Source organism: Solea senegalensis, linkage group LG17 (assembly GCF_019176455.1).
Source record: "Solea senegalensis isolate Sse05_10M linkage group LG17, IFAPA_SoseM_1, whole genome shotgun sequence".
NCBI classification, from domain to species: Eukaryota; Metazoa; Chordata; class Actinopteri; order Pleuronectiformes; family Soleidae; genus Solea; species Solea senegalensis.
Genome location: NC_058037.1, coordinates 412,802 through 554,446, shown reverse-complemented (window position 1 = coordinate 554,446; position 141,645 = coordinate 412,802). Strand labels below are relative to the sequence as shown.

General features: G+C 43.1%; 11 protein-coding genes and 3 long non-coding RNA genes across 28 annotated transcripts; 4 read left to right on the top strand and 10 right to left on the bottom strand.

Moving 5' to 3' along the window:
• Positions 1–30,557: 30,557 nt before the first annotated feature.
• Positions 30,558–49,813, top strand: tab2 (TGF-beta activated kinase 1 (MAP3K7) binding protein 2). The gene is made up of 7 exons (XM_044049492.1): positions 30,558–30,663; positions 36,558–36,748; positions 38,666–40,343; positions 45,031–45,191; positions 45,911–46,004; positions 47,594–47,689; positions 47,975–49,813. The coding sequence occupies exons 2-7, from the start codon at positions 36,647–36,649 to the stop codon at positions 48,112–48,114; spliced, it is 2,271 nt and encodes a 756-aa protein (XP_043905427.1). The 5' UTR covers positions 30,558–30,663; positions 36,558–36,646; the 3' UTR covers positions 48,115–49,813.
• A 576-nt stretch (positions 49,814–50,389) lies between these two features.
• Positions 50,390–53,528, bottom strand: LOC122783791 (ribonuclease ZC3H12A-like). The gene is given in 5 exon segments (XM_044048633.1): positions 50,390–51,303; positions 52,698–52,791; positions 52,793–52,801; positions 52,923–53,157; positions 53,346–53,528. Coding segments are annotated over 5 exon segments (1,329 nt in total). The 5' UTR covers positions 53,464–53,528; the 3' UTR covers positions 50,390–50,430.
• Positions 53,529–64,498: 10,970 nt separating this feature from the next.
• LOC122784409 lies at positions 64,499–67,357 on the bottom strand. The gene is made up of 3 exons (XR_006362176.1): positions 67,158–67,357; positions 64,658–64,735; positions 64,499–64,567 (listed from the first exon to the last, which is right to left on the bottom strand). It is a non-coding gene; the product is annotated as an uncharacterized LOC122784409 (long non-coding RNA).
• A 10,072-nt stretch (positions 67,358–77,429) lies between these two features.
• LOC122783754 lies at positions 77,430–81,580 on the bottom strand. Of its 3 annotated transcripts, XR_006362083.1 has the most exons (5): positions 81,425–81,579; positions 80,728–80,853; positions 80,112–80,627; positions 79,492–79,660; positions 77,430–77,631 (listed from the first exon to the last, which is right to left on the bottom strand). It is a non-coding gene; the product is annotated as an uncharacterized LOC122783754 (long non-coding RNA). The 3 variants fall into 3 exon arrangements; XR_006362081.1 differs by having other exon boundaries at positions 80,112–80,853; positions 81,425–81,580; XR_006362082.1 differs by lacking the exon at positions 81,425–81,579 and adding an exon at positions 80,985–81,124 and having other exon boundaries at positions 80,112–80,853.
• A 1,254-nt stretch (positions 81,581–82,834) lies between these two features.
• Positions 82,835–88,783, bottom strand: ubr7 (ubiquitin protein ligase E3 component n-recognin 7). 2 transcript variants are annotated; one of them, XM_044049379.1, is made up of 12 exons: positions 88,723–88,783; positions 86,821–86,942; positions 86,545–86,678; positions 86,386–86,446; positions 85,940–86,035; positions 85,796–85,849; positions 85,542–85,647; positions 85,407–85,474; positions 85,093–85,257; positions 83,254–83,419; positions 83,112–83,173; positions 82,835–83,038 (listed from the first exon to the last, which is right to left on the bottom strand). In XM_044049379.1, exons 2-12 carry the CDS (start codon positions 86,935–86,937, stop codon positions 82,952–82,954), a joined length of 1,116 nt encoding a protein of 371 aa, XP_043905314.1. In that variant the 5' UTR covers positions 86,938–86,942; positions 88,723–88,783; the 3' UTR covers positions 82,835–82,951. The 2 variants fall into 2 exon arrangements, with proteins under 2 accessions (XP_043905314.1, XP_043905313.1); XM_044049378.1 differs by lacking the exon at positions 88,723–88,783 and adding an exon at positions 87,590–87,854.
• Positions 87,912–89,275, top strand: LOC122784222. Of its 2 annotated transcripts, XR_006362154.1 has the most exons (3): positions 87,933–88,522; positions 88,732–89,181; positions 89,245–89,275. It is a non-coding gene; the product is annotated as an uncharacterized LOC122784222 (long non-coding RNA). The 2 variants fall into 2 exon arrangements; XR_006362153.1 differs by lacking the exon at positions 89,245–89,275 and having other exon boundaries at positions 87,912–88,522; positions 88,732–88,860.
• Positions 89,276–89,281: 6 nt separating this feature from the next.
• tmem251 (transmembrane protein 251) lies at positions 89,282–91,182 on the bottom strand. Its single transcript, XM_044049380.1, has 2 exons — positions 91,087–91,182; positions 89,282–89,971 (listed from the first exon to the last, which is right to left on the bottom strand). The coding sequence occupies exon 2, from the start codon at positions 89,961–89,963 to the stop codon at positions 89,589–89,591; it is 375 nt and encodes a 124-aa protein (XP_043905315.1). The 5' UTR covers positions 89,964–89,971; positions 91,087–91,182; the 3' UTR covers positions 89,282–89,588.
• Positions 91,183–93,360: 2,178 nt separating this feature from the next.
• LOC122783875 (ankyrin repeat and SOCS box protein 2-like) lies at positions 93,361–99,488 on the bottom strand. Of its 5 annotated transcripts, XM_044048813.1 has the most exons (10): positions 99,134–99,488; positions 98,229–98,483; positions 97,575–97,685; positions 97,320–97,489; positions 96,998–97,153; positions 95,572–95,817; positions 95,060–95,231; positions 94,218–94,785; positions 93,978–94,131; positions 93,361–93,889 (listed from the first exon to the last, which is right to left on the bottom strand). In XM_044048813.1, exons 2-10 carry the CDS (start codon positions 98,468–98,470, stop codon positions 93,747–93,749), a joined length of 1,962 nt encoding a protein of 653 aa, XP_043904748.1. In that variant the 5' UTR covers positions 98,471–98,483; positions 99,134–99,488; the 3' UTR covers positions 93,361–93,746. The 5 variants fall into 5 exon arrangements, with proteins under 5 accessions (XP_043904748.1, XP_043904746.1, XP_043904747.1 ...); XM_044048811.1 differs by lacking the exon at positions 99,134–99,488 and having other exon boundaries at positions 93,361–93,866; positions 98,229–98,720; XM_044048812.1 differs by lacking the exon at positions 99,134–99,488 and having other exon boundaries at positions 93,982–94,131; positions 98,229–98,720.
• A 45-nt stretch (positions 99,489–99,533) lies between these two features.
• ppp4r4 (protein phosphatase 4, regulatory subunit 4) lies at positions 99,534–106,797 on the top strand. Of its 2 annotated transcripts, none has more exons than XM_044048806.1 (24): positions 99,534–99,911; positions 100,201–100,274; positions 100,359–100,461; positions 100,552–100,699; positions 100,778–100,851; positions 100,961–101,067; positions 101,147–101,254; positions 101,326–101,447; positions 101,522–101,644; positions 101,729–101,871; positions 101,964–102,083; positions 102,227–102,304; positions 102,944–103,015; positions 103,091–103,264; positions 103,367–103,472; positions 104,430–104,577; positions 104,666–104,810; positions 104,935–104,973; positions 105,057–105,128; positions 105,197–105,254; positions 105,330–105,398; positions 105,473–105,560; positions 105,970–106,395; positions 106,611–106,797. In XM_044048806.1, the coding sequence occupies exons 1-24, from the start codon at positions 99,828–99,830 to the stop codon at positions 106,654–106,656; spliced, it is 2,727 nt and encodes a 908-aa protein (XP_043904741.1). In that variant the 5' UTR covers positions 99,534–99,827; the 3' UTR covers positions 106,657–106,797. The 2 variants fall into 2 exon arrangements, with proteins under 2 accessions (XP_043904741.1, XP_043904740.1); XM_044048805.1 differs by having other exon boundaries at positions 105,315–105,398.
• A 355-nt stretch (positions 106,798–107,152) lies between these two features.
• Positions 107,153–112,035, bottom strand: LOC122783877 (protein Z-dependent protease inhibitor-like). The gene is made up of 6 exons (XM_044048816.1): positions 111,852–112,035; positions 110,954–111,260; positions 110,605–110,883; positions 108,117–108,390; positions 107,821–107,968; positions 107,153–107,645 (listed from the first exon to the last, which is right to left on the bottom strand). The coding sequence occupies exons 2-6, from the start codon at positions 111,243–111,245 to the stop codon at positions 107,457–107,459; spliced, it is 1,182 nt and encodes a 393-aa protein (XP_043904751.1). The 5' UTR covers positions 111,246–111,260; positions 111,852–112,035; the 3' UTR covers positions 107,153–107,456.
• A 946-nt stretch (positions 112,036–112,981) lies between these two features.
• xrcc3 (X-ray repair complementing defective repair in Chinese hamster cells 3) lies at positions 112,982–118,039 on the bottom strand. 2 transcript variants are annotated; one of them, XM_044048817.1, is made up of 8 exons: positions 117,931–118,039; positions 116,388–116,483; positions 116,149–116,282; positions 115,864–116,076; positions 114,169–114,323; positions 113,880–114,092; positions 113,751–113,785; positions 112,982–113,421 (listed from the first exon to the last, which is right to left on the bottom strand). In XM_044048817.1, exons 2-8 carry the CDS (start codon positions 116,447–116,449, stop codon positions 113,208–113,210), a joined length of 1,026 nt encoding a protein of 341 aa, XP_043904752.1. In that variant the 5' UTR covers positions 116,450–116,483; positions 117,931–118,039; the 3' UTR covers positions 112,982–113,207. The 2 variants fall into 2 exon arrangements, with proteins under 2 accessions (XP_043904752.1, XP_043904753.1); XM_044048818.1 differs by having other exon boundaries at positions 116,149–116,286; positions 116,395–116,483; positions 117,931–118,037.
• LOC122783874 (transcription factor IIIB 90 kDa subunit-like) lies at positions 117,130–134,797 on the top strand. Of its 2 annotated transcripts, XM_044048807.1 has the most exons (19): positions 117,130–117,358; positions 117,883–118,091; positions 126,735–126,815; positions 126,896–127,069; positions 127,162–127,193; positions 127,318–127,390; positions 130,589–130,738; positions 130,834–130,927; positions 131,781–131,907; positions 131,992–132,031; positions 132,307–132,402; positions 132,484–132,774; positions 132,852–132,913; positions 133,018–133,099; positions 133,445–133,497; positions 133,613–133,878; positions 133,999–134,062; positions 134,372–134,558; positions 134,651–134,797. In XM_044048807.1, exons 2-19 carry the CDS (start codon positions 117,908–117,910, stop codon positions 134,680–134,682), a joined length of 2,088 nt encoding a protein of 695 aa, XP_043904742.1. In that variant the 5' UTR covers positions 117,130–117,358; positions 117,883–117,907; the 3' UTR covers positions 134,683–134,797. The 2 variants fall into 2 exon arrangements, with proteins under 2 accessions (XP_043904742.1, XP_043904743.1); XM_044048808.1 differs by lacking the exons at positions 117,130–117,358; positions 117,883–118,091 and adding an exon at positions 126,589–126,656.
• Positions 118,162–126,582, bottom strand: LOC122783871. Of its 4 annotated transcripts, XM_044048803.1 has the most exons (20): positions 126,531–126,582; positions 125,782–125,819; positions 125,616–125,708; positions 125,417–125,544; positions 125,128–125,268; positions 124,807–124,884; positions 124,565–124,735; positions 124,178–124,274; positions 123,845–124,068; positions 123,575–123,740; positions 123,282–123,484; positions 123,044–123,161; positions 122,684–122,892; positions 122,455–122,572; positions 121,241–121,410; positions 120,664–120,761; positions 120,460–120,572; positions 119,469–120,386; positions 118,480–118,821; positions 118,162–118,222 (listed from the first exon to the last, which is right to left on the bottom strand). In XM_044048803.1, exons 1-20 carry the CDS (start codon positions 126,554–126,556, stop codon positions 118,209–118,211), a joined length of 3,465 nt encoding a protein of 1,154 aa, XP_043904738.1. In that variant the 5' UTR covers positions 126,557–126,582; the 3' UTR covers positions 118,162–118,208. The 4 variants fall into 4 exon arrangements, with proteins under 4 accessions (XP_043904738.1, XP_043904736.1, XP_043904737.1 ...); XM_044048801.1 differs by having other exon boundaries at positions 118,162–118,821; XM_044048802.1 differs by having other exon boundaries at positions 118,162–118,821; positions 121,241–121,398.
• Positions 127,616–130,688, bottom strand: LOC122783876 (BTB/POZ domain-containing protein 6-B-like). Its single transcript, XM_044048815.1, has 6 exons — positions 130,621–130,688; positions 130,172–130,408; positions 129,771–130,012; positions 129,542–129,632; positions 129,340–129,458; positions 127,616–128,833 (listed from the first exon to the last, which is right to left on the bottom strand). Exons 3-6 carry the CDS (start codon positions 129,962–129,964, stop codon positions 127,801–127,803), a joined length of 1,437 nt encoding a protein of 478 aa, XP_043904750.1. The 5' UTR covers positions 129,965–130,012; positions 130,172–130,408; positions 130,621–130,688; the 3' UTR covers positions 127,616–127,800.
• Positions 134,798–141,645: the final 6,848 nt, after the last annotated feature.

Genomic DNA, 141,645 nt, shown 5'->3' with positions numbered 1-141,645 from the left:
TGAATGATGACACGGGATCGCACTCGCAGTGCATCTTGGGATTTGTAGTATTATGGTGCTGAGGGCACATAATAGTGCAAGCCGGTTTTAATAGTAATTAAAAATCATCCCTCTAGCCAGACATAACTCATTCACGGGCCTTGATTCTGACATATGTGCTGTAAAGGATAACCTCCCTACAGGAAGTAGAACTCCCGAAACAGGAAGTCAAGTCTAACATTTTCCAATCTTCACAAAACTTGATATGTGAGTCAAAGGAACGTCCCTGAACACGTTTACGGACACACCTTTCACCAAACAGGAAGTCGGCCATTTTAAACAGGAAGTGCCATCTAACTTAGCACATGGACGCTGAAAATAGTCTAAGCTGAAAATTACTACTGCCGCAAGCGGTGAATGAACGGAAGATGAGCTAGACGTCTCGCACGGCGAGGTGGGCGCAGGGAGACCTGCGAGCCGTCAAGCTCGAACCCGTTGATTACCGCTTGCGGTACTAGTTAGGGTTCGAGCAACTTGGTTGCGCAAGAACCCTATTATAATCGCTAAGATTATTCTTATTAGGGTTCGAGCAACTTGGTTGCGCAAGAACCCTATTGTAATCGCTAAGATTATTCTTCTTATTAGGGTTCGAGCAACTTGGTTGCGCAAGAACCCTATTGTAATCGCTAAGATTATTAGGGTTCGAGCAACTTGGTTGCGCAAGAACCCTATTGTAATCGCTAAGATTATTCTTCTTCTTATTCTTATTATTATTATTCCTCCAAATGAATCGCGTTTTTGAGGCCTTTCCCATGCCCCAAAACTCACCAAATTTTGCAACCCCATCAGACCTGGTGTAAAATTACGTATATCAGTGTTTCAAGGAATGTGCGTCAAAAAATGGAAGAGGGCGGGGCTAAAAACTGACGCAAAAAACTTCTATTAGGTCATCTGCTCTCGGGGTTAACGTACATGAACGAAACTTGGCACACATGTTCATGAGGTGGGGACGGTCAAAAAAGTCGATGACAACTTCCCTGTGAATCCTACAGGAAGGCCGCCATCTTGGATTGCACTCCAAAACAGAGGCGATTTTGGCCATTTCGCACCATCGGTATTTGAACGAACTTGTCCTAGAGCTTACATGGGATCACGTTCAAACTTGGGGAGGTCACTGTGGACAAGTTGGGGATCTAACGATGCTTATGGTTAGTTGAAATGTCGCATGGCGTACGAGAAAAGGGCCGGCAAAGTTGGCGAAAATTTGTAATTTCTCGCTACACGCAACGAAACTCTTATAACTTTGTGATGGAAGGTCCGAACGTAACCAAACTTGTGGCGATCGATGATGGGCCCTTGCTGAAGATGCCTATGCAAAAACTGTTAAGTTTGTAAACATCGCCTCCTGGTGGTGGCAGAAAATCAAAAAAAAAAGTTACTTTTACAATTTCGGGAATAACTTTTACAGAAATGATTGTATCAAACTCAAAATTGGTTAAAAGATTCTAAACACATGGTAGACTATGCGTGCTCAATATGATGGCGTATCGTTACATGATGTTGCCATGGTAATGATGCAAAGTCGGATTTTTGCGACAAAAAAACAAACTGCTACCACTTTGCGAATCCCTGTCCAATCTGAACCAAACTTGCCATGATTGATGATAGTCCGGCCCTGAAGACACCTATATGAAAATATTCACTTTCAAAAACAGCACCCCCTGGTGACGGAGACAATATGACCTCTGGTATTTGATTGAATTAATCCTAGAGTTCTTGTGCGATCACCTTTAAACTTGGTCAGGTCACTGTGAACCAGTTGAGGAACTTAAGTTATCAAAAGTTTTTTAAAATGTCTCATGGTGTACGAGATAGGGGGCGCCAAAGTGGGTGTAAATTCCTATTTTTCACAACAAAAAGCGAAACTCTTATAACTTTGTGATGGAAGATCCAATCCCAACCAAACTTCCTATGATTGATAATGGGTAGTTGCTGAAGGCGACTATATTGCCGAAAACAATAAATTTTGAAAACAGCGCCTCCTGGTGGTGGTAGAAAATACAAAAAAAAAAAAACTGTCACAACTTTGCCAATCCTGGTCCAATCTGAGCCAAACTTGCTAGGATTGTTGATAGTCTGGCCCTGAACAAACCTATGTGAAAATATTTCATGTCAAAATCAGCGCCCCCTGGTGAAAGTGGACGGGCCAAAAAACTGCTCCAACCCCTAACACTTGTGGTCCTGAGGAGCACGTTTAATGTTCATGCACGAAACTTGGTACACGCCTTCCTTAGGTCGGGCCGGTCAAAAAAGTCAGCGTAGCCTATGCTCTAAAACGAACAGGAAAGCCGCCATCTTGGATTGAAAGTAAATGCTTTGCTGATTTTGGCCATTTCACACCAATGATATTTGAACAGATTTGTCCTAGAACTTTCATGGGATCACCTTCAAACTTGGTGAGGTCACTTTGGACAAGTTGAGGATCCAAAGGTATCAAAATCTTTTCAATAGGTATTATGGCGTAAGAGTAAGGGGCGGGCAAAGTTGGTGAACATTTTAATGTTTCGCCACAGGCAACAAAACTCTTATAACTTTGCGATAGAAGGTCACATCCCAACCAAATTACCTAGGGTTGATGATGGACCATTGCTGAAGAAGTCTGTGAAAAAAACGTAAATTTTGAGCACAGTGCCTCCTTGTGGTAACAAAATATACAAAAAAAAACAATTTCGGTTATAACTTTTACAGAGTTAATCGTATCAAACTCAAAAATTGGGAAAACATTTAAAACACATGTTCGATGATGCGTGCTTAATATGATAACAAATCGTTCAACGGTGTTGCCACAGCAACACTGCAAAGTCAGATATTTGTGACAAAAAACAAACTGCTACAACTTTACGAATCCGAGTCCGATCTGAACCAAACTTGCTTGGATTGATGATAGTCCAGACCTGAAGACGCCTATATGAAAATATTCACTTTCAAAAACAGCGCCCCCTGGTGACAGCAGACACTATGACGCCTGGTATTTGAATGAACTAGTCCTACAGCTTTTGTGCGATCACCTTTAAACTTTGTGAGGTCACTGTGGACAAGTTGAGGATCTAAAGTTATTAAAAGTTTTTCAAAATGTCGCATGGTTTTCGAGATAGGGGGCGCCAAAGTTGGCGTTCATTCATATTTCTCACAACAAAAGGCAAAACTCTTACAACCCGTAAAACTTGTCCTCCTGAGGATCACGTTGAATGTACATGCATGAAACTTGGTACTCACGCGTTCCTTAGGTCCAGACGGTCAAAAAAGTCAGCGTAGCCGAAGCTCTAAAGCGAACAGGAAAGCCGCCATCTTGGATTGAAAGTAAATTTTTGGGAGATTTTGGCCATTTCGCACCAATGGTATGTGAACTAACTTGTCATAGAGCTTTTGTGCGATCACCTTTAAACTTTGTGAGGTCACTGTGGACAAGTTGAGGATCTAAAGTTATTAAAAGTTTTTCAAAATGTCCCATGGTTTTCGAGATAGGGGGCGCCAAAGTTGGCGTTCATTCATATTTCTCACAACAAAAGGCAAAACTCTTACAACCCGTAAAACTTGTCCTCCTGAGGAGCACGTTTAATGTACATGCACTAAACTTGGTACTCACGCGTTCCTTAGGTCGGGACGGTCAAAAAATTCAAAGCAGCCTAAGCTCTGAAACGAACAGGAAAGCCGCCATCTTGGATTGAAAGTACATTTTTAGCAGATTTTGGCCATTTCGCACCAATGGTATGTGAACGCACTTGTCAAAGAGCTTTAATGGGATCACCTTCAAACTTTGTGAGGTCACTGTGGACAAGTTGAGGATCCAAAGGTATCAAAATCTTTTCATTAAGTATCACGGCTAACAAGAAGAAGGGCGGCAAAGTTGGCGAAAATCACGATTCCTCGTAACACAAAACAATCTCTTATAACTTTGCCATGGAAGGTCAGATATTAACTAAACAAGTGACAATCGATGATGGGCCCTTGCTAAAGATGTCTATGCAAAAACTGTACATTTAGAAAACATCGCCCCCTGTTGACGGCAGACAATATGACGTCTGGTATTTCGCTACAACAACAAACTCTTATAACTTTGCGATGAAAGGTTAGATCTTAACCAAACTAGTGACGATCGATGATGGGATCTTGCTGAAGATGCTTATGCAAAAACTGTACATTTTAAAAACAGTGCCTTCTGGTGGTAACAGAAAATACAATTTCACAATTTCCCTTATAACTTTAACAAATGTCATTGTATCATACTCAAAATGAATGAAAACATGTAAAACACATGGTATATGATGCTTGCTGAATATGATAACAAATCTTTCAACGGTGTTGACATAAGAACACTGCACAGGACCCACTCTACTGAGTGGTTTGTCAGTGCAGTAACCTTTGTTCGCCACATGATGGAGGCATTTGCCTACAAATCTATCAAATCTAACATTTACAGTTTCTCATGCTGCTCTGAAAGGGAAAGATGGGGCAAAAGGTACTGCAAGAGGGGCCAAGGAAAAAAAAAAACAGGGAAAATGGGAAGAGAGAAAAAGTAACAGAGGGAAAAAAGAGAAAATGCACCCTAAATTCTTATACCATCAGATGTTCTATCACAAAAATAACTAGTTATTTCTAAAATTCAGCTTCAATTCTGATACCATCAGTTGTTTTTCACAAAAATAACAACTTATAGACGAAATCACACTGTTAGACCTCAGACCTCAGACCCGCCCTGAACATGTCTGTAAAGGATGACCTCCTTACAGGAAGTACAACTCCCGAAACAGGAAGTAAAGTCTGACATTCTCCGATCCACATGAAACTTGTTATGTAAGTCAAGGTACCTTCCCTAAACACGTTTACGGACACGCCTTTCACCCAACAGGAAGACGGCCATTTTAAAAGGACACGCCTGACATTGCGCGGGGATGCAGCTGAAAATAACCAGTACCACAAGCGGTGAATGAACGGAAGATGAGGAAGAGGACTCGCGCTGCGACGTGGACGCACGGGGACTCGCGAGCCGTCAAGCTCGAACCCGTCAATTACCGCTTGCGGTACTAGTTAGGGTTCGAGCAACAAGGTTGCAAGAACCCTATTGTAATCGTAAGAGTTATTCTTCTTATTCTTCCGCCTTCCAAATAAATCGCGTTTTTGAGGCCCTGAACATGCCCCAAAACTCACCATTCTTTGCAAGTGCATCAGACCTGGTGTAAATTTACGTTTATTAATGTTTCGGGGAATGTGCGTTAAAAAATGAAAGTGGGCGGGGACAAATAACTGCTCCACCCCCTAAAACTTGTGGGCCTGAGGAGCACGTTTAATGTACATGCACGAAACTTGGTACACGCGTTCCTTAGGTCGGGATGGTCAAAAAAGTCAGCGTAGCCTATGCTCTAAAACGAACAGGAAAGCCGCCATCTTGGATTGAAAATTCATTTTTTGCCGATTTTGGCCATATCGCACCATCGGTATTTGAACGAACTTGTCCTAGAGCTTACATGGGATCACGTTCAAACTTGGTGAGGTCACTTTGGACAAGTTGAGGATCTAAAGTTGCTAAAAACTTTTTAATAAGTATCATGGTGTACGAGAAAGGGGCCGGCAAAGTTGGTGAAAATTTTTATTTTTCGCCACAGGCAACAAAACTCTTATAACTTTGCGATAGAAGGTCACTTCCCAACCAAATTACCTAGGGTTGATGATGGACCATTGCTGAAGAAGTCTGTGGAAAAACTGTACATTTTTAGCACAGCGCCTCCTTGTGGTAACAGAAAATACAACAAATACACAATTTCGGTAATAACTTTTACATATTTAATCGTATCAAACTCAAAATTTGTGACAACATTTAAAACACATGAAAGATGATGCGTGCTTATTATGATAACAAATGGCGCAACGGTGTTGCCATAGCAACACTGCAAAGTCAGATATTTGTGACAAAAAAACAAACTGCTACAACTTTGCGAAACTGAGTCCAATCTGAACCAAACTTGCTAGGATTGATGATAGTCTGGCCCTGAAGACACCTATTTGAAAATATTCACTTTCAAAAACAGCGCCCCCTTGTGACAGCAGCCACTATGACACCTGATATTTGAATGAACTTGTCCTAGAGTTTTTGTGCGATCACCTTGAAAATTAGTGAGGTCACTGTGAACAAGTTGCCGAGCATAAGTTACTGAAAGCTTTTTAAAATGTCGCTCGGTGTACGAGATAGGGGGCGCCAAAGTTGGTGTTCATTCATATTTTTCACAACAAAAGGCAAAACTCTTACAACCCGTAAAACTTGTCCTCCTGAGGAGCACGTTGAATGTACATGCACGAAACTTGGTACTCACGCGTTCGTTAGGTCCAGACGGTCAAAAAAGTCAGCGTAGCCGAACCTCTAAAACGAACAGGAAAGCCGCCATTTTGGATTGAAAGTACATTTTTCGCAGATTTTGGCCATTTCGCACCAATGGTATGTGAACGCACTTGTCATAGAGCTTTAATTCGATCACCTTCAAACTGGTTGAGGTCACTGTGAATAAGTTGAGGATCTAAAGTTATTAAAAGTTTTTTAAAATGTCACATGGTTTTTGAGATAGGGGGCGCCAAAGTTGGCGTTCATTCATATTTTTCACAACAAAAGGCGAAACTCTTACAACCCGTAAAACTTGTCCTCCTGAGGAGCACGTTTAATGTACATGCACTAAACTTGGTACTCACGCGTTCCTTAGGTCAGGACGGTCAAAAAATTCAAAGCAGCCTATGCTCTAAAACGAACGGGAAAGCCGCCATCTTGGATTGAAAGTACATTTTTTGCAGATTTTGGCCATTTCGCACCAATGGTATGTGAACGCACTTGTCATAGAGCTTTCATGGGATCACCTTGAAACTTTGTGAGGTCACTGTGAACAAGTTGAGGATCCAAAGGTATCAAAATCTTTTCATTAAGTATCACGGCGAACAAGAAGAAGGTCAGGAAAGTTGGCGAAAATCACGATTCCTCGCAACACACAACAATCTCTTATAACTTTGCCATGGAAGGTCAGATAGTAACCAAACAAGTGACAATCGATGATGGGCCCTTGCTAAAGATGTCTATGCAAAAACTGTAAATTTTGAAAACATCGCCTCCTGGTGGTGGCAAACACTAGGAAGTCTGGTATTTCGCAACACACAACAAACTCTTATAACTTTGCGATTGAAGGTCAGATCTTAACCAAACTTGTGATGATCGATGATGGGCTTTTGCTGAAGATGCCTATGCAAAAATTGTAAATTTTGGAAACAGCGCCACCTGGTGGTAACAGAAAGTACAAGTTCACAATTTCCCTTATAACTTTAACAAATGTCCTTGTATCAAACTCAAAATTTGGGAAAACATTCCAAACACATGGTAGATGATGTGTGCCTAATATGATAACAAATTGTTCAACAGTGTTGCCATGACAACACTACAAAGTCAGATATTTGCGACAAAAAACAAACTGCTACCACTTTGCGAATGCTATTCCAATCTGAACCAAACTTGCTAGGATTGATGATAGTCAATCCCTGAAGATGCCTATATGAAAATATTCATTTTCAAAAACAGTGCCCCCTGTTGACGGCAGACAATATGACGTCTGGTATTTCGCTACAACAACAAACTCTTATAACTTTGCGATGGAAGGTCAGATCTTAACCAAACTCGTGACGACCGATGATGGGATCTTGCTGAAGATGCTTATCCAAAAACTGTACATTTTGAAAACAGCGCCTTCTGGTGGTAACAGAAAATACAAGTTCACAATTTCCCTTATAACTTTAACAAATTTCATTGTATCATACTCAAAATGAATGAAAACATGAAAAACACATGGTAGATGATGCTTGCTGAATATGATAACAAATCGTTCAATGGTGTTGACATAAGAACACTGCACAGGATCCACTCTACTGAGTGGTTTGTCATTGCAGTAACCTTTGTTCGCCACATGATGGAGGCATTTGCCTACAAATCTATCAAATCTAACATTTACAGTTTCTCATGCTGCTCTGAAAGGGAAAGATGGGGCAAAAGGTACTGCAAGAGGGGCCAAGGAAAAAAAAAACAGGGAAAATGGGAAGAGAGAAAAAGTAACAGAGGGAAAAAAGAGAAAATGCACCCTAAATTCTTATACCATCAGATGTTCTATCACAAAAATAACTAGTTATTTCTAAAATTCAGCTTCAATTCTGATACCATCAGTTGTTTTTCACAAAAATAACAACTTATAGATGAAATCACACTGTTAGACCTCAGACCCGCCCTGAACATGTCTGTAAAGGATGACCTCCTTACAGGAAGTACAACTCCCGAAACAGGAAGTAAAGTCTGACATTCTCCGATCCACACGAAACTTGTTATGTAAGTCAAGGTACCTTCCCTAAACACGTTTACGGACACGCCTTTCACCCAACAGGAAGACGGCCATTTTAAAAGGACACGCCTGACATTGCGCGGGGATGCAGCTGAAAATAACCTGTACCACAAGCGGTGAATGAACGGAAGATGAGGAAGAGGACTCGCGCTGCGACGTGGACGCACAGGGACTCGCGAGCCGTCAAGCTCGAACCCGTCAATTACCGCTTGCGGTACTAGTTGTTATTATTATTATTACTGACAACCAAAAACAAATTTTCATGCCTGGTGTGAATGGGATGCTCATGTAACTGGTCATTCCATGCGTTCACTATGACACATGATTTCCGTTTTGTGCAGCTTGTCTATGAATCACACTGCAGTCTCCACATTGGAACAGGCATTGACTTGTAGGGAGTCCTCCATTATCACTCCATTTTATTGGACACATAAACGGTTTGTTCACGTTTCAAAAATGCTACTGGAATACATTCTGAAGAATCCTGAGAAAGCAGACATTAAAACCCTATACTGAAATGTTGATTCACATTATGACCAGCGATGAGTATGATTTCATATGCTGATACCTATTATTACTTATCGATGCTCCAATTGATCCATATCTTATATTTGGTGCTGAGGAGTGCTTCTTAAATCACAGATGAATGGCTGGGTCTTGTACTTACTGTCAGTCCTGGGACTGCCCTGTGTTTTTCGTCAAGTCCTCATTCTTCATTTATCCTGATCCTGATGGAGGTTGCTGCTGCTTGACTTATTTCGAATGATTTCTGGGGTTATTTAGAGAACACGATAGTTCAAAAAGAAAGCTGATTCCCAACCACCGTAAGTAAAGTTGGAATGACATGACATAACATAAATATTGATAGCAGTATCAATTTTCAAGATCAGTTCTTACAACCATTTCCTTATGATCAGAAGAGGAAAAGCGGATGTGAAAATATCACATTAAATAGCAAATGTTCCCAGAAACATAACAAACAAGATTTTCTTTTCCCTTTCCATTTGTCAAACTAGTAAATTGGTGTTTTTCAATTGATCAATTATTTACTATACTGATACTGTGAGATCACATTTGTGATGATAAAGAAGTTCTTTGCATTTGAAGCAAAATTGATTGAGACTCTAGCTCATTCAGTGACGGTAGTTAGTATGATAACTTTATTAAAATGTGATGAGGGTGGGGATCACTGTCGATGTGGTGGTGTGTGTGGAGCAGATGCTGAGTTGCTATGTCTTCCAGCTGCTTGTTTTCCTCAGGATGGATATTGCAGACTGACTGTCTTATCACAGTCTCATCCTTTGGGCAGATTCTGTATCCACATCCCTGCTGTTCTTTGCTGCAGCAGCAGTATGCTTTTCTTAGTCTGTGCTGTTAGATGTTTTGCAACTGTTTGCATGTCAGACTCAAACTACCTGAGTGCCTGAGTGCCCAGGCAAGATAACAAACCATTCCTTTTTTCCCCCTGCACAGCAGATTGCACAACAGCCCTGTAAACATACACACTCGTAAAGCTTGTGGAATTCTCACAGTCAGATCTGCAGGGTGCAAAGGCAACAGATGTTTTTGAAAGCTGAGATAAATTTCTCTAACTACACAGATATCCAGAAACAAAAGAGGGCATGCTGGGTAAAACCCCTCTCCCTGTTGTACATCTTTTTGATTAACATTTCTGTCAATGTTGAAGGATCAATGGAAACTCCTTGTCAGTGTAAATTGGTAAAGTCCTTTTCCCGGCCTTTGGCCTCTGAAAAGCCACTGGTCTTCCTCTAGGTTAGAGGTGTTCTAACAGAGCTGGTCTATGTGATAGTCCTAGTACTAATGTGCTCTCTTGGTTTGTGGTGTGTATGTATGTGGTTTGGCTGGTCAGACCTGACTGATGCTGGCATCGTCCAGACACACCTGCTGGTGCCATTCTGGACAGAACCAGTTGTCCCATCAGTCCAAAACGGGCTCCAGTATAGTCAAGCACTGCCTGCACACATTTCACATGGGTCAACCGTGGCTCCAGAACCATGGCCATATACTTTAATATAGGACGTTAAGCATCCAATGGTGTCCTGAAAAAAATGTATACTCACAAGTATATATTTTTTTCTACATGTTCATTTATTTTTTGTCAATTTACAAAATGCAGAGTGAGTAAACAAAAGAAGAATCTAAATCAGATCAATATGTGCTATGACCACCCTTTGTCTTACTATTGTATGCAACCACTGTAGATGGTGTTATTAATAATTGTCAAATTTATCTTAGAAAATGAAAAGCTACAGTGCAGAATATCAATATTAACTTTGACTCCACCCTCTCTGCTGTCCCCCTCACATTGACTACAGGGTCATTCTCTGAAGCGCATAGATATAATCAACATGACCTAGCATTTTATCCACTCCACTGTTTACAAGCTTTTACCTAATTAAGTAATTACAATCCGTTAATCACTGTCATTCCTTATTAATGTAGCAAACTTCCCTTTGCAGCTGAAAAACATGCAGGGGGCAACTGTTAAAGTCATACTGTTCCCTGACGGAGCTACGCTTTCTAACATGACCTCTGACAAAGGATGGGGAAGTCTTGATAGAAAACACTATTCAACACTTGTGATCAGTCATAGGGTCACACAGGCTCATTGATACTGTGCTGGCCACGTGGGCCAGTAGGTTTATATGTGTGTGTATATATATATATGTATGTTTTTATATATATATATATATATATATATATATATATATATATATGAGAGAGAGAGAGAGATGTTCCGATCATTCTCAGTATATCATAGGTCACATGACCCTTCAGCAGGCTGTTGTAATGTTTACTATATAAACTGATCACAAATAGTAGAATAATTCATGGCTCTTAGTTTAAGACAGCTGTGGTGGTACAAGTCGGGAAAGGGCAGCAAGTATGACTTGAATGGTATCTCAGCAGCAGGGTCACATGACTTGGCTGCTTTTGTCTTTTGGTTGGCCTCAAGGTGGAGAATGATACTCCTAACAGCTGCGGGAAGCATTTCCGGCCGAGGGCTTCCTCCTCAGCCAAGCACACGGAGGTCCTGCAGTATACTGAAGCAGGGTGCATGGGTAACCAATATTCAGCATGTGCAAAAAGCAAACACTGAACCAGTTACACTGAGTAGAATCATTTGAGGTGCTACTTGGAGAAATAGCAGGAGCTTATAACCGGTCGAGGCAGATGACCGCACATTTCTGAGCCTGGTTCTATCAGAGATTTCTTCTTCTGTTAAGAGGGAGTTTTTTCTCTCCACTGATGCCGAGTGTTTGGGGTTCTCTGCTCTCTTTGATGTTGTCTATGTACAGTGCCTTGAGATAATGTATGTTGTGATTTGGCGCTATACAAATAAAATTGAATTATAAAACGTCTCTGTTGCAGCTTTTCGTCTAACAGTATAAATGAGTCTTTGTCCACTGCTCTGTGTTAGTCTCACAGATCACAGTGTGGTTGAAAATGCTTTTTTATTATTGGTCCTGAAATGAACTGACCAAAGACAGAAGTGCTGCTAATGTCCCACAGTCTGCATGATGACATACAGTAAGTGCATTTCATAAGGCAATAAAGGCTGAAGATTTGGCTGCTGCATACTTGGCATGTCATGGCTAAGTGCCTGAGAGCTAGCAGTCTCATTGTGTTCAATTGCTCTGCAGTAAGTGTTGAGAGGCAGTGCTGCCACCCAGACTCTAAACTGCAGTCGCCCTCAAGGTCACCACTTTGAATCTAAGGCCAGCTGTGTCTGGCAGGGGACTCAAATGAGACATACCTTCCCATCCCTCAGTCACTCAAACAAAAATGCTGTTACATGTTGATGTGAAAGTTACAAATGCCTGGCATGTAAATGAAGATTGTGTGTTCTTCACCAAGGTAGAAATGAGGACGATTGCTCTTTGCAAAATCAGTGAGCTCAAGGTAATGTACGTTCCAAACATAATTCACAATCATTTCACTGTGTTCTGACCATTCAGCAGCTAGTTCAACGTTTTCCATCAAAAAACACAATGAATAAAATCTATTTTCACAGATTTGTTGATTTATCTGTCTCATGGTGCTGTCCAAATCTTTGTGTGTTCAGTGGACAATGCTGTTGTAGGGCAGACGAGCACAAACCGGTTGTACTTTGTAGGAAATATGTGGTTTTGTCACTGCACAGCTTGTTCATGTGTTTGCATTGCTGTAAAAATAGGGGTGTGTGTGAGAAACTTCCTCTTGAAGGTGGGGCGGTGGAATGGGATGGACATGGAAGTTATGTGTGGTATTTATAGCGTTTTGTTGTATGCTGCTATGTTATCTCAGAGACTGGAGAAAGGGTCCTAACGTGTTCATCCATAAACAGGATTAAGTCCAACTCAGTGAATGAGCGGTGAATTATCCTTATATATTACTTCTATTTTAGACTTGTCTGAATGATGATTCACTCAGGCGAGAGAACTGCTTAATTTCAAATCTGTAGTATTAAAGGGATAGTTCAGGTTGTTTTTTTGAAGTGGGCGTGTGTGACTTTCGGTTGGTGGTGATACACACAGTGAAAGCCATTAGCACATGGGCTGCTAGCAGAAGAGGTTGATATAGGCATAAAGTGTTTTTTAGCATGTTCTGAGCTTGTTCCTCCTTCTCAGCCCTGCTGCTTAAAGGGGACATATTATGCAAAATCAACTTTTTAACCATTTTAATACTTATATTTGGGACTCTGGAGGCTCCACAAGTGTGGAAAAAGAATACTCAGTCCTTTTTTCATGGTCCCCCTTAGTGTAAGTATAGGCGATAATAGGCGGAGCACAGACCCTGTCTGATACAGTCACATACAGCAGCAGTTTATGCAGCTTGCCACTCGCCACTGGCGATCAGCGATGCTGTCCCTAAGTGTTTTTAACTGATTTACAGTTGGACAGTGTTCGGCTCGATCCTTCTGTCGGACGTCTCTTCCTGTGACGGCACTCTCGCTGTTTTCCGCGCACGCTGCCATGTTGATATTGTCAGAGAACTAGTGGAGGGAGGGGGAGAGGAATGGAGCGTGGAATGGAAAGTGTGGATTTAGTGCCAAGGAGGAGGATTTCAGTTTTATTGCAGTTTAATTTAAGAAAGTTTGAGGTGAACCAGGTCTTTAATTCGGAGAGACAAGAGGTGAGGGAGGGGGGTGGTAGTGAGGAATTTGGTTTACAAGAAAGGTAGAGCTGGGTGTCATCCGCGAAGTAGTGGAACTGGATATTGAATTTACGGAGGATGTGGCCGAGGGGGAGGAGAAAGATGATGAAGAGAAGGGGCCCCAGGACAGATTCCTGGGGCACACCTGTAGTGACTAGGGAGGGTTTTGAAGTGAAAGATTTGAGCTGTACAAACTGAGTGCGGCCTGTGAGGTAAGAGTGGAAACAACTGAGGGGAGTGTGGGAGAGGCCAATGGAGGAGAGTCTACTGAGGAGGATGGGGTGTGAGATGGTGTCGAAGGCAGCACTCAGATCAAGGAGGATGAGAATTGTGATGTAGGTGCTGATGAATGTTATGATTTTCTGGTTGAAATAGTCCATTATGGAACTGCAGGTTTCTGTGGAATACAGGTGGCTGGAGGATTTTGTTCATAACAGAGAAGAGGGTTTTTGAGTTTTCTTCATTGGAGAGGATGAGGCCGGAGTAGTAACTGGTTTTGGTTTGTGAGATTAGGTCCTTATATCGTGTTATATAGGTGGTGTACATGTCCTTGTGGATGGTTCTTTTGTGTAGTCGCTCAAGCTGTCGGTTTTTGGATTTCATGGACCTAAGCTCGGGGGTAAACCAGGGGGCAGATGCAGAAAAAGACACAGACAGGGTTTTCAGGGGGGCGAGAGAGGTGAGAGTGTTGGTTAGGCAGGCGTTATAAAGAGTGACCAGTTCATCGGGGTTGGAGAGAGAGTCCGGGATCCGAAAACTGTCAATATTGAAGCAGAGAGTGTCGATGTAAATGTCCTTGATATTACGAAATGAAATGAGACGGGGGGGGGATTTGATGAGGAGGAAGTGGTCTGTTACAGGGAAAGCATCAGCAGTGGGTTTGGAGGGGGTGAGACCAGAGCAGCAGACTAAGTCCAGTGTGTGTCCTTTAATGTGGGTGGGAAAATCTATGAGGTGTTGTATTCCAAAACTGCCCAGACAGGGTGCAAAGTCTCTGGTGAGAGGCAGGTTGGTATTGTCCATGTGTATATTGAAGTCCCCCAGCAGAATTAAATTAGGTGAGAAACTGTAAACTGGAGCGATGATGGTTGGTGAGGGTCCAGGAAGCTTAAAAACAAGGCATTCAAATGAGCTATATGCAGGGACAGAGACGGGCAGGACTTTCCACTTCTCGCTGTGAATTACCGCGAGACCTCCTCCATGGCCGTTGCCTTGGGGACGGCAGATGTAAAAAAAACCGGGAGGAGTGGATTCGTTGAGTGCGTAGAAGTCATTAGGCTGTTGCCAAGTTTCTGTTTAAAAGAGAAAGTCAAGCTTATGGTCAGTGAGGAGATCTTGGATGACACCGTAACCTGTAGAAAGATTTATTTTGAAACTGCACACTAGAGCTGTGTGTCTTCACTGGCCCCACGATTCATTTTGTGGTATGTTTGATGGTATTTCACTGTGTTTTGTCATTACACACTTTTACATAAATTCAGTTGCATTTTGTAATATATTGTTTAAATTGATGTCCAGTTCTAATACTAAGTATAATATCACATGTGTAGTGCTGTAACTATATAATGGAAAAGTGCCAACCCTAACCCTGATGTTAGCATGTCACTTACGGCAGGTTCGTCCATGTCTGCAGAGCAAAACATCTTTATATTCAACACCACATACCTGAAGTTTCTGGATGTGTTTCAATCAGTGATTGAGAAATATTGATCCTGTATGGCCATGGTAGTATTGCAAAAACAACAAATCTGTGCACACTTTTGCACAGTACTGTATTTCTTTGCTGAGCGTCAGAAGATGCTCTCTCGCTAACCTTCAAGAAGTTGTATGCACATCTGTCCTGCAGCGCCATTAAATAGAATGATTTCTGGGTGCAAAAGTCAGTACATTTGAACCGTCCTACTTGAAATGATTTGTACTCTGTAAATGTAATTATACTTGTCCAACACACTGATCATCTCAGCTATGACTACAGTGCACCTCCACACTGTGCTTTATTTGGTTAAATGCTAAATGGTTTGCATTTGGATAGCACTTTTGTAGTCTTGATGACCACTCAAAGCTGCTTCACACTACAGTTTTGCTAATGACCCATTCACTCACGCTGTCATACAGTACATCTTTCATACCCATTCACACACTGCTGCTTAAGTATCTTGTCCAAGGACACATCTCTGTGCCCCCACATGCTCTTAGAATTACTGGAAATAATATGGAATTAGATTTGTGTCAATATTTTCAAACTACACTTTTTAAGAAGCGAGCCACATGGTGGTGTGGTGGTTAGCACTCTCGCCTTGCAGCGAGAAGACCCGGGTTCGAGCCCCGGTTGGAACAAGGGCCTTTCTGCATGGAGTTTGCATGTGTGTGCGTGGGTTCTCTCCGGGTTCTCTGGCTTCCTCCCACAGTCCAAAAACATGCAATGTGGGGATTAGGTGAATTGGACACTCTAAATTGACCGTAGGAGTGAGTGTGAGAGTGAATGGTTGTTTGTCTCTAGCTGTGTGTGGCCCTGCGATGGACTGGCGAACTGTCCAGGGTGTACCCCGCCTATCGCCCGATGTAGCTGAGAGTGGCACAGCACCCCCCGCGACCCTCTGGTGGAGGATAAAGCGGTTAGATGATGACTGACTTTTTAAGAAGCAAAGAAATATTGATTTTATCATTCAGAATGTATTTTATTGTTTGAGAATACACTTAATTCTCTTTGTGGTACCTGGTTTATTCTTTGCACCATGGTTTTGTGTTTGTGGGCAGGCCTTAGGAAGCTGCCTGCTGATTGGCTGGAGTTTTGCAGTGACAGCTCAATGGACCGGAAGTTGTCACAGGCTTAGAGCATGAATGTATTATAAGAACTGGATAGAGCTCCGCCCCTTTGGCTCCCTTCATTCCTATGGAGTTGCTCATCCAGTGCACATGCCAAAAAAGTTTCTGACTTCCTGGTTTATTTCCATAGAGCATACGCAGTAGTGTTGCTCCCATAATGCCTTTCGGCTAAGTGAACGACTTGCTCGGCGCGTCCATAAACAGCGAAAGGCATGATGGGAGTACGCCACTGACGTGCGCAAGCGCATTTCATGAATACCGATGGCACGGATGGCTAGCTTCAGGCTTTAAACCATGGATTTGTAAATCAAAATCATGTGTATAATGACGTCATTACAGGTTATTTGAAAATATTGTACAAATCTTATTCCATCTAAATTTAGATTAGTTCAGGAATCCATTTTTATGAATGATGAAATGGTTTGTAGGAAGTTCAGGTCGTGACTCAGGAGCAATAGAACTACTTGAGAGCCTTGGACAAATGCTTGATGTTAATGTCATCAAACACACCTGCCACAACCTTAAATAGCATTCACATTTATGTTCGCTCAGGTTTTCATCCTTCAAAATTAGCAGTAAGGAAATAATAATTGTTGAAATGTCTAATTAAGTAAAATAATTTCTACCATTTCTAGTCAGCAACTGAAACAGAAGTCGGTTTGCCATTGATTTCTTAATCGTTGAAGTGAAAGAAGGTTTATGGGTTAAAGGAATGTGACTATGATCTGCTTCACTGTATGTGTCACCCTTCTCAGGACAGAAGGAAACTCCCTATGTCTGTCTGTCTGTCTCTCTTTTCCTTATGTTCACTAAACAGCAATCAGTGTGCTTTGCATCCTGCATTCAGAATTTTCAGACACACCTTGTTGTTGCAGCATGTTGTTTTTAGGAAGAAGATCTGTGGACTTTCCTGGACAGGGATGAAAGCTGTCCTAGTGGCTGTCCAAATGCATGAGAATCCACCAAGACGTCCACTGATGAGAACAATAAATAACATTATGTGGAGCAGAAAGCCAAAAGCTCTTCAGTGTTTGCTCAGGCTCTGTTGCTCTATTTTACTGACTCTGTGCCATCCTGTGACATTAACTGCTCAGACATGCATTCAAGCTGCTTTATATAACAGTTTTTCTCTCACATTGTCTGGTGTTGGATTGGCTGGGTAGATTCTCCACCCTCCTCTAGGCCTGTGGCAGTATTTGGAAGAAGAGTGCACTGCTTGCAGCAAATGCCAACACTTTGTAAAGCGTTTGGCTCCTTCCAAGAGCACTGCTCCAATAAGGTGTGGAAGTAATAGACACAGTGACATGATTGGGCATTGGTGTTTTGACGGAAAAAAACACCCTTGTCATGTAACATACAGTATCTATACTGAAGATTGTACAGTATCTGCTCAATGAGAGGCTGTGTTGGGTCATCTGGCTATTAATGTTTCCACAATGCAAGGAAAACACTACTGTGGTCCACTCAGCCATGCCATGCTACACACTTCCTCTTTTTATTTAATCATTTTTACTCGCACCCATTTTTAATTTAAAGTTTTCTCGGAGGAAAGCAAATAAAAAGATTAGTGGTTTAGGACAAGGCTTTTCGTTTAGCTGAGGATTTTATTTTAAGCTCATGACATGTTCTACCTAAGGGAAGTTAAATAGAGAGCAATGTCTGCTGCTGTGTGGAGACAGACAATTGTTTCACAGTCACAGCTGCTTCTCTGCCTAAAGTCATACCCTCCTGTTCAAGTGCTTGTTATCGGGACTGTACATACAGATGATGTCTGGTGCTAACAAATGCACACACTGTACAGTTGGATCAACACAGCACAAACAACTATTTGATTCTAGTTTAGGGCTGAGCAGTAGTTCAGTAACAAGTAGGACTGCAATATCATGTACTTTTTTAATTCATTCATTCATTCATTCATTCGTTCATTCATTTGTTTGTTTGTTTTTCAATTAATCCATCATGATTATTTATTTTTATTCAGAATATACAGAATAAACCTTGACAGCTTCACTCAGTGGAAAAAAAATGTTTAGCATTGAGATCATGATTCACTTGATAACAAAGTGTGATTTTCTATGCCCGCCTAGAGTCTGTCCAAGATCAGTTTAATAACAATATAATACATAATAATAAAACAGTTCCAAGAAGATGTGAGGAACAGCACCTATTAAATGCTGGAAAGTCTCTTTGCACAAAAACTTCATACTATGAACTCCCTGCAACATTCACTTCACACCAGAGAACATTCTCTCTCTTTGAGCACTGAGCTAAAGAGATCAGCTCATCTGATGCATCTGTTATTCCCTTAATTGCAGCCCTAACGTGACTTCTACACAAAGAGGTTGAGTGAAAACAATGAAAAGTTTTACTAAGTGCACTTCATCACGACTGCACTCATCATAAAGATCATTATAAGGATGTGGGGATAAAAATGATCCAGGCTGCGTTAGATACAGAGAGTCCACTAGGAGAGGGAGAAGCAACAAAAGGCCTGTCTGTCTGCACCAGGTGAGACAGACAGGCATCCTCGTCTGATATGTTCGATGAGATACTCCTAATATGAATATTAATCTATAATATAATATAGGAAGTACACACAGTCTCAGCCATAACAACAACATTAGATTTTAAAAAAACAATGGTACAGAATTGGCATAATAATATTATAATAATCGGTTTCGGTGCGTCCCTACTCAAGAGATGCATCGATAATAATTTTATAATTGAATCTTGGCCCCGAATCATAATCATAATCGAATCGTGTGGCACCTAAAGATTCCCACCCCGACTATATTATCTTCCTCCACTCTTATAGGTCACACTGTGCTCATCCCTCTTCCTGAAATACATATTAATCATTTTCATCCTTTAACGCCACGACCATCTGTCCATACCTATTATTGAACCGAATTGAAGGTCACAGACACCAAAGGATTCATTGGATTGTTTTTGGATTGTGCCACTGTGCGAATATATGGGTTTTTTTTTTTATTTTATTTTTTAAAAAACAAATAAAAACCCAATTTGTTTGAAGGCCGGATGTATGGTGGGATTTTATTATTTATTGGCATGGTGATATTTTTTTAAGTGTGTATATATATATACAGTCAATACAGCTTTCACACTGAGTAATAATGTGGCCTTTATTTTTTTTCTTGGACCAAAGCTTGCCTCTGAGAGGCATACATCTAAACAATCAGAATGTTGTTGATGGCATGTTATGAAAATAAGCACATCTGCACAGCTGTGACTGTTCATTAGCAAACATGACCTTCCTCAGATCTGTAAAATCAGACATCCTAAAGTGTGACCTGAAGCTGAGAAGTGGCAGAGTTTAAACTCCTGAATCGTGCACCTGTCCTCTCATTTTCAGTGTTGCCTGTACCCTAATATCTATCTTTCTTTTCTTTTTATTAATACAAATGACTGAACACCAGCTCATCATTGCTAGACAGTGACTTCAGCTGTTTCTTCCTGTGATCCCATTTTCTGTCTGGTCCTTTTATTCACTGATGTCGTATTCACACCAACCCTTCTAATTCGAGTCCTAGTTGGTTTGCTCGGAAAGTTCAGTTTGTTTGGGGAGGTGTATTTGCAACAAACTGAACTCTGCTCTGCGCCAAAGAAGTGAACTCTGGTCCGCCTAAAACATACACGTGTGTAGAACGATAGCTGAGAGAAATGTGCGAGTCCATTGTTGCAGCGTGTATGTGTTGTATGTTCACATAAAAGCATTGGATTTGATGCAGACAGTTGTCCTGCATTAACCAACAGATGAGCCAGTTTTCTTGTTCATTGTTGTTTTGTCTCCTTCAGTAATTCTTGATGCAGCGCCACCTCAGGCGATGAGGGTAATACTTTATTCAAGACAGGCTCAACCCCCAATTGTACCGAGTCTAGCAGACTATTAGGTGTGAATATGTGAATTATTCTCATTATGCTTATTTGATTAATGGTGTTAATGATGTTAATTAGGGATGCAGCAGTAGAGTTTTCCCACGGTTCAGCATGCATCACGGTTTTTGGGCCACGGTAACGGTACGGTTTCGATATCTTACTATAAAACTACTCTACTAGCAAAAGGCAATATTGCATTGTAAAAATAATTAAAAGCACAGATATAATCAAACCACAAAATTTAAACAATAGTGCACTATCAGATCAAATTAAACGGCAAACATAAAACCACACAAATTAAATATAAATATAAAGTTTAGTACTATACAATAAAAATAAATAACATATATAATAGCACAGATCTATGCGTTTGAGTCGTAGTCTGCGCTGAATCCTGCCTGAACAGTGCAGCGTTGCGCTCATGTCTCTGCTCTTGAGTGGATCTAATCACACAGCACACGCGACGTTCTGTGACGGGCCGAGACGTACCAATATACCGCTGTTTGCCGTTGTGTATTGAACCAAACACCAAATATTGTTTCATCCCTCCTGTTAATTCATGTTGCCATTGAGTGTGCAATCATCTTGAGGAATACTGTCTTTTTAAATAACTACTTAAGTACTCATTAGGGCTGAACAATTAATTACAATCGCAATACAGCCTACTGCAAATTAGGGCTGTAAAGTCCCGGTCGACTGGTCGATTAATCAGTCGATACGTTCTGGTTCGACTCAAATTTTGATAAGTCGACTTTTTGCCGTGTTAATTTCATACAGCCTGTGGTTAATTTGATTTCATCTGGAGGAATGTACCAAGTGCTAATGGGGGTGTTCTGCACAAATATCACACAGTTGTCATTTTAAATATGTTTTTTTCCGATGAAAATGAGAATAATGATATGAAAATGACTATTCCCTATTATACTGCGAATCGTATCGCAGTCGTAATTCCTGTCAAAATATTAGATATTTATTCAAAATTGTTAAGCCCTAGTACCCATTCATTATTCCTATTGTTTGAGGGGGCTGAAGCAGCACTGTTGGCACTGTCACCTTTGTTCCGTTCTCTCTTGCTTTTCTTCTCCAATCAACGTCAACATAGTCACTGCACACACTGGTGCCCAGAGACAGTCGCCTGCCAAGTTCAAGTAAGCCTCTGTCCTCCAGACAGATGTTCCTTACATCAATAGATGGATTCCACAGGTATAGTTAATTGTTATACTTATAGTAGTTATAATAGTAATAGTTAGTTAGTTAGTTAGTTAGTTAACGTGATGGGAGCATAGTTCTACAGAAGCCAATCAAAAAAATAGATGCATATTTTTAATATTAGGCAGTGTTGGAGAATGAGCCACATGCTGGAATACTTAATACATGATACATGACCTGTGCATGGTGTTGTAGTGATGCTATAAAGCCAGACAGGTTATTTTAAAATAATGCATACATTGTAATCACTTTGGCTTAGGAGAGAAAATAAGTTAATATCAATATATAATATCAACACACTCCAAACACAAGAAGAAGACTGTGACAAAGATCAAGAGACAATCAATGCAAGTGCAAAAGAGAGGTGGGATTATGACATCATCGTTTTCCCAAAGTAGTGTATTGTTGTTTACATGAAACTGCAAGGGTGGTGTTTTCAGAGATTTTCCCATTTTCAACAGTGCTGCCATAATACTGTTTTCACCTACGCTCATTTTTGTGTGGACGGCCCCTTAGACATATTCCAAGATGACAATGGCAGGACTCATCACGCTCAAATTGTGACAGAGTGGGTCAGAGAGCATGAGTCACCATTTTTATACATAGATGGGTCATAACAGAGTCCAGACCTTAACCCCATCAACAGCCTGGTATGTGGTGGAGAAGAATTGACACTGCAGTCCAACCCCATCTTGGAAAAAAATGACTGTGGATTCAGATAAATGTTGTGACAAGACTGTAAGCTGCTTCTTGTCAAAAACCTATATGGCCGAACCATGCATGCTTTAAATTTGAAAGGGCAGACACAGGAAGTGTGGTCACACGTCAGTGTTTATGGCTGATGTGCTGCTGACTTTTTTTTTTAAACATAAAAATCTTCAACTTGCTGACGATTAGCTGACAAATGTCCTCAAATGAAGACTAATGATCGACTGAGAAACTGGTCAGGGGCAGCCCTAGTGCAAGGGTGCCTAGCTGGCCATCTATCGATCCAGTTATCTATTTTATGGGGCAATAAAAGCCCATGTCATGCATATTTGAAGAGGGCAAGTTATTTTGCCCAGAGCCTACTCTTGTTTCCTTCCCTGCTGCACAGTACAAAATGCTGACTGAGAGACCTGTTATACTATTATTATGAGAAGTGTAACCATTGTTTTTGGTGAGTATGGGAATTGCTATATTCTGGTTGTACCTTTGACACGGCCTGTTAATGGGTGAAAAGCTCATGGCTATAGTGTCTGCAGGTGAAAGCAGCTGTTGGCTGCACTCGGTAGTTTGTTACCCACACAGGAGGAGAAGGGGAGGACCTGAGCCAGCGAGTATCTGAGAGAAGAGAAGCAAGCTGCAGCAAGCACCATTTCTACGTACCTCCTCTGAATACCCCACTCCTCCTCTTCCTTCCTTGTAAAGTCAGGACAAACACAACTGGCTTGTGGCTTTTGAGCCATTTCAGAGTTGTGAAAAGTTGGAAGTCTGTTTACTTCACAGAGTGTAGTACAGAGGTGCTCTTACATGTTTCTAAGAACTCCCATTCCCACAGTGCCCAAGGAGGGGCTGGTCAACCTGGGGAATGCCTGGTGCCTTTGCCTGCTTTCAATCAACTACCAGCTGCAGGCTGCAATATTGAAGAGTTTTTGCTAAAAGAAGCAGAGCACTGTGTCTGGGAGTGTAGCTCTTAGCTTGGTGTGTTCTGTGAGGCCCAGGCTTCATGGCACTGTTACGTGGTTGGTTGGTTGGTTGGTTCGTTTGTTTGGTTTCTGTAGGCATTGCCTGGAACAAGGTACTGTGCAAAAGTCTTGTGTTGCTCTTTGTCCGTCAAATTCTGTCATCATTTACATTTTCAAAGTAGATTTTATATATTAACAAGCTGTCAATGAGCTTAACTCACATAACATGTATGTAATGATCAAGCATGTCTTCCTTTTCACATCAGATATTTTTTGATTTTACTAGTAACATTAATTATTCCACTCCCCGTTTAAGAGTCAGGGTTGTGCAAGTGTAAGCGACGTTCACACTAAATACGTGACTGTGTTGCCTTTCAGGTATAAATTCAGGTAGAACTTTTATTTTGAAAGAACTTTTATTTTGAAGGGCCATTTTCGAGCCGGGATGTTCCTGGTTCACAGGTGTTTATGTTAATAATTTCTGTATTCAACTGCATGCATTTCATCACTGTAAACGCCACAGAGGCAACGTCGTAAGTGAATAATTTCATAGTTACGTTCATAAGTTAATGTTAAAATGTACTGTTTACATGAAAAATGTATTTGATTTATTTGTAACTAAAAACATTTTCTTCTTTCCTTTGGGCTGCTCCCTTCTGGGGTCGCCACAGTGAATCAACCTCCTCCATCTCACCGTGTTCTCTGTATCCCCCTCTCTCACACCAACTAACTTCATGTCCTCTTTCACTACATCCATAAACCTTCTCTTTGGTCTTCCTCTAGACCTCCTGCCTGGCAGTTCCAACCCCAGCATCCTCCTCTGTACATGACCAAACCATCTCATTCTGGCCTCTCTGACCTTATCTCCAAAACATCTAACATGTGCTGTTCCTCTGACTGACTCATTCCTGATCCTATCCATCTTCGTCACTCCCAAAGAGAACCTCAACATCTTCATCTCTGCTACCTCCAGCTCTGCTTCCTGTCTTTTCCTCAGTGCCACTGTCTCTAGACCATACAGCATCGCTGGTCTCACCACTGTCTTGTATATCTTTCCTTTCATTCTGGCTGATACTCTTTTATCACACATTATTACCCCTGACACTTTTCTCCACCCATTCCAACCAGCTTTAACATGTTTCTTCCACAATCTTCACTGCTCTGGACTGTTGACCCTAAATCCTCCACCTTCTTTATCTCCACTCCCTGTAGCCTCACGGTTCCACTTGGGTTCCTCTCATTCACACACATATATTCTGTCGTGCTGCGACTAACCTTCATTCCTCTCCTTTCTAGAGCATATCTCCACCTCTCGAGCTTTTCCTCCACCTGGTCTCTGCTCTCACCACAGATCACAATGTCATCTGCAAACATCATAGTCCATGGAGATGCCTGTCTAACCGCATCTGTCAGTCTGTCCATCACCACCGCAAACAAGAAGGGACTCAGAGCTGAACCCTGATGTAGTCCCACCTCCACCTTGAACTTCTCTGTCACACCTACAGCACACCTCACCGCTGTCTCACAGTTGGCATACATGTCCTGCACCAGTCATTACATTACATTACATGAAGTCTAACATACTTCTCTGCCACTCCAGACTTCCTCATACAGTACCATAGTTCCTCTCTCTTTTTCCAGATCTACAAAGGCACAATCCAGCTCCCTCTGACCTTCTCTGTATTTGTCTACCAGCATTCTTAAAGCAAATACTGCATCTGTAGCATGAAACCATACTGTTGCTCACAAATGCTGACTTCTGCTCTCAGTCTAGTTTCCACTACTCTTTCTCATAACTTCATTGTATGGCTCGTCAACTTTATTCCTCTATAGTTACATCTCCCTTATTCTTAAAAATGGGCACCATCACACTTCTTCTCCATTCCTCAGGCATCCCCTCACTCTCTAAGATCCTGTTGAATAGTCTAACCAGAAACTCTACTGCCTCCTCTCCTAGACACTTCCATACCTCCACAGGTATATCATCAGGACCAACTGCCTTTCCGTTCTTCATCCTCTTCAGTGCCCCCCTCACTTCATGTTTACTAATCTCTGCTACTTCATGGTTCACAGTAGTCACTTCTTCTACCCTTTGCTCTCTTTCATTTTCCTCATTCATTAGCTCTTCAAAGTACTCCTTCCATCTTCGCATTACTTCTGTGGCACCTGTCAACACATGTCCCTCTCTATCCTTAATCACCCGAACCTGCTGGACGTCTTTCCCATTTCTATCTCTCTGTTTTTCCAACCTGTATAAATCATTCTCTGGCTCCTTACTTTTCAGCCTAGCATACAAGTCATCATACGCCCTTTGTTTGGCCTTTGCGACCTCTACCTTGACCTTGTGCTGCATCTCCCTGTACTCCTGTCTGCTCTCTTCAGTCTCCTCAGTGTCCCACTTTTTCTTTGCTAACCTCTTTCTCTTTATATACTCCTGCACTTCCCCATTCTACCACCAAGTCTCCTTATCTACTTTCCTTCCAGACGACAAGTACTCTCCTACCTGTCTCCCTGATTACATTAGCTGTAGTTGTCCAGTCATGTGGGAGCTCTCCCTGACCACCCAGATTCTTTCTCAACTCCTCCCTGAAAACCATAGAACAGTCTTCTCTTTTCAGCTTCCACCACTTTGACTTTTGTTCTGCCTTTGTCCTCTTTGTCTTCCTTGTCACCAGATTCATCCTACAAACCACCATCCTATGCTGACTTGCTACACTCTCACCCACCACTACTTTGCAGTCACTGATCTCCTTCAGATTACATGGTCTATACAAGATGTAGTCTACCTGTGTGCTCCTGCATCCACTCTTATAAGTCACCCTATGCTCATGCCTCTTCTGGAAAAAAGTATTCACTACAGCAACTTCCATCCTTTCTGCAAAGTCTACCACCATCTGTCCCTCTGTGTTCCTGTCTTGGATACCAAACCTGCCCATCACTTCTTCATCAACTCGATTTCCTGCACCAACATGTCCATTGAAGTCTGCACCAATTACCACTCTCTCACCTCTGGGGATATTCTGCATCACTTCATCTCACTCACTCCAGAATGTTTCCTTCTCCTCTAATTCACATCCCACCTGTGGGGCATAGTCAAGCTTCAGACTCATCAGTCTATCTGACACTCTTTTCACTTCCAGGACATTCCTAACCAACTCCTCCTTTAGGATAACCCCTCCTCCATTTCTCTTCCTATCAATACCATAGTAATACAACTTCAACTTAAACTTAACTAAAACTGTTTTATTTACATTTATTTCCATGGGAAACGCACATTACAGAGCTAAATGGTAATTTTTGTATTTGTCTTTGTTGTTTTCACTCTGACCTTGTATAATAAGAGAAAGAGTAAAGAGCAATTAAAGCTCACTACAACTCACGTCATTTATAAGGAAGACTAGGTATGCACCGATATGACTATTTCCGCCAATACCGATATCCGATATTAATATTGCTGCTATGGCCGATAACCGATATCTACCGATATCGATATATGTTTTAAAAAAAAAGTTTCTGAGATGATAAAAGTTTGTACAGAATGAAAATCATGCAAGCTGAATTTTTTAATGTCTTCCTTTATTTTCAAAACATGTTTTACCTCCAAATAACCAGGTCTTAAATAAAGTCAACAACCCTTCCTCCCGGCAACAACAACCGCGCCACTTCCCTTCACAATAAAACTACACAACAGATATGAGAAACAATACCTGACAAGCTCTACTAAGAGCTGCCATAATAAAAAAAACATGTTAAAATACTTTATCAAACTTGCCAGTATTTATGGCAACCAGATATTTATTAAATTGCAAAACATCGGAAAAGTAGCGCCGACTTAGCAGGTTGTTGCAGGGTTCAATATGCGCTATCAACCGTCGGAAACCTCAGCTGGTCGTCAAGAGCAATCATTTCCATTACCTTGATCGTTATTGCCCTGGCCACTGTCTTCCTTTGGTCGAGTCCCAGCTGCGCTGCTTTCTTTTTGTCTGCTGCCTAATGTTACTAGCGTTAGCTTCCTGCCGTTGTTTTGTGTACTTCTGGGTGGCGGTTTTTCAAATGACATAATCAAATTTGTGGTATTGAATGACTTGACGCGGAACCCTCCTCGCATTACCTCGACTTTGCAAGTGTTGCATAATGCTTTTCGCGTATCTTCTATTGACACCCTGAAAAATCGCCCACACCGCTGACATTCTCTCTCCTCAACACACACACACACACACACACATCTTGTGCTGCGCTTGCGTGACTGACGCTGTCATATGCCCAAAAAATGCCGCATGGCCTCCCCTTCCCGACACACAAACAGCAATTAGATGGGTATAAACATCGGTTGTTAAAATCAGCGCAGTTTTACTCATTGGACCGATGGCGATATGTTAAAAAATGACGAGCATCGGCCAATATCAATATTAATGCCGATATATCGTGCATCCCTAAGGAAGAGTTTAGCTAGTTGTATAGCTGCGGTTGCTACACTGCACTGAGGACAACATAGTGACACTTTAACCTGTAGAAGCTGATTTTTTTTCTGAAAATATAAATTTTAAAATTCATATTCATATTGTATTTTCTGGATGTGTTCATATAAAGTGAAAAAATGATACTATATGGTCATTATACTACGGATAAAACACCAAATCTAAGACAGTATTGTAAGTGTCTCTCTTAGAGTAACCTTGCAGTAGGTGTTATTTACTAATGCTGTCATAAGCATGATTTATTAATTGATTGATATAAATAGTATTATCTCAATTTCACAGCACATCTACTGTGAACAAGATTCAAAATGTATAGTCTCATGTTGGCCTGATGTTTTGGGATGTTTGCCCTAACTAACTGCAATTGTTTCATGAGTGGAAACTTGTCTTTAAAGTTTATTTTGGTTGTGACATTAACATGGTGGGAAATCACTTTGATTCAGCGGCTCACAGATTTTGTGATGACTTAAAAAGCCTTTTGTTAAGATGAGCCTCCAGAGTGAAAAGTGCTGTGTGAGGCAGAAGCCCTGTGATTCTCACTGACTCACTGAATCACAATGATTTGTAGAAGATCAATGATTCAGGTTTTGCATTTGCCGGGTCAGTGTGGTGCAGTGGTTAGCAACTGGTTGCATGTGGACTGAAACTGGCCCACCAGCAGCAGTATTTGTCCCAGCAGATTAAGATGTCCACCAGTCAGTCTGCCTCACATCATCATTAGTTTGTACAACACAGGATTTTGTTTTCTTCACACTCATGCTTCAGATATCAATGTAGTAAAGGGTACTTTGATTGAACGATCCGAAACAACACAACAACATCGCAGACGGTGTCATTTAATCATTCTATTATTGATGGTTCTATTACGTGTATGTTAAAATATTCACTATGTAAATGTTTCAACCAATAAATAAAGTTCTCATTGTGGTATTTTAGTATAGCAGTTCATATTTTGATGAACTGGAGCTTGACTGAAAAAGTTGCAAATGTATGTAACCGGACACTTTTTTGACAAAGCATGGCAAGGTAGGATCAGCTGAGGCTACTCTAACTGTCACACTGGTTGCTCTTGAAAACGTATCGTTGCATCTTTATTGACACAATCCAGCCATGGGGCTTTTATTTCAAAGTTGTTGTGGTGGAAAAAGAGAGCCTGTGTGGTGCATTCAAGGGCTGTCGTAAATGCTAAACCCTTGTCTTAAATAAAATACCTATAAGTATAAAGTATCTATTTATTAAATGTCCAGCCCACATTTTTACAAGTAATCAGAAGATTTTGTCCATACCCTGTCTGACTGGCATCCGTTCCCAAAGCCACAGCCATCAGGGACATCGTGGGGTTTTCCTCAAGGATGCACATGCAAAACTCCATGCACAAAGGCCCTTGTTCCAACCGGGGCTCGAACCCGGGTCTTCTCACTGCAAGGCGAGAGTGCTAATGTGGTACATTTTTGATAACCTACATCTAAATCAAATGCACACAGTAGGCACATTAGGTGCCTTTTTTCATTGCCTACCACAAATCAGTGATCTGCAGACTGATCCACGAAGATGAGTGAGGATGATTGAAACGTATTATTGCCCTCTGCTGGTTGGATGACTTCTGCAAGCTTGTGGACAGACAGTGTGACACAGTACACAATACTATGGATTACAGAGCGGGTTGTGGAGCTGCACAATCTAATCTGGAGCAAAGTGACCAAGGTGATGAAGATGAAGTCAAGGTGGACCCGTAGTGGATTTATAAAGGTAGATGAAATTACAATGCCTTGAAACATGAAAACGCTGACAGCTGATAAACCAGGCCAACAGCCTTCATTGTTAAAGAAAATGAAACTTGTCAGTCAGTGTTGTGGTACTCTAATCACAACCACATTAAAAACACACAGAACTGAACTTTTTCTTTAGTAATTGCATCAATGAGCATTTGTTTAGTGGTCTGCATGTGTGTTTGCAGAAGTAATGGTGTAATGTAGTTTCCTTGAACGTATCATCAGCAGGGATTTTGATAGTGAACTGTGTGTTTGTGGAACTATCCACATTTCTGAGAGTCCTTGAATGCATCTTATAGTCTCTCCACACTCAACACACTTTGGACCTTGGAGTACTCACAGTAGCTCCCATATGCAGGATTGTTTTTGGTTTATTGTCTTGGAGTAGACTAGGCTTGCTGGATAGTATCCAGTATGTGTTTTTTACATTATTGGAGCCAGTGTCCTTCGATAGAGATAGCCTGTGAAATGTCCAATTAGAGACGATTCATCTGCTTAAACAAAAACATGCCCAACCCTATAACCCTCTCACTCACACACACACACGTCTGTAGCTTCTGGGAGAGTGGGGTGTCTTCTGCCAATTAGTCCCTTTATTTGTTCAGATTTGACTGGACTAGGACCCAACACTGAGACACTCCACTGCTGCTGTTATAAAGGATGTTTCTGATCAAAGCTCACTTGGGAGCGTTACTGTTTCCACTGTATTTAATTTTATTCTGCTTATTTTTCAAGAACAGTTGTTTGAAGATCCCAAACAATCACAATCAGACATTCCAGCGTGAAGATTCTCATGCTGAGAAAAAGAAGGCCATGACATTTTATTGTTTCTTGTTATGTGTAGCCTCTTTGTTTGAATGAACTAGTTTTGTGTGGACCATAACAGCAGCTAATGCATTAGGTGTTGTGCTGATATTTCTACCAAAAGCTCCAGTTCATTATTTATCCACATTTTCGTTGAGCATTAATTGATTTGGACATTCTTAGGTGCATTCACCCTGGCAGAGTGAATAAGCCCATTGATGGGGCATGGCAGGCCCACTGCCTCCACAGATGAATGTAGGGCTGTGGGACAGTGCTTTGGCACAGTGAATAACAGCCTCAGCAATGAAAGCTTTGTCTCTATCTGTGTTGGCAGTGCAGCGCAGCCCCAGGCCCTGTTCCACCACCAGTGCCTCCAGGGACACCAACAACTGAACTGCCTCCCTCAGAGCCTCCCCCACACATGGGCCAGCTGCAGGGCTGTAACTGCAGTGAGGAGGTGTGGACCTTTTCGTTTTTGAAGCCAAGAAACAATCTCACCGCACTGTTGACCTCTAAATAGGTCAGCTGCCAACTAGTGAATTGTGCACTGTCATCTCATCAAATTAAAACATTAATTAAGGAAAACCTATTAAAAGTAAAGTAGTCTCTTGACTTTATGAAGCTAATCTAGGAGGAGGAGATGGAAAACATTTTAGTGGAAGTTAGTGGTGCAACGGATCATCACTGAGCCGTGATCCGTTCGGATCAATATCTTCAGTTCGGCACACACGTGATCCACGGATTGATTTATGAAAAAAAAAACGTTGTGCGCATGTTCCCTCACCCAAAGATTGTGCCAGACTTTTTTTGCTGATCCGAAAATGATCCGATCTGTGACTCTGATCCGAGGAACAATCGGATCCGTGAGTTTTTTTATCCGTTGCACCCCTAGTGGAAGTAGAGGCATATGGCAGTGTCTTCTTCTGGTTTGTATTGTTTTGCGCTTCTCCCTGAATTCCATAGTCTGATGGTCTAATTAGAAATCTCCTTTTTCTTCCATTGCAAAAGACATGGTTGTTATTGACTAATGGTCGGTTTTAGAACCCCATCTAATGGAAAACATTTCAGCTTTTATCATCCAGTCATTGATGAGTTCTCACTTCCACACAGAGGCAAGAAAAACACAAGTTCTTTGAAAATGACATTGTTGTATACATTTTAGGCAGGATTGCTTAAAAGTTAAGCAGATCTTATTGCTTTTGTTGTCCTGCTCTTATTTTTAGATGATGTTTTTTCTTTGCAGCAGGCAGTAGTGCTGTAGTAATGCTGAGTTGGAATAGTGAAACAGCCACTACTGAGCTGCCCTGTGATTTGTCAAAACCTACTGTGATGCTACAGATTAAGTTGTGAGGCACTTTGTGAAAGTTCTTTGGGTGGGGTGAAGCTTGCAGCGCTGAACGCACCTTACTGCGCTTCAATTTTCAATTCAATTCAATTCAATTCAATTCAATTCAGTTCAGTTTTATTTGTATCGCTTCAGAGTTTTCCACAACAGCTGCAAACATTTCTTCTCATAAAATATCCAATAGTTCACGTATTTTATGAGTGAGTTATAACTCATTGATTTCACTTGGTTACTAGAATCTCTTCACTGTTCAGCACAACATAAATCCATATCATTTAAATCTCATTTTGTTGTATAGTTTTAAAACAGCATTTCCTGTTTCATAATCATCTATACATTTTTGAGATGATCTGAGCTGAACACACCACTGATACAATCTCTGTCTTTACACTCTCAACTTTGTATTCACTGTAGCTGCAGCGTCTCAATGGACAGACACACCTGACCTTGCTGTTTGTCAGGTGTACTTTGTGTGTGTGACAGTAAAATCACCCTTACAACTGTAGAATGAATTGGTTTATATAAAAGGCATTAAAAAAAAAGTTGGATGAATGAATGAAGTATGTCATAGGGATGGGGTCGACTTATTATCTTTGGATATCGATATTTAGACAATATCCTTTAAAAACGTGATTTTATGAGTGAGTTATAACTCATTGATTGTTGCATGTTAACCTTATCAGTGGCCTACAGTACATTCAACAGATTCAAGTAGTGCTAATTACATCAAATGTTCTTAATCGCACCATGTTTTCAGGCTTTTGCTTTTTATTCTGAATTTGATATTTCTAACGTGGGGGGTTAAAGTTCTTGTCAAAACGTCTTACAAACTATTTGAAATCGTACCCCTTAGGATCCAGCTGAGGACACCTAGGTTTCCTATGACAGTACAATCTCTACATGTATTACCTTTACTTGGTAGGTGGGTTGGTAGCATGACATCATACTGGTGTTTGTCTCAGCCACACGTCAAGTTCTAAGAGAAAAGACGGCAGGCGTTCATCTCGACCTCCATGGGATATTTTCACCAATTGCAAGGGAATGATGTTTTTCCAGTCTAGTTCCACTCTGACCGCACAGCACCATCTTACTCTGGCATCCAAAGGGAAGGGTGCCAAAGAATGGAACAGTTGGGGCTGGTTATTTTGGTACGATTCCTCATGGAAACGCACAGAAATACCAACCTTACTCTACTAAACTGAATGGTTGCACTCGGTGAAAACACAGCTAGAGTGTTGAGTATCCAGTTTTTGAAAATGTCATTCAGTCCATTACCATGCACAGTTAAGTTGAGAAAAGGCCGTAGCTCCTTGTATCTCCACTATATACAGTATATCAGTACAGAAGGGCTAATGGTGTTTTTGACTGATGTGTTTCCAGTTTAGCTGGTGGGTAGTTGTTAGCATGTCAAGTGCCATTCTATGTCTTCCTATCGTCCATGAAGCTGGTCCTCAGTCTAGATGTTTTTTACTGTTATTTCCAAGTATTAGCTGGAGGTTGGAACAGTGGCACATGCACATGTCTGACTCTGGTCCCACGGAACATAATTGCATTACAAATTTGGCATTATCTGGGTGTGTTAGTCTGATTTTTGAGGAATTCAATTAGTGAAATAAAAAGTTGAGTTCTAGCAGAATTATTAAATATGTTTTTTTTTCTTCTAATGTCATATACTGATCTGCTTGGATCTGGCTCCTGATATTTATAGGCTAGAGTTTTTGCCAAATGTTTGTGAACATGGCTCCAGGTCTCTCCCCTCCTCTCCACTCACAGTAACCAAACAGCTCCTGTCATCATCTACACATGGATGTTGTGCAAAGCTGATTAATGACTCTTTATGACGTCTTGTGACATTACACGTCTTTATCATGTTGATGAGACAGAAGCACAGCTGCTTCTTGGCAGATTCATTGCAGGACTATGCTAGTTCTCAAGTGTTAAAGTTTCTCCTTTTTGCTTCTTGAGTTGATCACCATAGAGCAGACAAAACTCTCCCACAGGAACAACAGAGTGCATTCAGAAGGGCAGAGTAACAAAAGACATGGCAAGTTCTCATGACTGGGTTTTTTTTTCACCTGCTCCTTTAACACTGATCTTGGTTGAAGATTAGTGGCAGTCGCTGCTCTTTGAAACAGGGGAAAACACCCCCAACCAAACTCACTTTATAATAATGAATGAACCAAGAAACAAAGAAGCGTGATGATTATGTGATAACAGCTGATTCTGAATGATCTATAGTAGAAGACCTTTCTGCATGGAGTTTGCATGTTCTCCCAGTATGTGCGTGGGTTTACTCCGGGCTCCTCCCACTGTCCAAAAACATGCAATATGGTGATTAGGTAAATTGGTCACTCTAAATTGACCATAGTATTTGATGGACCATAGTTGTGAATGTTTGTTTGTCTACATGTGCTCTGCGATGGACTGGCGAACTGTCCACAGTGTGACCCCGCCTACCGCCCTATGTCAGCACCCCCCACAACCCTCCAGTAGATGATGGAAAGATGGAGTCTACTGCTTTACTAGTCACTAGTCTGTTCATGTCATGTATAAAACGACGTCACGGTCGTTTCATGTAGCTGAACTATGATGACTCCACCCACGTTGAGGAAGGACTATAGTAATGGAAAATGATACCAAACAGAGTCGAGTCGAGCCGTGCCGTGCTGAAACTGAATAGAGTAATGAAATGTAAATACAACAGTACATACTCGATCATTTGTTTGGAGATGGAAGCTAATCTGTTTTCTAGGAGTAAATGAGCCTTGGCTTGCACTGTGCCTGTGAGAGTGAGTGTGAGAGTGAGTGTGAGAGTGAGAGTCAGAGTAAGAGTGTGAGTGAGAGTAAGAGAGAGTGAGAGTGAGTGTGAGAGTGAGAGTCAGAGTAAGAGTGTGAGTGAGAGTAAGAGAGAGTGAGAGTGAGGTTGCCTTGGCCAGCACCCAGCCCTGAGTATAGCTTATGCACATAAGAATAGGAAACAGACACACATGATTTACGCTGAACACCCTACTAACTTTTGATGACATCGATATTAAGATGACGTCCTTCAAAAATGATTTTAATTTTGAGTTATAACTTGTAAATTGTTGCTTACAGATTATATCAATGGACACAATATTAAAGGAAACAAACTTAAAGATTCAAGTGAATATTCAAAGACAAAAAAAAAAGTAATATTGCACACATGCTTTATCTGCTATTATTTTATATACTGTAAAAAAAAATATAGAAAGTTTTAAACAAATGTTGTCGATACAAACAAAATCAGATAGAAAAGAATCCTATTACAATACTATATAGACCTATTAGGACTGTTAATTTTTTTTCTTCCAAAAAGGAAGTTCAAGCTAATCTCTAATGACCTGTAATTCATTCAATGAATTCAAATGTAATGTTACGTCAAACAGCTTCCTTTCTGATAGTATTTGATGGAAACACCAGTCGGTGAACTAGATTGGGATTGAGTGTGGCTCTATATGGCACACTGAGATGCGGGGTCTGGCGTCTCCATTTTTCCTCCGTGTGGCTGCCGTGAACTGCGGGGAAAGCCCTCGCAAGTGGTCATCCATCATCTACTGGAGGGTTCGCGGTGCTGTGCCAATCTCAGCTGACATAGGGCGATAGGCGCAGGACAGGGGCCACACACACACAGACTGACGAACTGTCCAGTCTCACATTCATACCTATTTTTTGTCATTGTTTGTCAGGTCCAGGGGCTAAAATGCATCTAATACAAGAGTCAAGCAAAGGTATAATGTAAAGGTTTTGTGGAAACTGTACTGTAATACATGGTGTTAAGTGTAAGGTTTATCTCCAGTAAGCAAAGACTAAAAAGTAGAAACCACAGTGATGCTTCTCAGTCAGCACACTCTCTTCCCTGTGGAACATGTATTACATTTGTTACTGTATGATGATTTGACTTAACAGAAGGAGCAGTTGAACAACTGTCACAAACTCCTACATTAAACATCTGGGCTGCAACTGCAAATAACTGTTGTCATGACTGAAAAATCTCTTGAATCTTGTCTTAGCTGTTTTGTCCCTTAAATGCATGAAATGGCGATCGATTTTACCAAAACATCTTTAAATGTCTTGTTTTGTCCTGTGATATTGACTTTGACTCTGCCATATCCCCGAGGGCCCAATCAGAATGCATTTAGTGATGGGAGAGTGCTTCACCTCATGCATGTACACCTGCTGTTAACATGTATTTACAAAAGCAGAGGAGATTGCACAGCTTTGTGTCTGCTGAGGGTGGAGTGGAGACACGTTGGACACTCACTGCACATCCATTTCTGTTCAATATGGTTACAGTGCGTCTCCAACCACCTCCCAAAGTGCTTTGGTAGATTGAATAAAAACTCGCCTCAGGTGTATTTACACCTGTACTTGGTGGTCAGGCACTATCCAATCACAGAAACGGCATTTAATGCCAGTTCTGAAGGGGCCACGGTTACATTGAATGTGTGTGTTTAGTGTAACTGGTGTTTTACTAAGTAATAGAGATACAGGAAGGACAGCATGTGACATGCTGTACCTAACCATATGGTGACAGAAATACTAGCAGCCACAGTAACAACATGAATAACATGAAGCACAGGATCACAGAGGTCGATGCAGTTGCACCTTATAATAATTGACAAATTGCACTGACTGTGCAGAAGGCATGTACAAAAACTTAGATTGAGCGGATGAATAAAGAGTTATGTGTGTAAATAGCCCTGCAGGTCTGTCTTCTTTACTCTAGCTTTAGAAATAAAAGTGAATTCCTGGAATCATCTGTGGAGACTGATCATTCTGTCCTCACTCACTGAATGTTGATGTTTCTGTCAGCTCTTTCTGCTATTCTTACATTTATAAAAACATCTGTTTTTGAAATGAATTAGACAACCTCAAGATTGTAGTGGCGGTACACCACACTGTATCAGAGATAGCTTAGATTGTGTGTGAGTCCTTGTTTTCTTTTCTTTTTACTTATCAGATATGTTTCCCCTTTTTTGTTTCAGAAAATGTTCAAGATGAAGGTGACTTGCTGCCACGACTGACGCCCCAGTGCGCTGAACAGAACAAGAAGTCCTGTCTTGGTAACATACGAATGGCCCAGGGAAGCCACCAGATTGACATTCAGGTTTTGCAAGACCTGCGCCAGAAGTTCCCTGAAGTCCCAGAGGGTGTTGTCTCCCAGTGTGTTCTGCAGGTGAGAACAGTGCAACCAAACCATTTAGGCCAAAGGACGGGGCTAAAATCTGTTGATTTTACAGGAATGATGATATTATTAATTAGTATTTCGTCATATTTCGTATTACCTTATACTTTATATTACATTGCATGTCATTTAGCGGACGCTTTTATCCAAAGCGACTTACAATGGAATTGAGTACAATCAGCCAGGGCTGGAGTCGAACTTGCGCCCATGATGTCTTTCCCCACAGGGTACCGGTCTTAACCACTGAGCCACTGCACCCCGGCATTATATGTATTAAGTATATACGTATACCTTATATGTGGGGGTGGCTCAGTGGTTAAGACCCTACCTTGTGTACCAAAGACATCATGGTCGCAAGTTCGATTCCACCCCTGGCTAATTGTACTTGATTCCATTGTAAGTCGCTTTGGATAAAAGCGTCTGCTAAATGACATGTAATACGTGATACTTATTTCATGTGCACGTCATAGCTGTTTCATGGGGACAGTTTATTGAATTTTTTTACCATGTCATGTCCGGGACTCTGTAGTTATCAGTGGTTTACCAGTGACAGCTGAAGCACAGCCGGTGTGCAGTACCATACAACACATCAGCTGTGTTTAAATTCCATGTGTGTTCTCTTACTTCTGTCACATTTTCAAATGATAATCAGTTTTGGTTCTGGTTCTGTCACACTGTCACTTTTTATTCATATCTGTGTGAGTATTCTGCTCATGTGCACGTGTCATGGATACAGCTGTGCATCTAGGAAACTCATTTAGTGCATCACTGTCAGAGCCTCTGTTTGTTCTCTCCGAGGTTAGAGGTGGAGCAGATCATGGTTCTGGATGGCCCAGGAAGATGGAGCAGCTACCTTGAGTCAGCTGCCACGAAAAGAACTGAACACAGCTGCATTAATTGCTCAATATGTGAAATGTTTGAAATTATACCGCTACAGAAATCTGACAACATCAGAAAAATGGTCTATACCAACCAATTCAAAATTCAGACTCCTCTTCAACTTCCCAGTAGTGGTGTAGTACTCGAGAACGGTCTCGGTCTCGACCCCTCAAAGTCTTGGTCTTGTCTTGGTCTCGATACACTGTGGTCTTGGTCTCGACTTGGTCTCGGTTTAGGTGGTCTTGACTACAACACAACTTCCCAGTTCATCTGCAGTCAATGGTTATGTTCCCGTCCATGTTGAGTGGAGTCACATGACCATGGAGGGCTGTCGTGACAATCACATAAAAATGAAAGCATGAAGGAGACTAGCAGAAGGAAGACAAAATACAGCACAAACTGGTTCAGACAGAGACCACTCGGCTTGGCTTGACTCCATTACTACAGGAGTACTGTAGCAGTACCTCTGTGTCTACTACAACTTGACTGACTTCAAGCCACTTAGTACTGTAGTCAGACATGAGTTGAGTACTAGAAACAGGACGTTTCTCCCTGTGAGTGACTAGGAAGACCGCTCGATAGCAGATTTCCATTCCATGTTGGAAATGTTCTTCACCATGTTGAACCACACTGAAGTTCACTGAATGAAACCAGTTGAGTTGACTTTTGATATGTAGTAGGTAGAAGGTCGCAATGCAAATAGTCACCAATACTGAACAATACTCAGGGTGTGGCTTGATAGATTGGTATGAACCCTAATAAAACCTCAGGCAGTCTTTGTTTCTCAACATTAAACCTGTCTTTGTTGTAACTGGATATGCGTGAAAATAAGCAGTCTGATTTTTTTGTAATTGTTGCGGGGTTTTGAAATTTAAGGGATACGTGTCACCTGTCAGTCGTCACGCCCAGTCTGCCCTCATGTGTCAATGTCCTCAATGTAGGACCAATGAATATTTGCTCAAATCCGTGTTTCCAGAAAACAGATGTGAATCTTATTCATTAATAATATTTCCTCTCTTTCTCCCTCAGAACAACAATAACTTGGACGCCTGCTGTGAATACTTGTCCCAAGTCAGTCCAGGCTACCTGTACAGCGAGGAAGGAAACCTAAGCTTTTCTGACGATCCCAGCTTCACCCGGCTCCGAAATCACATGACCCAGCTGAACCTGGGCCTGCAGTCTCAGAATGTGCACGTGGCCCCAGTTCAGGACGGCCTGAGAATGAACGGCAGCCGGACTCTGGCTCACAGCCAGAGTGACGGGCCCCTCCAGACGAGCCAGGCTCCCAATAGTGACTTCTTTCAACAAGAGCCCCAATCAGCCCCAGTGCAGGTGCCCTCCAGCCTTAATGTATTTGGTGTGATGGAACCCACGCGCAAACCACAGCCTCCACAACACCTTGGACTTTATCCTCTGGGTGTCAAAGGAGCAACTCTGAGTGCCCAGCAGACACCACGCTACAACCCTTTTACAGTGACTCTAGCTCCCAATATCCCGACAGGCCGCAACACCCCCACCTCTTTGCACATACATGGTGGGCCACAGTCGGGCCTCAGCAGTCCACAGGGTAACTCTATCTATATCAGGCCCTACCAGTCCGGTACAAATCGGCAGAACCAGCAGCAGGGAAGCAGGGCCCAGTATAGCCCCACGTCCCAGCCTCAGCAGCAGATCTACCAGATCACACACCCCTCCTCCCTGTCCGGCTCCTGGTCCGGCCCTCAGCACGCCTCCTCTTCACATACCTCACAGCACCAGACCCAGGGCCACCAGACCTCTCATGTCTACATGCCCATCAGCTCCCCCACAAATCCACAGGCACCCTCCATTCTTCCCACTGGAAGCCAAGCCTCTTCCTCTGGTGTCTCCTCATGCTCTTCCTCCTCTTCTGTCATGCCCCCTTCCTCTACCATCAGCCAGTACAACATCCAGAACATCTCCACTGGTCCAAGGAAGAATCAGATAGAGATTAAACTTGAATCTCCTCAAAGGAGCAACTCCACAACCACAACAGCTGTGTTGCGGACTAGCAGTGGTCCGCGTTTATCCTCCACCTCCTCCTCCTGTCCCTCCTCTACGTCCTCCTCCACTGGGGTGGCTACTGTCCCCACTACCCCTCTGTCAATTGGATGCCCAGGCCTGAGCCGCAGCCAGCCGACTGTTGTCATCTCTGCCAGCCCACCTACTGCTGCTATCACTCCCTCTGAGGAGGCTGTCGTGGCCTCAGGCGGCCCCCGCTCCCAGCCCAAGTTTTACATTTCTGCCAATGCCTCCAGTAACTATGGTGGGGGTGGGAACCCTCCAAAACTCTACATCTCAGCCAACACTCCCTTGCAGGGCTCTTCAGGGGCCAGGAACATGGGAGGCCAAGTGAGCATGGGCCCGGCCTACATCCACCACCACCCGCCTAAGTCTCGTGCCTCTGTGGGAGGGGGAGGCACCGCCTCCTCTCCGCGCGTGGTGGTGACCCAGCCCAACACCAAATACACTTTTAAAATCACCGTGTCGCCCAATAAGCCCCCAGCTGTGTCCCCCGGAGTAGTGTCTCCAACATTTGAGCCCAACAACCTCCTCAGCCTTCCTGCAGACCACCACTTTGTGGAGCCAGACCCCCTTCATCTCTCAGACCCACTGTCGCCTCACAGGGACAGGCCGAGTGAGCCTCGCAGACTCAGCATGAGCTCTGATGATGCAGCATACACACAAGGTGAGCAACACGACCATCACTGTGAAAGACACTCAGCAGAAACACACTCAGGAGAAAGACACTCAGCAGAAACACACTCAGGAGAAAGACACTCAGGAGAAACACACTCAGCATTAACACACTCAGCAGAAACACACTCTCCAGAAACAAGAAACACACTCAGCAGAAACACACTCAGCATTAACACACAAACACACTCAGCAAACACAAACACTCAGCAGAAACACACAACACACTCAGCAGAAACACACTCAAACACACTCAGAAACACACTCAGCAGAAACACACTCAGCATTAACACACTCAGCAGCAGCACACACTCAGCATTAACACACTCAGCATTAACACACTCAAACACACTCAGCGAAACACACTCAGCATTAACACACTCTCCAGAAACACACTCAGCAGAAACACACTCAGCAGAAACACTCAGCCCAAACACACTCCAAACACACTCTAGAAACACACTCTCCAGAAACACACTCAGCAGAAACACACTCAGCAGAAACACACTCAGCATTAACACACTCAGCATCAGAAACACACTCAGCATTAACACACTCAGCAGACTCTCTAGAAACACACTCAAACAGAAACACACTCAGCATTAACACACTCAGAAACACACTCAGCAGAAACACAAAACACACTCAGCAGAAACACACTCAGCATTAACACACTCAGAAACACACTCAGAAACACACTCAGCCCAAACACACTCTGCAGAAACACACTCAGCAGAACACACTCAGCAGAAACACGCATTAACTCAGCGAGCACACTCAGCATTAACACACTCAGCATTAACACTCTCCAGAAACACACTCAGCATTAACACACTCAGCAGAAACACACTCAGCAGAAACACACTCTCCAGAAACACACTCTCCAGAAACACACTCAGCAAACACTCAGCAGAAACACACTCAGCATTAACACACTCAGCATCACTCAAAACACCTCGCATTAACACACTCAGCATTAACACACTCTCTAGAAACACTCTCCAGAAACACTCAGCAGAAACACACTCAGCACACTCTCCAGAAACACACTCAGCAGAAACACACTCAGCAGAAACACACTCAGCCCAAACACACTCAGCAAACACACTCAGCATTAACACACTCAGCAGAACACTCAGCCCAAACACACTCTGCAGAAACACACTCAGCAGAAACACACAAGCAAACACGCATAACACTCAGCAGAAACACACATTAACACACTCAGCATTAACACACTCTCCAGAAACACACTCAGCATTAACACATTAACACACTCAGCAGAAACACACTCAGCAGAAACACACTCTGCAGAAACACACTCTGCAGAAACACACTCAGCAGAAAGGTTTGAGGTCAGTTTTGTTATGTTGACGTCATGACATGGTGAATCACAAAGCCTTTAACACTTGTTCATGTTCATTATGTGTCCAGTGTGTGTGACATTACAGTTACACACTGAAGCGAGAGCTGCATGTTATTCAATGAGCACGTTTCAGTGAGTTGTCCTACGTTATATTGCGACGTACGTTGCTATTGAATTCTTGGCTGCAGACGAGGATTTCATGGGCAGTGAATCTCTTTGGTTTCTTCTGGACTCTGTGTTGGTTGTTTGCAAATGTTAAGTGCAGTGTTTTAAAGCTCTTTCAAAAATAAACAATACTATCTGTTTTTTTGTGACCAGCTGTTGGTCTAAATGCTTTTTCCACTGCTTCCTGCCAAGAAAGTCATTTTGTTATAAAAGTATAATTTGTGGTTTTAAAGGACACTTTCCAAAACATGGACTCTAATGTATTTCATGAGCCAAGCTGTGTGTACTCAGTGTCACTAATGTTGAGTCAGTGTGGAAATAATCCACTGTATGTCCATGTCCATGAGGTGTGAGTCAAACGTCTCAGAGCGCACTAGTGTTTCCTTTTTTGGGCTTTTGACTGAATCACATTTAAGTTGCGCTGCAGTGAGTACGACTAAGAGAAGCTGCTCACCCTCCGGAGACCACTTTCCTTTTGTTTATCTGTTTATATGTCAAAGTTTTACATGCATTCATTTATTTGTATTGACCATTTAATAAGTGATATCAATTATTTTCATGAATTCTAAAGCCAGTTCTTGAAGGACAAGTTCATTTTATTTTCTATTCAAGTGCCAGATGACAACAGAACTCATTTAACAGAACAGGTCTATACTTTGTCCCTTTTTTAAACACTAAATATGTTATTTATCTTATTTACGTGACGGCACGTGAAATAAGACGTGTGTTTTCCCCTCTGCTCTCTGTATGACCCACAGCACGCACACACACACACACACACACACACCAGTGGACAACAGAGAAACACATGAATAAAGCTGTAAACCTCAACAGAGAATCATTATCATTATCATAATAATTAAGAAGAAATAGACCTGGTCCTGATTGACAAGCCTTTTAGCTCCAAGTCTCACGTCTGATGTTAAACTGGTTTCTTCTTTGACACTTTAAAGCAGAGAATAACAAGCACATTATCTTAATCAATGAAAACTCACTAAAGAAAGGCTGGAATAGCTGCACAAAAAAAGAATACAAATCTGTCAAAATGACAGTAGTTTTTGATAATGGTTCTGGATCTGGACCATGGTCTGCCTTTCAGTGACCTGGACTCTCTTATTGCTGCCAGGACGACTGTGATCTCATGTTACCACAGACATGTGTGTCGTTCCCCTGTCTCTCCTTACACTCAGAATTATGCTGAGAACAGTGAGGTGTGGTCCTGAACACGGGTCAGCTGCTAGACCTGTGTCTGTAAGTCCACGAGGTGAAAACTGGAGCTGACAGATTCATAATGACCCATAATTCGTTCTAATAGATTCAAACATCCCTGTTCACACTAATACTCCACAAATGTCTCTCTCTGCATTCTTTTATGAACACTTGTCACTCTAAAGTGTGACTTTATTAACAGCACTGCTGAGGTTATGACGTTCATAACATACAGCTCTCGGTGGCGCCCACTACCCCTCCCGCCCCCCTCCCTCCCCCTCTCCTGGCCATGTGTATTTGTTTTCAATGGAGCTGGTGAACACAAGCCACGGTACCATGTTCATGTCAGCGGAAGAACTGAAGACCATAAAATAACACTCGCTTCCTGGATGAGTCTGCAGCCATGATGACAAGACTGGGTTTCTACTAAAACACTGTAGGGGAGGGGACAAAGTCTCCTCTACAACAAGTTACCATAGCAATGTCATGGAAGCTGTGGCTCTCTATTTCTTTACAATATTACCTGCTGATGAGGAAATGCCCTCAGAGTGCACAGATGTTAGTTAGGAGTTAGGACTCTTCCCTCATCTAAGTCACACAGCCGCTGTGAAATAGTGGGAAACATAATGGGTGATGCCCTCAGAGACGACGATCAGAGACAACGATCAGAGACGACGATCAGAGACGACAATCAGAGACGATTAGAGACAGAGACGGTGATCCAGAGAGAGACTCCATCAGAGCAGAGACGAGACTCATCAGAGACGGCAGCATCGCAGAGGAGAGAGGCTACAGGTAGAGCATCTAGAGAGACACTCGTGACCATCAGATAAAGGCGATCATTGACCTCTTCCCTCCTATTACAGCGGCAGTACTAGTATCAGAGACATCAATGGATCATGATCAGCCATCTCAGAGGCGGCGATCTATAGAGACCTCAACACTATCAGAGACTAATTTATAGAGACCGATCAGAGACGCAATCAGAGACCTAAGCGATTAGAGACTATTAGAGATCTTATCAGAGTAGAGCTATTCAGGAGGCATTATTCATAGAGCTTCATTCAGTTAGACCCATCAGAGATAATTAATTAGAGCATCATTAGAGACATGAGGCTAGAGATTAAGCATCAGAGACATCAGAGCTTACTCATCATTAGAGCATTACTCACATTAGATAGAGACTCCGAATAGAGGCGATCAGAGGCTATCTAGAGCGTCCATCAAAAGCATTAGAGAGGACATCGAGATGGCGATCAGAGGCTATCAAAGACTACAAGAGAGATTAGAGACCCATCAGAGACCTATCAAAGGCATGATTAGAGACAATCAGAGACGGGTTAGAGACTAGGAGAGACTTATCAGATTTACTTATCAGAGACATCAGAGACGATCAGATTTATCAGAGACTATCAGAGACAGAGAGCGATCAGATGATTTATCAGAGACATCGACGAGATCTAGAGACGATCAGAGATGATCAGAGATCCATTAGAGAGATCCAGAGATGACTATTAGAGACTATCAGAGACAATTTATCAGATTCAGAAGAGACGATGATTAGAGATCAGAGACGACGATTAGAGTCAGAGACGACGATAAGAGACAATCAGAGAAGACGATCAGAGACGACGATCAGAGACGATCAGAGACAATCAGATACGATCGAGCGAGGTAGAGAATTCAGAATTCCCAGCTGCTCCACAAACGACGACGACCTGAGTTTTAGGGTCAGGGATGAGATGTAATGGTTGCGTTTGGTCAAAGTGTAGCTTGCTAGCGTTAGCTTTTCCTCTGCATTGTGTAGTAACACCTTAATATGAATATGACAGGGTTAGTAACTGCAGTGTTGTATAATACTGAGTTCTTTTTTGAGAACTTGTAAAAACAAAAGGGGACACTTATTGATGATACTTTCTCCTTGTTTTGCATTGTCCAGCGTTATTGGTCCACCAGAAGGCACGCATGGAGAGGCTGTGGCATGAGCTGGAACTGAAGAAGAAGAAGCTGGAGAAGCTAAAAGAGGAGGTGAATGAGATGGAGAACGACCTGACCAGGAGACGACTGGAAAGATCCAACTCGGCCTCCCAAATTCCTTCGGTGAGCTCCTTTCCCTCTTTTTTACTGGCACATCAATCGTTTCCAAAAGAAAAAGCTCATTGTGATGTTGCTGTTAACTGTGGAAGTCAACAGAAAACTGCAACAACCGTTTTTATGGTTATTACTGAGAAACAAATGGAATCTGGGTCACACCACCACCACCACTCTGAAACTATGCTGATTACAGGCTCTGTTTATGATTTGGCTGATATCTCTCCACGTCCCCACACTGACGGGGAACACAGTGTCTGTCAGATTCACTTCACAGTCCACACAGCAGCAGCAGCAGCAGCAGCAGTAGCAGCAGCAGCAGCAGCAGCAGCAGCAGTAACAGCAGCAGCAGTAACAGTAACAGCAGCAGCACCAAGAGCAGCAGCAGCAATAACAGTAACAGCAGCAGCAGTAACAGTAACAGCAATAACACCAGCACCAAGAGCAGCAGCAGCAGCAGCAGCTCCATACTTGTGAAACATGTCTCCTGCTTTTCTTTCATGTTTGTCTTCATTAGCAGCCGTGAGTGTTTTTTAGACGTTCAGATGAACTTCTCTTGTCTTCTCTTGTCTTCTCTTGTCTTGAGTCACAGAGGAAGAGGAGGGAAACAGCTGTGGCAGGTTCATTAGCTGCTGTCGCTAAGTTCAGTAGCTCTTTGGTTTGTGGTGTTCACTGAGGAAAGGGGCGTGGTCACAGTCACTTACACTCATGCTTTTTGTCTTTGTCAGATTGAGGAAATGAAGCAGTTACGATGCAAAAACAGATTATTGCAAATCGACATCGACTGTCTCACCAAAGAAATTGATCTCCTTCAAACAAGAGGTAGGAATCTGTCAGTCTGACTGTCTGTCTGTCTGTCTGTGTGTTTGTTTGTGTGCCTGTCTGTCTCTCTGCGTGTATGTCTGTCTGTGTTGTACTGCATGATGTCAGACATGATTGCAGACTGCAGCTGTGACACACGTGTCGTCTCCTGTTCAACACTCCACTGTTAACAGAGATGTAGTCTCTGGTTACCAATAATATAAACAGAAATAAAATAATAATAATAATGATAATATAAACAGAAATACAATAATAATAATAATAATGATAATATAAACAGAAATAAAATAATAATAATGATAATATAAACAGAAATAAAATAATAATAATAATGATAATATAAACAGAAATAAAATAATAATTATAATATAAACAGAAATACAATAATAATAATGATAATATAAACATAAATAAAACAATAATAATAATATATAAACATAAATAAAACAATAATAATAATATAAACATAAATAAAAAAATAATGATAATATAAACAGAAATAAAATATTAATAATATAAACAGAAATAAAATAATAATATAAACAGAAATAAAACAATAATAATAATATCAACAGAAATAAAATATTAATGATAATATAAACAGAAATAAAATAATAATGATAATATAAACAGAAATACAATAATAATTATAATATAAACAGAAATAAAATAATAATATAAACAGAAATAAAAAAATAATGATAATATAAACAGAAATAAAATATTAATAATAATATAAACAGAAATACAATAATAATAATGATAATATAAACATAAATAAAACAATAATAATATAAACAGTAATAAAATAATAATAATAATAATAATATAAACAGAAATAAAACAATAATAATATCAACAGAAATAAAATATTAATAATGATAATATAAACAGAAATAAAATAATAATGATAATATAAACAGAAATACAATAATAATAATATAAACAAATAAAATAATAATAATATAAACATAAATAAAATAATAATATTAATATAAACAGAAATAAAACAATTATAATAATATAAAGAGAAATAAAAGAATACTAATAATAATAATAATATAAACAGAAATAAAATAATAATAATATAAACAGAAATAAAAGATTAATAATAATATAAACAGAAATAAAATAATAATAATAATATAAACAGAAATAAAGTAATAATAATAATAATAATCAACGATGTCCTGCCATGAATAAAATCAGTGGGTCTGTCTCTGCAACAACGAGCCTCATTACTGGAGCTTGATCAGTAATTTGGTCAAACATCTTTTGTTTCAAGCCCCAAAGTAAAAATGTAAAAATTAAAACACACACATAAATGTGTGGCTGTTATATCATCCACACTAAAATATTTCAAAACAAAAGACATGGTTCAAATATCCAGTTCAAACATTAATAAATAAATAACTTCAGTTTAATTTGGCTGGAACAATTGGAAGAGGAGGAAGAGGAGGAGGAGGAGGAGGAGGAGTAGACTTGTTATGATGTGCTATTATTGCTTCATGCTATAACAGTGGACAGTTGATGAACACAGTCATATTATGGTGGAGCTGTAAATAATCTGTGTTTCCTGTGTTCTACAGGACCACACTTTAATCCTAGTGCAATCCATAATTTCTATGACAACATTGGATTCCTTGGTCCTGTCCCACCCAAACCTAAAGGTACTTCATCTGTTGGTAAGTGTGCTGACAACAGACCACCTGAGACCATCTCTGTCACACACTCACACTGACACGTTTACAATCTATCAATCCTAAAGAAACACTTTAACAACTTAATAGAATGTAGAATATAGAATATAGAATATATCATATGGAATATAGAACTCCATGCTACCAAGTGTGACACTATACAGAGGTAATTAACTGTTAACTGTTGCTGGTTCAACTGAGGACTGACTGTCTCTGTCTCTCTGTCTGTCTGTCTCTGTCTGTCTCTGTCTGTCTCTGTGTCTGGGGCAGACTCGGGCAGTAAGACGGCGAAGCCCGCTGCAGAGCATGAGGAGGACGAGGGGACACAGTGGAGCTGCACCGCCTGCACCTTCCTGAACCACCCCGCCTTAAACCGCTGTGAACAGTGTGAGTTCCCGCGTCACTTCTGAGCCGACCGCGCCACGCTGCGTCCTCCTCTGTCCTCCTCTGTCCTCCTCTGCTCGCCTACAATAGAAAAGGACCTCCTGTATTTCCCCATCCATGTATTAAAGCTGGGACAGGTGACAGGTGACAGGTGACAGGTGACGCCTCGGTGCGGCCGCTTTTCTCTCTGAGGTTTTTACAGAACGCTGTTCACTGAAGGTTTGACTGGAGTGTGTTTACAGCTGCTGTTGAAGTAGATGTTACCTCACTGAGAGACTCACTGTGCTCGTCTGCAGCCCCGAGGTTACCTCACTGATCCCACTGACAGTATTAGTATCACACACACACACGGACACACACACAGACACACACACACAGACACAGAGACACACATGACTGTGGGACTGGACTCAGCCTCTGAAGGGAAACCGTGTGGATTCTCCCGTTCGTTTGCCGTTTGTAGAGATTGTCAAAGTGTCGCTGTCGCTCTCGGTCTCTTCAGTCGTGAGTTAGTGAATCAGAGAAACTAAGTTGCATGCTTTGTGTACAGTACACGGAGGCAGAACGTCCCCATGAGCTTTTCTTCTGTACATATTTTAGAGTTTGCCTCCTTCCTGGCTCTTTGAATCACTTGTATTTCCTTGTAAGTATAGCTTTATAGACTTTAATAACTTCTTTTGTTTCCCTCTTTCAAACAAATAAGCGTCATGCTCCTCGTTAAGCTTTTTACTTGAGATCTGTGAGAGTTGAAGCCTTGCAGAAGCAGAGGAACAGAGCAGTCATCATGAAGCTACGTCTGCCGGGTCCGTTCATCGCTCGTGTCATTTGCTGACTTCCCTGTGTACGAGGTGCAGATGCAGCAGAGTGGAATCGTTTCACTTTGTTTTTCGTTTTTTCGGTTTTTGTTTTTCCTTCGGTCTGTCGGGGTGAGGGAACGAGTCAAACTGCCATGTTATCTGACAACTGGAATGTAGGTTTGATGTTTGGGGACAAAAACACCTCAGTGCAAAGAGACACTATAATATTTCCCAGTACAATCAGGCTGTGAGTTTAGGTGGTGTGAGGTCCTGAGGTCAAAGTCTTTCTGTTTATCATGCTCCAGTGACACAAGTACAACAGGTTGCCATAGTTACAGTATCTTGCAAGCAGATGAGGCAAAAAAAATAAAAGACGAGATAAAGAAAAGCAAAAATCTCATGTTTTTCTCGGTGTAAGCACAAGATGACTGTCCACTTATTCTTCTCCTGTTATTTGGCTCCATTCATCCTCCAAAGCTTGTATTGATGGGGGTGTTTCTAAAGTTTACTCTTGTCATTAACTTACCTTAACTGTGGACTAGTTACATTTTTACCACATTGTGAAATGTTGCCTTTCGAATTGAATTTGTATTGATCTCTTCTCTTTTGTCACGTACAAGTGCCTTTTTTAAAGCAAACCTCTGATTTTGTGTAAACCCGTTTAAAAGTACATGAATTGTCTCTTAAGCACTTACAACATTTTTATTTTTTCCTTTTTCCAACCCAAAGAAACCGGTTCAGCTTGATCTGCACCTTGGTGTGAAGAGGCAGTTTATTCATGTTTTATTAAATGGAAAAAATAATAATAATTTGGATATCTAAAGTTTTTGTTTTATTTCTTTTTTTTTGATTTTGATTTTAGCTGGGAAAACTGTCTTTGTAACAGATAAGTTATTTGTAAAAACAATAAAAAAAAATCTATTCTGAATGTGTCTTATTCATAATACTACACATGGAATCTTTTCTCCACTAGATGGCAGTGGAAGTCAAGAAGGGCAGTTAACGTGGAGCTCCAGTATTAGCTTCCTGTGACGTAGATTTAGGTTCATATTCATCACACATGCATTCATATAATAATAATTATAATAACAATACACGTATCATCACATTTCCTGTGACTTGAGTGTTTTTATTTTGACAGGCACAGGAAATGCAACCTTTACAAAAGTAAAGACGGGAGCGATTCCTCACTTTGAGGCAGGAACAGAAAACAACACGTGCTGCTTTAATAACATGATAATAACTTGATAATAAGATGATAATAACATGATGGTGCATTGCACGTGGACACTGGGATAAAGAAACAGCTTTCAGTCTGCTGCGTGTTCACCACTTAATGCTTAGAATCAAGGACAAGTTTGGTTTTAAATCAGAACGCTAGAAAAGTTACTCTTTCAGGTTTGGATGAGAAAACACACCAAGGGCTCATTCTCGTGTGTGGTGATAGCGTGCGTGTGTGTGTCGCGTGCGCAAGTAATGCGTGTGTGTGTGTGCGTGCGTGCGCGTGTGTGTGTCTGCGTGTGTGTGTGTGTGCGTGCGTGAGGGTCAGAGGGAGATGTGGCTGGTCCTGTAGCTCTGGATGAGCGGGATCAGTGCGGACATGTCTGAAATGTCTGGGTAAGCGTTCATGACCCGCTCCACTGTGCTCTGAGGGAACAGGGTGCTCAGCTGGCTCCTCAGGTCCTTCCTCCGCTCACAGGACGCGCTCGGCTTCTGCTCCCGACCGCTGAGCCCCTGCAGCCACGGCTCTGTGGGCGCGGTGTGGGCGTGGCTGTGTCTGTTGAAGTGCTGGGTCTCTGACACATGTTTGTGTTGAAGCAGAGCCGGGCAGGAGGACCAGGCAGGCTGCTGCTGCAGGCTCTGCTGCAGGCTCTGCTGGAGGCTCTGCTGCTGACCACAGCTGCACTGGCTGCAGTACCCAGCGCTCAGACAGGGCCTCTGCATGCTCCCTCTGTACGAGCCTGGTAGGGAGCAGTCCTGGTGGCTCAGGCTGCAGCTGCCCACACCGCTGCTGTAGCTGTGAGGGTGCAGCTCCGTGCTAAAGGACATGTCCCGGATGTGAAGCCGGGACATGGAGCTCTCCATGGAACCAAAGGCCTCGTCGACGTCTGTGCTGGGACAGTGGTGGAGGCTCCTCGGGCTGCTGGAGTCTCTGTGATGGATGAAGAGCTCGCTGGGTGAAGCTCTGTGTGACTGCGTCTCCTCCGTGCTGACGGGTGGAGGCGTGGAGCAGCTGTACCTGTGCTCCAGCTGGTACGCGGCAGGGCAGAAGGTCGTGTCCTGCATGCTCGGTCTGGGTGAGAAGTTCTTGGCTCTGTCTCTGAGCGCCCTCAGCTCATCGGCCACAGAGAGCTGTGATTGGTTGGTCCGCTCCGGGTGGTAGAACTTGCACTTCACTCCGTACGTACACTTCTTACCTGGAAGAGGGAAATGAAGATTTCAGTAGTTTGTCTCCAATCGTGGATAATGTGGACAAACGGCTCCTGAGAGTGACGTTTGACTCAAGTTCTGTCAATCAAGCGTGAGAAAGAGGAGAAAGAACCCTGTTACTATGGTAACCGGTGACCCTGACCTGGTAAAGGAGCGAGTTCTCTGAGTTTCTCTGTCTCCTCCTTCTTACACTCCACTCGTTCATTTCCTCATTCGTTCATTCATTCACACACGCGTTCAAACACGTCAGGAGATGATATTGATATGTTATAGATTTTCATTTCTCTTCTTCCATCACCACCCAAATAAAGACAAACTTTTATCCTCTAAAACAAGTAAAAATTTAAATCTCTCTCTCTCTCTCTCTCTTTAAATGAATGACATTAATGTTTGTAAAAAAAAAGGGTATTTTCTTTCATTATACTATATTTCATGTTCAGCTGTTTCCACGTGAGTTTTTCCACCGTCAGGATCACACGTACACCTCTAGTGTCAGAAGAGCCACTTTTGTGTCTAAGTGTCTAAAATGTCGACTGCTGAAATTGAACGGGTTGTAGTCGATCCGCAACCCGTTCAGTCGTATTTCACATCGGTGACAAAAAACCTAACTGCTCTGCTCCTCCCTCTTTTGTTTGTTTGTGTTACATTTTAAACAACTAAAACAATGTCATGGCCATTTCCTGCCGCCGTGCTATGACGGCCCCGCCCACGTTGAGGAGGTATCGTCAGCTATAGCAATGAAAAACCTCGAAAACCAAGTAGAGCCAAGTAGAAAGAGAACTGTGCACTGGAAAAGCAGCGTTATTAAAGTCTATTAAAGTCTCTGCCACCATGTCAGATGCTTATGAACCAATGAAAGAAGAATGACATCCTCTCCTCATCCAGGTTCCCTGAGGAGTCGCAGCAGTGACCCTCAGTGGTGTCTGCTGGGAGCAGAGGAGGCGCGTGACACTGCCACATTCAATCTCACTGTTTATGTGCAGCTTTTAAATCTCAGACGCTGTCAGCAACTATCACAATGTGCCTCCTGTTTAATATTCTGTTCTATTTTAGGTGTAGTTTGATGTAGCGCCCTCTATCTCCCACTTGCCTGCGCTAACTAAGGCCCATAAAATACCTCTGGCCTCCATCATCATCATCATCATCATTATCATTATTATTATTATTATTATTATTATTATTATTATTAATATTGTTATTATTATTGTCGTTATTAATATTATTATGATTATTATTATTATTGTTATTGTTATTATTATAGTTATACATTTTATTATTGTTATTATTATTGTTATTGTTATTATATATATAGATTTGTGTGTGTGTGCATGTGCGTGTGTGTGTGTGTGTGTGTGTGTGTGTGTGTGTGTGTGTGTGTGCACGCATGGACAGTGCTGCAGCTTGTTGTCGGTGCTTCTCGGCTTCTTTCTCAGAAAATCATCAATGGTTGGACCATTTCTGCCCAGAGGGTCATCGAGGCATGAACCTGCAGCACGCACACACCGCAGCACACACACACACACACACACACACACACAGAGCTAGAGTTAGGGTTGGGTCATATTAATCCCACGCATGTGTGATCGTGATCACCGCTGCACTCTTACTTGTCGTTGGCGAAAGTGTACATCAGCAGTCTCTCCTCTATAAACTTCTTCCATTGCGGATTCTCCGTCTGAAGGTCGCGGTAGTTGTCGTTGGACACGATGATGCCGTCCGAGTCGAAGGCCAGCTTGACAATGTAGCGGTCATCGTAGCAGACCACCCTCTTACCGTTGACACAGCGGGACGGTGTGTACACCAGGATCTTCCTTCTCTCCAGCTCATGAAGGACATGCTGATCTGTGAGACACATGACACAGTCTTTGTTTCTTGTGGACAAATAAAGTGCAGAAAACAGCAAATCACTGACATGATGATGCAATGAAACTGTATTTACAGTGTGGACAGACAGACTGTCCACACTGTAAATAAGAGTAGAATGTGAGGATGAGCTTATTGTTATTATGATGACGATTATGATTAATAACCTGTCTCTGGTGCTGGCTCTGCAGGCACCTGGGACTCCTGAGCTGCGGGATCCAGATCCAGTTGTGAGGCTTTTATTATTATTGTTATATTATTGTTAAAAATATATACAAGTATCATTTTTACCACTATTCTCCTCTGTCCTTCACCTCTTCTCTGTCCTTCACCTCTCTGTCCTTCACCTCTCTGTCCCTCACCCCTCCTCTGTCCCTCACCTCTTCTCTGTCCCTCACCTCTCTGACCCTAACCCTACCCTAACCCTACCCTAACCCTACCCTAGTGCATTGGAAAGCCCATGGCCACATTAGGGGGTACGACAAAAATTCAAGTCAATCCGAAAAAGTCAGATTTTGACGGTTTTTGGGAAATAACTCAAAAACTACACGTTTGGTCATGGGGTGTTTTAGGCTGGCTAAGTGCGGCTCCTCGAGACGCATCCTTGGACACCTAGCTCGGCTTTCTAGCACCTTCCTAACTCGAGATAAGTTCAGAATGACCGAAGAATTTTCGGTCATTTTTCCATATCTCGGCTTCCTTTTGTCCCACAATCACGGGGGTTTCACCAGGGGCTCCGGAGGGTGCCTAAATGGGGGGGCGGACGTTGGTTTGGAGTCGATCCCACCCTTCGTTCAAAAGTTATTCGCGGAATGACCGCAAAATGGTGGTTTTCATCCCTATACCTAACCCTACCCTCCATAACCTCTAACCCCAACCCGAACCCCAACCCTAACCCTTACCCTAACCCTTACCCTTACCCTAACCCTAACCCTTATCCTAACCCTAACCCTAACCCAGGTACATGTTGGACCTGGCACTTGGTGAAATTTTCGCATTGAATGGCGATTTTCAATCGGCCATAACTCCGCCCGCTAACGTTTGGGAGACTCCACTCCTAGTGCATTGGAAAGCCCGTGGCCACATTAGGGGGTACGACAAAAATTCAAGTCAATCCGAAAAAGTCAGATTTTGACGGTTTTTGGGAAATAACTCAAAAACTACACGTTTGGTCATGGGGTGTTTTAGGCTGGCTAAGTGCGGCTCCTCGAGACGCATCCTCGGACACCTAGCTCGGCTTTCTAGCACCTTCCTAACTCGAGATAAGTTCAGAATGACCGAAGAATTTTCGGTCATTTTTCCATATCTCGGCTTCCTTTTGTCCCACAATCACGGGGGTTTCACCAGGGGCTCCGGAGGGTGCCTAAATGGGGGGGCGGACGTTGGTTTGGAGTCGATCCGACACTTCGTTCAAAAGTTATTCGCGGAATGACCGCAAAATGGTGGTTTTCATCCCTATACCTTACCCTAACCCTACCCTACCCTTACCCTTACCCTAATCCTTTGTCTTATTAAAATAATTAATAGGAGCAAGGGGTGACTTTAAGAGATTGAAAAATATAATTAAAAAATATAATCAAATAAAATAAAACAATGTTTATCCTTATGGAAATTATTTTCCATATGAATATGTTTACATTTATTAAAAACGCTTTTACAGCTGATGATATGACAATAGAGTCTACATGCATTTTTTTAATATCCTAAAAAAATATATTTTTACCTTCTGGGCCTTGTAAATCCTGGAGGCATTTTTAGGATGTTGTGTTTCTCTGCTTTTCTGGGGAGAGAGGGAGAAACATGAACAATTTGTTAAAAATAATTTAAAAATAATTTAATAGTTATTTTATTTATATTGAAATACTTACCCTAATAGAATTATAAATACCTTACTTGATAAAATCATAGTTATTTTACTTATTAGAACCTGAATACTTACCTTCATTTTAGATGATACTTACCTGATTGATTTTTCAATACTTTCCTCCATAAATAACAATTCATATACCAATATATAAATACTTAATAATAAATAAGACACTTGCACTTTTTTTATGTGTTAATAGTAGGTCCAGGGGTGGACATTTGTGAACTTTGGAATGTATGTGTGGATTACATTCCGTGCTTTTGTGCTGTGAAAAAGGTGCCTCTGCACTAGTGTATATAGTTTTTTGGTCTGATTATGTGCACTTTTGTGGGACCTGTAGTCCCTATTTTTACCCCAAGGGGTAGCTGTGTGACCCCAAAAGGGGAAAATGTTCTGTTTTGTGCACTACAGTAGTGTTCTGCTACTTATGTTTATTATTTCTATGGTGTCACGGCACAAAATTTGCACATTCTGCTGGAATCCAGTGAAATACTTTTGCTTGTACTGGTCACTTTATCTACATTTAATTTTTTTATATTTGTATAAGTGTTTATACTTATGTATTTTATTGTTTTCATAACATTGTTCTGGTTCCTTATATTGTCGTCATCATTTTAACCCTTTTTTTTCTACACTTGAATTGAGTGTCTCTCTCATTTGGCCGCCAGGCCGCCAGGTGGCGCTCCTCTCAAAATGTTGCGTGTGACGTGGGACGGAGGACGCGTCATTTGACGCTTCTTCCGCCCCGCGAAAAATCTTCACACAGGTTATTGAGAGCGTCCACACGAAGCTATTGCCTGTGCGTATTTACTCAATTTTCATTGCCTGAAGAAGGTCCGATTGTGGACCGAAACGTTGCGTACTGTGTACGGTTAGATTGTATTTTTGTATGTTTTTAAATAAAAGTTTTTTGTTTGGAAAAAGAAGCCTCCACCTTCGTCCTTACACTGAAGCTAAGTGTTATTAGCGGTTAGCCGCTCCAGCAGCTAGTCTGGTTAGCGGCTAACTATATTAGCCTTCTATCGTACCGCACACATGTACGGGAACGAGAGAGAGTATGATTATGATGATGATGATGACGATGACTTCATCGTGGTGAGACGGAAGCGCGGCAGACAACGCTCCAGGGGCGGTGATGCGCCGCAGAGGTTTAACGGCTCTTACCCCTGCCGCGGACCGGCGCAACGGCGGAGCTATGCCTCCGTTACCAGGGGCGATGCACCGAAGCAGTTTTCCGCTCAACCACGCTACCCACAAAGGGGCTCAGCGCCATGGCAGCGTAACCAAGGTCGATCGCGATGGCAGGATCGCCAGGTTTCCTTTGACCGGGCGCGACGGACCGAGGATGATTTCACACGCTGGCGGGATCAACAAGGTACACAGCGGGGCTGGAGTAGTCAACGTGTACCACAGCAGCGCGGTGGTGATCGTCCTCCACAACAGCGCTACTATCACCAGCAGCAGCCACAGCGTCCTCAGCCGCAGCAACAACAACCGCAGCGACAGCAGCCACAGCGACAGCAGCTACAGCAGCCACAACGTCCTCAACAGCAGTGGCAGCAGCGTCAGCAACAGCAGCGAGGGTTTCCATGGCAACGCCCCCAACAACAACAACGTCCATGGCAACGTCCGGAACCTCAACGAGCCTGGCAACGCCCACAATAAAGGTGGCAGCAATCCACTCAACAGCGCCCCCAGCGAACACAGCCCCACCAGGTAACCAGTCAGGACCCTGACTTTGTTAATAAAGTGTGTGTTCTCCACCGCATAATTAAAGCTGCGCACCACCTAAAAAATGTTTCAGGGGCGGACCCACCCCCTACCATCAGTAACATGACGATGACTCTGGCTACGTTTATTAAGCCTGCCTTTCCAAATGAGGGCACCATGGGGCAAATTGAGGGCAATGCCCAACTATGGGAGGCCACATCGATTGGCATTTTAAAGGGCCACTATGCAAAGCTGATGGAGGCTGACAGCTTTTCCTGACCGTGACTGGCGTGGACCCCTCAAAATAGCATGGTCCTGGGCACAGAGGAATCTGGGAAGGAGACTCCTTCCTGAGACCCTGCAACAGACGGAGGCAGAAATCCTGGCACGACTGAGTGAACTGCCTACAGCTCCTGCAACTGTGAGTTCAGCCCCCACAACTGCAGCTCCAGTCTCAGCACACAGCCCTGCAGCTATAGCCTCAGCCCCTGTAGCTGCAGCGACTTCTGCAGCTCCATTAATTCCTGTAACTGCAGACTCAGCCCCTGCAGTTACAGGACCACCAGCCCCAGCCACCGTGGTACAAGTTCACCAGGCGCCAGTTACCCTCTCCCTGCCATCACCATCCACCTTACCTGCTACTATTATTCCCCACGTGACCACCAGGGCGTCCACAGCCACTATGACTGATCCCAGTCACGAGTGGAGCCCACAGCAGGCGGAAAGGGAGATCAACGCCCCCACCACCGCTCCATGCCCCTTCCATTCACCTGCTGCAAGGCCTCCTCCTCTCCCCACAGTGACGACATCATCGTCCACTCCTCCTGCTACACCTGCACTCCCAACACCAGCACCGAGGACCCAGAGGCTCAGGAGGGAGGTCACCAGCCAGACATCAGTGGTTGTCACACATGCAGCCACCTTCACGCCTGAGCCCGAACAACGGCCCCGCCCACCTGCTGCTCATCCTAGCAACAGCTGTGTTTCGTATGAAGTGGACAGCCTTTTTTCCCTTGGCACTGATGGAGAAGACGCCAACAGTCCCACAACCACACCGCTGCAGCCCGTCCGGGCCTCTCCTCCTCTCCCACGCCCATCCAGTCTTCCGTCCAGCTTCCCACAGCTGACGCCGACCACCAGGCAGAGGACCCTGGCCGGGCTCATGGAGCCCCCTTCCTTGGGCAGACGTAAAGCTACTCGCCATATTAGCACTCTGAGGAAGATGAAGGACTGGCACATCACGGTGAGGAAGAAGGTCCTAATTGTGGGAGACTCTAATGTTTGCAGGTTCCCGCCTTTCCTGGATCAGCGACTGCAGGTGGACAGCTACCCGGGGGCGAATTTCCGCCACGCTGCAGCTCTGATGTCTAAGGCCATCGCCATCACACCACCGGAGCTAATTGTCCTGGCGTTTGGCGTAAATCACAGGTCACAGAGAGCACACTCGACCTCTGTGAAGCAGCTGCAGGCAGCTTTAAGGGCCACGAAGCTGCGCTTTCCCCTCGCCAGAGTTCTGGTCCCAGCCATCAACTTCTCCCCTGCTTTGCCACAGCACGAGAAGTTCAGTCTCCTGGCTCTCAATCGCCACATCCAGGAGCACTGTGACTCTATTCCGCCTCTGCCGAGGGAGAAGTTTAGCACTGAGTCTGACCAGATCCACTGGTCCAGGGAGACGGCGGCTGCCATGTTTGGCCACTGGTGTGGTCATTTAAACTAAGAACCCCCACAAGCCTCTCCTCTCAGGTGGGGTATAAGAATGTATTGTTGTTGTGTGATTCTGTTCACTTGTCCACCCCACAGCTTGCTCTTCTTAACAGAGGCCTTACTTTCATCCCCACTATTAATATTAACAGTAATATCAGGCAACAGTCTAGATTCGACTTACAAAAATACCATAGAAGATTAAAGTTGGCAGCTTTCTATGGTGATGAGGGTGATTCCAGGCCCCCCCCTTTCACTCCCACATCTGATTGGGCCCCTCCCGATGCACAACTACCCCCCCAGGTTGTTAAGTTAATTAAAAAGGACTCAAAATATCTGGACCGTCATTTCAGGATCCAGCATGTGACTCCAAATTTGACAGGGGAAGAACAATTAGCACTAAAAGAGTTAATGGATAATAAAAATATAATTATTAAACCTGCAGATAAAGGCAGTGTAGTGGTAGTTATGGACCGAGTGCAATATTTGTGGGAGGGATATAGACAATTAAACGATAAAAACTATTACGTTAAATTACAAAAACCAATATATCTGGACACCATCCCATTAGTGGCTAAAATCATCAATAAACTTCATGAGAAGAAGTTTATTAATTCGAAACAAAAACAATATTTACTTGGTGATCCAGAACCCAGACCTAGACGTTTTTACATGTTGCCAAAGATACACAAGGACCCTGTTAAGTGGAGCAAGCCGCACATTATGCCTCCAGGTCGCCCCATTGTTTCTGATTGCAGCAGTGAGACCTACAGAACCGCAGAGTACCTGGACTTTTTCCTGAATCCACTGTCCACTACGCACCCCAGTTACATTAAAGACACGTATGATTTTATTGATAAAATTAAAAATGTAGACATTCCGGCAGATTCGATCCTCTTTACTATCGATATTGATAGTCTCTACACTAATATTGACATAAAGGAGGGAATTCAATCAGTGAAGAATTTTTTTTCAAAAAACTATGATAAAAAAAGACCGGATAAAGAATTAGTACAGTTATTAGAGATTAATTTAATGAGAAATGATTTTGAATTCAATAATATTTTTTACAAATTAAGGGCACAGCAATGGGCAAGAAATTTGCGCCCGCATATGCCAATATTTTCATGGCAGATTGGGAGACAGGAGCCGTCCGACAGTGTGAAAAGAGACCCATTTATTATTATCGCTATTCAGACGATATTTGGGGCGTATGGACACATTCAGAGGATGACGTTAAGATTTTCTTGAACACTCTTAATAATTACAATCTGTCTATTAAGGTTAAATCCACCATGGATCGAAATTCAGTAGATTTTTTGGACACAACCACATTTAAGGGGCCCACCTTTAATCAAACTAATCGATTGGACGTTAAAGTTTTTTTCAAAGAGACGGATACACATGCACTATTGCATAAGACCAGCTTTCACCCGAAACACACTTTTGCAGGTCTAATTAAATCGCAATTGTTACGTTTCCATAGGATCTGCACACAAAAAAAGCGACTAAAGTACTCTTCACTACTTTGGCCAGGAGGGAGTACTCTAGGTCCTTTCTTAGAAATTGTTACAAGAGGTTCCTCCAAATTAAACCCCAAATTGTGTCCTCTGTGGTGCCTTTCATTACCACTTATTCGGACTCCACGGTGAAGCTGGTCAGAGAAATCAAGAAAAACTTTTTTGAAGATTCCTTTAAAGAAAGGGGAATTTATATAATCACAGGATCATTGCTGCATTCAGAAAAAACTAAAATCTGAAGGATTACCTGGTAAAAGCCAAAATTCCTAAATTAACTGATCCCAAACCAAAGCCAATGGATAAATTCTTTAAACAGCAAGTATGGGTGTCTAATAATAGAACCACATTAATATACCAAATTGATAAGGGAAATATTAATTCCAAAAACTGTGTTTATATAATAATTTGCAATGTGGCCTTAAATATGTCGGTGAGATTGGGAACACAATTCGCACCAGATTCTCACGACATAGACATAATATTTTAAGGAAGAAAGACATCCATGCTCACCTGGTTAAACACTTTCTGCAGCACGGCTGGGATGCAGTTCAGGCCCCCGTCCTTGAATCTAATCCAAATAGGAACACGACACAGAGACGGAGAGCCGAGAGGGTCTGGACATACAAATTAGGCACTTTAGTTCCACATGGTCTTAATGAGGCTTGGTTGTGATGCTACATAGGACTGGATGGAGTGTGCACGAATTTCATCACTGCTTCGCACTCAGGTGGGAGACAGGCTCTGCTTCCTTTACCTAACCTAATTTTGATCTGACTCTGACCCTTTAAAACTGCTGATCTCCCTCTCTAGTGCAGGAGGGAAGCTGGGGGACCGGGCGGGCCCTGCCGGGGATGTCCTGGATGGTGTGTGCACTGGCTCCTCTGCCCCTTGTGTTTGTTGCCTAACCCTAACCCTGCCCCTTCCCAGCCCTGGACTGGTCTAACAGCAGCACCGTTAGAACCGCGGTGGCCCAATAAGTAGGCACTGAACTCGGTCCCGAGCTCATGTGTCATTTATTCACAAAGAAAACTTTGAGGGGTGGTTTCCATCCCTATACCCAGTGGGGGGCTGCTACAAAACGCGCCATGTGTGATGACGGAGGCTGCTACGGAACGCTCCATATGTGATGACGATGGCTGCTATGGAACGCTCCATATGTGATGACGGCGGCTGCTACGGAATGCTCCATAGGGGATGACGATGGCTGCTACGGAACGCTCCATATGTGATGACGGCGGCTGCTATAGAATGCCCAATATGGGATGATGGCGGCAAATGTGATGGTCGGGGATTCTGGAAACCATGCGTTCGGCACGGCCGACTGAGGTCTCTGTCGATGCGGGCCATCCAGGCCGAAAGTCAGATGCCAGAACTGGCCCTGCCAGGCGTGTACTACTTCAAGTTATTGCCAAAAACCCACTTGGAAACCGGGCCTTTTGGCTGGAGCCGCCCCTTCCCGGACTGGTGCGGCTGCAGTACCGTTAGAATCGCGGTGGCCTGATTAGTGGGCACTGATGTCGGTCCCGAGTTTGTGGGGGATACTGATAAACCCGATGAGCAGTGGTTTTCATTCCTATACCTCCAAGCTGCTAATGCTAGCAGGTGAGAGGGCTGAAAAATCAAGGCTCTTAGGAATAAACAGTGACACAAACAAATCAACTCAACATTGCATGCATTGTGTTGGTAGCTTCAGGTTCCATATTTTCAGCTGTAGCGGATCACTAAATGCAGACACAAAACGTAGTCCACAGTAAAATAAAAAAAATCTCTCATTCCAAAAATGCAAGTTAAAAGGAGTCACTCCAAAAACAACAAAACCAAAAGACGCAGGCTGGAAGTGATCCTGGAAAAAATTAAACGCAAAATCACTTAACTTACCATGGCTGGGATCAAAAGCTGAGAAGGACAGGATGAAGGCTGAGTGTCAACGGTAGGAAGACAAAACAATGTGGCAAACACTGAGTGAGTGAAGGGTGGCAATCAGAGTAATCGGCAGCAGGTGAGTTGGAGGGAAACCAATTAAAGGGGTTTCCCTTGCAAGCCTACAGGGAGAAAGACAAGCAGACACACACACACAAACACATCCACTCATGCAGAGGGAGGAACGGACAGCAATTTAACAGGAGAGGAAGGGAAGCAGGGGGAGGGACATTGCATGTGGATACTAACAAACAAAAGTATTCTATTAAACAATGTGTCCTTTTCACTAATGAACTCACTTTTTGCCACATGGTTTCATTTGGTTCTCACACACACACACAAAGATTTATTTTAAATTCAATTTTATTTGTATAGCACAAAATCATAAACTCAAGGCACTGTACAGACATCATTGAGAGCAGAGAAACCCAACAGTTTCGCAAAATGAGCAAGCACTCGGCATCAGTGGAGAGAAAAAGCTCCCTTTTAAGAGGAAGAAATCTCTGACAGAACCAGACTCAAAGATGTGCAGCCATCTGCCTCAACTGGTTGGGGTGAAAGGAAAAATGGGGGACAGAGGAGAGGTTGGGGACAGAAAGGACAAGAGGGAGGTAGAGACAGAAGAGAGAATAGCAACAGAAATACATCAACCAAAACTTGTTACAGAAATATAAAACACACAAGGGGCCCCAATTTTGTGCTGTGGAAGTGTCGATTGTTTTTTGTGTATGCTTTGTGTTGCTGTGGCAGCAACTTTGAGGTTTAAATGGCGTTGTCGCTTTGTGTAACCTTTGTGTTGCTGTGGCAGCAACTTTGAGGTTTTCATGGCATTGTCGCTTTGTGTAACGTTTTGTGTTGCCGTGGCAGCAACTTTGAGGTTTAAATGGCGTTGTTGCTTTGTGTAACGTTTGTGTTGCTGTCGCAGCAACCTCGAGGTTTTAATGGCACCGTCGCTTTGTGTAACATTTTGAGTATGAGCAGACAATACAGATGAAACAATGTGACATGTCCTGGAGATCAGCCAAGCGTCAAGCTCAAAACCATGTTGGGTCTCCATTCTGGAATAGAGAAGAAAAAAACAACATAAAGCAGCAACAAAAATAAGTCACTTGTGCCACAGGAGGAGATTGGGATACTCACCAACATAGATTCTTTATGTATCATGGTGGCCACTGACCGGGGGCGGGGGCCACTGACCGGGGGCGGGGGGGTTGACACAATTATGTCTCTATTCTGCAATAGATTAGATAAAAGAACAGCAGCAGCAAACATCCCAGTCATTTAAGTCACAGGAGGAGATTGGGATACTCACCACCATAGGTTCTTTTTGTATCATGGTGGCCACTGACCAGAGGGGGGGCTTTGACACAAGTCGGTCTCTATTCTGGAATATGGTTAGAAAAAAGAAAAACAGCAGCAGCAAACATTCCAGTCATTTAAGTCACAAGGAGTCCGGTTTACTCGCCACATAATGGGAGGACAGAGACAACATGTACGTTGTTTTTGAGAAAACAAATTATGTTATGCTAAGTATAGTCCAATCCAGTTCAATTGCATTGGGTCTGATCCAGTTCCATTGCATTGGGTCTGATCCAGTTCCATTGCATTGTGTCCCATCCAGTTCCATTGCATCAGTCACAAAGTAGCAACAAACATCTGTCACTTAAGCCACAGGTGGGTTTGGGTTTTTCATTCAGGTGTTGCAGATCCATTTCCATTTGACAGCACCCAATACAGTACATTGCACCCAAGGCATTGCACCAAATCCAAAACAATACATTGCACAGAAATCACACACACACACACACACACAGCTAAGTCACTATTTCTTTTGTGCAGCACATTTGAGAAACCGCTTGAGAAACCCGGCAGTAACTGCAGAGTGATACGTGCTTTCACGTGAGTCTCCAAAAACCACAATAATCTCCAATAACACCAGAAAAAGTCACTAGATTTGTCACTAGTTGCACAACAAAGCTGGCAACACTGGGAAGGTCTGCCAGTGACCTCCCGATCAAGGACATTACACTAACTGGAGCTACTTTGCAATGTTACATTACAGGGAGGAAGGCTTGGGATCGGGAAGCGGGTTTGTCTGGGTCTCCGATTTGACCATTCATGCTGTTGACTGAGGTTAGGACCTCCTACCTCATTAACATATGGACACAGGAATAAATAAATAAATGTAAGTTATTTATTAGTTATTCTATTATTTATTAATTTATTTGTGCATTTCTGTATTTTTTTTATACATTTATTTATTTATTCATACATAAGTCAGGTTTCGTCCTCCATACAGGTCGTATCTCCACTACAAAAAAAGTACCAACTCAATGTGGGTGGAGTCATCACTGCACGGCTGTGTGAAACAGTGTTGCCAACTTGGTGCTGTTACCAGGTACTGGGGTAGTGGAAACGCTACTTAAACCGTGCCGTGGCGAGGCAAGTACAGCCGGTGGAAATACACCATTACTGATAAGAACACAACTGATGTCAGTGGTGAAACACAGAATATAGGAAGGGGAAATCGTAAGCAATAAGAGGATGAAAGAGGACAGAAAGCAAAGAAAGAACGAAAGACAATACAAAGAAATCCGTTTGTCTACTCACACAGGTAAATCACATCCAGTCCAGTCAGTGAAATCTAGTCCATGTGTTTTGCTGCTGGGTTCTGTGAACGCATGAAAACAGAAATGTAATTAAATATTTTTAATTATTTAATGACACATTTAATTAATTATTTAATGGTGGATTTATTTACTTAATTTTTGGCCTTTCGGTTCTCCATAGTAATCCAGGATGACCTTTCATTTCAGGACATCTACAGTGTTGGGGAGACCTGTGACATCAAACACAGAGCTACTGAAGGTGCTATGACTGTTTTTCACAAGACTACTCATATATATATCAGTATATCAACTGACAGTAAATGTATTATTTATTTAACCTTAGAATGTTAGATTTTTATCTATCTATCTACAAAGTCACACACTGTAAATATATATATATATATATTTACGGTGTGCGACTTTAATACAAATCTAAAAATTCTAAAGGTAAAATAAATTATTAAACCGTCAGGTCAAAACGTTTACATTACAAAAAAAAATAACACGTCAACTAGTGATGGTGAGATGAAGCTTATTGAAGCATTGAATTCCACCCAAATGTTTCACAAATAGGTTCATTTCTCAAGGCTTCATGTGCTCACAACCCCCCCTGCTGGTCAAAGACTTTTAAACAGCCAAATATATTGTGGGTAATTTTATCAATTTGTAATATACTCAAGAGACTGTCCTGCAACAGTGCAGCCATGGGACTAATTGCCAAGAAAAAGTTATTAATTAATTTCAATAAGTGCATTACATGTATCGTTCATGTATTCATTCATATAAATAAAAAGTATATCTTTGTTGAGTGTATTATGGATTTGTAACATGACAATACAATGGAATTAGGGCTGAGTGATTAATCAATTTTAAATCGAAATCGGATTTATTTGTTTGGACGAGGTTAAAAAAACGAAAATCGATTTTTCCTCTATACTGCGCTCACTCTGCTCCTGTTCCCTTCGATCCATTCCTCTCCCCCCACTAGTTCTCTGACAATATCAACATGGCAGTGTGCACGGAAAACAGTGAGAGTGCTGTCACAGGACGAGACATCCGACACAAGGATCAAGCCGAACAGTGCCGAACTGTTAAAGACTTAGGGACAGCATCGCTGATCGCCACCGACGAGTAGCGAGCTGCATAAACTGCAACTGTATCAGACTGAGTCTGTGCTCCGGTGACCTCTGACACAAGGTGCAAGCTGAACACTGCCGAACTGTAAATTAGTTAAAAAAGACTTAACAATCCTAAAAATGTGGGTTAATCTCTGACAATTACCAGGGAACTGTCTAAAATCTCAATATTTAAGCATCACACTGCCGCTATATTTCAGTCCAAAGTCTGTGCTCTGGTCATGGAGGACGTACTGAACAAATATTTTTAATTAACCGACACTGAAACAACTGCTTTACAAGTCACGAGACACTTGTTAGTGTGTGTGTGTGCGTGTGTGTGAAGAATGTCATTCATTTGCATAATTATAATAATAAATATAATTATTTTGTGTTTAGTAGTTGAAAAAATGATTAAAATTGAAAATCCAATCTGGTATAAAAATATCAGGGATTTTATTTTTTGAAAAACGCTAATATTTACATAAAAAACAATTATAAAAAATAAATCGAAAATTTAAATGGAATAAAAAGAGGTGTGTTCTGACTAGGTAGTCTAGTACTATGTTTGTACACTCATCTGGAGTCTTTGGGTCACATGGCCTGGAAGCTATTGAATGAAAATGCTAATATTGTCATTAAAACTATTATGAAAAATTGGCAACTATTTAAATGGAATATAAAGAGGTGTGTCCTGATTAGGCACCCTAGTACAATTTTTCTACTCTGATTTGGTGTCTTTAGGTCACATGACCTGAAAGCTATTGAGCCAAAATGCTAATGTTTACATTATTAAAATTATAAAAAATAAATCAGGTATTTAAATGGAATATAAATAGGTGTTTCCTGACTATGCAGGCTAGTAATAGGTCTATACACTGATTTGGAGTCATTAATTATTTATATTAATAAATACACCCTTAAATAATTACTTAAATTTGTCATTAATCATTTAAATAAATACATACACAATTAAATAATTATTTAATGTGTCATTTATTTTATTTAATAAATACACCATTAAATAATTTGTCATTTATTAAATGTTTTTAATAAATAGGGTTAGCGTTAGATTTAGGGTTAGATTTATTACATTTATTAAATGTTTTTAATAAATACACCATTATTTATTTAAATGTGTCATTAATTATTTAAATAAATAAATACACTATTAAATAATTACTTATGTCATGTTTGTTTTCTTAAGTTACAAAATACTGACATGGTTTTTTGCCCTAATCACTTAGTACTAATAATAACAACAATGATGATGATAATAATAGTAATGATAATAATAATAATAATAATAATAATAATAATAATAATAATAATGATGATGATGATAATAATAATCAGTGGAGCTCCACTTCAGGTTTAACTTGATACTCATTCCAAACAAAATGTTTAATTAAATATTAGTTTAATATCGTATGTTAAAAATCCAAATGTTAAAGTTTGATTGTACACTTACATTACAGTATTAAGTGTGTTTGCTGTTTGTTTCTGTTTGGTTGTGATGAGTTTCTGTTGTACTCACGCCAGCAAACCGAATCCATCCATGAAATCCAGTCCTGTAGCAGGTTTGCGTTATTGCTGCAAACACTGAGACACAAACAAACAAACTTGTAAGGAGTTTGAATATCGGCACAAATGGTCTGCCCAACAGGTGCAAAAGTTTGAATTGTTTGGGGTGTGGCTTATTATTGAAAACAGGTGTGCTGTGACTGATTTTGTTTTACCATAACTTTATTTAAAACATTCAACAAACGTTGACAAAGAAACAACATGCCCTTCAAAAAGAGGAAAAGGGGATGTTGTAAATAAACAAGTGCTAAGTTGTAAATAATAAACTTCATATAAAATAATTAGAGGCAGTTTGTGGATGCAGTTGACAGAAAAGTTGATCATTTTACATCAACGTCACACTTGCACTGATGTTAAAGGACTTTTGAGGAATTAGAATCTTTAGTTTTATCTGTTACAAGAAACTTGTTTGACAAACTTACTCCAGTAGAACTTTAAAGATTAAAAGCAAAGATTTAATGTCTGAAAACATAGATTTCCAGGCATTTTCCATCCCATAACAGTCATAATTCTGCACTTGTATATTGTGGACCTTTAGCTGTATATTAAACCTCTGTGAGAATTATGAATGCAAAGGTACTTTTGTACTTTTTAATGTTATATCATCTGCCTTCAGCAGCATGAATAAAGATATTTTACATCCAATCCAACTTTATTTATAAAGCACTTTAAAACAATGTGTTGTGTGCTTGTTTTTATTCAACAAAAATAATAATAATAATGATCATGTATGTAAATACTTGATTGATGTGATTGTAAATGTTCCTCTGGGTTTAATCTGTGAGTATAAATGAGTTTTTAAAAGTTTGATATTATTCTTTATACTAACTGTTCTCTTTAGTGACACACAGGATTCAGTTAAATACATAACACACTTGTACGTCTATCCCTCCTGTCCCTGTCCTGAGCATTGTTTTGGGGGTCCTCGGGGTCTCTCTCTCTCTCTCTCTCTCTCTCTCTCTCTCTTATATTAACCTATTATTTGTATCAGTTCCCCTGTTGACAAAATGTCAAGTTCAAGGTTTTAATTTGCCATTTGTGCTTAAACAGACAGTTCAGGTACATCGGAAATCTTGTGCGGGTTCTACAAGTCAGTTTTAGGAAACAGAAACACAAACTTATATATAAATATAGAGCTCAATTTAAAATCTATGCAGAGTATAAAAATATTAAAAAAATGTTTTGATTTGCCATCAGTCTGACTGTGGTCGGGAAAAAGCTGTTAAAAAAGCGAGTTCTGTGTGTTATAATGCTGTCCACTCTGCTGTGCCTCAGGTTGTACTTGTAGCGTTTGGGTTTGAGCAGAGAGTGAGTGGGGTGGAGTCTCTGACGATTCCCTCTGCTCTTTTCCTACAACGCTGTGTATACATGGTAGGAAGTTTTGTCCCAATAATCCTCTCTGCAGTCTTTATGACTCTCTGCAGAGCCTTCCCCTATGCCCGTGTGGTGTTTCTGTACCAGACAGTGATGCCTGCGGTGAGGATGCTCTCTATCAGTCCTCTGTAGGCCAGGGTGAGAGGGCAGTGGTTCAGTCCAGCTTTCCTGAGCAGCCTGATGTTCAGTGTTTTCTGGGCTGGGCTCCTCTCACTCATTGTGAAGGTTTATAAAGTTCACAGCTGTTACAAACTCATTAAAAACGCACACTGACCCACAGAGCCACCAAAAACAATACATGTGCTGAAGTGATAAATTGTAATTAGGAAACAAACCATCAACAGTCATTTTCCAGACAAAACTACAGGCCAATAGGTGGCAGTGTTTACCTGTGATGGTGTTGCATGGACGTGTAATAGCAAATGTGAGCTGTGATCTTTGTTTACAGGTTGACGAGGACAGATTAACATTTTACAAACAGACAGAAGATTTAATGAGCACTTGACAAAAACCACATATATATATATAGTTAGATATCTGCTGTTTATATACTCTTATGTCTCTCAGGTGCTACAATATTAATTTTGCCCACCAGATGGAGACAAAGTCAAATGACTGTAAGGGTGATTTCATTTGTGTTTCATTGGGTGTCTTTTTTGGGTCTGATATCGATATTACAAAAGTACACATATCAGAATCAATCTTATATTTTAACCCATAAACACCGAGCGTATCGCTGACCACACACTGGCGCAAGCACACTTTGCGTTACTGTAGTTACGCCACAGTTTGCGACAGCTGAGAAGTGGCACGTCAAAGTCAAGATGTGGTTATTACAGAACAGAACTGAGCCCAGATGCAGGAAGGGTGGTAAGTTACAAGTTAAGGTCTTTATTTGAACACATGCAGCACTTGGACAGGCCAGAGCCGGCCCTGGGCATAGGCAGTATAGGCAAATGCTAGGGGCGCCGTCATCCGCAGGGGGCACCGAAAACGGGAAAAAAAACATAAATATATATATATATATATATATATATATGTATATATATATACACACATATATAAATACTACTTTTTTTTTTACCAGTGCCATTATTACTATTATTTCGAAATATTATATAAGCCCACAGCTACATAAAGTCATAGCAAAGACTATTAAATAATGCAGAAGCCTTTTTTCTGGGTGAAACGAGCCGTTGCTCTGTACCTGCCCTCTGTGAGGGGGACGGGGTCAAGAGGCCAGCTGCCTGAATCTGACCGGACTGTGACCCAGAGACGAAGAAACACAGCATCAGGTGCTCCTGTCCCATCTACCTCTGCACAGCCCGGTGACACGGCATCAGGACTAAAGGCTGCACCTATAGACCCTGCTGACTGGCCATCTCTTCTTACAGACAAAGTAAGAAGAGAGTTAGTTCACAGAGGACCATTTCAAACAAAAAACAGTTACACATTTCAACAAAACAACGATGGGAGAAGGTGTCAACATTAATTTTTTAAGAGAGTCTTAGTTAATGGGGAAAAAATCAAAAGGAGCTGGCTGATGTACTCCAAAAAGAATGATAGCTTGCACTGCTTCTGCTGCAAAATGTTCTCTACAAAAGATGACAAACTTAATAAAGAGGGACTGAAGGACTGGAAAAATGCAAGCCAGTTGCTGAAAGCTCATGAGGATAGCCGGGAGCACAAAACCCACATGGCAACATGGAAGGAGTTGGAGGTCCGTTTTGCAAAGGGGTTAACAATAGATAGGCAAGAGATGGCACTCGCTGAGGCTGAGAGAAACAGGTGGCTTGATGTTCTCTCTCGATTGGTGGCAATAATTCAGTCCTTAGCTGAAAGAAACATAGCTTTAAGGGGGTCCACAGATACATTAAATAAATCAGACAATGGCAACTTTCTGAAAGAGGTGGAACTCATAGGCAAATTTGATCCAGTAATGAAGCAGCATGTTGGGAGGGTGGAAAGTGGAGCTAGCAGTCACACACATTATCTGGGTAAAACAATCCAAAATGAACTGATAGACTCCATCAGCTCCAAAATACTGGAAAGCATTGTGGATGAGATCAAAACAATGAAATATTTCTCTATTATTCTAGATTGCACCCCTGATCTGAGTCATAAGGAGCAGCTCTCTGTCATTGTCAGGACAGTATCACTAGAAGACTTACCACAAGTTAAAGAACATATCTTGGGCTTTCTTGTGGCAGAGGAGACAACAGGGGAAAGTTTGTCATCTCTCATCCTAAACAGGCTGGAGGAGCTGAACATCCCCTTTGAGAACTGCAGAGGACAATCCTATGACAACGGTGCCAACATGAAGGGAAATAATAAAGGTGTTCAGGCTCGGTGGCTTCAGCAGAACCCAAGAGCTTTTTTTGTTGCATGTGGTGCCCACACTTTAAATCTGGTGATAGCTGATGCTGCAAAGAGCACAACAGAAGCCATCAGCTACTTTGGACATTTAACAAAGCTATTCAAGCTCTTCTCAGCCTCCACCCAGAGATGGGATACCCTGCTGAATCATGTTAAAACCACTTTGAAGTCATGGTCAGAGACGAGATGGGAAAGCAGGATAAAAAGCATTGAGGCAGTAAGGTACCAGGCTAGGCAAGTCAGAGGGACTCTTCTGGAGGTGAGGGAAACTACCTCAGACCCTGTGGTGAGAGTTGAAGCCCAGTCCTTGGCTGAGGAGATAGGATCTTACAGATTTTCCATTTGTACAGCCATATGGTATGACATCCTCAACCAAATCCAGCATGTGAGTAAACTGTTGCAGTCACCCTCCATGCAGCTAGATGTGGCTGTAGACTTGCTGAAGAAAACCAGAGATTCCATGGCCTGCTACAGAACCACTGGGTTTTCTGATGCACAGACAACTGCAAAGGAGATGTATGAAGAGATGAACGTGGAGACTGTACTGAAACAACAGCGGTTAAGAACCACAAAAAAGCACTTTGCATATGAGTCTCCAGATGAGCCTATCAATGACGCACTTAAGAAAATGGAAACCACATTTTTTAATGTGGTCATGGATACAGTTGTCTCTTCACTCGATGAGAGATTTCAGAACCTTGGAGAGGTAAAGGACAAGTTTGGAGTGCTCCTCAACTTCCCCAACTTAGCAAAAGAAGAGCTGCTACAACAATGTCAGACCCTGAGTACTGCTCTGACCCATGACGGGCAGCAAGACATTAATGACAGGGAACTTTGTGTGGAAATGCAAAACTTTCCGCCTTTGCCAGCAAAGAACATGACAGCCATGGACCTCCTCACTTTCCTGCACGAGAAAAAGCTAACAGAGATGTATCCCAATATGTGGGTTGCTCTGAGGATCTCCGCCACTCTTCCTGTTACAGTGGCTTCTGTGGAAAGAAGTTTCTCTAAGCTCAAGCTTATTAAAACCTACCTGAGATCAACGATGGCACAAGAACGTCTCAGTGGGCTTTCCATTATAAGCATCAACCATATTGTTGGAAAACAGCTGTCATATGATGACATTATAGATGACTTTGCATCAAGAAAGTCAAGAGGAGTTATGCTGTAAAGTGAGTTTCTTGAGGTGTTGTTGGGGCCTTTAATACAATCAACATGCAGATAGCACCCCCTGTTGGAATCATGTAAATAGCGGTGAATCAAGAGGTCTCTTGTTTTTTTTTCTTATACTGTGTGCAATAGTGTGAGTTGTTATGTCTGCACAGGTTTCATAATTTATTATTTTTGTGCAATACCATATTTATATTGTATTTTTAATTCATTTTATGTCACTTGTTTTCGTGTGCAGTGTTCAGCTTAGTATGTTTGCCTTATTTATTTTTAATTCATATTATGTCACTTGTTTTCGTGTGCAGTGTTCAGCTTAATATGTTTGCCTTATTTATTTTTAATTCATTTTATGTCATTTGTTTTCGTGTGCAGTGTTGGGTTTAATATGTTGCCTTATTTATTTTGTATTTTTAATTTTATCACTTGTTTCTTTCTTTAGTTTTTATTTGGTGTGATATTTTTTACTCAAAGAAATAAAATCTTGAATACACACATGCAGTTTTTGTGTGATTGTATCATGAAAGTTGATTGTGAAATTGACTGCTGCGATGCAAGGGGGCGCCAGCTAAAATCTTGCCTAGGGCACCAAATTACTCAGGGCCGGCACTGGGACAGGCAGATAAGGAACGAGTGAAACACAGGAGCTGGATCGACGTGGACACGGACTGGAACACAAAGAAGGAAGAGGGCGTGGTTACATACAGAGGGAAGGAGGGTCAGGACAAACAGCTGCGACTAACTAGACACACGTGAAGCAGGTAGGGATAATAAAGGATGGAAATAAATAAATAAATCAAAATAAGAGTGGCACTATCACAATAAAATGACATCAACAACGGAGCATCACAATTTCATGCATTTGTCAGCAGAGACGAGAGTGGGAAGAACACCTGGGGGGTATTCCATCGAGCAGGCTAAAGGCAAAGCCAAGCTCAAATGGCCAAGTCTGGCTAATATGAGTGAGAGTTCGGTTCCATCAAAGAGGCTAAGATTAGCCCCAACTCAGTAACCATGGAAACTATGACTCTGGCTAAGCCTCAACCATGGCTAAGCCATAACTGTGGCTCAGGTTTCCGTTCCATCAATCTGAGCCTCAACCCTGTTCCACCAAGGTGGCTAATGTGAATGCCAGCCAAGTAACCATGGTAACTTATGCTGCCGGGCAAACCTGGTCTGTAGCAGGCTAAAAGTGAAGCTTAGCACCATCTATGATCAAAGAATGTCCAATAGACAGAAACAGAGACACACAACTGTCATGGAATGATAAAATAATATGATAAACATAAAATATATAATAAAATGTATTCAAGAAATTATTTATACCAATAGTTATATATTATCTATAAGTACATGAAAGAACATTATCACCTAAATAAAATATAATAAAAAAAAATAAGACACAAATAAATACAAAATTAAACAAACTAGCAAAGAAATATAATAAAAGGAAATTTAAAGAGATCATCATTATTTTTGATGTAACGAGAGTTAGGGCCCCCGATTGATAGGAGATAGATGATTGATTTGCTGTCACCTGCATTCACCTACTGTAATAGGGGTCCTCGTCTCCATTGAATTGCTTGATTTGCTAAAATGATTCTAGATAAATAATAACTTCTTTAAATTCAATAGATCTGTCATATGATTATTTCCTATAGAATGATAACCAACATTGCATTTCTTCATGTAATAATCTACCATCAATTGTATGATAAATGTGTTGAGTTATGTAAAATACTTTGATTAAATGTAGCCTATTATTGTTTAAATAAATGTAAATGTAGGATTTAAAGTGCGTCACATAAAATAAGATGAAAATACAACAATTCAACATATAGCATCTGGGACAAAATACAGAAGTAGCACAAATACAGCATGTCAAAATGACAGACTGAAATGATACAATCTATACAATTGGCCATGCAGGAAATAAATGAAAGCTATCCCATCGATTTGCATAACATTCAGTTGATAAATGTGATGAATATCACGTTCTAACATTACTACTAGGACTGCCAAACGATCAAATATAGAGAATTTCACATACATTGCAGTGAAACAATAATGCTATTTTAATTATGTTCATATGAATGTTACTTATTAGGGCTGTCTTTTTGTTCTTTGGGGGTTTTCCTTTTAATTTTAGGGGTTTGTTGCATTAATAGATCCACATAATTGATTAGTTTAAAACAAAAACCATCAAGAAATCAATTGGTAGATTATTGTCTACATATATTTTGTCCCTTTGATGGGGGATTTATATAACATGATGATACTGAAATTTTCTTTGTCACTTTTACATTACATTACATGTCATTTACCAGACGCCTTTATCCAAAGCGACTTACGGATTATGTGGCTGTAATCGTCATATACCTCTACGAGGAGGGTTTGCTCCGCTGCAGAGAACATCTCCGCACGCGCTTTTCCCTTGCTTTTCGGCATTTTTGACAGTTTTCGCGCTCGACTAGAATGGGCTTTTTATTTTCCCTGTGGGCGTGCACAAGTTGAGCCTTGACTGAGGGTCAGGTGGAGCCAGCTGATTTTATTTGATGGAACGACTTGGAGCTAGATTGGGAGGTGGAGCTTAGTCAAGCTTCAAGCTTACACCGAAGTCTGGCAATTCTTAGCCACGTTGATGGAATACCCCCCTGCCAATTTATTAGGTACATGTTCTGTTTATGAACACACTGATTGAATGAGCCAATCACATGGCAGTAAGTCACTGCATTTAGGCAGGTAGATGTGTTACGGTTTAAGTGGTATAAAATCAATTGATTTGTTAAAAAGGTGCCAACAACGCCACCTAGGTATGAGAGCCTAGGACCCTTAAAAGGTAAACCAACACACAGGTTCTTCATTAAAATTCATTGTGTTGATTTTATGTCTTTTTTGGTTTTTACGTAATTGTGTGATTTTAATTGATCTTGTTTGTAAAGTGTCCTTGAGTGACCTGAAAGGCACTTTTAAATTAAATTTATTATTATTATTATTATAATAATTATCATTATTATTATTATTATTAAAATCAGGGTTAAAGAACCATGACTCTAATCAGTCGTGTACACGACATTTATTCAAATAAAACAAGAGAAGTAATAACAAACTTAATCCCCCGAGGATCCCTCGGTGTCCACTCTCAGACCCGGTTGCGACAACAGTCAAATCAAATCAAATCACTTTTATTGTCATTAAGCTGTACATACAACAAGTAGTGCAACAAAAAGAGACAGCGTTTCACAGGGATCAGTCCCCGTCTTCCTCAGGTCTTTAGTCAGCGCACATACACAGGGAGAAAAGCAGCTGGGATAAGCAATCAGGCCCAATGTCAAATCACAATAAAACAATCTCCAGATCTAAAATCCCAATGAACCCAAATCCAGTTAAAAGAGGAAGAAGAAGAGGGTACTTAGCTGTGAGAGGGGTGCATCGTGACCACACCCATCTACAAGCCCACATTGCTTCCCCTCAACTCCGGCTGGGATTAAGTTCGCCCTCCTCCGTGTTCACGGCCCACATTCTGCTCCTACAGCTCAACGGTCCGGCACTCAGTTGGCCTGGTGCGGGCACAAAGCCGCCAGTCCTCTGCCGATACACTGGCTCGCCTACTCCACACCGTCTCTCCTCTACCTGCCCTGCAGCCAGCCTTCTCTGTTCTCCCTCTCAGCGCTCCAGGCAACACACACAGACACGCACGCACACCTCCGGGCTGGAGTTGTCACACCGAGCGGGCGGGACTGCAGGTGCTCCCTTCAGCGGTCGGTCTGGCCGGTTCTCGGCTCCTCCTCCGTGAGCACTGGCCTCTGAAATATAAAGAGTCGCTCTCATGCTCGCCACCACCTGTGGCTCGTTATCAATTAGACTGCAACTGGCAGGTGTGTGTAGTTCACGGTCAGTGAAGAGAAAACGACAAACATAAAGCACACCTACAAATCAAATCTGTAAAAACACAACATCACAGCAAACTAAACAAATAATGAAACAAGAACTGAGCCGTCACATAGGGTTAGGGCGATCAAATGACGTTCAACAGACTCAGAATGAGGAAGACGATCTGATTCAAAGCTGCCATATAGTTGAAACTGATTAGTAATAAATAGATTGTTGAAAATACAGGGAGTGAAAAAAGAAAAGAAAGAAAGAAAAAATTTTAAAGTCAGAGGTGGGTTTCAAACACGGGGCTCCAGTTCTAAAGCACATCATAAAAACAAAATTTGACCGACAGCCAGACTTTGCACAGCCTGGCGTAGAGGATTGTTGATTTGTTGATTTGACTTTTTTTTTTTTTTAATCATTTTATATTATATATATATATATACATATATAATATAAAATGATTTTTTTTAAAAAAACGGTCTGAAGTGGCCATTTAATTTTTATATAACTTTGTCACTAACAAACTATAAATATGTCAGAGCTTAATACACAAACCACATGTTTGCATTCTTAATGACTCATTTCTCGCCTCAAATGATCTTTAAAATGTTATGCCTGTTATTCTTGCGATTTGTTTATTTTATTATTAGTTTTTATTATGTCTGCGATTTTCAGAAAATCTATTCATGTTAGAGACAAATAATCATTTTGTTTGGTTTTAAAATTCAATGGTTTAATAATTTGGTACCTGAGAAATCTCACATGGCACAGATGGTGCTGAACTGTGCCAAACTGTGCCAAACTGTGCCAAAGTAGAGAACGTGGAGCGTGTTTTTACTAAACCTCTTTTGCACCTAATGTAAACACCTAATGTCCACATGTTGTTCCATGAGTTTAAGCTCCTACTGCTAACCCATTTACATCCATACGAGACAAAAACCACAATTCCTGTTTCCACAGGAAGTAGAAAGTGTCAACCTGGTTGGGTTAGGGTTAGTTAGGGAACTGTCACAGTTGCACTGTAAAACCTGATGAGTTAGATCAACTTAAACAATTTCAGTATAAAAAAGTATTTCATTTGAGTACAAGTAACTCAAGTATTTATTGTTAAAGTAACTGGGGTAAAGTTCATTGTACTGAATTGAATTCCATTCAGTTAATCAAAACTAGTAATTATGTGACACTTGTATGCAGCATTTATCTGAACTTAAATTATCTTCTTTATACAAATGTTAATACTTAAGTTGAATTTACTCAAATTATTATATTCTAGTTCTGACAACTTTGTTGTGGCTACTTACTTCATTTGAGGAAACCATTTAAGTTGTATGAACTCCTTACAAACATACATGTGACAATACTTTAATAAGTCACTCAAATCAATCTTTTTTTATCCATTTCATTCATCAGCTTCCTTTGTAAATATTTTAATAATAAAATAATTATGCAGTCAATTTTATTGTAAAGTTACAAAAAAAAGCTTCGCGTAGATCAGTGTGTGAGCCATTACAACCTGATTGTGAAGACGAGAGACACATGGTGAGTTTCAAAGGGAACTCCCGCAGGACCCTGATCTTCATTCACTACTGCCACCAGAGCCACTGCCCCTCTTGGGTTGCTTCCAACTCATCCTGAAAAGGCAACAAACACATGTTCAGTGTTTTCAGTGTATTCAGACAAATCATTCATATAACCCTAACCCAATATGTTGCATGTATTAGTTGTGAAATGTGGCGTTACACTGTACACACATCTTATACCAAACCGAGAATACAAGCTTATTTAGGGAAGATCATCACCCTTCATTTCTCCTTCTATATGGGGAGGAGAGAGTTCCAGTCTGTGTGTTCACTTGTTCCTGAGGTTTTGTCAAAATCTCTGATAAAGATCAGTTTAGACACGTGTATCTGAATCTTTGTAGTACCAATAGTAAAAGATGTTAAATACACAATAAACACACAGCAGAAAGCATCAGTGATTTTGCTTTGAAAACTATATGAATACTTTTTAAAGGGGACATATTATGCAAAATCAACTTTTTAACCATTTTAATACTTATATTTGGGACTCTGGAGGCCCTACCAGTCGCCAAAGTGTGGAAAAAGAATACTCAGTCATGTTTTCGTGGTCCCCCTTAGTGTAAGTATAGGCCATAAAATGCTCGATGTTGAATTCCATGTGCCTTTTGACGGCAGCATGCGCATTTCACCGCAAATGTTACCGCCCCACCAGTAAGTTTACTTCACAAGCTCCACCTTAGCTCCACCTTGTCCCTGCGAGAGTGCAGGCGAGGGAGGAAGAGCAGTATTATGTCAACGCGGAGGGACAAGTGTGCTGTTGGTGGCTGCACAGTGGAGCACAGTGTTTTACAGAGGATTTTATATATGAAGCTAATGTGCCGGATAAAGTCACCAAACGTGTGTTCGCACCACTTCACATCAGACTGTGGCCAGCGGTCGCCGTATTTAGTCAGGGGACGTATTTCACTGACGTACAAAAACACACATTGTTAAGAAAAGATCACACAGAGCTCATAACTGACCATTCTGACACGTCCTAATTAAAAATATTTGTTCAGTACGTCCTCCATGACCGGAGCACAGACTCAGTCTGATACAATCACATAAAGCAGCTGTTTATGCAGCTCGCCGCTGACGATCAGCGGTGACACAGAGAGTGCAGCACCGCTGATCGCCAGCAGCGATCTGCCTAAACTGCCCGGAGCACTGGAGCTGGTCAGCGGTGGCGATCAGCTGTGGCGAGGTCTCCGGAGCACAGTCACCGGTCTGATACAGTAACATACAGTGGCAGTTTATGCAACTCGCCGCTGGCGATCAGCGGTGGCGAGGTCTCCGGAGCACAGTGGCGATCAGCGGTGGTGAGGTCTCCGGAGCACAGTCTCCGGTCTGATACAGCAACATGCAGTTTATTTAGCTCGTCGCGCGCCGCAGGCGATCAGCGGTGCTGTTCCTAAGTGTTTTTAACTGATTTACAGTTGGACAGTGTTCGGCTCGATCCTTATGTAGGACGTCTCTTCCTGTGACGGCACTCTCGCTGTTTTCCGCGCACGCCGCCATGTTGATATTGTCAGAGAACTAGTGGAGGGTGGGGGAGACAAATAGAGCTGTAAAGCGCTGTAAAGAGGACAAATCAGAAACCCCCTGGAAGAAGTGGGTGTGTGTTTGCCTGTGTCTCATTTGCATATAAAGGGACCATGCACGAAAACCGAGTGTTCTGAAAGGGGCGTGTTTAGCAGGGTTATTGAACTGCTATGATTCTTCATCCTTATGGTATTTTGACCAAAGCATGTCACTGACATGTTCATTAGGACACCAGGGAACTATTTTAATGGGGGAAATAGGGTATAATATGTCCCCTTTAACAATGGAATGTGATGAATGAAGAAAAAGTGAGTACCTCACTTCACTTTTCACCACAGAACCAGGTACGTAATAAACAGGGTTAATATTAGTGCACTCAGAAAGTCCTACCACCCTTTTCCCCCATGAATGTCAAATAAGGCAGTTCAAGGTGAGTATCGCAGGGCGAAATGGCGACGTGGATGACGATCCCTTGGCAGAAGATGGAAAGCAACTGGGTTGAAGATATGGACAGATGACGTTCCACTGAAGAACTCCACACAAAACCAGCCTACACAACCTGCAGGAAGATTATTCATTAAGTCCATAATACATGTCCACATATATATAAACTATACTCTACTAAACTAAATTACTGCTCCACAGTGTCCTCTTTACATTTCATTATTTTATAGCAGCTCCTATGAACTTATAATTACCTACAGCCATTATAACACAAACTACTATATCCTACAAAACAGGAATTTACATAAACATTTCGAAATTATAACCACATTGTTTCCCTGAGCTCACAGCGCAACTCTGATAAATGACATTTTAAATTAGAAAATGAAGAGCTAAGCAGGATTCACAAAGCACATAAACACGGTTTTCACATGTTCATATATTCCTGTTACTCCTTTTAACAATATCCCGACTGCTTTTCATTTTGTTGATTGGTTAATTGGTTAATCTTTATGGTATTTTATCAGCATGCTAAGGCGTCGTGTTCAGTAGCATCCACAACTCACCGGAAGAGCAATTAACAGCTTCTCAGGAGTCCTACGCAGTTCCACGCGATGTCAACAGCTTCTCAGTCGTCTCTTGTTTGTCAGTGTTTAATTCCTATTTCGATGTTTCAATTCAACCCTTTGACGTGGTCGATTTAGCTCAGAGCTACGGTACTTCACTAACTTCTACTTAAACCGGGCAGTAGGCGAGAAAGGGGAAGAAAGAAAAAAAAAAGATCGTATATACGAGTGGGATGACGTCTCCCTCCTTCTCTCAGACCTTAAACAGAGTGTACTGATGCACCTCTGCTGCCACCTTGTGACCAAATTAGAAATAGGTTATTTCTTTAACGTAACCATTATTTACAAAACAAAACATGAAATGCAGCTTAAATTCCAAAATAATGAGGTAATAACCTGGATAATTTGTTACCAGTGTATATGGATATGGGAAAGGGAGAATAGACAAAGACCTTTGTTGAAACAGTTGAATCCTCCTTTGAATACAGCAGCCAGGGCTGGAGTCTTGTTTTTGTCCTGTTTGCACAGGGGGGTGTTAGGCTCTACTCCTCACATTCAACAGCAATGTAATGCATATGTTCCTCCTATGCCATCAAAACATCTTCCATCTTCTCACCAACACCTCCAGTCTTCCTCTTCTTGTAAAGTTTCAGCAGCTGAGGTGCATATTTGTCAAGTGCAGTGCAGTTTAGAAGGGCAATGGTAGATATTGATTGGTGATTCTGTGGAATTCACTGTAGAGCTGCATGGAAAACAAAGCACAGGACATTTTGGCACGACTAGATGTAAAATATTAAAACTCTTTTCCAGATAAAGCATTGCTACAATGATGACTTTGACAGTGCATGGGTGTTACCATCCTTTTTCACTCACTTGAGTTTCACTAAAGAGTGCAGGTCGTCTCTCTTTTAGTTCAGCAATGAGGAGCTGAATTCACAGTTTCAGGTGCGCTGCATATGTTGATGGATGAGAATCATGTCCCTTTCCATCTGTGGTGGGCTGTCAGGGCCAGCAGGGCCTTCTCTGCTGGCCCTGACAATATCAAAAAAGTATTTTTTCTATTGGTAGTATTATTATTTTTTAAATGTTTTTAATAATGAAATTAATGTGTGTCTGAACGTGTCTGAATTCAATTACTTTTTCAGTATGTTATGATTCAAGAAGACATCGATGGAAACTCTGGAACTGCTCTACCATCTCAATCCTCTAGGTATCCAATGTTTCTCCATGCGGATAATTGGGAAGGGCATTGTCAAACCCTGGGTCATGAAACTGAAGCCAGAAGTCATAGACCAGAGCGAACTTATTTTTACCTCATTTACAGTCTCAGGAGGGTAGGGCAAAATAAGCCTCTCTGCATTGACGTCATCGAGGACGACCCTCCATTTCAGGACATTTACAGTGTTGGGGAGACCTGTGAGATAAAACACAAAGAGCTACTGAAGGTGCTAGGTCTGTTGTTCACTAGACTACTCATAGATATCAGTTTATCAACTGACAGTTAATGTATTGTTTATTTTCGCTTACAATTTTACATTTATATTCAAATATATATTTAAATACATATACAATGACCGTGTGACTTTAATATAAAACTAAAGTTCTAAGGTAAAATAAATTATTAATAATATACAAACTTTCAAGTCAAAACATTTAGTAGTATTAGAGTATTTAACTGTATGCCTGGTTTGCTCATAGGCCTATAATTGTCCAGGTTATTGATACAGATGTATTGAATGATATTCATTTCATCTGGTATTTGTTAGTTTATTTGCAGCATTTTTAGACCTGTATACAGCATATATTTTATCTGTATGTTTTTTTAATAATATCAGAACCGAATAAATGAAAAACAAATAAAGCGAGAAATTAGATATCTGTATAATTGTATAAAAGTGACAATAAATATTGTTGAAATGTTTTTGAATTGTTCTTTCTACATTTGATCTGACAGTCAGTTGTTGATTACATGCAGACATTGATACAACTACTAGGCTACTTCAATATATATCCCACTACTAGATAGACCAACAGATTCTGTTGTGAAGAAACTTACAATAGCTTTGGTAACAAACAAAAGACCAAGATTTGTCATTTAATCCAAATAGTGTTTCGCCCAAACTTTGACAAAAAAGTCATAGGTTAGCATGTTTGTTTTTGTTTTTTTTGCTTTGCTTTTTGCATATTAGGGTGTAAAGGGTGGCGGTCATGTGCATGCGCGATTCATTCATTGTCAGAAAGAAGGGGAGATGACTCAGTGAACGTGCCCGACTGTGATACAAAAGGAGGCAGGTAACACAGGCACGGAAGCACACACACACACACACAAACGAGCGACTAGTGACATTATGTAACAGAGTTAAGAAGTAGTGTGATTCCACTTGCCATAAAAAGAGAAAAATCATCTCACAACACGGAAACATATTTGTCCTAGGGTAATTAAATGCAGCACCCCTGTGGATTAGGGTCGTGCACCCCAGGGGGGGGGTAACAGCAGTCGGACCTCGCTGTCTCCCTGGTAGGTGCATGAACTGTGAGCTCTGCCATTGTTTCATATTCATTACATTATTTTTAATACAAACGGATGGTTTACACATGGTAAAAGCAAAAATTCCTAAATTCACTGATCCCAGGTGTCTAATACTAGAAGCACATGAATATCTTCTCCACTGCCCCCTGGTGTTTGCTTTGTCTTTTTGTGACAGAGACTTGAGATGCTGTGGTAAAAAATGAGGACTTGTGACTTTTATTCTTTATAATGAGTAAAGAAAAAACAAACGTTAAAAACATCTGATCCAAAGACAGTGACCTGAAGCCACCAGGTCTTTGAAGGTCAAAGGTCAGTAGAAAGGCGCAGCCTCGACCCGTCGTCTCTTACGACTCTGCTGCTGCTCAAAGAAGTGACGGATGTCATCAGGGGTCACGACCTGTCACACAAAACACATCAGTGACATGACGTCAGCAAAACAGGGCAGAGGTCAAAGGTCAAAGGTGACTGACCTTTCCTTCAGCTGCAAATCTCTGCAGGAAGTCCTTGAGTTCAGATTTCATGTCGTTGTATCCTGAAAATAAAGAAAGAAACTTTGTGGTCAGGACTGGAGGTCAAAGTTTGATGCTGTCGTTGACCTTTGACCTTTGGTACCGTGGATGATCTCGAGCTGCTGAACTCTGTTCAGGTTGTCCAGCGCTGACATCAAAGGGTCGTGACCTTGTTGATTCTGCTCGTTGTTCTGTCCTTTTCTCTCATAGGCAACGACGGTGTCCGACTCGTCCAACAGGAAGGACAGCTGAGCACCAGACAGACGCTCCTGAGAGGTGAGACAGGCAGTGAGACATGACTATGTGATTTGAATCGTTTCATTTGTTTCATAATAATCTACACATCTATACATACATGAATACATTTAAAAACACTTACTTTTCCAGCAGGTGCCAGTAGTGGGTTAGAGTTATGTTTAATAATCAGTGAACACTGTAAATAAAGTTCATTCACAGTTTGTTTTCCTGATAAATATGTAAATATGTTTTTAATATGAATACATAATCAAACAAGACTTCACAGACTTCATGTGCTCACAGACTTCATGTGTTCAGAGTTCAGGTGTTCACAGACTTAAAGGGGACATATCATGCAAAATCAACTTTTTAACCATTTCAATACTAATATTTGGGACTCTGGAGGCCCTACCAGTCGCCAAAGTGTGGAAAAAGAATACTCAGTCATGTTTTCATGGTCCCCCTTAGTGTAAGTATAGGCGATAAAACACTCAATGTTGAATTCCCTGCGCTTATGACGGCAGCATGCGCATTTCACCGCAAATGTTACCACCCCAGTAAGTTTACTTCACGAGCTCCACCTTAGCTCCACCTTGTCCCTGCGAGAGTGCAGGCGAGGGAGGAAGAGCGGTATTATGTCAACGCGGAGGGACAAGTGTGCTGTTGGTGGCTGCACAGTGGAGCACAGTGTTTTACAGAGGATTTTATATATGAAGCTAATGTGCCGATGATAAAGTCAGCAAACGTGTGTTCGTACCACTTCGTATCAGACTGCAGCCAGCGTCTCACCGTATTTAGTCAGCGACCGTATTTCACCGACGTACAAACACACACATTGTTAAGAAAAGGTCACATAGAGCTCATAAGTGACCATTCTGGCACGTCCTAATTAAAATTATTTGTTCAGTACGTCCTCCATGACCGGAGCACAGACTCAGTCTGATATAGTCACATACAGCGGCAGTTTATGCAGCTCGCCGCTGGCGATCAGCAGTGGCGAGGTCTAAGGAGCACAGCCACCAGTCTGATACAGTCACATACAGCAGCAGTTTATGCAACGATCAGCGGTGCTGTCCCTAAGTGTTTTTAACTGATTTACAGTTGGACAGTGTTCGGCTCGATCCTTATGTAGGACGTCTCTTCCTGTGACGCCACTCTCGCTGTTTTCCGCGCACACTGCCATGTTGATATTGTCAGAGAACTAGTGGAGGGAGGGGGAGAGGAATGAGGGGAGGGAACAGAAGCTGAGCGAGTGAGCGCTGTAAAGAGGACAAATCAGAAACCCCCTGGAAGAAGTGGGTGTGTGTTTGCCTGTGTCTCATTTGCATATAAAGGGATCATGCACAAAACCGAGTGTTCTGAAAGGGGCGGGTTTAGCAGGGTCATTGAACTGCTATGATGCTTCATCCTTATGGTATTTTGACCAAAGCATGTCACTGACATGTTCATTAGGACACCAGGGAACTATTTTAATGGGGGAAATAGGGTCTAATATGTCCCCTTTAATGTACACAGACTTCATGTGTTCACAGGCTTCATGTGTTCACATACTTCATGTACTCACAGGCTTCATGTGTTCACACACTTCATGTACTCACAGACGTCATGCACTGACAGACTTAATATGTTCAGACTTCATGTGTTCACAGACTTCATGTGCTCACAGACTTCATGTGTTCAGACTTCATGTGACATCACGACTAACCTGGCAGGTGTTGCAGGAGCACAGCGTGGAACGCCACGCTGACGGCCAGAACACAGCACCTGACCTCTCTCTCTTCTGATTGACAGCCTGCAGTTCCTTTAGTCTGCAGTTTAGCTCCGCCTCCTCACGGGTGCGCTTAGCGCTGGGCTTGATGACATCATCGACCTGATGGATTACAGATTATTAGAAATGAAGTTGTGGTTGCCATGGCACCAAAGAAATGAAGCATATAAACGACATGAACAAGAATCTATTTGAGCTCTAAAACTCTGCCCCCTCCTTCAGTAACAAAGGACTCAGTTGACGCATCTCACCTGTTCCTCTGGAGCAACATCAGTGTTTGAACGTCCTCCTGTCTCCTCCTTCACCTGTCTCACCACACCTGGAATAAACAGGAAGTGTCTCACACAGGAAATGCATCACAAAGCAGCCGCAGGTCGATGACTGACCCGTCAGGTGATCTGCGTAGGTCCAGAGGAACGGGTTCTGATTCATACACGACTCACAGATCATCTCCTGAGACTCGTTGTTTTCTGGAACCTCACGACCCAGGTGCTGCAAACACAGGTGAGGTGTGACCTTGAAGTGTGACCAGCAAAGGGCTCCACATATACTCAGCTGTTACCTGTGTCAGTGACATCACATGTCCTGTTCTTACCTGTGTCAGGTAGCATTAGCACTAGTGTTGGCATGTGTGACTCACCCTGCCGTGCAGCCAATCCTCACACAGCACACACTGAATCATCTCATCCTCCACCTGAACACCAACCAACCAATCAGAGAGACACAGCATCAGCACAGAGAAACGCTCCACCTGGTGGACAAGTGAGGGTGAGTGGTGTCTCACCTGGTCGTCGGGGTCAGGGTAAGGTCGCCTGCAGGTGCAGTAAACGCCAGAAAAGTTGTGACTGTATTTATTCAGAGTGTTGACGTCGTCTTTCTCCTGAAACAAAAACTTACTTTAATCAGACATTAACTAGACCAAGTTCTGAGTTCACTTTATTTATTTGTGTCTGACCCTCTCACCCTCTCATCCTGACCCTCTCACCCTCTCATCCTGACCCTGACCCTCTCATTCTGACCCTGACCCCCTCACGCTGACAGTTAAATCAGTTAAATAGTTACCGGGTAAAGTTTACACTGTGATTTATCAGTTAAATAATAGTTAGTTAGTTTGTTAGTTACCGGGTAAAGTTTACACTGTGATTTATCAGTTAAATAATAGTTAGTTAGTTAATTACTGGGTAAAGTTTACACTGAGATGTATCAGTTAAATAATAGTTAGTTAGTTACCGGGTAAAGTTTACACTGCAGATCCGTGAACTTCCTGTTTCCACAGTCACAACGAAAGTTCCTGCAGAAAAAGAAGAGAAAACAGAGGAAGCTAATGTTAATATAAATAATAAAATCATTTTCATGTATTACTGACAGTGTGTGCGTGTGCACTCTGACCTTTTGGTGTAGAGTTCAAAGAGGTCATGACCTTCATGACATTTATATGAGCAAGCTAAACATACTCCTGCTGCCTCTGCTCCCTTTGGTGTACAAGTGTTACAGGAGTACAGAGCCTGACGCTTCACATAACCCTGAACACACACACACACACACACAAAGTTAACTTTAATAATTGATTCATAATGGATTTATCATCAGTGGTGTGGGAACATCTCAGAAGAAAAGAACATGTATAATATTAATAATATAAGAATAAAAACCAGAAGGTTTTACCTGAGGGTATGAACAATGATCTGAGTCACTTCCTGCTAAAACAGCTGAAGCTTCTTCCTCCAGCTCTTCATCTTCCTCCAGAACGTCCACTAGAGACACCGTGTGCTCCTCACACATGTTTACTATAAAACACAAACAAATCATTTTTAAACCATAATACATCACAGTATGTATCATAGGGCTGGGCAATATCTCCATATTTTAATATATATCCATATATTTCTAAATGAGATATAACACGGGACAATATCATTTGTATCGATATACTTCATTTTGTGTTAAAACCGGCTTTGAGTGTGACCGGCTGATGATTGGCTGTTCTGCCTTAAGTCCCGCCTCTCTTGGTGTGTTAGATTTATTGTTCAAGATGATGAAGAAGATGGAATTGGTTGCTTCAGATTCTGTGGTGAACCACTTAACCTGAGTGATTTGTTGTAAAACAGTGGCAACATTTTGGCACAGCTAGCAGCATTGCACAGTCTCGCCATTATCATTGGACTAGATGAAAATGGTCTCAGAACGACAATATTATTGTTTATCGCAATCATTCCTGGGACAACTTATCGTGATTTGCTATCGTGACAGGCCTAAAGATTATGAAGATAAGAGAGAGACGGAGCTATGACATCACAGAAGTAACAAGCTACTCTATTACTGTGTGCATGTTAGTGTGTGCGCGCGTTACTTTGTGTTACTGTGTGTGTTGAGCTCATCGATCAGCTCCGTGCTAATGCTAACGCTGTTAGCTTAGAATAAAAACCAAACTCACCGAGTCCACCGGGAAACTACCGGAAGTATGAAGCGGACACGTGACACCGGTTGAACTGAACTCGCAGCAAGACTTTAAATTGTCGATTATATCGATTCTATGGCACAATCCGTGTGTTTGATGCTCTTCGGTTTTGAGCTTTGTCAAACTACAAAATACTGTTAGCCGATAATTACTTCCGGTTCATACAAAACGAAAACAAAAACTTCCGGTTCACGTCCCTTCGTTTCTTAGCCTGTTTTATTTTAAATAATTATTAAAGACCAAACAAGCCCAACCATGTTTTAAAAAAGCGAAAACATAAAATTAAACAACGACAAAAATAATTATAAAAAATATAAAGAATAAGTGCATCCGAGCTAAATTGTCACGTTTGTTCCGCTACATTCCAGCCTCTACCAAACAAACAAACTGTCATACAGCCCATAATACAGCCAACATTATATTATGGGTCATGTTTACGATGTACGAGTTTTTTTAAGTGTCGTAAGGTAAATAAAGACGTAGAAGCTCTGTGCTGCGTTCACGTGTTGATCACCACGTCAGACATCGAGCAGTTGCCATGGCAACTAGAGGTTTGACTGACCACTCATCAACTAGCATCATGACTGAGCGCTGGATACTTTCTGTTAAAAAAAAAAAAAGAACTACACTCTTCATGATGAATTCACGGTTTTACATTTACGTCAGTTTTACTTTTACGGGAGGTACGTGAAGGCAACAGATGGTGCGTGATGACGACAGCAAACATGGCGGACGTGTCTTTGCGAGCAGAGCTGCAGCTCAAAGACGGACAGAGACAGAAAATCAGCGTTCAACTTCAAAACACACTTTGTTCTCTCGTGTGTGGAATTAACGAGCTGAACGTGAACGTTTCACAGCTACTCACTCAGCTAGTGGACAGAGAAAAAGACACTCGACACTGCGAAGAAGGTGAGACATGTCCACGAGCTTCATACTAAACACGTGATGGATACAAAGTCAAAGTACACATTCAATCTCAATGTCAGTATTTTATCAGTATAGTAATATAACTGTAATATTTTCTTTCTAAATGTTTACACGGATTAACAATTAATAAATTGTGTTTTTTACTTAATGAAATGGTGAATATGAGATGATCATTGATTTACCTGCTGCAGGTGATGAAGAGGAGGATAGTGATGAAGAGGAGTCACTGTGTCAGCGTCCTCCAGTGAAAAGACTGAAACCCTGAAATACCTGCTGTCGACTGTCAGATCAGTGAAATCAAATAAAGGCGTCTTCTTGTTCGTCTGATCACTCTCCGTTTTTAAATTGTCCTCTGATGACAAACCTGGCAACACAAGGATGGACATATTAGAGAGGACAGATTAGAGCAGGCCGAGGACAGAGAAGAGCAGGGCGAGGACAGAGAAGAGCAGGCCGAGGACAGATTACAGCAGGTAGAGGACAGATTACAGCAGGTAGAGGACAGATTACAGCAGGTAGAGAAGAGATTACAGCAGGTTAAGGACAGATAAGAGCAGGCCGAGGACAGAGAAGAGCAGGTAGAGGACAGATTACAGCAAGTAGAGGACAGATAAGAGCAGGTAGAGGACAGATAAGAGCAGGTAGAGGACAGATTACAGCAAGTAGAGGACAGATAAGAGCAGGTAGAGGACAGATAAGAGCAGGTCGAGAAAGCACCTTAAACATTGTGGTCACTTAAAATAAGTTTAAACTTTTATTAAGGTTTTCAATTTGTGTTAAATTTGTCATGGCAACCATCACATGTCATGTGTCATGTCATTGCTCTGAGTGGCCAGCAGCTTTCACGCAGCCTTGGTTCTACACCCGTGGTTGTCATAGCAACAGTACCGATGCATCAGGTAACTAGTTAAAGTTAACATACTTTAACTGATCACATTACAGTGTGCAAACTGTAGTTCCTGAGAGTCCAGACTGAGGGCAGCACTGAGCAGATGTTCATTGTTCAGAAGGCACAGGAAGTGACATCATAAACACAAACAGTTCAGTTCTATGTGTCGATCACTGAGCCTGCGCTGTGATTGGTCGGTGTCTGGACGGCGTGGCGGCGATTGCACAGCAGAGCGATGCAGACAGGAAGTATGCAGTAGCCCACGGCATGGGGGTCGGCCCTTGTGCAGGAGAACAGGAAGAGGAAGAGCTGCAGGTACGGTAGCAGGAAGATCGACGCCCACATCCACACAGGAAGTGATGGCAGGTGAGACCAGGTGGTAACGGGAGACGGAGCCGACAGGTTGATCCCGCCTCTCTGTACGTGTTCCAGACTGAGGGTGTACACATCAAAGATGTAGTAGACGGCCATGATACTGAGCAGCAGGTACAGAGCCAGACCCAACCATCCCATCCTCTGACGGAAGTTCATCATCCTCCATACTGACAGAAAAAAACAATGATCAATAATCAATAAACCACCTGGACATAATCAACCACTGGAAATAATCAATAATTAGGACAGGCTTGTAACCGGAAGGTCGCCGGTTCAAGTCCCCATCAGGTCGAAAGGGCTGGGGTACCCCTGAGCAATGTACCCAAGCCCCATTGCTCCACGGTCGCTACTCAGTCTGGATAGGATGGGTCAAATGCAGAGAAATACTTTACCTAAGGGGATTAAGAAAGTATATATTCTTATTTTATTCTATTCTAAATCATCTGACATAATCAATCAATAAGCCACCTGACATAATCAATAAACCCCCTGGACATAATCAATAAATCACCTGACATCATCAATAAGCCACCTGGACATAATCAATAAGCCACCTGACATCATCAATAAGCCCCTGACATCATCAATAAGCCACCTGACATCATCAATAAGCCCCTGACATCATCAATAAGCCTGATCATCAATAAATCACCTGACATCATCAATAAATCACCTGACATCATCACCTGACATCATCAAACCCTCAATCAATAAGCCACCTGGACATAATCAATAAACTACCTGGACATAATCAATAAACCACCTGGACATAATCAATAAACTACCTGGACATAATCAATAAGCCATCTGACATCATCAATAAATCACCTGACATCATCAATAAGCCATCTGACATCAATAAACTTTTAATGTATAAAGAATAATAACTGATCCATAATCAATGTGTTCATGTGATCATCCTCATGTGCGCGTGAGTCACTGTGATCTAACAAAGTTTTCTCTATTTTTATTTCAACATTATCGTCACTGAAGGAAACACCGTGAGCAGCCTGTTAGTTAGTTAGCAGCCTGTTACTTAGTGTGTTAGTAGCCCGTTAGTTCGTTTGTTAGCAGCCTGTTAGTGCGTTAGTAGCCTGTTAGTTAGTGTGTTAGCAGCCTGTTAGTTAGTTAGTTAGCAACCTGTTAGTTAACTAATTAGCGGCCTGTTGGTTTGTTAGCAGCATGTTAATTAGTTTATTAATTAGTTAATTGGAGGCCTGTTAGTAAGTTAGCAGCCTGTTAGCCATGTGTTAGCAGATGATTGAGTCTTCGTGGTTCTCACCTTCCTTCTCGTTGATTCTTTCACATTAAAATGTGCCGTAAACTCGTTTCTTAACCACCACTGGACCCCGGCGGATTCCGGAAGTGTAGCTCTCCTTTTCCGGTATTGTCACGTGACACTCACGGATGACGTCACTGTTTGTGTTGCGTTTTTTATTTATTAAACGACGGAATCGAGTAAATAAATAAAATAAAATATTACGGGTGGTGAAACTATTTTAAAAACAATATTTTTATTCAATAAAAACACGTTCATCTTTATGTTTTCCAAACGGAATCCTGAAGACGTCATCTGAGCCATGACTGCTTAGTCGTGTGTAATAATAATACTACACTGTGACCACATGGGGGCGCACGTGGCCTGTAGGTGTGAATGTTTGTTCAGATATAAATGAACAACATCAAAGATGAGTTCATTCACGTCATATTAAATATGTTTGTATATTTAATATTTTGACTCACACAGATCACACAGGTCATGGGTCATAGGTCATTGTAGGCATCACCTTAGATTTCTATTTAATGTTTATACCTGCATTACACAAAGCTGCACATTCATTTTCTACCGCAGTAACTTCTTTCTGCCATAACAATGTACATACTAATGTAGGTAAAATACATAACAATGTACATAATAATGTATGTAAAATACATACTAATGTACATACGTATGTAAACTACATAACAATGTACATATTAACGTATGTAAAATACATAACAATGTACATAATAATGTATGTAAAATACATAATAATGTACGTATTAATGTACATAAACTACATAATAACGTATACTTTATCAGCCAGCCACAAATAAAAATGGATGGATGTACGCCAGTCCTCCAAAACCTTAGGTTATTAACATAACCCCGGTTCTCTGAGTAATATGAGTGAGCCGTCTCACTATGGGATGCACGCCCCTGCTGCAGCCCTCAGAAGCAACAATCTCATTACGTCAATCCTGACTGGCTGGTGAACGTGTCCATCCATATCAGGTAGTCCCACCCACCATAAATACTGTATGGGGACGGCACCACGTCATTCAAGATAAGCACCTCTTCTCACTCACCCAAGCAACAAGGGTTGTCTGGTGAGACATCTCACTCATATTACTCAGAGAACCCTAACCCTCTCTTTCATAAAATTTCGTTCAATGTCTCACTATGGGATGTGGTAGCTCCCGTATTGCCAGACAAGCTTATCATACGTCCACTAACCCACAGGGAAAAGTACTCTGCTCCTATGAGGACAGTAAAACTGCGCGTGCCAGGCACGGAGGGAACCGTCCAACAAATAGAAACGAACAAAAGTGAGAGGCTAGGACCAACTCGCCGCAGCACATATGTCCTGAACAGAAACCCCCCTAAATAAGGCCCAGGATGCAGCCAAGCTCCGAGTCAAGTGCGCTCGCAGTCCGACAGGTGGCTGCAAACCCTGACTCGAATATGCCAAAGCAATCGCCTTCACCACCGTGGGACAGGCACTGTTTCGTGACAGGTCTCCCCTTATGAGGTTTAGCCCAGGAGACGAACAGCTGATCGCTCCTCCTGAAACCCCTCGTCCTATCCATGTAAGTGCGTACAGCATGGACAGGACACAGCACCTGTGGCCGCTGCCCACCCAGTGAGGAGGCAAAGGCCATAAGGTCAAAAGGAGAAAATGAGCCAACCACCTTAGGCACAAAGGCCGGGTTTGGCTTCAAGATCATCCTCACATCACCCGGGAAGAGCTGAGCGCACGACGGATGCACTGAAAGCGCATGAATGTCACTAACTCGTTTAGCCGAAGCCAGAGCCAGTAACAACACGGCCTTGAGAGACACGTGTTTCAAGTCTGCCCCCTCCAGTGGTTCAAACGGGGGGCCTTTAAGCCCCTCCCTTTTCAGTCAGGGCTTCAGTCAGGACACCACTGACAGTCGCGGGTGAAGATGCGCTGAAGACGAAGATATGTCCTCCTTGTCTCAACAAGAAAAAGTCCAAAGCTATTAGCGCCCTACGACAGAAGCTAAATAAGATCTGTCTGTGGACAGTTAGGCTAATTAGCCCTGGACGTGAGATATGCTCCAAGTGAGAAGAGGTGTTTGAATGATGTGGTGCCGTCCGCATACGCTATTTATAGTAGGTGGGACCACCTGAGGCGGACGGACACGTTCACCAGCCAATCAGGATTGGCGTAATGAGATTGTTGCTTCTGAGGGCTGCAACAGGGGCGTGCATCCCATAGTGAGACGTCGAACGAAATATGAAAGAGAACAACAGCTACACTTTGACAAAGTGTTACAGATGAGGTGATATACTTGTTTTATTTTTCACAAAAATACAGTTGGGTAAAAGTTCCACATTAACAAATTGTAAATAAACTTTTAGATATCTTTAACTTCCCCAACAGGTATTTATTTAATCTTATTTATAAAGTATTTAACATGTTTTATTTGCTTTCAATAACATAAATGTAATGAATTCTTTATGTTATAAATGATCAGAAATCAAATTACCACTAAAACATGACACTGTTGAGGTTGATTTGACATATTTGTTGTTCACAGCATGTGCTCATGTTCATGTCTTCATGCAGAACATGGTTCCCATCATTCTCTCACAAAGCCAGTCCATTTAAATACAACTCCCATACAAACAATGCTAGTCGCTGGGTTGGTTCTGTGTCACTCCTCGTCATCGATCACTCCCTCCTTGTGTTGCAGGAAACGGGTCAAACTTCCAGGTAATGGCAGTTTCTTCAAACGCTTTTGTCCAACCAACTGCAGAATGTTGAGCCTGCAGAGCTGCATGAGGGAGCGCGGTGAAGCTGAGACACGAACAACAAACAAACATCAATCAAGACATCTATATTATTGATTGAAGAAACACATGATCAGCTGGTGATCAGAACACACCTGCCTTTTCTTTGATAGAGCTCCACTCAGAGTAACTGTCCAGGTGTTCCAACAGACGGGAGCACAGTGTCACATGACCCACATAGTCCAATAGGACATCGATGATTGGTCCCGCCCATCGACAGATGCTGGGTGCTGAGATCATCTCACAGAACTATCAATCAATCAATCAATCAATCAATCCATTCATTCATTCATTCATTAATCAACAAAACAATCAATCGTAGAAGGGTTGATCACCTGGACACCTCTCCTCAGCTGGGTATCTCTCTGGAGTGGGTGTTCCCTCTCTGATCGGGTGGGTTTGATTGGTGGATGAGGTTGGTTACCAAAGAGACAGTCAAAGCAGGAGAGGGCGTGGCCTCCGTGGTCGAGCAGGTACTTGAACATGGGCAGGTACTTCATGGAAAACATGAAGACAGCCGGGAAGGTGGTGGGGTGGGTGGGGATACAGGCGTTGATGTCGGCTCCATGCTCCACCAGCAGGGTCACAGTCTGGATGCAGCCCTGCCTCGCTGCCACCATCAGTGGCTTGAACATGTCTAGGTTTGGGTCGGCACCAGCTTCCAGCAGCATGCGCACGGCATCCACGTTGTTATTTATTACAGAAAAATAGAGCGCTGTGCTGCGCCGGTCCTCATACAGCCTGGATCGTTCTTCAGACAGCTGAGTGTTCACGTCAAAGCCAGCTTCAATCAGAGCCTCCAACACGTTGTCACGGTTACGTTCAGCTGCCACGTGGAGCGGGCTGATGCCGGTCCGCCAGACTCTGGCTTTACTGGTTACTGGGATTAACATGGACACAATACTGGGGAAAAGAGTCATCACAGAATTTAGAACATATCAGCTTGATCAGGTGTGTAGTGAATGTCGCAGGGAGTTCATAATCTGCGCTGTCAGTGAGAGACTTTCCAGTATTCAATAGATGCTAAGAAATGTTTCAGTGGCCGAATGTTCAGTGCATCTCTAGGTGTTAGTTAACAAAAATTAAAAGAGAATAATTACCCATCTCTTTGTTATAATATCAAGAGTTCACTGGCTCAGATAAGCCAGTAATTCAAATATCATTCACTCATGCCTACGTGTCACTTCCTGTTTGGGCAGCGATGTGAAGAGGTAAAAGTCCGGTCTTTCCAGGTTTGTTGGCGTCTGCGTTTTGTGACAGGAGGAGCTCAACAGTTTCTTGGTGTCTGTTTTTAGCAGCTTCGTACAGAGCAGTGGCTCCGTCTGCAGCCTGACTGTTGATGTCTGCACCTGCAGACAACAGTCAAGGGATCACAGGTCAGGAGTGTGGTGGACATTTGAAAAAGCTGTAATCACTTAACCCCAACTCTGAAATGAATGTTGTTGTTTTTCTTAATCTACACCATTTGAAAGCATTTTTTTTAGATTCTTATTACTCTGATTGTCAGACATGTACATTTAGAACAAAAAGAAAAAGGAGACAAGTGTCAGCGCAGCCTGCAAATGCAGCATCTGAAGGAGGCAAGGCCTCAACTGTGGAGGTCAGCAGTTCAGAGAAGTAACAAAGCAATCAAAGATGATATTCAGTGACTCACAGTGAGCTGTAAAACCATGAGACCAGTGATTTTACCATGTTTCAGGAGGAAGCGTAGAGTGGCAATCCGCCCGGTTTGAGCCGCAGTGAATATTGGTGAGATGCCATAAATGTTGGTGATGTTGTGTTTGGCTCCAGCTTTCAAAAGCATCTCACAGATCTCAACGTTGTTTGAAACCACTGCTTGTTGCAGTGCAGTCCATCCCTGAATACAACGAGCATTCACTGCTGCGCCGTGGTTAAGCAACATGGCCACGACCGCAGCACTGTTCCTCTCACACGCTGCAGAGGAAAAAAAAACATCAGCAACAACCAAACACCAACAACAACCAAACATCAGCAACAACCAAACACCAACAGCAACAACCAAACATCAGCAACAACCAAACACCAGCAACAACAAAACCAAACACCAAGCAACAACCAAACAACACCAACAACAACCAAACATCAGCAACCAACAACGACCAAACATCAGCAACAACCAAACACCAACAACAACCAAACACCAGCAACAACCAAACAACAACCAAACACCAAGCAACAACCAAACATCAGCAACAACCAAATACCAACAACGACCAAACACAAACAACAACCTAACATCAGCAATAACCAAACACCAGCAACAACCAAACACCAGCAACAACCAAACATCAGCAACAACCTAACACCAACAACAACCAAAACACCAACAACAACCAAACACCAAGCAACAACCAAACATCAGCAACAACCAAACACCAAAACCAAACACAAACAACAACCTAACATCAGCAACAAACACCAACAACAACCAAACATCAACAAAACAAACACCAGCAACAACCAAACACCAACAACAACCAAACAACAACCAAACACCAAGCAACAACCAAACATCAGAAACAACCAAACACCAACAATGACCAAACATCAGCAACAACCAAACACCAACAACAACCAAACATCAGCAACAACCAAACACAACCAAACACCAACAACAACCAAACATCAGCAACAACCAAACAAACATCAGCAACAACCAAACACCAGCAACAACCAAACACCAACAACAACCAAACAACAAAGCAACAACCAAACAAACACCAACAACAACCAAAAATTAGCAACAACCAAACACCAAACACCAACAACGACCAAACACAAACAACAACCTAACATCAGCAATAACCAAACACCAACAACAAAACAAACATCAGCAACAACAAAACAAACATCAGCAACAACCAAATACCAGCAACAACCAAACACCAACAACAACCGAACAACAACCAAACACCAGCAACAACCAAACATCAGCAACAACCAAACATCAGCAACAACCAAACATGAACCAAAGTAAATTGTTCCACTCAGTGGAAAGTTTTTACTCTTTTATGCCTTTTCAAAGGTGTGTTTTTTTGTCTTAACTGATTGATTGATTGATTGATTGATTTGGTTAACATGTGTTCAGTTTTACCTTTAAACAGCGGAGTCTCTTTGTCATTGTTGGCGATGTCAGGATCAGCTCCATTTTCCAGCAGCACTTGAACACATCGTAGCTCCACTTTGCTGACAGCGACCAGCAGCGCTGACTCGCCATTTTCTGTCTGCTTGTTGACCATCCCTGGCTGAGCTGAGCATGGACACATGGACACATGGACACATGGACACATGGACACATTGTCCATGCTCAGCTCAGCCAACATCCTAACACAGAAACACAACTATCATCTGACAGCTGTGTTTCTGTGTTAGGACGTTGGTACCTCACTGAAGGACACTCAGACGGCTGTACGTACCTGACAGAAGGACAGACAGACAGCTGTGTTGGCCATACCACGCCGCCTGGTGGAGGGCGAGCCAGTCGGGTTTATTAGACAGCATCAGGTTTGCTCCTGGACTCATTACCAGTGACTTCACTCTGCTCACATCTCCAACACGGATGGCTTTGAACAGAGGCTCCTCCTCCCTGCAGGGACGACACATCACACATCTGTCCTCATCTGTCCTCATTTGTCCTGACCTGAAGGTACAGGTGATTAAAGGGAACTCACTCTTCAGGTGCTGGAGTGACGTAAACTAGAGTTCCATCTGCTCGTCGATAGGCCATCATTTTCTTCCCAGAGCCAGTCATGAAGCAGCTGACTGTCCCATCAAATGTCTCCCTGCCACAACGTCACCAAGACAACAACCAATCAGAGCACACAATGACAGGTGTGACATCATCAACGGGGGATGTTGACGTTTGTCTGTCCATCATCACTCAAAGGAAAGTGGGTGCATTAGGACGTAGTGGTGTAACACTGTGTTGCACACACAACTTCACAAGAGAGGACAACACACATCTACACAACACACAACTTCACAAGAGTGGACAACACACATCTACACAACACACAACTTCACAAGAGAGGACAACACACATCTACACAACACACAACTTCACAAGAGAGGACACACAACCCACATCTTCACAAGAGAGGACAACCCACATCTACACAACTACACAAGAGAGGACAACACACATCTACACAACTACACAACACACATCTACACAAGAGAGGATAACACACAACTACACATGTATACAACTACACAACACAACACACACAAACTATTCAAACATCACTTTAAATATTTCTGCTGCAAGGAATTGTGGGAAATCAATGTCAACTGTGTGTGTGTGTGCGTGAGAGAGAAAGACATACAAATCTGGTGGTTTTGCACTCGGAGGGTTTGGAGAACTGTAGGAAACCATTGTCTGGACTGGAGGATCATTGGAGCCGAGTCTGGACACAGACACACTGGATGCAACACTGTTGTTGGTTGTGTTGCTGTTGCTATGACGTGTGTCACTCAGACTGCGCTCGATGGCGAGCTGCAGCAGTTGGTCATCATTCATGTCACTGTAGAGAGAATAATCATCAACGTCGCCGGGGTCTGCCGCCATGATGGAGGACGACCTGAAGAAAAACAAACAAAAGACAACAAAAGAGGCGGGCCAAACATGAGCTGTCACTCCAGAGTAAAGTGACAGAACAAGATGAAGTGGTGATGAATAAAAGTGGAGACACATTTTGACAGGAAGTCAATCTGAGACACTTTAAAGTCAAACAGAAAGTAAATCTGAGACACTTTAAAGTCAAAAAGGAAGTAAATCTGAGACACTTTAAAATCAAACAGGAAGTAAATCCGAGACACTTTAGAGTCAAACAGGAAGTGAATCTGAAACCCTTTAAAGTCAAACAGGAAGTAAATCTAAAACACTTTAAAGTCAAACAGGAAGTAAATCTGAGACTGTAGCGGGGTCCTTGGTGATGCCCTCCGGAATTATTTGGCTTAGTCGTGTTGTTGCATTCAAGAGAAGTTTATTCTCACAAATAAGTGAAAGATCAAATAAGTGAAAGATTAAAGATTTTAAAACTTCTTGTTATTTTATTTGAATGAGAACAAACTGGTGTCACAAGGTTTTGATGATTGTAAATTTGGAACGCCGTCTGTGATCTTAATCTACTCACTCACACACTCACACACACACAAAACAGCAAACACATGATAAACACAAGTGAACGGATAAGTAAACAACAACAAACAAACAAAGAAAAAAACTTACCCGTCTGTTCTGTGTGTGTGTGTGTGTGTGTGTGTATTTTTAGGACATCCAGCAGCTGACTCCTCAACACTCAAATGTCACAGACACATTACAACATTCTGAACTTTCTTTCAAAATAAAAGTCCTAATGTTTAAGACTGCTCCATACCTGTCACTTTAGGCTCTCCACTTAACCTAACCCTAATCCTAATCCTAATCCACACATGTGAGATAATCATGACCTCAGATGTTCAGGATTAGGATTTGACTAACCTCTACAAAGTCTAAACGTGACATACAACCTTGTTTGATTGTTGATCGTCGAAACATTTAAAATGTTTCTAAAGAAGAGAAAAGTGATGACAGTGTGCGCGCGTGCACACCACATGTTTTTTTTACAGTGTAAAAACGGGACTTTAATTTATCTTGGTTCCGCTTCCGTTCTGTGACGTCACGTTTGATTGGCGAAGCCGCTCGTCGATGTGATTATGGATTATTGAACTTCACGAGTATTTGAGACGCTACTGAAGAGCAGATCATATCGATCACTGACGCCATTTTAATGACGGAATCATTTTTGAACCAATGAAGGTTTATTTGTGACGTGGTGAATGAACATTTCATCTATAGATTTCCTCTGCAGCGGATCCGCATCAGTGTGTTCGTCAGTGACAGGGGTCCGTGTAGGACTCGGTTCTGGTCGCGCTGCTGCAGAATGAATGGGAACAGTGTGATGTTCGGGCTGGAGGAGCTGCAGGACCTGGTTTTTATAGAAAGACCGATCCGCCGCAGCCTCAAGGTATTTACACACACACACACACACTTCCATACGTCATACGTGTGTATTGTACATATGATCATGAAGATGATGAGTCAGTGTGAGGAAGAGGAGCAGCCTCCACACAGAAGAGGGAGACCCGAGATCTGCGCAGCATGACGCAGTTTCTCTGTGTGTGTGTGTGTGTGTGTGTGTGTGTGTGGTACATATATCTGGTCACACACTCACGTTATTATAAAATTCTTCCACGTTACAGTGAAAACATGTTTATGGTTTGTGATGTGTGTGTGTGTGTGTGTGTGTGTGTCAGACAGCTGAAGAGATCGATCAGCTCACTGTGGATGAAGATCTTAACGACATTGAACGAGCTGTTTACTTGCTCAGGTGAGTCCTCCATCTTGTTTAAATACACACACACACACACACACACACACAGAGAAATACTTCTGACTGAGCCTTTAATTTCAGTGCAGGTCAGGAGGTTCAGAGAGTGAGTGTCATCACTAACCTGCCAAGTCTGGTCCGCCACAATCCAGCTGAGACCTTTCGTCGGGTCGTACCCAAAGTGCGGGTGTGTACCATCAGTGTGTGTGTGCATGTGTGCGTGTGTGCGTGCGTGCGTGTGTGGTACAGTTGTAACAACAGTGTCTATGTGACTCAGGACGTCCTGAACGGATCTGGATCAGAAATCCATTTGTCAGCTGCAGCCTCGTTTTTAACTATTCTACAGGACGACATCATCCTGATCCACACACACACTTACTGCATCCTGAAGACTGTTCTGATGCACCTGAACCACAGGGACACGGGTAACACACACACACACACACACACGCACACACACCTGAACCACAGACACACACTAACTGTAAGTGTGTTGTCCTCAGTGGTGGGCGGGGCCTGGTTGGAGACGCTCCTGTCTGCAGTCAGCTCTTTACCAAAGGAGACGATCAAACAGGAGGTAGAGAGATGAATATTGAGATGAGATATTTGTATTGATTGATTGATGAGTCGAGGACTCACCTGTGTGTGTGTGTGTGTGTGTGTGTGTTACCCGTGTCCCTGTGCAGGTGCTGAATCCTCTCCTCTTTCAGCCTCAGGCGTCTCTCTCTCTTCACTCCCGTCTGACCAACTGTCGTATTTTAGGAAAAGTCGCCTCGAAGTTTGATTCCCACACGTGAGCTGCGTTCCTATTGATTACTGATCAACTCCTGATCTGTGGTCGCCATGGTAACACAGCTGTGTTTCTATGTCAGAGTGAAGATGGAGCTTCTGCCAGTGGCTCGGTCCCTGTGTCAGGATGTGGAGGCCGAGGTGCGAGTGTGTATGTGCGCTCAGCTGGAAAGCATCGCCCGAGCGACTGGGTAAACACACGTCAAGTAAACAAAAACAAAGAGAAATCAAATGAAAACAAACGTCTCGTCCGTCCTTTCAGAGTGGACGAGACCAAGACACACGTGCTGCCTGAACTCACGGAGCTCGCTGCAGACGAGGACGGCAGTGTGCGGCTCGTTGCGTTTGACTCCATCATTAACCTGATCGACATGATTGACGCCGGTGAGTGATCACATGATGGATAAGTGGAGCTGTGAGATGTCTGCACACTTTCACCCCGCCCCCTTCTCTCTCAGATGACCGCCTCCATGTCGTGGTCCCTCTGGTGATGGCAGTGTGTGAGGCGTCGTCACAGGGTGATGACACAGTCTTAACATCTTTGTCTTTCCAGTTTGGGAAGCTCTGCAGTGGACTGGCAGGTGAGGTGTCGGTCACATGATTGTGTTAACGTTTGTGTCCTGATGTGTTTGTGATGACTTGTCTGAGGACTTGCTGTTTTTCAGGCTCTCTGTCAGATGAGCAGAAGTTTTCCATGCTGCAGACCTTCAAAGTTCTGTGTGTTGCGGGTCTTCAGACTGACAGAAACTTAACAAATGACGTAAATGAGTCAAAGCTAATTCGCTGCAACTGCTGTTACAATTTACCGGTAAGTTTCCACCGACTCAGCAGAGTAGATTTGATTTCAGTCTTTCCGGACACCCTCTCTCTCTCTCTCTCTCTCTCTCTCTCTCTCTGTAGGCCATGGTGCTGTTTTGTGAATCTGCTCCTTTCCTGTCAGAACTGTACACAACCTTCTCCACTCTCTGTTGTGACCCAGAGTTCAGCGTCCGTCAAAGTGCTGCAGCAAACTTTCACCAGGTCAGATTATGTGTCTAATCTAATCTGATCATCAGTAACTGCTCATCAGTTTCTCATTGAGAAATTCAGACATAGCCTTCAAGAGACAGAAGAACACAGCTGTTTCTCTGATGAGGTCATGTGGTGTGGTCCTCGTCTTACAGGTGGTAAAGCTTCTCCGCTCAAATGTTCATCTTTTCCACAAAGAGCTTGTGGTTCTGCTACAGGATGACGTTCTGGAGGTGAGTTCATGATTGTTGTGTTGTGTTACCTTATTTGTGAAGAGTCTGACATAACAGGATCCAGCCCTTCATCCCTGGGTACCAGTACAGATGACTTCATCACTGACCTCAGCTCATCAGTCCTCTAACAGATCCTGACTGTCAGTCCTCTAACAGATCTTCACTGTCAGTCCTCTAACAGATCTTCACTGTCAGTCCTCTAACAGATCCTCACTATCAGTCCTCTAACAGATCCTGACTATCAGTCCTCTAACAGATCCTGACTGTCAGTCCTCTAACAGATCCTGACTGTCAGTCCTCTAACAGATCTTCACTGTCAGTCCTCATGGGTAATGTGACATATGAACTCGATACAGAAAGACCCGGGTCTTCTTTCTGCAAAAGCCAAGAGTGCTAACCACTACACCAACTGTGTTGCCCACTTTTAGACCAGTTCCTGGAAGAAAACAGCAACAATGAGGGTGAAAATAAAACAAGCCTTACCCTTATATTTGACCTTTCAGCTCCCTTAGCAGAGTTAAAGACACCAAGTAGAAAGGTGAAGGAGTCTATTAAACCTTGTTAACCTGGTTCTCTTCATGGAACAGCCCTCAGATGATGTTTGATCTCACTCTCAGCTCTTCTCTTGTCACTGTTGAGGTTCTGGACGCTCTGATGACTCACTTGGAGGAAACACTGGAGGCCGTTCTGTCCAGAGAAGACAACAACAAGGTGAGATAACAAGCTTAGCTTTTCCTTTCCCTTCCAGTTCCCTCTCTGATCTTGGTTTCACATGTTCTTTGTCAGTTCTCTGAGCTGCTGTCCGCTCTGCTAGCAGCCGAACACAAGGTTGGTGGTTCTCTGCGTTGGCGGCTCCATGAGAAGCTGCTGCAGCGTTACAGCTGCCTCGCTCGACTGCTGCCCGGAGAAGTGCTGCACCAGAACTTTTCTGCTCGCATCTTTATCATCCTCACCTCCAACGTTCGCATCACGTGATACCACAAACAGCACAAACATGTGACGCCACAAACTACATAAAAAACATGAAACTGGTGAACACTCGTCTCATTGTCATTGTTACAGAAGGTGTTGCCTGTTCAGAAGGAGGCGGCTCGGACATTCTGCACTTTCCTTCGCTACAATCGCAAACAGGAGCAGCGCCAGGAAATGATCCATCGATTGATTAAAGGTTAGACTCACATGATCCTGAGAGTGACAGGGAACCTCAGTCATGTATGGCATTTATTCAGATAAATCAAACAACATGTTAGTGGAACATGATGAAAATCTGCACCACACTAGAACACACCATTAAACACGAGAACACACCAGTAAACACGAGACCACACCAGTAAACATGAGAACACACCAGTAAACACGAGAACACACCAGTAAACGAGACCACACCAGTAAACACAAGAACACACCAGTAAACACAAGAACACACCTTTAAACACGAGAACACTCCAGTAAACACGAGAACACACCTTTAAACACGAACGCACCTTTAAACACGGAGAACGCACCAGTAAACACAAGAACACACCTTTAAACACGAACACACCAGTAAACATGAGAACACACCAGTTAACATGAGAACACACCAGTAAACACAAGAACATACCATTAAACGAGACCACACCAGTAAACATGAGAACACACCAGTAAACAGAACACACCAGTAAACACGAACAAACCAGTAAACGAGACCACACCAGTAAACACAAGAACACACCTTTAAACACAGAACACTCCAGTAAACACGAGAACACACACCTTTAAACGAGAACACACCTTTAAACACGAACGCACCAGTAAACACAAGAACGCACCTTTAAACACACACCAGTAAACAGAACACACCAGTTAACATGAGAACACACCAGTAAACACAAGAACACACCATTAAACACGAGACCACACCAGTAAACATGAGAACACACCAGTGAGAACACACCAGTAAACACAAGAACAAACCAGTAAACACGAGACCACACCAGTAAACACAAGAACACACCAGTAAACACAAGAACACACCAGTAAACACGAGAACACACCACGAGAACATGAGAACACACCACGGACAAAGATAAAACCATGACACCTGGATGTGACGCAACTCACTCTGGTTCATTGTGATCCTCAGATCTGGCTCAAGGTCGCAGCTACTGGAGCCGTCTTAGGTTTCTTGACGTTTGTGAAACAGCCACTGAGATTTTCTCCAAAAAATTCTTCAACAAACACTTCCTGGTTCCTGCATTGGAGCTGGTCCATGACCCGGTTGCCAACGTCAGGTAGTTCTGTCAGAGTTCTGTTCAGTGAGACAGCTTCGTGTACCTGCCAATCATGAAATACCTGTCTGCCTATTCACACATCCGCCAGGTACAAGCTGTGCCAGTTGTTGCCACGGTTACGTTCATCGCTTCGCCTCCCGACAGATAGACAACTGCTGCAGCAGCTGGACTTCTGTGTTCAGAAACTTCTCTGCAGAGAGAAAGACAAAGATGTGGTGGCGACCATCCGCAAGGTAACACCTGAGACCTCCTGAGACCTGAGACCACATCACCTTAGATTAGACTATAAACAGTATGAACGAGTGATGTTTTAGAGGAGGTGTGGGATGGATTAACTGTGTTCATCACTTATTTCAGACAGTGTTGGAATTAGACAAACTGGACCTCACAGAGCCGGTAGGTATTTTGATAACCAGGTTAAACTAGTCAAATGTTATCTGTCTATAATCTGTGGTTTATAATCTATGATCTGTGGTCAGTGTCATAGGAGGCAGGAGAAGGACTTCCTGGATGAGAAGAAGGAGAAGGAGGAGCTTTTGCTGCTAGAGATGGTGAGTGTGAACGTGATGCTTCTGAATCATCAGAATCGTAAGTGAAACTGTGTTTCCTCCGTGATCAGGAACAGCTGGAGCATCAGAGCGGTGGGAGGAACCCTGAGAAGCATGCGGAGAGGAAATGTGAGTCCATCACTTTGCTTTTTGTTGTGATGTGTGCAGATGTGACAGTCATCAGTAAAGATGTGTGTTTGACAGGGAAGGATGGTAAGACCCGTCTGTCTGCAGTCAAGTCCACATCTGTGTCCGTGTCCTCTTCAGGAGCCGGTGAGTCAAACATCCCTGAAGGTCAGTGAGGACGAGCGTTGGAGCAGTTGACACAGTGATTTCTCTTCTTACAGGAAACGAGATGAGAAAAGCTAAACTGACACGGAGTCGATCGCTCAGCAGTCAGTCCACATCCAAACCTACCAACGCAGAAAGAGCCATGTGAGTGAGCACTGTGTCAGGGTTCAGACTGTGGTCCTTGTCTTTGGTAACCTCTTTTCCTCCAATGTGAGTCTGGTGCTGTTTCTAGATCAGAGATGGAATCTTCTAATGGTGGTTTATGAGTTACTGACTGTGCTGTGAGCGCCCCCTGCAGCTGAGAACCAGACTGAGCCCCAGAGACTGACTGTCAGTAAAAACATGACTGCCAGTGGAGACACAAGGAACAGAGAACATACACATACTGAGAATATACAGCGAAAATGAGAACATACAGAGAACATATAAAGAACATGAGAACATACATGAGAACATACAGAGAACATGAGAACAGAGAACATGAGTTGGGTTCTCTGAGCAGCATTCCTTTGGACGCTGCGTAACAACAACCATGTGTTTGATGTTGTTTCAGGAAGATCAAAGAGTTCAGCAGTTCATCTGGATCAGTTCTGAACGGTACGTCTGTGCTACGCAGCAAAACCTGTGAAACATCTTCACACTCACTGTTTCATCACCTACGGTGTTTTATAGATGACTCCTTAAGGACCGCCCACTTCACTCTGACATCACAGTCGACCTCGTCCATGCCCTTCCTGATCTGCAGCAACACCAGCAGCCTCCTGGAAAACAGAACCAGCTCCAAAGACCATGGAAGCAGTAAGACAGACCGCAGAACAAATGTGCTGGACCATAGAACTGGTTTAGTAGACCACAGAACCAGTACTTTGGACCACAGGACCACTGCCTTGGACTACAGGACCAGAACCTTGGACCAGCGCAGCAGAACAATGGAGCGTGGCTGTGGTGTTAAAGACAGTCAGTCTAGGAAACTGTCGGTGTGAGTTCTGTCTGTCAAACCTGGTTTTAACTGGGTCAGGGTCTCAATCCTTGTCCTGGGGACACTCATGTTTCCCTGATTCAGAGGGAGGGTCCCCAGGACCAGGATTGAGCCCACAGCGCCCCCTTTAGTCCTTGTTTACATAGAGTATGTGTGTTAGCTGAAACCCAGATTAGCTTCTTTTAGCTCTAACACAATTCTTTTTCTTCTTTCAGACACAGGAAGTCAAAGTCTTTCTGCGTCCAGTCGGGACAAGAGTGAAGATGACGTCATCATCAGCCAATCAGCAGCAAGGAGGCAGTTTTGGGACATTATCCAGAATGCAACAGGACTTGCACAGACTATTTGTATTTATGGAGCATGGTGTGTTCTGATTGGTTCAGTAAAATCCACACATTCAAACTGCTGCTGTGTTCTTATTGGCCGCTGCGATTGGTCAGGCTGTCGCCTTTTTCCCAGCATGCACTGCTGCTGCTGTCAGTCGATGGGGATTATCTCACCACTGTCCAGCAGAGGGCGCCATTGTTGACTTCATACAGTGTAAATATGTGATGACACAAAGATCTCAGTATTTGTTTTAGTTTTAGCAGTTTATTATATAGATATATGTGTGTATATGTACACATACATATATATACACATCTGTATGTATACATATGTACATACATACATACATATACATGTATGTATATATATCTATGTGTATACATACATATACGTGTATATATATATAATGTATACATGTATGTATATGTACATACATATATATGTGTATATCAGTGCAATGACATAAACAGTTCTATTACGACTCACATGTTACAATAGCATTATCACAATAACAACATTGTCATTATTCCTCCTGTAGGGGGCGTTACACTGTCTGAAGGGGGCGTTACACTGTCTCTGCTACACGAGTTAAGTGAACATGCACTAACATAAGTTAACACGGATAGCTGTGAATGTTGACCTGAGGGTGGTGCTAGAGCGTAATCCTCAGAGCATGTCACATGATCACAGCTCTGGTGGGCGTGGATTAGCGTCCCCCCGTTGAACAGGTGTTACTACTTGTTGGTGGGATCGAGCACTCGGCCCACGCACAGCAGACTGCCCGTGGTCTCCTGGTAGACCACCACGACAAAGGGTCTGTTGATGGTCAGTCGAGGGGGCGGAGTTGAGAACACAATGTCTCCGCCCTCTTCAGTGATGTCATTATTGCGCTCGTCAACGGAGATAACAGATTTATGGAAAACCTGGAAATGAAGTCATTTTGGATAAATGAGTTTTTTTTTTACAGTGAAAACAGAAAAATTTACATTTTTGAAATATAAATATATTCATATATATGAATATATTCATATACAGGCTTAACCAGGGTTAACCAGGCTAAATCAGGGTTAACCAGGAGAGAGTGACAGTTGGACTCACCTGCGTGAGTCTTGGTCCTTTGACTCCGCCCATGTTGGTCAAGTCAGCATCGTGGTCAAACACCTGAGTGATGTCCAAACTCTGGAGGACGTCCTTCAGTGAGTACGAACGCTCTAACAGGAAGCGTGGAAGCTGCACCTCCAACTTCCTGTTTAGAAAATAAAACAACTATTTCATCATCATTATCATAATAATAAATCAGAGCCTCTGTGTACAGCAGGGGGCGCTCACAGCACGTAAGTGAAGTGTGAATGTGACTGGGCTGTTTCCATGGACACCAGGTTGTTGAGTCTTACGTCTTCTTCAGTTGTTGAATCCAGGCCTGAATCTTGGCCGCTGTCACGCCTTCTTCCACCGACACCACGTCCACGCCCTCGTCAGGCAGCACGACCAACATGGCAGCGCCGTCCGTCATCGCCAACTTCAGAACGCCCACGCTCAGGGAGCGGTCGTACGCCAGGAAGTACTTACCAGCCCTGGTCATCATGGTAACCATGACGACGTGATAGCTGTCCACGTAGAAACGCTCTTCCTGAGACAGCGACGCATTGAAGGCTGGACTGAAGTGAGCTGAAAGAAATGTGACAGAGTTTATTTCCACGGCGACGTCACACGCACACATTTAAATGCATATTCGGACTTTTTCTTTTCCTTTGGGCTGCTCCCTTCTGGGGTCGCCACAGCGAATCAACCTCCTCCATCTCACCCTGTTCTCTGTATCCCCCTCTCTCACACCAACTAACTTCATGTCCTCTTTCACTACATCCATAAACCTTCTCTTTGGTCTTCCTCTAGACCTCCTGCCTGGCAGTTCCAACCCCAGCATCCTTCTACCAATATACTCACTATCCTCCTCTGTACATGACCAAACCATCTCATTCTGGCCTCTCTGACCTTATCTCCAAAACATCTAACATGTGCTGTTCCTCTGACTGACTCATTCCTGATCCTATCCATCTTCGTCACTCCCAAAGAGAACCTCAACATCTTCATCTCTGCTACCTCCAGCTCTGCTTCCTGTCTTTTCCTCAGTGCCACTGTCTCTAGACCATACAGCATCGCTGGTCTCACCACTGTCTTGTATATCTTTCCTTTCATTCTGGCTGATACTCTTTTATCACACATTATTACCCCTGACACTTTTCTCCACCCATTCCAACCAGCTTTAACATGTTTCTTCCACAATCTTCACTGCTCTGGACTGTTGACCCTAAATCCTCCACCTTCTTTATCTCCACTCCCTGTAGCCTCACGGTTCCACTTGGGTTCCTCTCATTCACACACATATATTCTGTCGTGCTGCGACTAACCTTCATTCCTCTCCTTTCTAGAGCATATCTCCACCTCTCGAGCTTTTCCTCCACCTGGTCTCTGCTCTCACCACAGATCACAATGTCATCTGCAAACATCATAGTCCATGGAGATGCCTGTCTAACCGCATCTGTGAGTCTGTCCATCACCACCGCAAACAAGAAGGGACTCAGAGCTGAACCCTGATGTAGTCCCACCTCCACCTTGAACTTCTCTGTCACACCTACAGCACACCTCACCGCTGTCTCACAGTTGGCATACATGTCCTGCACCAGTCATTATATTACATTACATGAAGTCTAACATACTTCTCTGCCACTCCAGACTTCCTCATACAGTACCATAGTTCCTCTCTCTTTTTCCAGATCTACAAAGGCACAATCCAGCTCCCTCTGACCTTCTCTGTATTTGTCTACCAGCATTCTTAAAGCAAATACTGCATCTGTAGCATGAAACCATACTGTTGCTCACAAATGCTGACTTCTGCTCTCAGTCTAGTTTCCACTACTCTTTCTCATAACTTCATTGTATGGCTCGTCAACTTTATTCCTCTATAGTTACATCTCCCTTATTCTTAAAAATGGGCACCATCACACTTCTTCTCCATTCCTCAGGCATCCCCTCACTCTCTAAGATCCTGTTGAATAGTCTAACCAGAAACTCTACTGCCTCCTCTCCTAGACACTTCCATACCTCCACAGGTATATCATCAGGACCAACTGCCTTTCCGTTCTTCATCCTCTTCAGTGCCCCCCTCACTTCATGTTTACTAATCTCTGCTACTTCATGGTTCACAGTAGTCACTTCTTCTACCCTTTGCTCTCTTTCATTTTCCTCATTCATTAGCTCTTCAAAGTACTCCTTCCATCTTCGCATTACTTCTGTGGCACCTGTCAACACATGTCCCTCTCTATCCTTAATCACCCGAACCTGCTGGACGTCTTTCCCATTTCTATCTCTCTGTTTTTCCAACCTGTATAAATCATTCTCTGGCTCCTTACTTTTCAGCCTAGCATACAAGTCATCATACGCCCTTTGTTTGGCCTTTGCGACCTCTACCTTGACCTTGTGCTGCATCTCCCTGTACTCCTGTCTGCTCTCTTCAGTCTCCTCAGTGTCCCACTTTTTCTTTGCTAACCTCTTTCTCTTTATATACTCCTGCACTTCCCCATTCTAACACCAAGTCTCCTTATCTACTTTCCTTCCAGACGACAAGTACTCTCCTACCTGTCTCCCTGATTACATTAGCTGTAGTTGTCCAGTCATCTGGAAGCTCTCCCTGACCACCCAGATTCTTTCTCAACTCCTCCCTGAAAACCATAGAACAGTCAAATGTATATTCTGACTCCACGTTAAATAAAGGTTTCCTGGCACAGAGGTCAGAGGTCAAAAACTGTTCTAAATCTGGTTTGATTGAAACCATGTTAGATGGTTTAGCCACGCCCTCTCCCTCAGGTCAAAGGTCAGTCGTACCCTTGTAGGAGGCGACCGCTGCGAGCAGGAGCTGTGTCTGTGAGTCCAGGTTAGAAACCAGCTCCTGGTCCTGGTCTTCCATCTGGTCCTGGGCCCAGCGGTTGATGATGTGAGCGGCTTCCTCTGGTGACGTGAAGGCCACGTTCTGGACAGTTCCACTGAACTTTGTCTGGACCACGTCTAAGTAGGACGAGGACACGTGGACGTCCTGGGCGGGGAAGACGGCCACGCCGTGGTGGAGGTTGTCCGGTTTGTTGTTCTGCAGCGTCTGGATCAGATCTGACGAACAGAACTTTGAGAAGCAGAACATCGTCTGTGCTCTGACTCCGCCCCTCAGAGCGGCACCTACCTGCTACGGTCTGCGGTTCCAGTCCGGACAGGCCGAGTCCTTGGAGCAGCTGGTCCCGGGTCGGCCCGTCGGTGGCGCTCAGCAGTGCCGTCAGTGCAGCGCTCAGTGTGAAGGGCGACAAGAAGACGTTGTCATCGGTGCGGCGGGCGACAGAACGGAACACACGCGTGCCAAAGTCTGACTTCCTGTAGGTCAGATCCTCCACTGACCCCGCGGTGTCTGTTTGGGACAACCCCGGGCTCACAACAGCGAGGAGGACCAGAATGCATGGGAGGGTGGAGGAGGAAGTCATGGTCACACTGCCTCCCTGTGGACAAGACAGGAAGTGAGTGTTCAACACATCCTTCACTGAAGTCCTGGTTCAGAAGCAGGTTCATCAAACAGCTGATCAGCATGAGTTATTCACCATGGCAACGGGTAAACAACCAGCACAGCGTGCATTTGAATCCAGTGAGCAGAAATATAAACACATGACATTTATGTGAAGAGCAGAGTGAATAAATGAACTCGATTACATTTGATAGTGTCATTCACTCATTCACCCATTCATTAATGATGACACACACTATTTCATGACAATATAAACACAGTCGAACATTAAGATTCTAACTGAAGTTAAAGTGTTTCCAGCGGCAACAGGTCGCTGTGGTGATAGAAGCTGAAACTCTTTCTTTCATAATTAAAAGCGATTGTTTTAATTCTCAATAATGAAAGATAATCACTGATCTGACTGTTGTTGTTGATGACGTCATAGTCAGTGGCGGCTCGTCCATAGAGGGCGCTCGGGCGCGATCATCTAAAATCATTTCTAAAATCAATGCGCTGCACGTTGTTGTTGTTGTTGTCGTCGACGACGACGATGACGTCACCTGTCAGCAAACAAACAAACATCACTGACCTGTTTTCCGACGTTTGTTCAACGATCGCTTTGTCTCGCGCTGAACATTCACTGGATCTTCGTTATCATCGTCGTCGTCAAGATGCTCGCGCGGCGATCAATACCGGAAATAGTGCAACTACTTCCGGTTTTGTCTTGTCAAAGTTAAATTCGCTTTATTCTGAAAAGAGAAACAAAGTCGAGTCAGATTAAACTTTAGTTTGATTTTTTTTGCCCCAAAGTTAATTTTAAAAATGACAAAATAATAAATCAAACGTCTCACGTGACTTTTGTTTTAGTGCAAATATTCTGTTCTTATACCTTTATTTTGAAAGAGTGTGTGCATGCGTGTGGGATGGAGATGCAGCTTCCTGTTATGCACAGTTTAAAGGTGGACACGACTCCACTGTTAGATGGTGAGGAGCGACATTCACACTCCTATAGTACAGAAAAAAACATACGACTTATATCTTGTACCAACAACCCATTCCATTTGAATCCAGTTTTAAAATGTTTTTGTTAAGTCAATGTTGCTGCTAATGATTAGTGCATGAAGCCAAGTTACTTCTAATTTGAAAATAAACATTGTTTTATTCTTTCCGGTGGCCATGATCATTTAATATTTGTATCTCAGAGAAAAATGTAAATGTTAAAGTTAAATGATCATTTCAAAGACAGGCTTCAAGCAGTAGGTGAGAATGGCAGCAGACACTTTCAGGTCCCTCTTCGATAGGTAGACGTCGCTCAAGGCTCAGGTCCATGTTTGATAGGTAGATGTCGCTCAAGGCTCAGGTCCCTGTTTGATAGGTAGATGTCGCTCGCTCAAGGCTCAGGTCCCTGTTTGAGGTTCGCCAGGCTCAGGTCCCTCAGAGAGTGAGGGCGCTCAAGGCTCAGGTCCCTGTTTGATAGGTAGGCTCAAGGCTCAGGTCCCTGTTTGATGGGTACTCAAGGCTCTGGTCCCTGTTTGATAGGTGGCGAGGAGGTCCCTGTTTGATAGGTAGGCTCAAGGCTCAGGTCCCTGTTTGATAGGTAGACGTCACTCAAGGCTCAGGTCCCTGTTTGATAGGTAGATGTCGCTCAAGGCTCAGGTCCCTGTTTGATAGGTAGATGTCACTCAAGGCTCAGGTCCCTGTTCGATAGGTAGACGTCACTCAAGGCTCTGGTCCCTTTTTGCAAGTTCTTCAAAAAACAATTAAAAAGCACATTTGAAGTAATAATATGGTAAAAGACCTTTGAAGAAAATGTTTTTGTTTAAAAATGACCAGAAACCCAAGTCCCCGTTAGCCTGGTAAACATGTATGTATGTGTGTGTTCAGCTCAGTGAAGTTGTCCATGTACTTTTGTCTACTTCCTGTTTATTGACATGATGTCCTTTGTTCACACACACACTCCTCTCACTCCCTCCCTCCACACGGCGGCGTCTCGTCCGTCTTTGTCCAGGTGAGGAGCAAACACCACCTCTAACCTCCGGAGGGCGCTGCTCTGGTCGCCCTGGGCGACCATGCCCTGGAGCCGCAGCATCATCAGCCGGACCATCAGCTGATTGGCCCACGCCAAACCCAGAGCAGGTGACACCTGTGACATCACAGGACTGAGGATGGAGAGGAAAACAAATGTGAGGAGGAGAGCAAGGAAGCAAGGAACTGAAGCAAGGACCAGAGAGGAAAGAAGGAAGGACCAGACAGGAAGGAAGGAAAGGACGGAAGTAAGGACCTGAGAGGAAAGAAGGAAGGGACTGAGAAAGGGAGGAACTGAAGAGTGAGAGGAGGATGTAAAGAAAAGGAGGGAGACAGGGTGAGGAAGGAAGAGGGGGAGCAGAGTGAAGGATGTACTTGCATACTTGGGAAGTACCACTGGAGTACATACTCGCCAAGTACACACGAGTACACACGAGTATGCATATTAAGATGTGAGGTTTACCTCAGTCTGTCTGAAGAGTTAAAAACATCTGTGACCTGAAAACACACACATGATCAACAATAATCAATAATACACATTATTGATCTTCAACAGATGAACACACACACACACACACACACACACACACACCTGGTTGATGCACAGCACAGGTGTGTTGAACTCATCGCTCAGTTGTTGCAGCGTGGCAGCGAGGGCGAGCAGCTGTTTGTTCCTCTGCAGCCAATCATCAGCCTGAAACTCCGCCCTGAACAGAGCCGCCACCGAGTCTACGACCACGAGTCGGACCAGACCGCGAGCCAACAGCAGGGGGACACGGCGAGACAGACACACACTCAGAGAGTCCTGAGAGAGACAGACGGTTCAGAGATGCATGAACACACGTGTGTGTGACCACCAGAGGGCAGCGATGACAACAAACCAGGTCGGCGGCGTGCTCGATGTAGATGTGGTCAGTGAAGCGAAGGCTGCTGATCAGCGAGGGAGGGACGTCTGTGCGGAGGCAGGGCTGTTCTGTGATCAGCTGACGTAGACGTCTCATGGGAAACGTGTCCTCAGTACAGATGTAAACGGCTCCTGTTAAACACACTCACAGTGACTCCTCCTCTCTGTGCTGTCTGCAAGCCACACCTCCTTCAAACATTCAGCAACTCAACTTGGCTACGCCCACAATAAAAGTGATCTCACCCCAAATGTAGAGTTGTCACGATACCAAAATGAGTAACCACGATACTATACCAGACAAAGTATCACGGTTCTGGGTATTATCGCGATACTGCAGCCTTTTTTAATTATTATTTTTATGAACTGCAATGTATTTGTACAAGTTATAAATACCTATTAATTACTTATAATGTTGTTTGGTGCATGATAAACATATAATATATATATACATTACATATAAAATGTAACATGTAAATAATAATGTAAATAATCATTCAGTTTCCTTTGCACATTTATGTTTAACATATAAATAATCAACCTGTCTTTTAAAAATTCTATTTGACAATAATGCTTCTTCTCCAACATAATAAACAAGAGACAACAAAATACAATAAACAGGAAGTGATTCTCTGTGAAAACTCTATTTTGATGCATTTTCTATGTGTTTATACTTTGACATCCTTTAACTCTTCATTCCTCAGCCTGTACACGGAGCATATAGCCCAATATTAGCCAATACTAACCTGATATTCGACATATAAATGTGTGTGAGACACTGCAGGTGTTTTATGAGGTTGGATGTGTAGCTTGGACAGTGAACGGCCTTTACCGTCTGTGCCTTGTTTAAAGCCAAAATAGTTCCAAATGTGACTTTTGGAGTTTGGTTCTTTGAGCAAAGTTAGCGGTACCACTGACGACTCGCCGCTCGGGCCCGGTGCTTCTGCCATGGTGAGTGTGTTGTCTCGTGTTTGTGACCGTTAGCAGTGCACTAGTCTGAGCGACACAGAACTTTAGCTTGTCGTTTGTTTTGAAGCGGAGCTGTCTTCATGGAGAAACACACACCAACAGCCAATCAGCTAACAGACGGGCGGACCCAGCGTGCAGAAACAGCCTATCATATCCCCGGACGTCACCAGTAACAGGCAAACAGCCAATCGTTTAGCTGCTGTGTAGTTCAGTTGCAGTAGTTGTCATGTGGCTTTTTTTTTTTTTACAAGGGAGGAGCATGCAGTGAGAAGCCGAGAGGCTATGTAGCGGAAACTGGCACCAGTAGTGTAGTAATCCACGGTAGTACCGTTGTGTAGAATTTCTAGTATAGTAGGAACCGTTATGAATTGGCACCGCGTGGTACCGTGGGTATCGTGCAACTCTACCCAAATGTGATGTGACTTTATTTTTATTCATGCAATGAGATTAGATATTAATTATAAACATGTGATCAAACACGCAGAACAATACTAATCCCGCAAAATGTAAATATTTATATTTAGTAAGAAGAAGAAGTATGGGACACGGTTACTGAACTATAACACCTGTACACACGCCTGTACACGAAGACCACATGTTGGTTGCTTAGTAACAGAAAAGACTTTGGACACATGAAGAAACCAATGTAAGTGTGATGCATTAAAAGAACAGCCAGGGGGCAGCGTTGTAAGAGGAAGTGACTGACCTGAGTTCAGTCCTCCGTGCTGGGTGGGAAACTGTACAGACAGACAGAGCTGCAGAGCCAGCTGAGTCTTTCCTGCTCCACTCTCTCCAGACAGCTCAGTGACGCCCCCCACAGGCAGACCCCCTCTTAGCAGCTCGTCTAGTACAGGACAGCCCACAGCGAGTCTGAGGCCCGACGCCAACCCACCACACTCGCCGCGATGGAGGAGCAAAGCTGAACGAGCAACAACACACCGGTTAACCCTAACTGCCATCACACCATTACATCCAATCAGAACACACTAACCTGGGACTGGTGGGCGTCGTCTACAGCTGGCAGCGGCAGCAGCAGTCAGCTGCTGGACGTCAGCGCGGGACAAACCTGTGAATCTCTGCAGGTCCAAGACAGAAACACCAAAAACCTCGCTGACAGACGAAAACCTAGCTGCAGAGAGATCAAATGCTACATGCACCTGGACCAATACATTGTTTAAATATTGTGATTTTTGAGTGTGAGTAATCTTTCAGATGATGTCATCATCTGACCTCTGACCTCTCCTCACAGCTGCTGTGATCCTTGGCTCCAGCTCCAGGTCATCCAACTTCATGTCCACACTGAAAACATGTCCACAGTGTCCCCTGCTGTAAATGCACCAAATGACAAGATTAAGTGACTGTGTGAGCACAATTTAGTCACTTAAAAACACTTGTGTAATAAAGTCTACGTCACGTTTGCGTCTTTATCTAACTGTTAGACTTTTCCAACGGGAAACTGAAGTTTGTAAACCACTCACTCTCCCAAACCAAACCCCATAGAGAAAATCAGTGATTTTAACATCACAGCACAGAGGAGTTGTTGATGCACTGCGGACTCCATCACTAAGTTCTAATGTCTTATTTTTTTAATTCGGCTTTTGAAATATTTCATTAAGACACAAACTTACGACATGAGGCAGCAGTAGACCAGCAGCTCCTGTGTCGCCGCCAGCTAAAATCACTGATTTTCTCTGTGAACTTTGATGCGGGAAAGCAAACTCGCTGATCTCCACCAGCTAACGCGCCTCAGTAAGACACGTCATCAATGTGCGACGGGAGGAACCATTTCCAAGGATAAGGGGGAGAATGGAGCCGGTTCGCGCCTGACATCAGAGCGTGTGACGTAGCTAAAGACAAACGTCACGGTTCGATCACGTGTCATTAAATACAAAAAAAGAAAGTTTTTCTTCACATGTCGAGCGTTTACTATTATTTTCGTCATCGATCTACAACACCCCCCCCATGATTGCTGGGGCTCATGACGTCACTGTGAAGCGCCGCAGAAAGAAAATAAGAAGCGACGATCAAGGCCGTTAAATGATCAATGACCGCGGTTTAATCGATCGATTATCCGATCATATCAGTTTGTAACGTCCTTTAGTCTAAAGATGAACATACTATAGGAGGAAAACCCCGATGACGTCATCAACTACCGCGTGAGCATCGAAACGACAGAAACTCACTCTATTGTTCATTTTTGAGTGAGTTCCACTCTATTATTATCACTAATACCGTAGTATTATCACTAATACTATATTATTATTATTACTTCTACTGTATTATCACTTCTACTGTATTATTATCACTAATACTATATTATTATTACTTCTACTGTATTATTATCACTAATACTGTATTATTAGTATTCTACTGTATTATTATCACTAATACTGTATTATTATCACTAATATTGTAGTATTATTACTTCTACTGTATTTTCACTTCTACTGTAATATTATCACTAATACTGTATTATCACTAATACTGTAGTATTATTACTTCTACTGCATTATTCTACTGTATTATTACTTCTACTGTATTATTATCACTATTACTGTATTATCACTAATACTGTATTACTTCTACTGTATTATTATTTCACTTCTCCTGTTCTCTAGTTTTTTTCTTTGTCTTCTATTCACAATTTTTTCTAGCTTTGGTTATTGCTGCAACTAAACAATCATCGATATTTTAATTGTGTTAACTGTTGTGTCACGTGACCCAGACAGGTCGCGACCTCCGTTCACACCATGAGCTCCAGGACGTGTCACACCTGTGGCGGCACAGACATCGATGTGGACCAGGCACGAGGTAGTGCCGTGTGCACCAGCTGTGGATCAGTTCTGGAGGATAACATCATCGTTTCTGAGGTCCAGTTCGTGGAGGGAAGTGGGGGTGTGTCCTCAGCAGTGGGACAGTTCGTGTCTGCTGATGGTGAGAAACACGTCACACAGCTCCAACCAACGGCACACAAATAATGATTAAGAAATGATTGGAGACAAAGTGAAAGCAATTTAACCTTTTATTGAATGTGTGTGAGGTCTTTCTTCATCAGCTGTGGTCACCTGAAAACAAACAAAAACAAGCTTTGTTAAGGTCATAGTCGGACTAAGACAGACAATAGTCTGGGTTTACATGTGGAGGACTCTGCCTCCCTAGGTGGCGCTGTATCCCTCTATAAACTACTTTGTATTGAATCAGATGATACAAATTAGATGGACGCGTCTCTCGGTTGCCGTTAGTGACATTCACTCATTGACCTGAACGTGATCAGATCACTACCTGAAACCTTTGCAGTGTTGTGTGTGGAAGTTGTTCGTACCTCTAACGATGCCTTGGTGAACACTAGATCCATATAGACTCTCACAGTTCGACCTACTGTGGATTTTGAGGTCTAAACCTGGACTACCGGGACCATCAAAACCAGTAAACCCATCTGGTCCTGCAGTGGGATTTTGGTCCTTGTCACTGTGATCAGTTGGTTCATGTTCTCCGACTTGGACCAGAGTCTTGGACGTTGTCTGTGGTGTGATGCCGAGGACCGACATCTTGCTCGTTTCTCCTCTGGTGACTGGGCTCTGAAAGGTCTGCTGTCTGGATTGGTCTTGAGTTTGGAATCTTCCAGAGAGACCAGGACCAGGTCGGACTCTGACATGAGACACACCTGAATAGAAAACAGTTTACACTTCTATTATTATTGCCATAATTGTTCAAATACAGGTTCTGTATGTAACATACCTTCATCCAAACAAAGACCAAAAATAGTTGCAAAATGTTACGAAAACAAAACTTCGACAGATGGGCTGGGATTGGTTTAACTTATCTCCAGTCCTGATGATCCTGAACCAAACAATCAATCACAGTTTTACTACAATGATTGTAACATTTTGCATTAAACTCCTAAAATGTGCGTAAAACACACAGAAATCACTTTGCTCCACACATGGAAAAGTTAGTGAAATCAAATGTTCAACATTTCTCTAGGACTGCATGTTGGTGAGTGAGGAAACATTTTCCTGTCACTAAAGTGGAATAGTAACAATATTTTACTGAATGGAAAGTCTTTTGGACTTTTGTTGTGATACGAACTCGCATCATGTGTCATTACATATCATTTAGCAGACGCTTTTATCCAAAGCGACTTACAATGGAATTGAGTACAATCAGCCAGGGGTGGAGTCGAACTTGTGACCATGGCGTCTTTCGCACACAGGGTACCGGTCTTAACCACTGAGCCACTCTACCCCCTGTGTCGTCTCCTGGTTCAGGTTAGAGAATCTAGATGGATAAGAAGGTGGTTCTTGTGCTCACCTGCAAGCAGAAACACTTTTCTTTGAGCTGAAACAGATTCTGGTCCTCCACGGTTTCCTGTGTACGCCCCTGCTTGGACCTGGTCTCTTGTTTTCCCTTTCTGGACAAGTACCTGGTTCTGGTGTCGTACCTGCTGGATCACTGCAGATGGAGGCACTTTGACTCCGACTGGTCTGTGGTCTTGTCCCAGGTTTGAACCTCTATGGCCTTGAAGCTCTTGGGGGGTCTGGTGGTTACCATGACTGCAGACTTGTGTCAGGACAAGGCCAGACTGTGGCGGATCAGAGATTTGTCCAACAGGAGGTTGAGGTTTCAAATGACGCCCAGAACCCACAAGTTTGCTCAGAGGTTTGATTCTCATGTTGCGGACATTGGACACGAATGTCTCAGTGTTCCGTCTGTCGATGGACCCGATCCGTTCCGGGTCGTGGTTGACCCAGTGGGTTGCTGTAGAAGTTGGTTGGTTGTTGACAGCATCAGATGAAGGTTTGAGTTGCAAACTGAACGAAAGGTTATCCTGAAGACTCTGCAAGTACTGGTTAAGCTTGAGGCTATTGGACAGGGCCCATGTGGGACCATCATGTCCTGGATGTTCCTCAGTCACTACCCCGGAGTCAGAGCTAAGTGTTTTGATATTGGACAGCTGGATGCTGCTGTCCGGTACCTGGTCATATGTGGGGAAACGATGTGAGGAGACACTTTGGTCCTTTTCATGAGACGTAAGTTGACCAGGGTGAGAGGACACCTGCTGAGGGACAGTTTGAAATGTTTGGAGGTCTGGGAGAGCGGATGATACTTCAGTGGAGTGGATAGACCCAGGTTTGGGTTGAGGCACAGCGCCACCTGCTGCAGGGCTTTGGCTTGGATTTCCAGAAATCTGATGTATACACTTTTGCCCGGGGACTTGACTTGCTGAATCTGCAGAAGAAAAAAGTTTGCCGTTACACACACACACACACACGCGCACACACGCGCACACACGCGCACGCACCAAGGCTCCCAAAAACCTGGATTGAACCAAACCCAGGAGCCCCTGCTCTGAAGTTCCTGTCCACAGAAAGTCTGCTGACTGCACTTAGTGGGTAGAAGCACCTCAGTGTCAACCTGTTCAACACAAACAGTCACAATATTTGCTTACATTGGCACATGGTTGTGTTCCAACAGGAAGGGCGGGGCCACAAGATTAGGTTCTTACTTAAACTGAGATTCTCTTGAGATGAAATGATGTCCATCTGGAATCAGCTGTCTGTCATGGATGATCTCATTCTCATAAACCACAGAGGACTCCCCAACCTAGGAAAGGTTAGAGTCACACAGACCAACATCTCAGGTCAGGGCTATACCTGAAGTGTCCTCTAAGAATCCTTTAACAATGGACATAAACAGACTGTTGGACTGTTTGGTAGGAGTAGGTGTCAAAGTGTGACTAATTACACTAAAAAAAAAAAAAATAGTACAGCTCTCAAACCCGGAAGTGTTCTGGCTCCGTCGTTTTTACCCAGCATGCATCGGGTGGTGACTTGGGAAAGGGTTAGGATGTATGTATGTATACACACACACACACACATAATATATCTATTTTCCACATGGGACTATATATCTTAATACATTAAATAAATGAAGTCATATATTTAAAATGTGAAAATAACAGTATATCTGCATTTTTAAAGTATTTTACATGTTCATTTATCAACACTGTAGGTGGTGTAACGCTGCCCCCCACAGGTCAAATTCTCAGCACAGTGTTCCTGCACCAGAACTTTGATTCCTACCATGGCTCTTGTTCCACAGGAGTTCACGTTGAACTCAAAAAGAACTCTGGATCCATCGGCCTGTTTTGGTCCACAGGTGCGGTCCAGAAGACTGGTTCTGTCAGGCCTCACTGTGGGCCAGGTGAATGTTGGACTGGTCACCACAGTCATGGTTCCGTCTGTAGAACAGACTGAAATCACAGACCACTCATTTATTCATCTTTGTGTACTGAGACATCAAAACAACCCAAAAGAAGTGGGTTGTGGGTGGGTGTACACACACACACCAAAAGAACTGGGTCATGTGACAGAGAGTGGATGATGGACCTTGTGTTATCTTTTCATTGACTTTATTCCATCACTAAATCACAGTTAGCTTAGCATTAGCTAAACTACAAACCCATCCCATTATAAACCTTCACGTCGTCACTGTTGGTCGCACGTTCGCTCAGTGTAGTTAGCCACCATGTCGTCACTGTTAGTCACACGTTCGCTCAGTGTAGTTTCCGCGTCATCTGCCATGTCGTCGCTACCTCACCACACGTCGCAGTGTAGTTAGCCATCACGTGTCAACGTTAAGCTCAGTGTGGTTAGCCATCACGTCGTCTGTTGGTGGCTCAGTGTAGTTAGCCATCCGCGTCACTGTTGGTCACAGTTAGCCATCACGTCGCATTCGCCAGTATACTTAGCCATCACGCCGTCACTGTTGGTCACAGTGTAGTTAGCCACCATGTCGTCACTGTTAGTCACGTTCGCCAGTGTAGTTAGCCATCACGCGTCGTCACTGTTGGTCTCAGTATACTTAGCCATCATCACAGCTCAGTATAGTTAGCCACCATGTCGCCACCGCAGTAGTTAGCCATCACCGCGCCAGTAGTTAGCATCCGTCGTCACTGTTGGTCACGCACGCTCAGTGTAGTTAGCCATCACGTCGTCACTGTTGGTCACTGCGTTAAGCCAGTGTAGTTAGCCATCACTGTTGGTCAGTTGCTCAGTGTAGAACTGTTAGTCGCCAGTATACTTAGCCATCACGCCAGTATAGTTAGCATCAGTGGTCACCGCACGCATCCGCGCGTCACTGTTGGTCACGTCGCTCAGTGTAGTTAGCCATCACGTCGTCACACATTCGCTCAGTATACTTAGCCATCACGTCGTCACTGTTGGTCGCACGTACGCTCAGTGTAGTTAGCCATCACGTTGTCACTGTTAGTCACACGTTCACTCAGTGTAGTTACCCATCATGTCCTCAGTTTTGAAGAGGCAGCGTTTCGAGACGGACGTCTGGACCTCCAGAGTAGTGGTGTCTCTCAGGACAAGTTGAAATGTTCCATAAAAGTTGGACAGGTTGATGTCCTGACAAAGAAGACAAGCATTTAAAACAAAAAACATCATGAAAGACAAGAATCTTAAATCTTAGAATGACCAGATGGAGGCGACAAGGACTCACTGCTGTCATGTACTTACTTCGTACGTGTATCCGACAGAGAACACCGGGACCTCCAGGGAGGTTCTGTGGCTGTCATTGTGGAGGCGGTACCTTCTCTGAGCCACCAGCTGTGATGTCAGAGGTTCATGGTCGACGCCCACCTCCCACAGACTCATGGCTCGAGGCGGATGATTGACGTTAAAGGTGATTCCTCTGTTTGAACACTGAGCCGTTACCTGAGGAGGAACTTCAGAGGAGCGACAGGAGGAGGAGCTTCAGAGGAACTTCAGGAGTGACAGGAGGAGGGGCTTCAGAGGAACGACAGGAGGAGGAGCTTCAGAGGAGCGACAGGAGGAGGAGCTTTAGAGGAGCAACAGGGTTAGGGTAGAACCACGTACATGTGTTGGAAACACGTGTGCTGACGGACGTGTGGTGGTGATACGAGCTTCTCTGTGGTACGATGGTTAAAGTGAAGTTCAGATCTGCAGAATACTGGACTACACCGCCTCCCAAGTACTGAAGGAGAAACACAACAACACTGAGCATCAACAAAGACACACAACACTGAGCATCAACAAAGACACACACCAACACTGAGCATCAACAAAGACACACAAACAAGCAGCATGTCCTCACCGTGGAGTGGACGGCAGCGTCCTCAAAGGGCAGCTGGAGCTCGTAGGCTCGACTGCCATTAGTGTGAAGGACAGGTGTGATGATGATGCGCTCTGCGTCCTCTAGCATCAGCTGCTTCCTGTTGATCCACACTTCCTGTAAAATGACATCGGCAGGAACGTTACCCAAGTAGACACTGAACAACTGGAAATGAGCGTCTGTCTCTGCAGGAAGACAAAGAAGAACAAGGACACCATCGTTTACATGTTTTTATTTTTGACTTCCTGCAAAGGTCAGAGGTCAGACATACGTACGGTGCAGAGTGAACAGCGGCCGACAGAGTGGAGGCGTCTCCAGCACTCGCAGCAGTCGGTGTCTTGTGTCAGTGCTGCTGCCGTCTTCGTAGCGCAGAGAGAAGACGTGTTCGTACAACATGGAGATGGTGTACAGCTCGTGATACGTGTCGTTCACCACCAAACTCTGCACAACCAAACATCTTTTACATTCTAAACCAAATTTCTTTAAGCTTATTTTTTAAGTTACAATTATTTTGGTGAGGATAATTGTGACATGAAAGATTTGACCTTTCTATGACCTCCTTCTGCTCCAAAAGGAACCATGATCTGAACCACACTCCCTCGCTGGACCAGACTAATCCCTCTGGTGGTGGCGTTGACTTCTTCCAGCAGCACACCCTCCACTCCCACACTGAACATCTGACTTTCAAACGTCGCCACCTCCTCAACCAGAGGGGTCATGACCCGAGGAATGTCCCACTGCAGCCAAGAACCATCAAAAGAACCTGAATCTGAACATCCACCCACACACACACACACACACACACACACACACACACAGAGACTGTGAGCAGCTCGATGAACCTGTGGACAGAAGACTCGTCACAGCAGGGAACCTACTACGAGTGCATGCCATGGACATGTCAATCATCACCACCACCAGCCGTTTCCTGAAGATCAGAGAAACCTGGACGACCTCCACAGGGATGCCGTCCACCTGACGACAGATGGGAAGAACACCTCAGCCCATTATAGGAAACAGCAACAAGACATTTTAGGGAAACAGGTCATTGGGGCCAGGGTTAGGTCGAAGGTCATCAGGAGAAAGGAAAGAATCACAATGTTATCAATACTCTTCGTGTTCTGACAGTGAACACGTCATTTAACACTTGTGTCACTTAATAGTTGAGTTAACATCAACATGTGTTAAACATTAGCCTCAGGTTTAGCAAAGGGAAGCTAACATGAACCTGAAGAGTGAAACATCAGGTGTTAGTGTCGACTCACCATCATGACGTTAGCATGCTGCTGTTTGTACCGCGAGCGCAGCACCACCCTGTGGTCAGTGGTGGTCAGGCTGTAACCCCGCGTCTGTGCCTCACTGATGGACATGGAGGACATCTGTCCATGTCTTTGCAGGAACAACAGCTGCCAGGTGGGCGTGGCCATCTTCTGAGCCTAAAGTCCGATCAGACATATCCAGTTACAATGAATCCGTCTCCAGCTGATGGTTCTGATGGTTCTGATACCTGAGAGAAAGCTGCTGGCCACATGTGGTCACCTCCTCCCTGCTGACCTTCACATGAGGACTGTCTGTTCACGTTCACCTGGGTCACATGACACACGAGCCGTCTTTAAACTCGAAGGCTGTGGGTTCCATTCCCGAGTCTAAATGCTTACGTGTCCTTGGGCAAAGACACTGAACCCCACGTTGCTTGTGTGAATAGGTGTAAAAGTGTGAGTGAATGTCAAAGTGTAAAACAGCTTTGAGTGTCGATGATTACTGTGATAATCATGAATGTGGCTCACCCACACACAGTCCTAGTGATTTATTTCAATGTGCCACACACCTCCATGTAGTGGTCCTCACAGGTGACCTCTCTGTGCGTCCATGACGAAGCGGAACACTCCACAGACACTGCTTGCTCCACCCATTTACTGCCGTCATCGCTCACCATCACATTAAATCTGAACGTGAAAACTTCATCGTTCTGAAGGAAAAAAAGACGAGTTGATCACACTGGCTGAGGAGGCCCTGCCCTTGGCCCTGCCCTTGGCCCTGCCCTTGGCCCTGCCCTTGGCCCTGCCCTTGGCCCTGCCCTTGGCCCTGCCCTTGGCCCTGCCCTTGGCCCACCTCACCTGGTTGTGAGTGAAGCAGGAATAATACGAAGCCCTGAAGGTGGTGACATCCTCCACCTCCAGCGCACTGACGGTGTAACCACACTGCGAGGCCAGCTGATCGTTGATGACGTGGACGCCATTTCCATCTACGTCACAACATCCGAGGGTCAAAGGTCACATTCAACCTGTACATTTGTGATCAACTCAAAGAACTCACCTACAGCTTGGAAGCGCGGCGTCTGTGGAGACACGACGTGGATCCACAGGTACCGGTCTCTACACTGGGACTGGACGCTAGTCTCCACCAATCCTGAGAGGTTTGACAACAGGTCAAAGTTCAGCAGGAAGTGACATCAACTGCAAAGAATAAACAAGCAATTTACCTTCAGTTGTTGATCGTGTGACCAAGAAGAAGAGAAGTCTGAAAGAAAAGAAAAAACAGTCATAACCTCGTCTCCTCTGTCTGTGGTGTCTCCTGTCTGTGGTGTCTCCGTGGTCTGCTACATCAGCATGATAACCAATCAGTGGACACTGTCTGTCAGTCTGAGGTCTGTGTGTGTGTGTGTGTGTGTGTGTGTGTGTGTGTGTGTGTGTGTGCGTGCGTGCGTGCGTGCGTGCCCGCCCAGGTATTATTAATGTTGTGGGGACCTAAACCTGTTTACACAGTCACATTATGGGGACTTGTCTTCCTTGTGGGGACAAAAAAAATTACTACATTTTAAGGTAAAGATATGTTTGAAGGTTAGGATTAGGATTAGGATTATGGTGGAACGAGCTCCCCATCGACATCTGGACAGCAGAAAGCCTTCACATCTTCTGCTGCCGACTAAAAACACATTTCTTTCGACTCTACCTTCGACTAAGACGACGACGACAAAAAAAAAGAAAGGAGAGAAAAAAAGCAAAACAAAAAAAAGCACTTACTTCTAGCTCGTGTGTACTCAAATGTTTAAATCTGTCTGCTAAATTATATGTAATATAATATAATATAATATAATATAATGATTAGGCCAGTAGCAATTGTGGTTAAGGTTAGAGTAAGTCTCCAGGAAATGAATGGAAGTCAATGCAATGTCCCCTCAAGTCATGAATGTGTGTGTCTGTGTGTGTGTGTGTCTGAACACAAACTCACGTGAGAAACAAAGCTGCAGTTTTCATGGCCGTCGTCTCTCTGTGAGGAAAGGTGTGGCTCTGCAGCCAGGTGACCTTATCACATGATCACTCAGCCACCAGCTGATGCTGATGAACCTGATGAGAGGTGGAGCCTGTGAACACATGACATCAGTGAAATGAAATGATTGGACAGATGGACTCACCTGTCCCTCTTCTCCTTAAGGTCCAGTTAAAGCTCCTCAACTGGGTTCTGGTTTCCACACCAGTGTTGGTAAAGAGTCCAGAGCTCAGACCCTACAGAGCGGTGAGTACCTTCATCATCATCATCATCATCATCATCATTGTCATCTTCTTCATCACAGCTGTGTGTGTGTGTGTGCACAGGGAAGCGTCAGATCCAGCAGCTGGGCAGTCAGCTGCAGCTGAACCAGCACTGTTTGGACACGGCCTTTAACTTCTTTAAGATGGTGGTCAGTAAACACCTGACCAGAGGACGGAAGATGGAGCATGTGATCGCCGCGTGTCTGTACCTGGTGTGTCGCACTGAGGGGACGCCACGTATCCAAGCAACAGCTGTGACATTTGTGTTGTGTGTGTGTGTGTGTGCGTGTTGAAAATGACTGTCAGACTCTTCCTGACCTGTGTGACAGACATGCTGCTGGACCTGAGTGACCTCCTGCAGGTATGACGACCTCTGACCTCTGGCCTTCGGTCAGCTGCTCTCCGTGGAGCTTGTGTTGTTAAACTGTTTCCTGTTTGTTGTTAAACTGCTTCCTGTTTGTTGTTAAACTGCTTCCTGTTTGCAGGTGAACGTTTACATCCTGGGAAAAACCTTCCTGCTGCTGGCTCGTGAACTCTGCATCAATGCGCCCGCCATCGGTGAGAACGTCACCTGACACATCAACTGACCACGCCCACATACAGCACAAACACTATTCATTCAGGATTTATTAGTGTCTGACTCCACCTACCATTACACTCAGGATTTATTGGTGTCTGACTCCGCCCACCATTACACTCAGGATTTATTAGTGTCTGACTCCACCCACCATTACACTCACGATTTATTAGTGTCTCAAATAAGAAGACGAGCAGCTTCGACAGTAACTTTTGATGTTCATCACAGTTTAATGTGTCCATCGTGTCCCTGTCCAACAGGGACATAAAAGGCAGCTGCACAAAGTACAAACAAACAACACACTTTATTTTCGGGGTTTCCCTTGAGTCAATCAGCTTCCAGCTCAGAACAACAGTTCATGAGTGTGTTTACAGATCAAGTTTCAGTCCGTTCAGCAGTAGAATACAAGTTCTGGGATCTGTCCCCCCTGCACACCGGTCCCGTTGGTACTGTCCGAGGAACACTGGAACTGGAAGGTCACTTTCCCACACTGCACCTCAGTCATCCCCTCCTGTCCAAAGTAACTCAGCTCGTTTCCATCCAGGACGGCGCTGACAGTGTAGAAGGTGTCCTGTTCCACCTGGACCGGGTGTTCGAACCACACGGGGAAAGTTCCACTCGACCCGTCGGACAGGAACTTAGTGACGTTCTGGGCCAGAGTGGTTCCCTGCCTCTTCAGTTCAATCTTCACACTGTACTCTGCTTTCCCACTGCTCGACCCGTACAGACCGAGTCCAGCAATGAAGATCCTCCTGTCCACTGCAAACTGGATGCTGTCACAGCGCCCCCTGTAGCGCCACTGGTTACTGCGGTAGGCTGAGGACTGAAAGCGGTGGCACCTCTGTGGAGCCAAACCCATCCGCTTTACCAGAGGAAAATCCAGTCTTGGTTTTTTGGTTGCGGTGTACCACAGGAAAATATCACGAGTCTCCTTCAGCGTTAGAACGTCCGACTGCGCCGCTCCGTCTGCAAACTCCTGCAGGGTCATGGTCGGGATCCGGACCAGGTACAAAGCCTTACCCAGCACCGCGCGCTGGTTCTCTGGGGTCACCGGCAGACCCTGCCGGTGACACTCAGCAGCCGCCCAGCTCAGCACCGCCTGGAAAACGACAACCTCTCGTACGTTGAGCGTTTCTCTCTGAAGGACAATCTCCAGGGTCGGCTGGTCAATCTCGCAGAAACCGTCTGAATGCAGAGCGAGCTCCGCTTGGGCGTCGATCACCTCCCAGCAGCGCTGCGTCAGCTCCGGCTCCTCAAACAGCCGGCTCTGAGACAGCAGGACGCAGGCGTTCTTTGCCTCCAGGCTGGTCTCGAGAAAGGTCACGCACGCCTTCGCCAGAGCAGGAACGATGTACTTCTTGGCAGCGTAGAGTGTCGTGAGCACCGTGTCGGCCTCCAGCTCGATCTCATCACTGTACATGTACCTGAACCAGAGCGCAGAGGAAGAGATTCAACAACACAATCATCACAACTCACACGTTTAAATACTCAAATACTTGTTTGTTTTTATGGAGCAAAGAAACCAGAAAATGAATCAAAAGTCAACCTCAAAAACTCAAACTGAGGAATCAATGATGAAAATTCAATGTTCTCTGTTCAGCTTCAGAGTTAACAATCATTTCTGGAGGAACATTAGAAAACCTGTTAGACATGAATGTTTGTCAATGTTTCATCAATCGGATCGATTCAAAGATGGATTCAAAGAGTAACACGTGTAACATCATCATCACCTTTATATTAGTTAGAATAAAACCTAGTTATTCATGCTTTTCACACGTTCACTCTGTTTTTCATGGCTCTGTGTGTCTGTGACCCTGACGTGGATTTGAACACGCAACCTTCTGATGTGGAGTCAGACGCTCTACAGCAGCACCACAGAGGCTTAAAGATCGCCCTGTTATTAGTCCCCCTCCCTCTGGTCTGGACTCACTTTAACAGGATGAGGAAAGCCGTTGGTTCCACGTCGGGTATCTGGATGTCGGATTGTCCCTCGGCCAGATCTCCATAAAACATGGCTCCAAACACTGAGCTGCCCACTGCCAGGACGTACTGCAACCAAGACCAGAACCACAGGCAGTCAGACAGGAAGTAGAACTCTTGTACGAGTCAGACAGGAAGTAGACCTCCCGTACCTTATGAGCTGGGACTCTCTGAGCTCCTCCTGGAGGACCAACAAGGAAGTGAACGTCGGCCATGTGGTTGTTGTTGAACATCAAAGCGTTCCTGCAGAAAAACACACAAACAAACATCAGACACCAATCCCAGTGTGTGAGTGTTTACTCACCCTCTGCATGTTCCTGGACTGTGGGAGAACACACACACACACACACACAGATGTGGACTGACTCCATCATAACTCACCTCTCTCGGAGGGTGGGCGGGGCCGCCTGCCACCTGTCTCCGTCATCAGTGGCGTTGATGGCGTGGAGCTGCTCGGTGTCTCGCTCACACGGGTTCTCAGACTCCGGCTCCGGTTGGTTCTGCTGAATGAAACTTTTCTTCACCTCCACCTCGTCACTGTGAGGGAGGCTGGTGGACAACAGTTCAGCTGCCATCTTCAATAGCAACCAGTGACGTCACATGCGCAGCATAACGAGGACTTCCTGTCAGAGAAATGTGGGAAAAAAATCATGTGAAAAAATACACATCGCTAATCCCATAGATTTACATGTAATCTGATGAAGATTGAACCGTAGCGTGGAGGCGGATCATGTGACCCGGTTCATTTCACGCTCCGCCTGTTCCACCTGCAGCGCTCGTACCAGAGCAGTCAGCGGGCACGAGCGCCTCTGATGTGATCGATAATCAGCGGTGATCGATAATGACGTATTAATCCGCCGCTGTCGTGTGTCGCGAGTGAAAAGCAGCTGCAGCCGCTGTTTCTCCGTCCGCCATCTTAGATCCTGCTCATCCTCCTGCTCCTGCTCCGCCAGGTGGCGACAGAGCGCGGGAAACTGTCGCGCTGGTTATGACGTCGTTCAGGTTTGCAACAGGTTGAGCTGAATAACAAACAATAAACACATAGAATTGAAGTGAAATAAACTTATAAAGACAATGTTGAAGCTTTTTATAATGATTTAGAGAAGATCATCTGCTCCTGATCTTCTCACTTTATGAACTTTATGTTTATTATTTAAACTAATGTTCTTTCTCTCACACACACACACACACACACACAGACCCATGTCTCTACATCCCTCGCTTCGCTCACATGTTGGACTTTGGCACAAAGACTCATGACGTGTCGATGACAGCGCTGCGTCTCGTTCAGAGGATGAAGAGAGACTGGATGCACACAGGACGCCGGCCGTCAGGTCTCTGTGGAGCAGGTACATCACCATGGCAACAATCAGTCAGACTTTATCAACGTCACTTGTCCATCCACACATACTGAATTCATAATGTGTGTGTGTGTGTGTGTCAGCTCTCCTTGTCGCAGCACGGATGCATACGTTTCGCCGAACAGTGAAGGACGTGATCAGTGTGGTGAAAGTCTGTCAGACGACTCTGAGGAAGAGGTGAGAAGACCTCTACAGTAAATCACTACAGTAGTTCACAGTAGATCTCTACAGCAGATCACTACGGTAGATCACAGTAGATCACAACAGTAGATCACTACAGTTGATCACAGTAGATCTCTACAGTAGATCACAGTAGATCTCTACAGTAGTTCACAGTAGATCTCTACAGTAGTTCACAGTAGATCACTACAGTTGATCACAGTAGATCTCTACAGTAGATCAGTAGGATCTCTACAGTAGTTCACAGTAGATCACTACAGTTGATCACAGTAGATCATAGTAGATCTCTACAGTAGATCACAGTAGATCTCTACATCAGATCACTACAGTAGATCCCAGTAGATCTCTACAGTAGATCACTACAGTAGATCACAGTAGATCTCTACAGTAGATCACCGTAGATCACTACAGTTGATCACAGTAGATCTCTACAGCAGATCACTATAGATCACAGTAGATCTCTACAGTAGACCACTACAGTAGATCACAGTAGATCTCTACAGTAGACCACTACAGTAGATCACAGTAGATCACAGTAGATCTCTACAGTAGATCACCGTAGATCACTACAGTTGATCACAGTAGATTTCTACAGTTGATCACAGTAGATTTCTACAGCAGATCACTACAGTAGTTCACAGTAGATCACTACAGTTGATCACAGTAGATCTCTACAGCAGATCACTATAGTAGATCACAGTAGATCTCTACAGTAGACCACTACAGTAGATCACAGTAGATCTCTACAGTAGACCACTACAGTAGATCACAGTAGATCACTACAGTAGATATCTACAGTAGATATCTACAGTAGATCACTACAGTAGATGATGTTGCTCCGCCCCTGCAGGTTAACAGAGTTTGAGGAGACACCCACCAGTCAGCTAACCATCGATGAATTTATGCGAGTGGATCTGGAGCAGGAATGTGACCCGCCTTCCTTCACTGCAGGACAACACAAGACCAAGATGCAACAGGTTCCGCCTCCGTCTCTGATTGGCTGCTGCACATGAATGCTTAACTAATGATCAATGATCAACAACTGTTATCTTCTCCTGCAGCTGGAGAATGAACTAACCAGGAAGCTTGACGAGGTTGAAGGTCAGTTACCAAGACCATCAAGTCACATGACCTTTGACCTTTAACCTCAAATCTATCTCAGACATTTAAGGACACTTAGAAGGACACAAGGGGACACAGTGAGTTTTTTAGGACACTTGGAAGGACATGAGGGGACACGGTGAGTTTTTTTAGGACACTTAGAAGGACACTTGGAAGGACATGAGGGGACACGGAGTTTTGTAGGACACTTAGAAGGACATGAGGGGACACGGTGAGTGATTCAAGACTTTTTCTTTTTGTTGTTGTCCTCTCAGGAGAAATCAGCTGCTACAAAAACGAGATTGAGACCGAGCTGGAGAAGAGCCGACCCAAACTGAGAGGAATCTACGCCGCCTATGCCAGAGAGATCGGTGAGTCCACCTGAGACCACCTGTGTGTGTCCATCTCTGCAAACACAAGATTTGATGGTGTGTTTCTTTTGCGGCTAACAGACCCTGAGGACACGGAGGTTTTGTCATCAGCGTCTGATCTGGAGGAGGCAGAGTCTGAAGAGGCGGAGCTCCAGGCTGCCACCCAGCACCTGACCCAGGACTTCCTGTGTCAGGTGATGGAGGAGGAGGTGGGACAGGACAGGAAGACGGATGGCGTCCGACAGAAAATGGGGCCAGAGGAAGAGGGGGGAGGAGCTTTACGTCAGGTCGCCCCTCTGGCCACGATTCTGGGTAAATTGACAACCACCGCCCCCTTTGACCTCCAGCAGACCTTCGACCCCTCACCTGAGGGTAAGACCAGAGCATGATGACATCACGGTCATACGTCATGGTACAGGTGGTCACATGACAAGGTGTTTTTTGTGCAGATGATGAGACAGAGCATGGCGTTCTAGACCTGGATGGTATCGACGATCAGGAGATTGAGAAGGTCAGTGCAGAAGCTTCGACCACAACGTGACCAAGAAGTCCACTTCCTGCTGTTTTATTGTGAAAGGGTGTGTAGAGGAAATGATGTGTGACACTGTGTTGCAGTACATCCTGAACGACAGGGAGGTTCAGGTGAAGACGGAGCTTTGGATGAAACAGAACGCAGAGTACCTGCAGGAGCAGAGAGGTCAGACTCTTCATCATCGTCATCATCCAAATTCAATACTTAGTATGAGTAGTACTCGGATAGTTCAGGTTTAGCTCTGATCTGTGTCTTTTTTGTGACCATAATATCTCACTAACAGATATTACATTACATGTCATTTAGCAGACGTTTTATCCAAAGCGACTTACAAGGGAATTGAGTACAACCTGCCAGGGGTGGAGTTGAACTTGCGACCATGAAGTCTTTGCACACAGGGTCTTAACCACATGCGGTCTTAACCACTGAGCCACTCCACCCCACAGACCACAATATCTCACTGACAGACCATAATAGACATTTGAACTTAACTGATTTAAATGTTTGTAGAAAAAGACGAGAGGATCAGGAAAGAGAAAGAACAGGGGACGTATAAAGAAAAGGTAAGACTGGTCATGTGACTGCTGCACTGCAACCGTGGTCATGTGACCACTTTAATAACGTTAATACGTTAATAACAACAAAATAACCTCCGTGTGTGTGTGTCTGTGTGTGTAGAAGAAGAAGAAGAGTAAGAAGGGTGAGCAGGTGGAGGCGTTGACGGCCGGTGAAGCGATTGAAAAGATGTTGGAAAAGAAGAAAATCTCTAGAAAGATCAACTACGATGTTCTCAGAGATCTGAACAGCAGAGGGGGGGGCAGCAGCCCCGCCCACCCCCCCAACACCAACACAGATGTACAGCAAAAACTGAGCCGCCGCCGCCAGCGGAGGTCATCAGGGGTTAACTACGAGCTTGCTGCTAATGCTAGCATTATGGGGAAGAGGTAGGTGATCAATAACTAACTGATCGTCATCTATTAACTGTGATTATTGATCAATAACTAACTGATCGTCATCTATTAACTGTGATTATTGATCAGGTTTAACATGAATGTTTGTCTCAGGTTCCATCGTCTCATTTCAACAACAACAACAACAACAAAGAAGAAGAAGAGGGTGGAGTCTCAGGTGAGGAAGGACACCTGTCTCACCTGTCACACCTGTCTCATCTGTCTTATCTGTCTCACCTGTCACACTGGTCTTATCTGTCTTAAGTCTCACACCTGTCTTATCTGTCTCAACTGTCACACCTGTCTTATCTGTCTTACTTGTCACACCTGTCTTATCCGTCTTACCTGTCACACCTGTCTTATCTGTCTTAACTTTCACACCTGTCTCACCTGTCTTACCTGTCTTAGTTGTCACACCTGGCTCACCTGTCACAGATAGTGACAGGTGAGAGTCACACACACTAACCTATTGACTTTCTCCTGTCAGGTACAAAACCCCGTCACCATGACGACAACAACAACAACAACAACAACAACAAAGGCTGTAGCAGAAACATCACATGACCCTGAACCACACCCCACCTCCTCCACAGCTGTGCCGCCCACTGTGGAGGAGGAGGAGGAGGAGGAGGTGGAGGAGGAAGAGTGTGTCAGTGCTCTGCAGCTGGTTGGAGGTCAGTGCTCTTATTGTGAAAATACATCAGGAATTGATTGATTTGTTGATTTGTTGATTGATTGATTGATTGATTGATTTGTTGACTTACAGATTACGGCTGTGAGGAGGAGGAAGTCTTCTAGTTCCATGTTGACCTTTGACCTGATCACTTTCAGATTGATCAATAATCAAACATCACTGCACTGATTTTCATGTTTTTGTTGTCACTGATTTAAAAAATGTTTTTATTTTAACAACATTCCATCCCAGTTTATTAAAGATGTTTTTAAATGTGATTATGATTCTGTTTCCATGGTTACACACACACACACACTGACACATACACACGTACACGCATACACACGCACACACAGACAGCACACTGACACACGCATACACATACACACACACTATTATACACACGCATAATGCATACACACACACACACAGACAGCACACTCGACACACGCATACACACACTCGACATACACATCGCATACGCACATGCACACATCAATAATAGTAGCACACACACACCGACATACACACGCATACATCATATTACGACACGCATAATGACACACACACACACACACATTACTAACATTATGCACATAATTAACGCATACACACACATTCGCACATACACACGCATAATGCTATACACAATACAGACAGTACACTGGACACACGCATACACACATTACTCGACACATACACACGTACACCTATACACACACACTACACATGCACACATACACGCATACACACACACTTACACACACACGCAGATACACAATGGATTATACATTATCGCATAATGAAAGATATTGGCCACACACACACAGACAGTACACTGACATATTAATAATAATACTGACACATACACACGCATAACGATACACACACACTCATATTACGCACACGTACACGCATACACAATAATACTCGACACATGCAATAATGCATACACAATACTCGACACATACACACGCATAACACACACACACACAGACAGCACAATTACTGACACACGCATACACACACACCGACACATACACACGCACACGCATACACACGCGACACACACAGACAGCACACTGACACATGCACACACATACACACACACTGACATACACACGCACACTCCATACACACACACACACAGCAGCAATAATTCGACACACGATACACACACACTGACACACATACACACTGACACACACACGCATACGCATACACACACAGACAGACACACTGACACATGCGCATACACACACACTCGACACATACATAATGCGATTACCGCACACACTAACACATGCACACATACGCATACACACACACTGACACATACACACGTATACAACGCATACACACACAGACAGCACACTGCACACACACGATACACACACACTCGACACATACACATCGCATAATGCATACACAATACACATACATGCACACACACGCATAATACATGCACATGCACAATGCATACATTAATAATACCGACATACATTACGCATGATACACACACACACACATACAGCAATAATTGCATACACACACACACTGACACATACACACGTATAATGCGCATACACACACACACACCTTGCATTACACACGTACATACACACACACACACACACACACGCATACACAATAATCATCGACACATACTAATAATGCATGCATCATCAATAGACAGTACACTATCACATGCAATGCATGCATCATTCGACATACACACGCACAATAATGACACACAGACACACTCGACACATGCACACGCATACGACACACACACGACATACACACGCACATGCATACACACACAGACAGCAACACACACTGACACACGCATACACAACTCGACATACACACGCATACGCAACATAATAATACAGACACACACAGACAACACTGACACACACGTGATACACACACACTGACACATACACACGCACTCACATACATACACACACACTGACACACGCATACGCATGTCATCACACACAACACATGTACACGCATATCACACACGACACATACACACGCGTACATACGCATACACACACACACATGTCATCATCATCATTCACATACACATCGCACGCATACACACACACACACAGACAGCACACCGACACATGCACACGCGCCCATACACACACACTGACACAGACAGCACACTGACACATGCACACGCATACACACACACTGACACATACACACGCAGACGCATACACACACACAATATAGCACACTGACACATGCACACGCATACACACCGACACTACACACACGCGACACACAGACAGCATGCACATGCACACTATACACACACTGACACATACACAATGCATACACGCATACACACACACACACAGACAGCACACTGACACACGCGCATACAATAATATTACTCGACACATACACACGCACATATACAATAGACACATACCATACACAATAATACTATTACATACACACGCTAATAAAAAGGCCAATAATAACAGACAGCAATAACCGACACACCAATACACCGACACATGCGCATACACACACTGACACATACACACCTAATAACACACAGACACACACTGACACACATGACACGCATACACATACACACACAGACACACTACACATGCGACACGATACACAATATAATAACACGCATCACATTCCATTGGCACACAGACACAGCACATCGACACATGCACGCATACACACACACACATACACACGCATACAGACACAACACTGTACACTGCACACATACACACAATACATGACACACATACACTCGCACACACAGACAGCACACTGACATGCCACATACACACACTGACACATGCACACACACAGACAGCACACTGACACACGCATACACACACATACACATCAAAGATACACACACACAGACAGCTACACATCGATACATACACACTGACACATTGACACATACGCACACACAGATAGCACACTCGACACACATTACGCATGCACACGCATCACACTGACATGACGCACATGCACGATATCACACTGACACATACACACGCATAATGCATACAATACACACACAGACACATACTGGACACATCAGCATCAATGACAAATCGGTCACGCATACCGACACACATGCACACGCATAACATAGTCAATAATACCACACAGACAGCACACCATTACACATGACACGCATACACACATTCGACACGTTTATACACACGCACACACAGACAGTATACGACACATGCACACACGCATACACACACACACACATTACCGCATATCTATACACACACACACACAGACACATAATTGCACACGTATACACACACACTGACACATTACTGACACATGTACATATACATACGTACACGCATACACACACACTGACACACACACACACACTGACACCATACACACACACACACACAGCAATACCGAATACGCACACGCATGTCACACGCATACACACGCACACAGACAGCACACTGACACATGCACATACACACACGACTGACACATACACACACACACAGACAGCACACTGACACATGCCACGCATACACACACACTGACACGCATATACACACAGACACACAGACAGCATCATCGACACACGCACACACAGACAGCACACTGACACATGCACACGCATACACACACACTGACACATACGCACGCATACACAGACAGTCTCTAAATAAACCAGACTCCTGTGTTAAATACTGAGATTTTAAACATTTCTCTGGTAATTGCTCACGTGTTCAGGATTCTAAAGTCTTTTTAACTCATCTACAGTTCGGCAGTGTTCGGCTTCAGTTCTGTCGAAAGTCTCTTCCTTTGACGGCACTCTGACCAATCAGTGGCCGACAGTCTGGTGACGTCACGCATAGTAATCACCAGAGCAGGAAGTAAAAAAAACATTCTACGCTCGTGGAAACTTAACTTTGCCGAGCAGAGCCGGTGGAAACACATACACACAGAGGCCGTTTGTCAATATCCATACTTGTGCACACTTGTGCGTAAATGTGCGTACTTGTGAAAACGTCATCAGCCTCAGTCCAAGTGCTGTTCCAATTCTCAAGTAAGCGAACAGCGAGGACGGTTCTCAAACCCGGAAGTGTTCTCGCTCCGCCCATTTTTACCAAGTATGCATCGGAGGTGACTTAAGCGTACTTGGGATGGCCATGTATCCCAGAATACATTTCGGTGGAGCATAGCAGCAAATAATAGAAATACTGTCAGTGGCCGTTTCTCAATACTCAAGTAAGCAAGTATGTACTTGCTTACTTGGGAAGTATATACTTGAGAAGTACGCAGGGAGTATATACTTGCCAAGTACGGGAGCACACAAGTATGTGGTTGTTTCTCAATACTCAAGTATGCAAGTATGTATGTATTGTTCTGCTGTTTGAATGGTGGCTGGCGCCAAGTGCTGCAGCCTCATTAGCGCCACCCACGGTGTTGATCAATGAACATATGAAATACTTTTAATAAATGCATATACATGTTGTTATTATTTTTACATTTTAAATATTTAATTCTTCATTTATTAATTTATTATTATTTATATTAAATAATAATAATTATTATTATTATTAATTATTATTATATTAAAATATACAATACAAATAATACAACGTGGAAAATAGATAGATTACAGCAATGAATAGTGTAGTGTAGTGTAGTGTAGTGTGTACAAATATATACTACTCTACATAGCTAATATTTACATATTATATTTAAGTACAGATACAATGACCGTGCGACTTTAATATAAATCTAACATTCAAAGTTGAAATTAAAAAAAAATTAATAATATACAAACTTTCAAACTTTCAGGTCAAAACGTTTCCATTAAAATCAAAATAACACGTCAACAACAAATCTATGGATCACACCGAGCATGTAATGACTGCGACGTCTGAGCCAGTGGATCATTTCATCAGGACAGGCCGAGGTAACGCTGCTCTGTGCCGGGCACAGTGAGCGCCGAGTGTCCGCAGAGGCGGAGCTGATCACCTCCGACAAACGTCGCTGCCAAACTATAAATACGTCATATCTTCATACACATACGTCATATCATGGGGGTGGAGTGGCTCAGTGGTTAATTGTACTTGATTCCATTGTAAGTCGCTTTGGATAAAAGCGTCTGCTAAATGACATGTAATGTAATGTAATACACAAACCACATGTTTGAATTCTAAATGACTCATTTCTCGCCTCAAATGATGTTAAAACTTTGTTCCGGGACACAGAAAAATATTTATTTTAGATTTATATTTCTATTATCTGCTGCTATGCTCCGCCGAAATGTATTCTGGGATACATGGCCATCCCAAGTACGCTTAAGTCATACATACTTGGTAAACATGGGCGGAGCGAGAACACTTCCGGGTTTGAGAACCGTCCTCGCTGTTCGCTTACTTGAGAATTGGAACAGCACTTGGACTGAGGCTGATGACGTTTTCACAAGTACGGGAGTACGCAAGTACGCACAAGTACGCACAAGTATGGATATTGAGAAACGGCCAGTCAGTCAGTCAGTCAGTCAGTCAGTCAGTCATCTTCTAAACCGTGGTGAAATCAGTTTCAGGTTGGATATTCAACGGATATTCGCTCCAAATCCAACGACACCCCTCTCCCTCTCCACCCCGAGATAGGTGCACGATCACGGCTTGTTCAAAGTCCGACCCATCGCTCTTGACTTTCGTGGTCTTATTTAGGGACCGTCAAAAAATTACTTTTGAAAAGCCAATATTTACATAGAAATTGAGAAAAACATATATACGAGGTACTAAAATGGAATAAAAAGAGGTGTGTCCTGACAAGGCAGTCTAGCACTATGGCCCTATACTGATTTGGCGTCTTTAGGTCACATGACCTGGAAGCTATTGAGCTAAAATGCTAATATTTACATTAAGAAAATTATTAAAAATTTGGGAAGTATTTAAATGGAATAAAAAGAGGTGTGTCCTGACAAGGTAGGCTAGTACTATGTTTCTGCACTGATTTTGTGTCTTTGGAACACATGGCCTGGAAGCTATTAAGCTAAAATGCTAATATTTACATTAAAAAAATTATAAAAAATTTGGGAAGTATTTAAATGGAATAAAAGAGGTGTGAGCTAAAATGCTAATATTTACATTATAATTTTTTTAATGTAAATATTAGCATTTTAGCTCAATAGCTTCCAGGCCATGTGACCTAAAGACACCAAATCAGTGCAGAAACATAGCACTAGCCTACCTAGTCAGGACACACCTCTTTTTATTCCATTTTAGTACCTCGTATATATGTTTTTCTCAATTTCTATGTAAATATTGGCTTTTCAAAAGTAATTTTTTGACGGTCCCTAAATAAGACCACGAAAGTCAAGAGCGATGGGTCGGACTTTGAACAAGCCGTGATCGTGCACCTATCTCGGGGTGGAGAGGGAGAGTGGTGTCGTTGGATCTGGAGCGAATGTCCGTTGAATATCCAACCTGAAACTGATTTCACCACGGCATCATACAACGCTTTATCCTCCACCAGAGGGTCGCGGGGGTGCTGTGCCAATCTCAGCGCCATCGGGTGGTAGGCGGGGTACACCCTATACAGATAGAGACAAACAACCATTCACTCTCACACTCACTCCTACGGTCAATTTAGATATATATACTATATATATAGTATATCAGAATATATATATATACACATATATACGTATATATGCTAGTCTACAATGCTGTAATACATCTATTTTCCACATTGTATTGTATATTTTCATAGAAATAAATTAATAAATGAAGGTAAATATTTAAAATGTGAAAATAATAACAATATATATGCATTTATTAAAAGTATTTCATGTGTTCATTTATCAACACTGTAGGTGGCGCTAATGAGGCTGCAGCACGTGGCGCCAGCCACTATTCAAACAGTAGAACAATATGTTGTGGGATGTGTCTAACACTGGTGTGTGGCCCAGGCAGCTCAGCGTGTGAATGTGAGTGCGTGCGCGCGGCCGCAAAGCGGAAGACGGGTGTTGTTTTTGTTTACATTTTTACGTGTGTGCGGGTGAATGAGTGGTAGAGACGGCG

What these genes read in the sequence shown, in the direction of transcription:
- tab2 (XM_044049492.1), top strand. Translation starts at nt 36,647, where the DNA reads ATGGCCCAGGGAAGCCACCAGATTGACATTCAGGTTTTGCAAGACCTG. An exon ending in CGGCCTCCCAAATTCCTTCG is followed by an intron (nt 45,192 to 45,910) that starts GTGAGCTCCTTT and finishes TGTCTTTGTCAG; the next exon opens with ATTGAGGAAATGAAGCAGTT. An exon ending in TGATCTCCTTCAAACAAGAG is followed by an intron (nt 46,005 to 47,593) that starts GTAGGAATCTGT and finishes TGTGTTCTACAG; the next exon opens with GACCACACTTTAATCCTAGT.
- ubr7 (XM_044049379.1), bottom strand. Translation starts at nt 86,937, where the DNA reads ATGTGTGAGGAGCACACGGTGTCTCTAGTGGACGTTCTGGAGGAAGAT. An exon ending in ATCATTGTTCATACCCTCAG is followed by an intron (nt 86,679 to 86,820) that starts GTAAAACCTTCT and finishes GTGTGTGTTCAG; the next exon opens with GGTTATGTGAAGCGTCAGGC. An exon ending in CTACGCAGATCACCTGACGG is followed by an intron (nt 85,475 to 85,541) that starts GTCAGTCATCGA and finishes TGTTTATTCCAG; the next exon opens with GTGTGGTGAGACAGGTGAAG.
- tmem251 (XM_044049380.1), bottom strand. Translation starts at nt 89,963, where the DNA reads ATGATGAACTTCCGTCAGAGGATGGGATGGTTGGGTCTGGCTCTGTAC.
- LOC122783875 (XM_044048810.1), bottom strand. Translation starts at nt 98,596, where the DNA reads ATGTGTCTCCACTTTTATTCATCACCACTTCATCTTGTTCTGTCACTT. An exon ending in TCTGTCTGTCCTTCTGTCAG is followed by an intron (nt 97,154 to 97,319) that starts GTACGTACAGCC and finishes GTCCATGCTCAG; the next exon opens with CTCAGCCAGGGATGGTCAAC. An exon ending in GCCCAAACAGGAAGTGACAC is followed by an intron (nt 94,786 to 95,059) that starts GTAGGCATGAGT and finishes TCTTTTCCCCAG; the next exon opens with TATTGTGTCCATGTTAATCC.
- ppp4r4 (XM_044048805.1), top strand. Translation starts at nt 99,828, where the DNA reads ATGAATGGGAACAGTGTGATGTTCGGGCTGGAGGAGCTGCAGGACCTG. An exon ending in GGGTCGTACCCAAAGTGCGG is followed by an intron (nt 100,462 to 100,551) that starts GTGTGTACCATC and finishes TATGTGACTCAG; the next exon opens with GACGTCCTGAACGGATCTGG. An exon ending in TACAGGATGACGTTCTGGAG is followed by an intron (nt 102,305 to 102,943) that starts GTGAGTTCATGA and finishes GTCACTGTTGAG; the next exon opens with GTTCTGGACGCTCTGATGAC.
- LOC122783877 (XM_044048816.1), bottom strand. Translation starts at nt 111,245, where the DNA reads ATGACTTCCTCCTCCACCCTCCCATGCATTCTGGTCCTCCTCGCTGTT. An exon ending in AGCGGTCGCCTCCTACAAGG is followed by an intron (nt 108,391 to 110,604) that starts GTACGACTGACC and finishes CATTTCTTTCAG; the next exon opens with CTCACTTCAGTCCAGCCTTC. An exon ending in AAGGACCAAGACTCACGCAG is followed by an intron (nt 107,646 to 107,820) that starts GTGAGTCCAACT and finishes CTTCATTTCCAG; the next exon opens with GTTTTCCATAAATCTGTTAT.
- xrcc3 (XM_044048817.1), bottom strand. Translation starts at nt 116,449, where the DNA reads ATGAAGTTGGATGACCTGGAGCTGGAGCCAAGGATCACAGCAGCTGTG. An exon ending in GCACGGAGGACTGAACTCAG is followed by an intron (nt 114,324 to 115,863) that starts GTCAGTCACTTC and finishes TGTGTTTAACAG; the next exon opens with GAGCCGTTTACATCTGTACT. An exon ending in TCGAGCACGCCGCCGACCTG is followed by an intron (nt 114,093 to 114,168) that starts GTTTGTTGTCAT and finishes TGTCTCTCTCAG; the next exon opens with GACTCTCTGAGTGTGTGTCT.
- LOC122783874 (XM_044048807.1), top strand. Translation starts at nt 117,908, where the DNA reads ATGAGCTCCAGGACGTGTCACACCTGTGGCGGCACAGACATCGATGTG. An exon ending in CAGACGACTCTGAGGAAGAG is followed by an intron (nt 130,928 to 131,780) that starts GTGAGAAGACCT and finishes CCGCCCCTGCAG; the next exon opens with GTTAACAGAGTTTGAGGAGA. An exon ending in TGCTCTGCAGCTGGTTGGAG is followed by an intron (nt 134,559 to 134,650) that starts GTCAGTGCTCTT and finishes GTTGACTTACAG; the next exon opens with ATTACGGCTGTGAGGAGGAG.
- LOC122783871 (XM_044048801.1), bottom strand. Translation starts at nt 126,556, where the DNA reads ATGAAAACTGCAGCTTTGTTTCTCAC. An exon ending in GGCCAGCAGCTTTCTCTCAG is followed by an intron (nt 124,736 to 124,806) that starts GTATCAGAACCA and finishes ATCGGACTTTAG; the next exon opens with GCTCAGAAGATGGCCACGCC. An exon ending in ACGCTGCCGTCCACTCCACG is followed by an intron (nt 123,162 to 123,281) that starts GTGAGGACATGC and finishes TTTCTCCTTCAG; the next exon opens with TACTTGGGAGGCGGTGTAGT.
- LOC122783876 (XM_044048815.1), bottom strand. Translation starts at nt 129,964, where the DNA reads ATGGCAGCTGAACTGTTGTCCACCAGCCTCCCTCACAGTGACGAGGTG. An exon ending in CCGCCCACCCTCCGAGAGAG is followed by an intron (nt 129,633 to 129,770) that starts GTGAGTTATGAT and finishes GTTTTTCTGCAG; the next exon opens with GAACGCTTTGATGTTCAACA. An exon ending in AGAGAGTCCCAGCTCATAAG is followed by an intron (nt 129,459 to 129,541) that starts GTACGGGAGGTC and finishes TCTTGGTTGCAG; the next exon opens with TACGTCCTGGCAGTGGGCAG.